This window comes from Tursiops truncatus, chromosome 6 (assembly GCF_011762595.2).
Source record: "Tursiops truncatus isolate mTurTru1 chromosome 6, mTurTru1.mat.Y, whole genome shotgun sequence".
Taxonomy (NCBI): domain Eukaryota; kingdom Metazoa; phylum Chordata; class Mammalia; order Artiodactyla; family Delphinidae; genus Tursiops; species Tursiops truncatus.
Genome location: NC_047039.1, coordinates 21,889,317 through 22,033,495, shown reverse-complemented (window position 1 = coordinate 22,033,495; position 144,179 = coordinate 21,889,317). Strand labels below are relative to the sequence as shown.

General features: G+C 41.1%; 1 long non-coding RNA gene across 1 annotated transcript; it reads right to left on the bottom strand.

Moving 5' to 3' along the window:
- Positions 1 to 38,825: 38,825 nt before the first annotated feature.
- On the bottom strand, positions 38,826 to 143,533 carry LOC109550165 (uncharacterized). Its single transcript, XR_002176567.3, has 3 exons — positions 143,286 to 143,533; positions 39,113 to 39,174; positions 38,826 to 38,992 (listed from the first exon to the last, which is right to left on the bottom strand). It is a non-coding gene; the product is annotated as an uncharacterized lncRNA (long non-coding RNA).
- Positions 143,534 to 144,179: the final 646 nt, after the last annotated feature.

Here is a 144,179-nt window from a genome sequence, read left to right as displayed (position 1 = left end):
TGTTCCTTTACTGTCAGAGGTGGAGCTGGTGCTACTTACCTCCCGGCTCCTGTGAGAACAAAGTGAGACAATGGGCAGTGACCACTGCAGCCTGTGTGCACAGCAGGCCTTCAACTGGAAATAGTGATGGCGATCATGCCGCACATGCATTCCCCAGGTGCAGGGGGTGCATATTCAGTGGACAGCCTTCTGAAAAGCCTACAACTGCACATAGGCAAGACAGCAGGGGCCACACCCAAGCCTGCTGTGTTCCATTTTTCTTCTTCCTCCTAATGACATAGGATTCCTTAGTCACCTCCTCGAGGAACTCCCCCCTGCCCCTGCCTTTATCCAGTCACACCCTTGGATGTGCTGCCCTATAGCCTGAAGTCCATTATTCTATTTTTGTTTTAAAAGGTAGACCAGTTCTAGGAGGTACATATGACAGTATAGATGGCATTTTACAAATGGAAAATCAGGCCCTGAAAACTAAAATATTGTATATGTGTCCTAAGACAGAGCAGGTTGCAGAGGTGGGTGATATGGCCCCAAGACATGGTACACATGGTCTTATTTCCTGCAAAAACCAACAGGACACTAAGAGAAGTGATACTTTCTGCCTCTGGTAGAAAGTTGAGATGCAATGTACGTGAAAGACCTCCACACTGCGGGTAGTATATGGTTGGACACCACAAAAGGGACACGAAGAAATTACTCTCAATTACAGCAGAATTATTAGACTTTGGTTCCAGGGGGAAAAAAACCCAACCCAGGACATAGGCATTCAAGAGCTTTTGAGAGCTTGCCGAGGGTTTGTTGGGAGAGGTTGTCAGGATATTCTTTCTAGAATCTCACAGACAAGAGGGCCGCTTGTTAGATAAGGCAGGGGCCAACAAGAGGAGATGGTGCAAGTGGTCTCTTGTTGCTCTAGTTCCAACCTTGTGTCTGATGCCCTCCTTCATGGCTCTCCCGTTACTTGTCAGAGAAAGCTTCATGTACACCCGCACTCACCTCGACCTATGCTAAGACGTTGGTTTTATTATGGGTTCTGCTGTTCAGATCTTCTTTCCGAAGCTTTCCTGGTGCTATGCAGCAGCAAACAGAGGTTACGGAGTGGTAGTAATAGATTCAAAAGCCTCAGCACACAAAAACCAAGGAGCTGCTTTTCTCTGTTGCTCTCTGAGCTCTGAATTTTATCTGACACTGTTTCAATCATTTGAGCAAAAAAGAGAGGGTGAAGAGCATTGCATCCTGAGGGCTATCTAGTGTGAAATTTCCTGACCTGAATCACTTGGCTGCCATGTTTTCAAGGCAAAACAGCAAAGAGCAACTAGGTAGGCAAGAACAGAATTATTTGTGTTCTGTGTCGTCTTTTCTCTGTGTACGTCACAAAGCATTTCTATGATCATTCAAAACCCTTTTTCAAAGAGAGTTTAATTCGAAGCATGTTTCTTTGTGTAAGAGACAGGAAGAATGCTGTTTGACAGTAGTTCTTGAATCCAAGGATCGTGGAGGAACTGGGGGGGCACGCATAATACAGTTCTAACTGTACACGAAAGGTCTGCCATGAAGGCCATGATGGTGATGCATACGTTAATCCATGCTCCAGGGTCTGACAAATTCTGACTCATTTTGTTCAAGTACTTTTTCCATTCATTACTGGATATAAAGTTAACAAAAAAGTAAACGTTAAACCTCACAGAAAGTGTTCTTGAAGAAATGTCACCTTTAATAAAAATGCCATCATTTGAAAGAACGGGTGAGGAGACAGAGGCCCATCAACCTCTGTAATACCCACTGGCATCTAGATTGGAGGCAGCTTTCCCAACTTCCTCAGTTGAAACGTTTCTTTAGGTAAGGGAAATGTCTGAGGCTGGGGCTTCCTTGTACTGTTTACAGAAAAGGTATGGCATGGGACTTCCCTGGTGGTCCAGTGGTTAGGACTCTGCACTTTCACTGCCACGGCCCCCGGTTCAATCCCTGGTCGGGACCTAAGATCCTGCAAGCCACATGGCACGGCCAAAAAAAGAAAGAAAGAAAAGACATGGCAGTTGTGGATATTTTAACCTAGATCATTGCTTTTCGCTTGCAGTTGTAAATGTTTTCGATCAGGGCATTCTGACTTTACTATGCACTTCAACCCTCTGGGTATCTTATCAAAATGCAGAGTATTATTCCCCAGGTCTGGGGAGCAGCCTGAGATTCTGAATTTCTAAGAAGCTCCCAGGACCTGTGGACCCTGCTTAACCCATATAATCCTCATAACAGAACTAGGGATTAAATACTATTACTCTCTTCTATTTGTCAGATAAGGAAACCGAGACACAAGGACTTTAAAGAACTTGCCCATGGTTATCTAGGAGCAGGTCCTGAGCTGGATTCAATAGCTAGTCTCCCAGAGGGAGCTGACCCTCTCCTCCCACTCAGCATAGGTGATGAGCCAGAACAAGGTGGTGAGAGGAGGGACTGGTTGGCATTCTGGCCCCTCCCCCAGTGTTAGCAGCATCCCATGGGGAACTGAGCTGTACTCTCACCTGCTCCCCATTTTCTCAGGGAAATTGTCAGCAGGGCAAGGAAGGAGCTGAATTTCCTCCCTCCCCATGCAGAGGGAGAAGGTCCAGAGGGAAGCTAGACTTACACAGCCCCAGTCCCTACACCATACTTCAACAGAGGACTCCCTGCTAACAGAAGATAAAAGGAGATCCAGAATCTCATAAGACCAAATGTCCAGGGTCAGGACAGTTTTTTTTGTTGTTGTTCAAGTTAATGGAAACAGGTGTTTATTAAGTAACTTTTAATATCAGAAAAATAAAACTCTTAGGGTAATTCTCTTTACAGTGACTATATCAGTACTTTGACCATCTTAACTTAAATCCCCTTTATCATAAGATATATGGTTTTAAATTTTACTCCAATTGAATTTATCACCCTTATGACTTCCCTACACATACATAACAAAAGACTGTAGTAAAATTAGCAAATACTAAACTACATTGTAGTTTATAATTCTCATTTTGTGCTTTTTACAAACAGTACGTGCACTTAATATATGTTGATTTCATAGCTTATTAGTTGCATGTACAATGCAACACAACACAAAATATATGCTTGGCGAACATTTGTTTCTATCTACAAGATGGAAGCTAAAGATTAGGTTTCAATATTGACATTTAACTGTCCTACAAACAATTAGCATTATATCTCATATGCCATCAGGGCAACAATTTTATACTGAAAAAATCAAAATCAAAACTGTTATTTATTAACTTTCAAATGAAATATAACTCTTGAATGAGAGAAGACAGTCAACAGACAGCAGAACTGAGATGAAGCGGATGTTGGGATCACCTGATAAGGATTTTAAAGCAGCCATCATCAAAGTGTTTCAGCAAGTAACTGTGAATTCTCTTGAAAAAAATTAAAATATTTTGTCAACAAAGAAACAGATGATATAACAAAATCGTATGGAAATTATAGAACTATATTACAAGTGTGAAAATAAACAAAAAACAAAAACCAACCAAGCAACAAACAGCAAACTTACAGGATGGGTTCAGTACAAGAAAGGAGATGACAAAGAAAATGAACTTGACAGAGTCCAGGACTTTACCCAAGCAGAGAGAAAATAGACTAGGGGAGAAAAAAAATAAGACAGAAACTATCTCAGGGACCCATGAAGCATGAAGACAAGACCTAACACTGGTATTGTCAGAGTCCCAAGAGGGGAGAGAGAGTGAGACTAAGAAAAGTGTTTGAAGAAGTAATGGCTGAAAGCTTCCCAAATTTGACAAATAGAATAAATCCAAAGATGTTCATGCCAGGATAGTTCATAATTAAACATACATGATGTCATATCCTAGAGTGTGGTGGTTTGGGCTCTGCCATGGAGCATACAGGAGGGCCATGTGACAAAGAGGGGAATGGCACCCCACATGATCACAGCCTCCCCAGGGATCCTAGTGAGGCCTTCCTGCTTTTTGGATTAGGTCCTGGGCTGCGAAAATGGATGGAGATGGTCCTTGTCCAGGAAGGTCACAGGTTAGCTGGGAAAGTGGACTCATGGACAATCTACCATGGTGAGTATATGATGATTGTTCTGTCCCCAGCTGCTCCCGTGAGACCTGCCTGGATTTTGAGAAAGCCCTCCTACCTTACATATCTATAAAATGGGTATACAAGCTCCTGTGCTCTCAGAGTGTGGGACAGAATTAATATATAAAAGATAGTTGTATAACACACTTTTTTTTTCATGAATTAGAGCCAAGCACTCCCTACTTCTGTGAAGTTCTGCCATTCTGACTGCTGACTTCTAGCTATGATCTGCTTAGTTGGATCCCCTCTCTCCTGGCATTGGGACTCCATGCTGTGAATGCAAGAAATGGTTCAAAAAATGATTCTCCATTTCTCAGCTTGTCAGGTGCAGGAAGATGAGATCCCTCACATGTGTTCTGGGTTTCTCAGCATGTCTTTGCAAGTATTCGGTGATTTTGTGAAATTACTTTCTGAAGGTGACTTTCTTTTCCATAAAAGGACTCTAAAATAATGCCTCAACAAACTCAGAACTTTATAGACTATATAAATCATTTCCACCCCTGAATACTTTCCTATACACCAGTTGGCAACTGAAATTCTTTCCAGTGAATTTGAAGCCAATAGAAACTTAGACTTTAGTGTTTTGCTCTTCCTGTGTAAGAGTCACACACTCATCTGTTTATACTCATCCATCCTCCCATTTTACTTGTGAGACAAAGGAAGCAGTGGGACCAGGACGGTAAGGCTGTGGGATCCAGCGAGCCCCAGTGAGAGGTCTCATAGTACACCTGAGAGTTGTCCCCATGATGGGGCAGGAGACCTGGCGGGGTGGGGACTGGAGTGGGGAGAGACCCAATCCCTCAGGCACCTCCAGCTTGAGGGAACAGGCAGAGTTGATCAGGTGGCAGAGACTTAGATGTGTGCTGGGGGCCACACCAGGAGCCTGGATGTGCCACATGGTAAAGGAAGGAAGGGGGGCACTGAACCTATTACAGAAACTCTGTGTGTCAGCTTGGGGAGTTATCTGATCAAGCGAGGTTTCCTGGTTTCTTATTTGATTACTTTGTACCTTTATTCCCCTCAAACCATCTTCCCATCCTCACCTCCTGCCCTCTTAGTCCATGATTTTCCCTTTCCCTCAACTCCTCATCACCAGACCCTCAGCGCTGAATTCTGCACACACCTTCTCTTTTTCCTTTTCTGGGGCAATTAACTTTCCCTCTCTCCTACCAAAGTGCAGATCCTCAGTGTGCTTCCTGTGTCATGTCTTTTTTTACCTTCTCTCTCATTTCATAACCTCTTTCTCTATGGGATCATTCTCAATTCCTTAAAAGCACTTTAGTATCTCCCACTGCTAAAAATAACAATATTCCCCAACCGATGGCTTCTCCAGCTGCTCTCCCACAGTCCAAGAGCCCCTTGCATGGGACACTTTCCTTTCCTACGGCACTCACAATTTACCCTATACCGGTGCCACCATGTGGATTTTGGAATCATAAATCAATCATGTTTAAAATCTTTCTATTGTTTCTCCTTGACATTCAGATAAAACTTCTGAGCTCCTAAGACTGACCTTCAAGGCTTGGCATGACCTATTCTGTCTGCCCCCACCCCACATCAGTGTCCCCTTCCCTGCATCTGCTACATTCCCGCCCCGACCCTCCTTGATAGCTTGAAGATCCCAGGTCCTTTCTTTCTTAGGAACTTGCATGGATTTGCTATGCAGAAATGTCCTTCCTCGTGTGGTTTATATAGATATTATAGCTATGACATTTTTATAAAAGGGAAGGCCACCCAAACCCATTTATATATATCCCTGCACACTGTTTACCTAAAACCGTGTCAACAGAAAGACACTTGGTCTTTTGCCAGAGACTGAATGGGCGATGGATGAAGTACTTGGAAGTACCATCTTTCCTTGGCTTTGGCTGGGATCCAACTGCTTCCTTGTTACTTACCACTGATGTGCTTCCCAGTTCTTTAACATTCTGGCTGCTGTTAAGATTATGTGTAAATATACTTTGCTTAAGAAAAATAAAATTAGCCAACATTGATCTGACATTGATATTGTTTGTAATGAGCTCTTCTCTGTTGGTGGCTAATTGTCGTAACAGACAACCCCAAACTGCAGGAGCTTAATGCAATACAAATGTATTTCTCACTCATAGCTCAATCCTGTGTGAGCTGGAGGGGATTCTCTGCTCCATAGGATCATGCAGGACTCCCAGATCCTCCTATATTGGTTCCTGGAGTGTTCTCCGTTCACCTGGTAGGTGGGAGAACAGCTGCGATTACATGTAGATCTTATAGACAGGTCTGGGAAGGGGTGAATGTCACTTCTGCTTACACTCTACTGTACAGAACTTAGTCATGTGGTCTCCTCCGACTCCGAGGGAAGCTGATAAATACTGTACAGGTAAGTGCCAGGAAGAAAGGAGAGCACAGGTACTGGTGAAAATTAGCCATTTTTGCCACATCAGCCTAGTCTCCCAAATCTAGAAAGCAACTATAGTTCAGATGTGTCAGTAAACAAACAAGGAAACAAAGGCAAATATAAACACAAACAAACAGTCCCAAACCAAAACCATCTGGAAGAAGAAAACATGGTTTCAAAAGTGATTTTTCAAGCTCATCTATATTAGCCAGGATGGGTCCTGACCACATAGCCCAGCTATGGACCTGCAGCTGCTTCACTCTGCCATTGGGGCGTGGTGCCCACAGCAATGCACTTAGTCACAAATTGCAGTTGCTGGCCTGCCTTGAGTAATGTCCATCTGCCCCTTGATGGACATGACCGCCACATAATCAGGCCCCCCATGGGGGGACAGGTGCCAAGCCAAAGGGAGCTGATTGGGAAGTCCCAGATTGGACATCTGCTCTTTTGAGAAGTCCTTTTGGTCGGGCCCATGGCCCCGGCAGGCCTCTCCTCCTTGCTTTTCCCAACAATAGAAGAAAGGATGCTTCCAGACACTTCTTCTTTTTTTAATTAAAAAAAAAAAATTAACATCTTTATTGGAGTATAATTGCTTTACAGTGGTTTTAGTTTCTGCTTTATAACAAAGTGAATCAGCTATACATATACATATATCCCCATATCTCCTCCCTCTTGTGTCTCCCTCCCACCCTCCCTATCCCACCCCTCTAGGTGGTCACAAAGCACGGAGCTGATCTCCCTGTGCTATGCGGCTGCTTCCCACTAGCTATTTTACGTTTGGTAGTGTATATAAGTCCATGCCACTCTCTCACTTCGTCCCAGCTTACCCTTCCCCCTTCCCGCTTCCAGACACTTCTGGCTGCCACAGCCAGGCTGTCTCTCTTTGAGAGCCACAGACACCCCTGAGGCTGAGTTGGGAGCTGAATGCATGCCCTCTGAAAGCTCTGCCGGGACTCTCTGGGTGGAAGCCATGGTTTCCAAGGGGACAAAGTGACCCGTAAAAGATGTGTCCAGATGATGCCCAGATAAGCCTGGGCCATGCTCAGGGGAGGATAGCTCGGAGAGAGTGACAGCTTTGCGTATGAGGCAGGTGGCTGTAAAAGAAAACATGAGGCTGGCTGGCTTCACTCCAGATGAATGGCAGACAGCAGTGGTTAAATGCTGAAATGGGGCTGGCTAGACTGGAATTTCCCACTCCACCTTGATAAGCTGTGTGATGCTGGAAAAGTGGCTGATCTCACTTTGCCTCAGTTTCTTCCCCCATCGAATGGGGATAATTACCCAGATTGTTAGGAGGACTAAGTGAACCATGTGAAATGCTTGGACCGACCTTACCCATGTGGGTGTTAATGGATGTTCATCAGCTGTTTTTACTTACTGGGCAAGACCTCATGCACAACCTGCCGTGCCCGCACACCTCACTGCTCCCCCTGTGTGGGCTGCTCTCACATGCTCACCTAGACCTACACTGTCCAACATTGCAGTCTCTATCCACATGTGGCCACTTTTATTAAATTTAAATTTGTTAAAGTGAAATTAGCCTGAAAATTGAGTTCCTCCATGCTCAGTAGTCACATGTGGCTAGTGGCTACTATGCTGGCCATCACCGATATAGAACATTTCCATTTTGCAGAAAGCTCTGTTGGAGAGCTCTGATCTAGACAGAAGCAAATGGACAGGGAGGTGTTGCTTACCTGCCTGCCCACCTGAGTCAGGTAGGGGCATTTCTAGAACTCATCAGGTGCCCTGTGGGTGTGTCTACCACAGGGTCACAGATGGGGAGGAGCCTCCAAACTCCAACAAATCAGAGACAGATGCTTGACTGCCAGGACGGATGCTTGATGTGCCCTTGCCAATGTTTGAGCCAATTTCAGGGAGCACAGTGGGGAACCAGCCAACATGCAATAGTACTGGCCATGGGAAGAAGGGACCAGGCCTGAGATGTGAGGTGGATCCTCAAACCCAGAGCAAGTCTGTCTCAGGGGCTGGTTTGTGTTGCTGGAACTTAGCTTACAAGTGTGGGTCAAAATGTAAAGTCACCACCAAAAAGCAAACAGTTCCCACTCCACACTTCCTAACGACAAATGAAAAGCAGGGCTTAAAGTGATCAGAAAGGCAATTTACAGTTCATTTAGTATTGCAGATTTTGCACAATGACTCAAATTCCCAATATCTGAAAATGTTAGCTCCTATTGAAATAGAGAGAAAGGGGAGCATAGCATTTTCTTGAGGAGGAATAGAGGCGTGAGGCCGGCAGGGAGAAAGGACAGCAGTAGTAACAATAATAATATAGCAAAAGCAGATCATAATCACGAAGTGTGTTAAATATTTCAGGCCCATTTCCAAATAATAGGTGTGTATTTATGCATTCTAAGCTGATGGCAACTCCCTGGGGTAGGTGCGGCTATTATCCTTGTTTTACAGATGGGGAAACTGAAATAGGCAAGTTAGGTGATTTGCTCAAGGTCACACAGTCACTGAGAAACAGAACTGGATTCAAATGTAGGTGTGGACTCCAAAGTTTGAAGACTTGTCCACCTGCTCTGTTGCCTGAATTTTAATATTCTGCCCCTCAGAATGTCTGGTAGGTGATCCCAGAGACCTGGGATCACCTACCTCTCACCTTCTCTGAGAGGTATGTTGATAGACGGGTGCTTCCCTGGTTGGTGAGCAGTATTTATAATACTAGTATGTTTTATGTGCTTTCATGTGTCTATCAGAAGTCATAAACTGGTGGCCTGTTGTCTTCTTTTTCTTTTTTTGGCCTAAAGAATTTTGGGGGGAAAAATAGTATTTTCTCACTTCCAGGTTTTCTTGAAAGATGGGAGTCTCTGGCAACCCTATGCACACTTTTTTACATGGTAGAATTGAGAATCGAGGTTGCATTTAAACAGTGTGCCCTCTTCCTCCCTACCCTCAGCCACTCACACATTTCTCCTGTTCTTTATTTACAGTTTTTTAGAGATAATTGACATACAAATAATCACACATTTTTAAGGATACAGTTTGGTGGGTTTTGATATATGCATACATCTGTAAAACTAATCAAGATAATGAACATAGCCATCATCCCCAAACTTTCCTGCACACTTTTGCATCCTTCCCTCCCACCCCGAGGCAACTACTCATCTACTTTCTGTCACTGTAGTTTATTTCACCTTTTCTAGAATTTTACGTAAATAAAACCACATAGTATATACCGTCTTATCTGGCTTCTTTCACTCAGCATCACTATTTTAGGATTTACCTATTTTGTTCCCTTCTATTCCTTTTGGTTGCTAAGCTGTATTCCATTGTATGGACATACCACAGTCTGTTTATCCATTTCTCTGTGGCTGGACATCTGGGTGGCTTCCAGTTTGGGGCTATTTCAAATCAAGCTTCTGTGAACATCTGTGCACAATTCTTTGTGTGAGCACAAGCTTCCAGTTCTCCTGGGTAAATATATAGGAGAGGAATGGCTGAATCATATGGTAGGTATATGTTAATTTTTTAAAAAACTGCCAAATTCTTTTCCAAAGTAGGTGGATTGCATGTACATGGCAGGCACCAGCTGACATTTGCATTTGCCGCCTGTGATTTATCTAATAGTTGGTGTGACAAAGCTGTGAGCACAGACAAGAAGGGTGAATGCCTGGAGAGACAAAGGGGATTTTTGTTGCTTTTACACAGAATACTATCATTAATATGATAGTACGTGGAGCAGTGTGATGTTCAAAGAACTTTCACATAGATTATTTAATGTGATCTGAAATCATGATTGGATCTAGGTAGAGTTTTGATGTCACATATAGTGAGCTCCTTCCTTACAACAAGATGGAAGCTGGACATGTAGCAACAACTTTCTGTGAACCCATCAGAGAACTGAGGTCACAGGACAAATGCCATTGTGGAGACAGACAGGTGTCTGCAGGGAGACACAGCAGCTAGACATTGCTTGTCTCAGGTAGAAACCACCAAAGAAGCCAGTAGAAACATTAAAGTAGACGTGTGGATGAATTGTTTAGACTAGCATAAAAGTGTGGGACTCCTGGGGGCTGCAAGCACCGAAGGACTCCTACCATTTGCTCAGCAGAATCTGAAATGACAAGAAATAATGGCAGGGCTGCAGCTTCCCAGGCCAAATGAGGGCTTCTAATGTGAGGTTGCTTGCAGTTCGAAGGGTCAGTTGGGTCCTAGCAAACAGCAGCTCCTGAAGCCTGTTCCTTGGAGGAGAAGGTGGCATTTTGTAGAAATTGGGTAATGGTGTCAGCTCTCACTCAGTACAGACCACAGATGTATTTGAAATACATCTGACAGATGGACACACATTCCAGGAGTTGAAGAGTGGGGCAGTCCTTACATTTAACACATACACACTGAATGTGCTCTGCTGAGGGCTCGGGTACAATGGTGATAGATACCTAAATAGGTCATTATAGACTATGGAGAAACCACTCTGGATGGGCCTGACTTTTGGATCACATAGGCTTCACAGAGGAAACGATATCTGACTTTGGCCATTTCCAAGAAGAATTAACGAGGGCCAGGTGGAGAAGGGCTCAGAGAGAAAGGGGGGAGGGAGCAGGCGAAGTCCCTGGATCAAAGGCAGAGGATCAGAAGGAGATGTGGGTATTACCAAATTCAGGATGCTGAAGCAGTGCATGCCTATAGGGAGTTCTGAGTTTGTTCCAATTCCCAATTAAATCACAGCATTCAGGAAGCATGCTGTTGTGATTGCTGGATACCATGGGTAGGCCCGGGGTAAAGGCTGTGCAAAGACATATAGGATGAGCCCCTGGGGTCAGGTGGGGTCCCTTATTTCCATGGATCTGGAAACTCAGAGCTGTTCCTCCACCCAGATTCCACCCATAAATGCCACTGTCTCTTGAAAAGATTATCGTGAAAATGTAGAGAGAATATCATCTGCACTCGTGCGCCCACCACCCAGTTTTGCATGAATTCATATTTTGCCAGTTTTGCTTTCAGATGTTTTCCTTTTGAGAAATGAAGTGTGGCCAGCAGAATTGATGCTCCCTTGGTAAACCCCCGATACATGACTCCACCTCTCCTTAATGGGTACGATGTGTCTCTTCCCATGCTTTTATGCCCCACATGTAAGAGAACTGTAGCATGTGGTTTAAACGTTACACAAATGGCACTTAAGTGTATGTATCACTCTTCAACTTGCTCTTTCCACTAAGCACAATGCTTTAGAGATTTTTCCATATTGGCATGTGATTTTTTTATTTTGACTGATGCAAATATTCTATTATACAACAATACAAACGTTATCCATCATTTCCTTTATTGAGAGATATTTACAAGGTTTCCAAATTCCCACTATTTTCAATAATGCCTGAGTGACTCTCTTTGAAGTGGGGGGATGGTAAGTAACCCCTCAGAACGCTGACTCTCACACTTGACTTCCACTTGAGTCAGCTAGAGAGCTTAACAACACCTATGCTCTGCCCTTACCCCAGAGTGCCTGCAGCATTCTGTACGGGGCTGTGGTAGAAGGTCATGCAGGACACAGTGGACCCTTGACCTGAGGTCAGGGAACGTGGAGGACTCAGGCAAGACGGCGAAGCACATCTGTGATGCTCCAACATAGCTCCCAGCCCATCTGTGCCTGGATGTGGAGGGCGTCAACATAAAATGAGCACTCGCAAGCTTTGACCAGGCTGTGTGTGTGCATCAGACTCCTGCCTGCTTTAGTTCTCCAATGTCTCTCAACGCTGGCTGCCTAAGGCTTTAGAAAGGACCAGGGAAATTTTTCTGTGTTTTCTGCAATCCCAAGGCAAAGACACATTTGTGCCACTGCAAGCAGTGGGAGTCTTGGACCCTGGTTGACTTTGGATTGAGACTGGTCCCCACGGAGGGCAGAGAGGAGGGAGGGAGAAGGAGAGGGAGTGAAGGTCATCTTTAAATCAAGAATTCCCGATTTGTTTGGCACATGTGGGTGTAAATGCCGTCTCCAACAGAACATTCTTTACTGTCTAAAGTAGGATATGAAGTGAGTATGTATACATTTGCATTAAGTTTTGGGTTCTCGAAGGGCCAGGGCTACAAAAGGTTAAGAAAGGCTGCTGTTTCATACATAGTCGTATATATATGTCAATCCCAATCTCCAGTTCATCCCACCCCCCTTCCCCCCTTGGTATCCATACGTTTATTCTCTATGTCTGTGTCTCTATTTCTGCTTTGCAAATAAGTTCATCTGTATGATTTTTCTAGATTCCACATATAAGCGATATTATGCGATATTTGGTTTTCTCTTTCTGACTTACTTCACTCTTTATGACAGTCTCTAGGTCTATTGAGAACCTACTGTATAGCACAGGGAACTCTATCAATGCTCTGTGGTGACCTAAATGGGAAGGAAATCAAAGAAAGAGGGGATATATGTATACGTATAACTGATTCACTTTGTTCTACAGCAGAAACTAACACAACATGGTAAAGCAACTATACGCAAATAAAAATTAATTAAAATAAAAAGGCTGCTGTTGAGGTGTCAAAGTATAAAAGGATGAGCTCTGAGCTCTGAGCCCCCAGGCCTCTGTGCCTAGACCAGGACTGGATGTAGGCATTGACCAGCACCTCACATATCCAGGATCTGACCTGCCTCACATCTGTTTGAATACTTTGTGGTCATATTTCATTTAAAGTTAATTGACTAAACCACAAATTTAGTTGAAGGTATTCCTTGGATAACATTCTAGATCTGTTTTGTTTTTCTAAAACAGGCAACTCGATTGGAAATTATAAGGGGAAAAATTCTTAAAGAACAAATGTTCAGTGCCAAGCAGCTGAGCTGAAATACAATTTCACTTTCATGATTAATTGTGTTTCCACCACTATCCAGCTGCTGGGAGTTTACAAAAATAGGGTGACGTAATGGCTCTGTCTCCATGGATATCTGAAGGTAAGAGAAATTTGTCATCTCACATTTTCCACTAATTTCTTGCTGAAAATATGAGCAGCCTAAAAATGGGACATTTCTCACTAGTATTTGGAATGGCTGGTTTCACAGTGAGGGGCCTATAGGGTATAAAGGGGCACCAGCTGCACCATGTCAAATCCCATGGCCATGCCCACTCCACTGGGTGACAGGTTAAGCCATGTTGCGGGGACAATGACACCAATTCATGATATACAGCAGACCTGACTGGAAGGAGTGTTGGAGAAAATCCAGATCAACTCTTCAGTTTGAAGATGAAGAGAAGGGCTGAGACACCCAGGTTAATCTGAAATCATCAATTCCACCTAGTGGGGCTCCTGGAAACCTGTGCTCCTGAGCTCTTGGGGCTGCTGGAACTCAGAGACATTAGCTTGTTGAGTTCTACCATGGTCCCTGTCCTCTTCCTATAGCTCCCCTGGCTGAGTCAGCTTCACTCCTTCCTGTCCCTGGGCTCAGACCCACAGAGCTGCAGTGATGGAGCAGCTCAGGTCCATGCACCCCTGGCTTTATCCCTGGGATGGGTATGAGCAGCTTACTTAATCTGCAGGAAGTCTCCTTTCCTCTGTGCTAACGACATGCATTCTACAATGTTAATTGCTTCTAGATGTATCTGTCTCCCCATCACAGTTGAACTGTCTCCAAAAAAGGGCTTGTGGGAGTTCTGACCCCCAGCACCTCAGAATGTGGCCTTATTTGGAGACAGTTTCTTTACAGAGGTAATTTAGTTAAAATGAGGTCATTGGGGTGGACCCTAGTCCAATATGAAGTCCTTATATAAAGAGGAAATTAGGACACAGAGACACTCACACAGAGGCAACACCATGTGAAAACAGGGAGAATATGACCATCTACAGGCCAAGGATAGAGGACTCAGGAGGAATCAGCTCTGCCCATACTTTGATCTTCCAGCCTCCAGAACTGTGAGAGAATATACCTCTGTTGTTTCACTCCCCAGACTTTGTGGTACTTTGCTACAGCAACCACAGCAAACTCATACACTCCCTTACTGCGGGGGAATCAGTTTCTGCACCATGTGGACTCTGGGTGAGGTGACTACCAGAGTGAGAAATACTGGAATCTCCTGGAGTAGTGGGCTCAGGGATGCTGTAGCTTCTATCAGGGCTCTCATTGGGCCCTGGGGCCAAGTTCTTGCCAAACAAACACAGGTGGCCCAGGACATCCTCCGTCGTCCCTTCCCTACCCATCCACTGACTGTAGAATGGTTACTGTGCTCCTTAGAAAGTTCCAGGTGTTGTCTGTGTGTGTGTCTGTCCTTAGTGTTTAAAGGGACTTTAGAAACCATCTAGTCTGACTTCTCCTTTAATAAAAGGACTGGAAAACCAATATGGGGCTTTTACCATGAGTATGCCCCAGGTAAGATGTCCTCTACAAAGGCCCCCATTCTTGTGCTCCACTTCTTTGTTTTGGAAGAAGAAAGATCTGGTAGATAACTTACTCATCTTTTATAGCCAGCCATGCATCATCTCACAACACTCCTGTTACATTGCCTTCCTGTGCATCTTGCATCCCCACCAGACGTCCAATGATGACACAGAGATCAATTTTAGTTGTAAGTACAGTGGCAGCTGTGCCAGGGTCCCCAGGCCAACCTGGACAGTAGGAGCATGTTCCCAGACACCCTCCTCCCTCCCTGGGTACTCTCTTTTTGCTGGCAGCCCTTGTCCCTGGATTGCTAGTGATCCTAGTAAACCTACCTGGGTCTCTCAAGCCCCTCCCCAGTGGGTCTGACTTGACCCCTGGTCATCCCCAGCTATAAACACAGCGACACATGTGCGCGCACGCAAACACAGACACACACACACATACACACACACTCACACACACATGTGACTTCCTTCTGGCCACAAATCAAACACAACCAGAAAACAATAAAGGGGTGTGTGTGTGTGTGTGTGTGTGTGTGTGTGTGTGTGTGTGTATGCAGGCATGTATGTGTCTTTTAATAATTGAAATAATTCATACTAAAAGGGCTTAATTATTTTAGGACATTTTGCATATAAAGAAGTGAGCTAATTAACCCAAAGGTAGATTTATTTGGCAAAAAGTTTAAAAAGTACTCATTTTAAGCTAGATTTCTGACTTTTCAAAACAAAGTTTTGTTTCGTAAAAGTATCATAAGTGAATACGGTGAAACTCCAGAGTGTATGGAAGGAAATGAAACAAAGTGTGCATGTTTCCCTCACACACTTCCCTCCACCCTCAGTTTTAAGCCCTCCACTTGGAGGGGGCCACTATTAGGCAATCTCCTATGAAAACTTCCGGAAGAATGCTATGGCCATGGCTATGTGTAGATGCCTTTAAAATCTGTACACATGGAATAATTTTATACCATTATTCACACACCCTAGGCCCTTGCTTTTTTTCACTAAATATATCATTCATCTCCATCTATTGCATTCCCACATACAGATTGACCAAAGTGTTCAATAAATATGCTGATAAATGGCTTAATTTTTATCATATAAAAATGTAGAATGTTTTCTGGAATGGATAGCATAACTGTTAACAATTTCTGATTGATGGCTATTTAGGTGTTTCTCTGCTTTGCTTTATTTTTGCTCTTACAGACAGTAATGAAAAGACTATCCTTCCACATCTATCTAGGCATAATTTTTGTGACCATACTTGTAGGAAAAATTCCTAACAGGGAAATTGCTGAGTCAGAGGAGATTTTCTTTTAAAGCTTTAATGGATATTGCCAAATCACCTTCCAAAGAATCACACTAATTTATATTCCCATATTCAGGTTATGAGTCTGTTTAATTCCCTACAGCCTCACCCACATATTGGGTGTTATTCAACTTTTTAATCAAGGCCAATCTGATAGTTAAAACAAGGTACTTTGTGGTTAAGACGTGCTTGTATTAAATCATGAATGAGGTTTACAATCTCTCATTTGTTTATTACCCAGTTTTACACCTTCTTTGCAAAATGCTTCTGCTCAATTTTCTGTATGATGGTTCATCTTTGTCATAGGGATCCATGTAAACCCCTTGGAAAAGAATTAGTCACTTGTCAAATATGACAGATATTTCTTTCCAGATCATCATTTTTTAAAACTTTGTTTCTCTACACAAAATTTAATTTTTTTACATAGTCTAAGTTTTAAAAAATCTTTTCTATATTGGCTTTTGCTTAGGGCTGCTGATTTTAATGATGGGAGAACTTGCTTTTAGGCTCATTGTTTGTCTAATTAATCCTCTTCCAATGCCAGAAAAACTATCTTTCAGTTAACACTTCAATACCCTACTCTTTAATGATTACTGACTACTGATCTAAAGTAAAAAGCTTAAAAAACAAAATATAATTGAGACAAACAATGGCTTCAAATTCTATATTAGAGAAAATGTTCTGATTTCAAAATGCACAGAATGTGTTTAAAAATAATTGTTAGAAATTAAAGAAGACCTAAACAGATGTAAAGACATTCCATGCTAATGGATAGGAAGACTCAATATTGTTAAGATGTCAGTACTATCTACAGACTCAATGCAATCCTTCTCAAAGTTCCAATGGCCCTTTTTGCAGAAGTGGAAAAGCTGATCCTAAAACTAATATGGAATGGCAAGTGGTCCCTGGATAACCAAAACAATCTTAAAAAGAAAAAAACAAATTTGGAGGACTCACATTTCATGATTTCAAAATTTAGTGCAAAGGTATACAGTAATAAAAATATTGTGGTACTGGCATGAAGAGAGACATAGAGACCAATGGAATAGAATTGTGAGTTCAGAAATAAACAGACACAACTATGGTCAATTAATCTTCAAAAAGGGTACAAAGTCCATTCAAGGGGAAAACAGTATTCTCTTCAGAAGATGGTGGGAGGCAGCCACATAGCACAGGGAGATCAGCTCGGTGCTTTGTGACCACCTAGAGGGGTGGGATAGAGAGGGTGGGAGGGAGATGCAAGAGGGAGGAGATATGGGGATATATGTATATGTATAGCCGATTCACTTTGTTATAAAGCAGAAACTAACACACCATTGTAAAGCAATTATACTTCAATAAAGATGTTAAAAAAAAAAGGATGGTGCTGAGACAACTGCATATACACATGTAAAAGAATGGAGTTGGATCCCTACCTCACACCATGTACAAAAATTAACTAACAATGGATCAGTGTCCTAAATATGAACAAAAATCATAAAATTCTTAGAAGAAAACATAGGGGTAAATCCTCATGACCTTGGATTTAGCAATAGTTTCTTAGATAGGATGCCAAAAGCATAAGCAGCAAAAGAAAAAAAAATAAACTGGACTTCATCAAAATTAAAAACTTTTGTGCATCAAAGAACATTATCAAGAAAGTAAAAAGATAACCCATAGGATAGGAAAATATTTGGAAATCATATACCTAATAAGGGATTACCATCTAGAATTTATAAAGAACTTCTAAAACTCAACAGCAAAAAGACAAACAACCCAATTAAAAAATAATAAAGGATACAAATAGGCATTTTTCCAAAGAAGATATATGAATAGCAAATAAGTACGTGAAAAAACACTCAACATCATTATACATAGAGGAAACTCAAATCAAATCACAGTGAGAAACTATTTCACACCTACTATGCATATTGCTATGAAGGTTCACTGCTGGTGGGATTGTAAAATAATGTAGCTACTATGAAAACAATTTGGCAACTCCTCAAAACGTTAAACATAGAATTACCATATCATGCATAAATGCTACTTTTAAGAGTATACAAAAAGGAATTAAAAGCAGGGACTTAAACAGATACTTGTATACCAATGACCATTGCAGCGCTATTTATAATAGCCCAAATGGAGGAGACAACCCAAGTATCTGTGGTTGGATGAGGGATAAACAAAATGTGCTCTATACATACCATGGAATATGATTCTGTCATAAAAAGAATGAAGTTCTGATATATTTGACAACATGGATGAATCTTGAAGACATAATATTAAGTGAAGTAAGCCAGACAGAAAAGAAAAAATAATATATTATTCTACTTATATGGAATATCCAGAATAAGTAAACTCATAGTGACAGAAAATAGATTATAGGTTACTAGGACTTGGGAAGAGGAGGGAATGGGGAATTATTGCTTAATGGTTACAGACTTACTGTTTGGGGTGATGAAAAAGTTTGGAAATAGATAGTGGTGATGTTTGCACAACATTATGAATGTAATTAATCCTGCTGAATTGTACACTTAAAATGGTCAAAATGGCAAATTTTATGTTCTCACAATGTGAAAAATAACAATAATTTAATGCAACCCAAACCACTGAATTTTACACTTTAAATGGATATATTGTATGGTATGTAAATTTTATTTCAATAAAGTTGTTTAAAAGATTATTGTTGATCTAGCCTAGCTACCCTCAATCATTTCAGATTTCATAATTTCTCAGAGCTACTTAGTGTAAAATGATCATTCCCCTGGAAATGGTGGAAAAAAGAGATAGCCTTACACTCATGTTCAGAGTTAAAAAGGAATGCCTGGTAACCTCTCTAGCATTTTAGAGCCGGCCTTTGCCACCACTCTTTGGGATACAGAGCTAAGTGAAAAGTGTGTCCAGTACCTCAGGTCAACTCTCAGGGCCTCAGTTTCTTCTTCAGAAAAGTTAGAGGCTGGAAAGAAGGGTCTGCAGCCCATGATTGTTTGTTGCAGGAGTTAGCAGAGAACCTGGTTGACCCTGGCAATCCATTTCCCTCTATCCATTCGTCTTTCATTCCGTCACCCCAAAGGGTGACAGGTACTTGATACCTGAGCCATCAGCAGTGAGTGGGCCCCAGCTCATCTCCCCGCCCCCAGTGTAAATCTCCCAGATTAGGTAGCTGGGGCATTTTCAGGCCATTTCATCTGTACCAGTTTCCACCAGGGCACCAAGAGGAAGCCACATGTTTCAAGGGCACACATAGGCACACACTCTCACACTTCACTGTGCAGGGAAATCAAGGCAGGGCCCCTGTTAGAGCAACACAGTTACCAATTGCTGAGAGGAGTTCAGTTACACATAGATTTGTTTTCTTTAACTTGGCCTTGGTAAGAGTCAATTTTTCTTTCCTGCAGGATAAATTGGATTTACCTTCATAGTTAGCCAGCAAGGCAAGAAAACACTGGAAAAAAGCGGGGGGTAAAGAAAGCAAATTCTGTTTACCTGTGTGAGAGAGGGAAGAGGAAGAAAGGATGTCCCACCCAGACCAGTTTATCCACAGAAGGGTAACAGCACTCAGAACTTAGTGTACTTAATGGCAAAGTTCTTTGTTTGTTTTACATCTTTATTGGAGTATAATTGCTTTACAATGGTGTGTTAGTTTCTGCTTTATAACAAAGAGAATCAGTTATACATATATATATGTTCCCATATCTCTTCCCTCTTGCATCTCCCTCCCTCCCACCCTCCCTATCCCACCCCTCTAGATGGTCACAAACCACTTAGCTGATCTGCCTGTGCTATGCGACTGCTTCCCACTAGCTATCTATTTTACGCTTGGTAGTGTATATATGTCCATGCCACTCTCTCACTTTGTCACAGCTTACCCTTCCCCCTCCCCATATCCTAAAGTCCATTCTCTAGTAGTTCTGTGTCTTTATTCCCGTCTTACCCCTGGGTTCTTCATGACGGTTTTTTTTTTCTTAGATTCCATATATATGTGTTAGCGTACGGTATTTGTCTTTCTCTTTCTGACTTATTTCACTCTGTATGACAGACTCTAGGTCTATCCACCTCATTGCAAATAGCTCAATTTCGTTTCTTTTTATGGCTGAGTAGTATTCCATTGTATATATGTGCCACATCTTCCTTATCCATTCATGTGAAGATGGGCACTTAGGTTGTTTCCATCTCTGGGCTATTGTAAATAGAGCTGCAATGAACATTTTGGTACATGACCCTTTTTGAATTATGGTTTTCTCAGGGTATATGCCCAGGAGTGGGATTGCTGGGTCATATGGTAGTTCTATTTGTAGTTTTTTAAGTAATCTCCATACAGTTCTCCATAGTGGCTGTACCAATTCACATTCCCACCAGCAGTGCAAGAGTGTCCCCTTTTCTCCACACCCTCTCCAGCATTTATTGTTTCTAGATTTTTTGATGATGGCCATTCTGACTGGTGTGAGATGATATTTCATTAGTTTTGATTTGCATTTCTCTAGTGATTAATGATGTTGAGCATTCTTTCATGTGTTTGTTGGCAGTCTGTATATCTTCTTTGGAGAAATGTCTATTTAGGTCTTCTGCCCATTTTTGGATTGGGTTGTTTGTTTTTTTGTTATTGAGCTGCATGAGCTGCTTGTAAGTTTTGGAGATGAATCCTTTGTCAGTTGCTTCATTGGCAAATATTTTCTCCCATTCTGAGGGTTGTCTTTTGGTCTTGTTTATGGTTTCCTTTGCTGTGTAAAAGCTTTTAAATTTCATTAGGTCTCATTTGTTTATTTTTGTTTTTATTTCCATTTCTCTAGCAGGTGGGTCAAAAAGGATCTTGCTGTGATTTATGTCATAGAGTGTTCTACCTATGTTTTCCACTAAGAGTTTGATAGTTTCTGGCCTTACATCTAGGTCTTTAATCCATTTTGAATTTATTTTTGTGTATGGTGTTAGGGAGTGCTCTAAACTTATGCTTTCACATGTACCTGGCCAGTTTTCCCAGCACCACTTATTGAAGAGGCTGTCCTTTCTCCACTGTACATTCCTGCCTCCATTGTCAAAGATAAGGCAACCATATGTGCGTGGGTTTATCTCTGGGCTTTCTATCCTATTCGATTGATCTATTTTTCTGTTTTTGTGCCAGTACCGTACTGTCTTGATTACTGTAGCTTTGTAGTATAGGCTGAAGTCAGGGAGCCTGATTCCTCCAGCTCCGTTTTTTGTTCTCAAGATTGCTTTGGCTATTCGGGGTCTTTTTTGTCTCCATACAAATTATGAAATGTTTTGTTCTAGTTCTGTGAAAAATGCCAGTGGTAGTTTGATAGGGATTGCATTGAATCTGTAGATTGCTTTGGGTATTAGAGTCATTTTCACAATGTTGATTCTTCCAATCCAAGAACATGGTATATCTCTCCATCTATTTGTATCATCTTTAATTTCTTTCATCAGTATCTTAAAATTTTCTGCATACAGGTCTCCTTAGGTAGGTTTATTCCTAGATATTTTATTCTTTTTGTTGTAACGGTAAATGGGAGAGTTTTCTTAATTTCACTTTCAGATTTTTCATCATTAGTGTATAGGAATGCCAGAGATTTCTTGCATTAATTTTGTATTCTGCCACTTTACCAAATTCATTGATTAGCTCTAGTACTTTTCTGGTAGCATCTTTAGGATTCTCTATGTATAGTATCATGTCACCTGCAAACAGGGACAGTTTTACTTCTTTTCCGAATTGGATTCATTTTATTTCCTTTTTTTCTCTGATTGCTGTGTCTAAAACTTCCAAAACTATGTTGAATAAGAGTGGTGAGAGTGGGCAACCTTGTCTTCTTCCTGATCTTAGTGGAAATGATTTCAGTTTTTCACCATTGAGGACAATGTTGGCTGTGAGTTTGTCATATATGGTCTTTATTAGGTTGAGAAAAGTTCCCTCTATGCCTACTTTCTGCAGGGTTTTTATCATAAATGGGTGTTGAATTTTGTTGAAAGCTTTCTCTGCATCTATTGAGATGATCATATGGTTTTTCTCCTTCAATTTATTAATATGGTGTATCACATTGTTTGATTTGCGTATATTGAAGAATCCTTGCATTCCTGGAATAAACCCCACTTGATCATGGTGTATGATCCTTTTAATGTGCTGTTGGATTCTGTTTGCTAGTATTTTGTTGAGAATTTTTGCATCTATGTTCATCAGTGATATTGGCCTGTAGTTTTCTTTCTTTGTGACATCCTGTCTGGTTTTGGTATCAGCGTGATGGTGGCCTCGTAGAAGGAATTTGGGAGTGTTCCTCCCTCTGCTATATTTTGGAAGAGTTTGAGAAGGATAGGTGTTAGCTCTTCTCTAAATGTTTGATAGAATTCGCCTGTGAAGCCATCTGGTCCTGGGCTTTTGTTTGTTGGAAGATTTTTAATCACAGTTTCAATTTCAGTGCTTGTGATTGGTCTGGTCATATTTTCTATTTCTTCCTGATTCAGTCTTGGCAGGTTGTACATTTCTCAGAATTTGTCCATTTCTTCCAGGTTTTCTACTTTATTGGCATAAAGTTGCTTGTAGTAATCTCTCATGATCTTTTGTATTTCTGCAGTGTCAGTTGTTACTTCTCCTTTTTCATTTCTAATTCTATTGATTTGAGTCTTCTCCTTTTTTTTTCTTGATGAGTCTGGCTAATGGTTTATCAATTTTGTTTATCTTCTCAAAGAACCAGCTTTTAGGGCCTCCCTGGTGGCGCAGTGGTTGAGAGTCCTCCTGCCGATGCAGGGGATGTGGGTTCGTGCCCCGGTCCGGGAAGTTCCCACATGCCGTGGAGTAGCTGGGCCCGTGAGCCATGGCCGCTGAGCCTGAGCATCCGGAACCTGTGCTCCTCAACGGGAGAGGCCACAAGAGTGAGAGGCCCACGTACGGCAAAAAAAAAAAAAAAAAAAAAAGAACCAGCTTTTAGTTTTATTGATCTTTTCTATCGTTTCCTTCATTTCTTTTTCATTTATTTCTGATCTGATCTTTATGATTTCTTTCCTTCTGCTAACTTTGGGTTTTTTTAGTTCTTCTTTCTCTAATTGCTTTAGGTGCAAGGTTAGGTTGTTTATTCGAGATGTTTCCTGTTTCTTAAGGTAGGATTGTATTGCTATAAACTTCCCTGTTAGAACTGCTTTTACTGCTTTGGGTCGTCGTGTCTCCATTGTCATTTGTTTCTAGGTATTTTTTGATTTCCTCTTTGATTTCTTCAGTGATCACTTCGTTATGAAGTAGTGTATTGTTTAGCCTCCTTGTGTTTGTATATTTTATAGATATTTTCCTGTAATTGATATCTAGTCTCATACTGTTGTGGTCGGAAAAGTTACTTGATACAATTTCAATTTTCTTATATTTACCAAGGCTTGATTTGTGACCCAAGATAGGATCTATCCTGGAGAATGTTCCATGAGCACTTGAGAAAAATGTGTATTCTGTTGTTTTTGGATGGGATGTCCTATAAATATCAATTAAGTCCTTCTTGTTTAATGTATCATTTAAAGCTTGTGTTTCCTTATTTATTTTCATTTTGGATGATCTGTCCATTGGTGAAAGTGGGGTATTAAAATCCCCTACTATTAATGTGTTACTGTCAATTTCCCTTTTTATAGCTGTTAGTATTTCCCTTCCATATTGAGGTGCTCCTATGTTGTGTGCATAAATATTTACAATTGTTATATCTTCTTCTTGGATCGATCCCTTGATCATTATGTAGTGTCCTTCTTTGTCCCTTGTAATAGTCTTTATTTTAAAGTCTATTTTGTCTGATATGAGAATTGCTACTCCAGCTTTCTTTTGGTTTCTATTTGCATGGAATATCTTTTTCCATCCACTCACTTTCAGTCTGTATGTGTCTCTAGGTCTGAAGTGGGTCTCTTGAAGACAGCATATATGTGGGTCTTGTTGTTGTATCCATTCAGCCAATCTGTGCCTTTTGGTGGGAGCATTTAATCCATTTACATTTAAGATAATTATCGATATGTATGTTCCTATTCCCATTTTCTTAATTGTTTTGGGTTTGTTATTGTAGGTCTTTTCCTTCTCTTGTGTTTCTTGCCTAGAGAAGTTCCTTTAGCATTTGTGTAAAGCTGGTTTGGTGGTCCTGAACTCTCTCAGCTTTTGCTTTTCCGTAAAGGTCTTAATTTCTCCATCAAGTCTGAATGAGATCCTTGCTGGGTAGAGTAATCTTGGTTGTAGGTTTTTCTCCTTCATCACTTTAAATATGTCCTGCCACTCCCTTCTGTCTTGCAGAGTTTCTGCTAAAAGATCAGCTGTTAACCTTATGGGGATTCCCTTTTGTGTTATTTTTCCCTTGTTGCTTTTAATATGTTCTCTTTGTATTTAATTTTTGACAGTTTGATTAATATGTGTCTTGGCTTGTTTCTCCTTGGATTTATCCTGTATGGGACTCTCTGTGCTTCCTGGACTTGATTAACTATTTATTTTCCCATATTAGAGAAGTTTTCAAGTATAATCTCTTCAAATATTTTCCCATTCCCTTTCTTTTTCTCTTCTTCTTCTGGGAGCCCAATAATTCGAATGTTGGTGCATTTAATGTTGTCCCAAAAGTCTCTGAGACTGTCCTAAGTTCTTTTCATTCTTTTTTCTTTATTCTGCTCTGCAGTAGTTATTTCCACTATTTTATCTTTCAGGTCAGTTATCCGTTCTTCTGCCTCAGTTATTCTGCTATTGATCTCTTCTAGAGTATTTTTAATTTCATTTCTTGTGCTGTTCATTGTTGCTTGTTTCCTCTTTAGTTCTTCTAGGTCCTTGTTAAATGTTTCTTGCATTCTCTTTATTCTATTTCCAAGTTTTTGGATCATATTTACTATCATTATTCTGAATTCTTTTCAGGTAGACTGCCTATTTCCTCTTCATTTGTTAGGTCTGGTGGGTTTTTATCTTGCTCCTTCATCTGCTGTGTGTTTTTCTGTCTTCTCGTTTTGCTTACCTTACTGTTTTTGGGGTATCCTTTTTGCAGTCTGCAGGTTCGTAGTTCCCGTTGTTTTTGGTGTCTGTCCCCAGTGGCTAAAGTTGGTTCAGTGGGTTGTGTAGGCTTCCTGGTGGAGGGGACTAATGCCTGTGCTCCGGCTGATAAGGCTGGATTTTGTCTTTCTGCTGGGCAAGTCCATGTCTGGTTGTGTGTTTTGGGGTGTCTGTGGCCTTATTATGATTTTAGGCAGCCTCTCTGCTAATGGGTGGGGTTGTGTTCCTGTCTTGCTAGTTGTTTGGCATAGGGTGTCCAGCACTCTAGCTTGCTGGTTATTGAGTGAAGCTGGGTGTTGGTGTTGAGATGGAGATCTCTGTGAGATCTTTGCCGTTTGGTATTATGTGGAGCTGCGTGGTCTCTTGTGGACTATTGTCCTGAAGTTGGCTCTCCCACCTCAGAGGCACAGCATTGACTCCTGGCTGCAGTACCAAGAGCCTTTCATCCACATGGCTCAGAATAAAAGGGAGAAAAAGTAGAAAGAAAGAAAAAGAAAGAAAGAAAGAAAGGAAAGAAAGAAAGAAAGAAAGAGGATAAAATAAAGTAAGGTAAAATAAAATAAAGTTATTAAAATAGAAAAGTAATTATTAAGAAAAAAAATTTTTAAGGTAAAAAACTAAAACGAACTTACAGAACCCTAGGACAAATGGTGAAAGCAAAGCTATGCAGACAAAATCTCACACAGAAGCATACACACACAGACTCACAAAAAGAGGAAAAGGGGAAAAAATAATAAATATTGCTCCCAAAGTCCACCTCTTCAATTTGGGATGATTTGTTGCCTATTCATGTATTCCACAGATGCAGGGTACATCAAGTTGATTGTGGAGCTTTAATCCGCTGCTTCTAAGGCTGCTGGGAGAGATTTCCCTTTCTCTTCTTTGTTCACAGTGCTCCCGGGGCTCAGCTTTGGATTTGGCCCTGCCTCTGCACGTAGGTCGCCTGAGGGCATCCGTTCTTCACTCAGACAGGACGGGGTTAAAGGAGCCGCTGATGTGTGGGCTCTGGCTCACTCAGGCCGGGGGGAGGGAGGGGCATGGAGTTCGGGGCGAGCCTGCGGCGGCAGAGGCCAGCGGGACGTTGCAGAAGCCTCAGGCGCGCCGTCCGTTCTCCCGGGGAAGTTGTCCGTGGATCCCGGGACCCTGGCAGTGGCGGGCTGCAGAAGGTCCCGGGAGGGGAGGTGTGGATAGTGACCTGTGCTCACACACAAGCTTCTTAGTGGCAGCAGCAGCAGCCTTAGCGTCTCATGCCCGTCTCTAGTGTCCGCGCTGTTAGTCATGCCTCACGCCAGTCTCTGGAGCTCCTTTAAGCAGGGCTCTTAATCCCCTCTCCTCGTGCACCAGGAAACAAAGAGGGAAGAAGAAGTCTCTTGCCTCTTCGGCAGGTCCAGATTTTTTCCCGGGCTCCCTCCCGGCTAGCCGTGGCGCAGTCACCCCCTGCAGGCTGTGTTCATGCCGCCAACCCCAGTCCTCTCCCGGCATCCGACCGAAGCCCGAGCCTTAGCTCTCAGCCCCCACCACCAAAGTTCTTTGTTTATAACTGTGGTTTTGAGATATAATTCACACATCATAAATTCACCTATTTAAAGTGTGCAATTCAATGACTTTTAGTATACTCACAGCTGGGCATCCATCACTGCAATTAATTTTAGGACATTTGCATTAACTCAAAATGAAACCCTGTTCCCCTCAGTCCTCACCTCTCATTTACAACCCCTGCCCGGTCATAGGCAATTATTAATCTACTTCCTGTCTCTATAAATTTGCCAATTTTGGAGATTTCACATAAGTGGAATCACACAATATGTGGTCCTTCGTGTGTGGCTTCTTTCACTTAGCATAATGTTTTCAAGATTTGTCCTTATTCATCAGTACTTCATTTCTTTTTATGCCAAATAATCTGTTGTGTGGATATAACACATTTTATTTATCTATTCATCAGCTAATGGGTATTTGAGTTATTTGCACTTTTCAGCTGTTATGAATAATGCTGCTATAAAAATTAATGTACAAGTTTTTGTGTGGACATATTTTTCATTTCTTTTGTGTATAGACAGAAGAGTGGAATTGCTGGGTCTTGTAGTAACTTTGTGTTTAATCATTTGAGAAATTACCAGACTGTTTTCTAAAGCAGCTGCATCCTTTTATAATTCCCGCCAGCAGTGTATGAGTCTACCAGTGTGGCAGACCCTTCAAATGTTAAACAGTTACTATATGACCCAGTAATTCCACTTCTAAATGTATATGCAACAGAAATGAAAACATACATTCACACAAGAGGCTGTGAATGAATATTAATAGAAAACTATTTATTATAGCCAGAAAGCCAGTCCCAAAAGTCACTTATTGTATGATTCCATTTACATGGTTGTCAAGACTAGGCAAATTTATAGAGACAGAAAGTGGATTAGTGGTTGTCAGAGGCTGAGAGGTGGGCACAAGTAGGGAATTAGAGGGAGGGACTCCTAATGGGTACAAGGTTTATTTTGGGGATGATGAAAATGTTCTAAAATTAGAGTGTGGCGATTGTTGTACAGCTTTGTAAATATACTAAAACTCTTTGAACCGTATATTTTAAATGGGTAAACTTTATGGTAGGTCAATTATGTATCATTAAAACTGTTTAAAAAAGAGAGAGGGATACAGAATTAAGCCTCGTTACTCTATGTCTCCAGTGTTCCTTCTCCCTAGACACGTATTGGGATTTAGTGTCTCTCTCTCTCTGTCTCTCATACACACAAACACACACACACACACATTATGATTGTTTCTTTTCTCTTCATCTATCAAAAGCATCAATAATTTGGAAATTCTGTTCCCAGTAAGGAGATATTATCAAACTCATTGAAATCTCAAGCAGACAGGCAGAGGAAGTTGATCATTAGGACTTTGGTTTCCAGGAGAATAGGGCATGTGGAACTCACATGGGCTTTCTTTCTTCCCATTGTAAATGTATCAAGAGGTGGGTAAAATGTAAGGCTTTAAAAAAACATGTTTAAGATCCTAGTTCTAGAAGTAGAAAGGGAACTCAGAGCTAGAGTGGAAAACTAGAGCAGATGCTCTAGGACATAGGGTTGGGTATGGGTCCATCTAAGCAAAGACTTCAAGGAGGGAGAGAGCCACATTGTCTAGTAAGGGGAGACATATCCCCCTAAACACAGGGCAATGGAGGGCTGCCATCTCAGTGATGGGAAGTGAAAACCTCTGCCCAGTGGGCCAGGGATATCACTAAAATGCTTGGTTCTGATGAGGCATCTGAGTGGGAAAATAGCACAATGCCAAAGGAAAAGGCTAGGACTAAGTAAGAGTGATAGGCTGAACTCTTAAAGAATATGTCTTCCTTCCAGCACACAGGAAAAAAGCGGAAGTCTCCACAGATACCAAAATTTGACATCATTAAGTCTACATTCTCAGATATAGAGTTTATTACAATAAAACTAGAAATGCAATGCAGTAACCAAAGAGAGAAAAATATTTAGAACTGAATAACACTGAAAATGCTACTATGTCAGAGCATATGGGGTGCAACTAAAGTTGTATTTATAAGAGATGCATAGCAAAAATAGAAAGGTGGAAAATTACCAGGCCAAGATTTAACTGAGAAAATCAGAAAAAGAACAACTGAGCAAATCTAGGAAAAGTGGGAGGAAGGAAATATGAAAGATTATTGGTGAAAACCTCACTGGGCCAAACTCTAGCAAGATGGGACTTACAAAGGGGAAAGTCACAAACAAACAATAGTAGAAAGGAAAAGCAAATATAACTACTGACGGAGGTTTTTAAAATACAATCAGTTTTCCAGTCCAAGATGATGTTGGCCTAAAACAATAGAACAGCTAGTTTATTTTATCAGCAAAATGGGTTTATTTGGGAACAGTAAAGAATTGCAATTTAGAATATGCAATCAATGACAAATCCTAGGCAAGCTTAGAGAATGAAGGAGAGGAACATTCATTTATAGAGGAGAATGGGGAGTTGTGAGTGCTGTTGTAATGAGAGAGTCCATTGGAGGAAACTGAGAGTTTGAAGTATAGTGGCTTTTCCTTGTCTGAGTTGTGACAGTGTCTCATTGGCTGGGCTGTTTCCAGGCAAGGAGAAAACCTACCTTCCTTCCTTCTGCTGGGTAGTACAGCAGTAACTTCCTTTCTGTTGGAGATATGAGGTTCATTTCTTAATATTGGGTCTGCAGTTGATATGAAGTTGTAGGGCATGAGAGCTCCTCCTTCTCACCTCCTAACTCCATTTTAAATGAGGTTTCTGATTATTAATTTTCACAATGGCAACATAGGAAACTCCTGAACTCACCTCCTCTGGTATCAAATCTACAGTTACACATGAAACAATTTCCTCTGAAAGAAATCCAGAAACTAGCTGACCAACTCTTACACAATGGGAAAATGAGGGGAAAGAAAACAAAACAAAATTCATTGAAATGGAGCACACTCTCAACTACTGGGAGCCAATGAGAAAAAGAGATTGCTACTTGGACAATCACAAAAGTTTGCCAACCAAGAGGAGGATTGGGATGAATGATAAGATTAATGTTCTACACAAGGTAACTCCATCTAGACTAACGGATGTAGCTATTTTAGCTAATGCACAGAAGCCAATACAGAGAATAAAGAAAAAAGAAGAAACAGAGAAATATGTTTCAAATTAAAAAAACAAGAAAAACTCCAGAAATAAACCTTAATGAAATAGAGATAAATGATTTACCTGATAAAAATTCCAAAATAATGGTCTTAAAGATGCTGACTGAGGTCAGAAGACCAATGCATGAACAAAATAAGAAGTTCAACAAAAAAAATAGAAAATATAAGAAAATATCAAACACAAATCACAGAACTGAATAATACAGTAACTGAACTGAAAAATTCAATTAGAGAGGTTCAATGGCAGACTAAATCATGCAGAAGAAACAATCAGCAAACTCAAAGACAAGGCGATGGAATTCATCCAATCATGAGAGCAAAAAGAAAAATAATAATTCAAGAATGAAGATAGCTTAAGGGACTTAAGGGACATCATTTTCTATACCAATGTATTCATTATAGGGATCTCAGAAGAAGAGAGAAAGAGAGAGGCAGAAAGTTTATTTAAGGAAATAGAGGCTGAAAACTTCCTTAACTTTGGGAAAGAAACAGACATCCAGATCTAGGAAGCACATAGTCAATAGTTAAAGACAAGGAGAGAATCTTAAAAGAAAAACAACTTATTACATTCAAGGGAACCCCATAAGACAATCAGAAGATTTTTCAGCAGAACTTTGCAGGCCAGAAGGGAGGGGCATGACATATTCAAAGTGCTGAAAGAGGAAAAAAAATACTGCTGACCAAGAATACTCTATCCAGAAAAGTTGTTCTTCAGAATTGGAGGAGAGATAAGAATTTTCCAGACAAACAAAAGCAGAAAAAGTTAATCACCACAGGACTGACCTTACAAGGAATGTTAAAGGGATTTAATCCAGCTATAATAAAAGCATGCTAATTAGTAACAGGAAAATGCAAGAAAGTATAACCTTACTGATAAAGGTAAATATATAGTTAAATTCAGAATGGTGGTGGGTATAGTAGGACAGTTAAAAGGTAAAATTAATAAAAATAAATATAACTACAATAATTTATTAATGGATATACAAATTAAAAAGATGTAAATAGTAACATCAAAAATGTAAAACATGTTGGGAGAGAATAAAAATTGATGCCTTTAGTATGTGTTTGAACTTAAATTGTTGTCAGCTTATAATAGACTATTATTAACTATAAGATGTTTTATATAGGCCCTGTGGTAACCACAGGAAAAAACACATAGTAGCTACACAAAAGATAAAGTTATCTAACATAACCACTACAGAAAATCATTAAATCACAAAGGAAGAGACAAACAGAAGAAAGGAACAAAGGAATTACAAAGCAGCCATAAAACAATGAACAAATGTCAATAATAAGTCCATACTTATCAATAATTACTTTACATGTAATGGACTATATTCTCTAATCAAAAGACCTAGGGTGGTTGAATGAACAAAAAAAACAAGACCCAACTATATGCTGCCTACAAGAGACTCATTTAAGATTTAAGACTACCCAGGCAGAAATTGAAGGGATGGAAAAGATATTCCATGAAAATGGAAACCTGAGGAAGGCAGGCATATCTTGCCTGCCTTATATGTATACTTATATCAGACAAAATAGACTTTAAACCAAGGACTTTAATAAGAGACAGAAAAGGTCATTGCATGATGATAAAGGGGTCAGGTCAATAAAATGATATAACATTTGTAAATATATAGGCATCTACCATAAGAGCACCTCAATATATAAAGCAAATAGTAACAGACCTGAAAGAAGAAACAGATAACAATACAATAATATTAGGAGACTTCAATACACCATTTTCAAGATTAGATAGATCATCCAGACATAAAATCAATAGACATTGGAGTTAAACTACACGTTAGACCAGATGGACTTAACTTTTACAGAACATTCCATCCAATATCAACAGAATACACATTATTAGCAAGTGCATATTCAACATTCTCCAGAATAGAGTATATGTTAGGCCACAAAACAAGTCTTTATAAATTTAAGAAAATTGAAATCATATCAGACGTCCTTTCTGACCACAATGCTATAAAACTAAAATTCAATTCAAGAAGACCATAAAATTTACAAATATGTAGAGATTAAACAAGTTATTGAATAACCAATGGATCAAAGAAGAAACCAGAAGATAAATTAAGAAAAAAACAAAACCAAAACTTCATGTGAATAAAAATAGAGATACAACATACCATAACTTAAGTGATGCAGCAAAAGCAGTTATATGAAGGAATTGCATAGGAATAAACACCTACATTAAGAAAAATGAAAGAGCTCAAATAAACCAGACATACCTCAAGGTATAGAAAAAGAACAAACTAAGCCCAATGTTAGAAGAATGTAGGAAATACCAAAGATTGGAGCAGATACTCATTGTCATGGGTTGGAAGACTTAATATTGATAAGGTGTCCATACTAAACAAAGCAATCTACAGATTGAATACAATCCCTATCAAAATTCTAGTGATATTTTTCACAGAAACATGAAAAATAATCTTAAAATTTGTAGGAAACCACAGAAGATTCAGAATTGCAAAAGCAATCTTGAGAAAGAAGAACAAAGCTGGAGACACCACATTTCCTGATTTCAAGTTATATTACAAAGCTATAGTAATCAAAACAGTATGACAGTGACATAAAAACAGACACATAGATCAATGGAACAAAATAGAGCCCAGAAAAAATATCCTTGCTTATATGGTCAATTAATTTTTGACACAGGAGCCAAAGATATATAATGGGAAAAGGACAGTCTCTTTAATAACTCTTAATGCTTAATGCTCTTAATATTAAGCATTATTAATGCTTAATAATGCTTGCAAAACTGGACAGCCACAAGCAGAAGAATAAAACTAGACCCCTTATCTTATACCTTACACAAAAACAAACTTGAAATCATAAAACTGAAACCATAAAACTCCGAGAAGAAAACATAGTGGGGTGAGCTCCTTGACATCCAATCTTGGCAATTATTTTTTTGGACTTGACATCAAAAACGACAAAAGCAAAATGAATAAGTGAGATACATCAAACTAGAAAGCATCTGACAGGAAAAAAAAATCAACAAAATGAAAAGGCAACCTTTGAAATTGGAGAAAATATTTCCAAACCATCTATTTGATAAGGGGTTAATATGCAAAATGTATAAAAAACTCATAAAACTCAATACCAAAATAAAAATAACCTAATTTAAAAGTGGTCAGAAGTACTGAATAGACGTTTTTCCAAAGAAGACTTACAAATGGCCAACTGGTAAAGGAAAAGGTGCTCAACATCACTGATCAGCAGAGAAACGTAAATCAAAACCACATTGAGATATTACCTCACATCTGTTAGAATGGCTATCATCAAAAAGACAAGAGATAACAAGTGTTGGCAAGGAGGTGGAAAAAAGGGATTCTTTTTTCACTGTTGGTTGGGAAGTAAACTGGGGTAGCCACTGTGGAAAACAGTATGCCGGGGGTGGGGTCCTCAAAAAATTAAAGATATAACTACCATAAGATCCAGCAATTCTACTTCTGGATATTTATACAAAGGAAACAAAATCACTATCTCAAAGAGATATCAGCACCTCCATGTTAACTGTAGCATTATTCACAAGAGCCAAGACATGGAAACAACCTAGGTGTCCATCCATGGAAGAATGGATAAAGAAAATGTGGTATGTGTATACAATAGAACATTATTTAGCTATGAGAAAGAAGGAAATCCTGCCATGTGTGAACCTGGAGGGCACTGTGTTTAATAAAATAAACCAGACAGAGAAAGACAAATACTGAAAAATTGTATGATCTCACTTATATGTGGAATCTAAAAAGAATGGACTCTTAGAAACAGAGAACAGATTGGTGGTTGCCAGATGCAGGGTGTGGAGGATGGGGGAAATGGGTGAAGGTAGTCAAAAGATACAAACTTCCATCATTATTTATGAAAAGATAAATAAGTTCTGGGGATGTAACATACAGTACAATGACTATAGTTAACGATATTGTATTGTATATTTGAAAATTGCTAAGACAGTAGATCTTAAAATTTCTCATCACAAGAAAGAAATTTAAGTATGTGAGATACTATATGTAAACTAAACTTATTGTGGTAATCACTTTGCAATGTATACATATATCAAATTGTTAGTTTGTACACCTTAAACTAACATAATACTTTATGTCAATTATATCTCAATATAACTGGAAAAAATTGTACTCATTATTATTATTATATTTTAAATTTCATAAATAAAAACTTTGTAGAAAAAATAAATAAAATACAATCTATCTTGAAAATGGACAAAATCAAACACATTTCTTGAAAAAAATCAAATTCTTAATATTGATTTACGAATGAACAGATGCCTGAGGACCTAAAAATCTGTGAATAAAAAAATTACTTAAAATTTCTAATTTTACCTAATTATATAAAACAATTGCTGATTCAAAGTTCAGACTCCAAATTGCTTTTATTTGCCTAACTTTTACAAATTGTTCTTTTGTCATTTTCAAAACAAATTGTTTCCACCAAATCTGTACTTCATGAGTACTGCATGGATCTAATCCTCTCATTTAATTTATTTTCTCTTTTACCACATTTCTTATGGTAGACAGTAATTATTTTATACTACTAGATTTCTTAGAAGATCTTAATAATTATCCATACAGAAGCACACCCTTTCCCTAGCATCCTTACTTGGTACATGTGGTTTGGTAGCACAAGCTACTTACTTCAGCTTATGTTACTTTAGCTTTCTCTCTCATTCTCTCTCTCTCTCTGTCTCTCTCTCTTTCATGTAGAAAATGATGCAACCACATACATTAAAATGACCATATAGGCCACTTTGCCTTGGAGTGTCCCAGTTTATACCTCTTGTCCCTGGTTAATTCAGAGCCCCACTGCCACCCCACACACTATCAAAAGTGACACCCTCTGGTAAACGAGATGGATGCCTGCCAGTTTGGGAATTTTTCTCCCTAATCACGAGGTGAGTGCTGCCTCAGGCAGACCCACAGCTGTCATCTCTGTGTTGGAGCTACGTGCAGGCAGGCAACAGCCTGTACACAGATTGCATCTAGTGGTTTAACAGGAGAATCCACCCATCCTGAAACTGCCTTTGAAACGGTAGTGTGGGATGTGCATTTGCCAACTGATGGTCAAGGAAATACACTTATAAACTCATCTGGCAGGCTGAAAAATCCCACTGTCCATTTGTTCTAGAGCCTCTGCATTTGAGGTAACATTGCTCTCTGGAGGAATGAGATTCATTCATTTGGTGGAGTGGCGTCTGTGCATCTTTCATGGGTGTTGGGTTCTAATCAGGAAGTGGGGCAAAAATAGTCTGCAGCCAAAATTCTTGCTCAGGGTGACTTTTCAGAATGGGGACTGACACCCAATGGTCTTGTGCAGGTGCTTCTCCCTACAGGGATGAGTGGTCCCTCTTCTTTACTAGAGGTCTCTTGTAATATATGGTCAAAATAGGCATTTTTTGGCCAAGGAATCTCATTCAGAGTTGTGAGATGCTCCCGTTATGAAAAATTAGTTTTGAGGAGTTCTGTTGGTGAGGGGGTTAAAGGAACATGTTTAAACTCTTACATTTTCACTCCCTCTGTGGCTGTCCCACTTACTCATGGGATCTGTGGCATCAGTGAGGACTTTGTTTGTGGGGGGATACAAACATAATACTTAAAAAAAATTGAAGTATAGTTGATTTACAACATCATGTCACATTCAGGTGTACAGCATTCATTTATACATATATATCTATATCTATTCTTTTTCAGATTTTTTTCCATTATACAATAGGTTATTACAAAATGTTGAGTATAGTTCACTGTGCTATACAGTAGGTCCTTGTTGGTTATCTATTTTATATATAGTAGTGTGTATATGTTAATCCCAAACTCCTAATTTATCTCTCCTCTCCTTCCCCACCCCCCACATTGAGGACTTTTTTAAAACAACAAGAACCCTATGTATATGATCCTATAACAGTGTCAGGAAGAGGTACCCAGCACTTCATGTAAGCCCTGTCAGATTTCCCTGAAGATTTGTCTGCTCTCCTCTTTCACAGAGAGCTTTAAGGAAGGATTTAGGTCAAATTGCTGCTTCTTTTTAAAACTCTTTCTGAAAATTTTCCTTACTACAAAAGTAATGTAAAAAAATTGTAATCAGCCCGACAATACAGACAGCTATAAAAAAAAGTGGAATATTTCCCCTACTCCTCTCCAGGAAATGAGATCAATGTCTTTATCTTTATTTGTACAAACATATCATATATAGAATGTATCTTCCTATCCCATTCAGTACTTTATAAATTTTTATTTTTAATTATAGTAAAATACATATAACATAAAATTTTTAAATGTAGAGTTCAGTAGTGTTAAGTACATTCACACTGTTTTACGACCATCACCACCATCCATCTCCAGAAACTTTTCATCTTGTAAAACTGAAACTCTGTCTCCATTAAATACTAACTCACCATTACCGCCCCACAGTCCCTAGAAACCACCATTCTACTTTCTGTCCCTAGGAATTTGACTACTCTAGGGACCTCATATTAGTGGAATCATATAGTATTTGTCTTTTTCTTACTGGCTTATTTCCTTTAGTATAATTTCCTCAAGGTTCATCTATATTGTAACATTTCTTTTTAAGGCTGAATAGTATTCCATTGCATGCATACACCACATTTTGTTCATCCACCCATCCATTGATGGACACTTGGGTTATTTCCACCTTGAACAGTATTTCTGGAAGAAAACTTCTACCCAGTCCGTTTAACTCAGGAAATGAAGAACATATTCTCTGTATATTCATGAATTTATTTATCCATATATGCACTCCTTTACTAAGTTCTTAGAGTCTGCCAGGCAATCCCATCAGGTGCTGGTTACACAGGCCGAGATAAAATGGAAATGAGATTGCTTTCATGGAGCACAGGATTGAATGGCTCAGACAGAAAACAAAGGAAATGAATAAAATTGTTAAACAGGTTATGAAAAAAACAAGCCAAGTCAATGATAGAGACCAAGGGAGGGGCCAACTATAAAGGTCAGGATGGCATGTATGAGAAATTGATGGTTAAGCTGAGACCGCTGGGATTCAGAGCCAGACCTGCAAATGAGTGAACTGGGGCAAAAGGAGGCTTATCATTAGAAAGTGACCCGTAGCAGAAAAGAGTTTGGTGTGAGATGGCACAGTGAGGAGGCAGCTAGGGCAGGTATACGGTGAGCTGGAGGGAAGGTGGCAGGAGATGAGAATGGAGAGAACTGGATGAGCCCAGGTGTGATTTTGGAATTTATGTGCAAACGGAAACCTTTGAAGGTTTTAAGTCAGGATGTGGCACGACCATAGTTACATAAAAAAAATTGTAAAGTGGTCACTTGCGAGAGAAGAATAGTTTAAAGGGGAACAGGACGGGAAGTAGGAAGGCCATGAAGGTGGTTGCTGCAGTAGTTCAAGCATGAGATAAAGGAAGCTAGACCTGGGGTGGCAGTTGTGGGATTAGGGAAACATGATGACTTTGACATATATTTTGGAGTTAAATCAATGGGGATCACAGGTGGATTAGATGTAGGAGATGAGAGAGAAAAAAATGAAGATAATGCTTTTCTTTTCAGTTTCTTTGATCCTGAAAGCTTGGTCAGTATCCCTGAGTCTAGTGTGCTTGGTAGACCCAGCCTACTCAGTGCATTTGACAATGTGTTTTTTTTTTATGGAACGGAGCCCTCCTCTTGCTGCCGCTTTCAACAGCTGCAGAATGCAGGCCTGCTTCAGCACCTTTAATTTCCCCTAACCTGCTCTCTTGTTTAAGCAGCTGTCACTGGGCTGGTGGGCTCAGTGGCAGCTCTTCTTGACCAGAAAAAATCTGCTTTGATAAGAGCATGTGGACAACAGCCAAGAAGTGTGGGGACCTTGCACTTGTATTTCTTCCCTTTTCTCTAAGCTATATCACAAACTATCTATTATCCACATGAAATATTTTTTCAAATGTTTTAAGTCATAAGATATGAAGAGAGAGAAACAAAGTAAAAACTAGAGAAGTAAAAGAAACGTTCTAGTCCTTGCTACAGCTATATTTCTTTTGGGGGCCCTAATTCCTTATCTTGAAAATAGAAGATTTTATTCAATTTTCCAAGTCCCTTTTAGCCCCACCAATCTTGGACTTCTTACAGTAATTATCTACTTTTGGGGGCAATAAAGTAACATCAGTTTTTCAAAACACGAATAACACCCCTTTACCAGCAAAAATCTGAAACTGAAATTAAATATCTTTGCATGTATGGAACTTAATAATGAGTATAGAAATATCACAGTAGTTATAAGGCATTTCTTTTCTTTTCAAAATTGAAACATAGAAGTTCAACTCCTGGATACAATGGGATAGTTTGGAGTACACCAGTGTTCTTGCTAAGAACAACTGAAAAAGCAGATAAAATGTAAGTCTGTTGAATGCATGGGAGAGTCAGGAAGGCACCTCAAGTGAACCATATTCTAGGGCTTAAATTCTGGCCAGAAGACAAATGCAGTTAAGTGAGGCAATTTTCCACTGCTTGTTACCCTGGAGCATCTTCCAACTCTTGGTATGGCATGGGAGAAACCAGCAGAGAGTGTAGAAATCTCACAGACTTGAGACATAAGCATTGGACGTCAGGACTGTGAAGGCAGTCGAGGTTTGAGGAGACAGCAGTGTGGGAAGGCACAGTGTATGGTGAAGTACAACGTTTCCTAAACTGTTAAACTGCACGGGAAGAAGACTAAGATAAATAGCAGGAAGCTGCTGAGAAGTAAAACAGAGTGCACATAGCAGGGTTCGTCGATACAACCCAACTCCATCTGATGGTCTTGAGTCAGATACCTATGTGACATCTCCCAGGCAGCATGCTTCATAAATGTAAATTGTTTACACAGGCAAGCAATTGTAATCCACGGACATCTTGCTCAAAGTGGTCCATCCACAGGGATTTTCCTCCATACAAATATTATCTTCCTCCACTTATGATGGGGTTACGTCCTGATAGACCCATTGTAAGTTGAAAATATCATAAGTGGAAGATGCATTTAATACTCCTAACCTACCGAGCAACCAAGCTTAGCCTCATCTACCTTCAATGTGCTCAGAACACATTAGCCTACTATTGGGCAAAATCATCCACCACAAAGCCTATTTAATAACAAAGTGTTGAATAGCTCATGTGATTTATTGAACACTGTACTGAAAGTGAAAAACAATGGAAGTCTGGGTACAGAATGGTTGCGAGTGGATTCATTGTTTCCACTTGTGATCGCGTGGCTGACTGGGAGCTGTGCTAGTTGTCACCGCTCAGCATCACTGGAGAGTATTTTCCTGCATATCGCTAGTCCTGGAAAAGATAAAAATTCATAATTCAAAAAAAGGTTTCTAATGAATGCATATCACTTGTAAAGCTGAAAAATTGTAGTTGGAAACATTATAAGTCAGGGACTGTCTGGAGAGTGTTTACCTGAAAGTCCAGAGTTTTGCTTTATTATCTTTCCTCTAGGAACACACTTCCACCCACAGTAACTGAAAGAAAAATGCATCACATGTCAACTGTTTTGACTCCTTTCTTGCTGGTGTTTAAGTGAAAAAACTCAAAACCGGACCGCTTGGGTTCTAAACTAGAATTTGGGCTGAATCTATCTGTACTACTTTTGAAAAAAATTGAAGTAATAATAGTATTTTTAAAATAAACTTTTAATTTTAGAATAGTTTTAGATTTACAGAACAGTTTTGAGGATAGTACAGAGGGTTCCAGTATGCCTCATACTCAAGTGTCTGCTTTTATTAACATTTCACATTATTATGGTACATTTGTCACAATACTCAAACCAATATTGATATATTATTATTTACCCAAGTCTGCACATTTTTCCAATTCTATTTGTTTATACCAAATGTTCTTTTTCTGTTCCAGGATCCCATCCAAGTTACCACCTTACATTTGGTCAGCATATTTTCTTAGGCTCCTATAGGCTGTGGTAGTTTCTCAGGTTTTCAACTTGTTTTTTTATGACTTAACAGTTTTGAAGAGTAGTGATCAGGTATTTGGGGGACTATCCCTCAATTTCGACTTGTCTGATCTTTTTTTCATAATTAGACTTGAATTATGGTTTTGGGGATAGAAAATCACAGAGGAAAAGAGATAGTCTCATCACATCACACCAAGGATACATACTATCAACATGACATGTCATCTCTTTGATGTTAACCTTTTACATTAAAAAAAATTGAAGTATAGTTGATTTACAATGTTGTGCTAGATTCTGGTGTACAGCACAGTGATTCAGTTATACATATATATATATTCTTTTTCATTATAGGTTACTACAAGACATTGAGTATAGTTCCCTGTGTTGTACAGTTGTTTGTTTTATATATAACAGTTTGTATCTGCTAATCCCAAACTCCTAAATTATCCCTCTACTAGTATATTTTACTATTAGTAAAATAATAGTATTTTAATGATTGAATTGTTAAGAGAGTTAAATGAGTTTTGCTATGCTTGGCACACAGTAAGCTTTCAACTGATATTATCATTATGATTGTCTTATCTGAATTAATAAAGATAACAAATAGAACTGGCATAAACAGGCTTGGCAAAAACACAGCTGACTCATGGTAAGGGCTAAAATGAGGGCTTATGGGGTGTTGATGTGGAAACGTGGCCAGACTGTGAACGCTCTTAGAATAGTCCTTTATAGATATAAGTTGTATGTGTTCATACATGATCTCTGGTGACATATGTGTTCTCTATTCCCCAGCCAGATGTTTGAAAGGCAGCTGGCATATCCTGGAAATATCATCCTAGGACCATCAGGGCTTTTAGTGTGACTTTGCCTTTACTGCCAACTCATCTGGTGTCATCAGCTGGCAGGAGGTTCTCTCTGTGACTATGGCTCTCCCTGGCACCCATTATACCTCTGCACTGATATTCTTCACACTAAGCAAACCATTTAGCTGCTTAAATCCATGTGTGTGTGTGAGCCCAACAATTTGGATGCATGTCAACATCCCAGATGGTTAGAACACAAATGTGTGGTCATTTTGGAGCATCAGTGTAGTTTATCTCCAAGACTGGTTGACTGAAAGGCAATCGAGAGCATGTCTATTGTAGCTGTTTCATTTTCTTTCTTTGCATTATACATGTAAAACATGAGTGTTGTAAAATAAAATCAAATAATAAAGAAGGGCATAAAGAAGAAAGTTAAAATTACCTTTAATTCTACCAGCGGATATGCTTTTTGAAAATGTGATCCATTTTGGCTTTTAAATTGTATTTGGAACTATAGTGTTTTATTTTTGTTTTTCCAAATCATGGCAGATGATCAATGAAATATTAGCCCCAAATCCAATAGAGATTTTAATAGTTAAATTTATGTATCCTATTTGCAACACACTTCATCTGAGGCCAATCAAATATTGCAAGGTGCTTTTGGTAACATTAAATGGCAGGTTATAAGAAATTTGTTCCAAGGTATGCTTGCTCATATTTTCTGAGAGGAATTCTAGCACCTGTAGCAATGTTGATACAACAGAATTTTATTTTTTGTCCCAGTCAGAGTTGAAAGGTAGATAAGCTGTGTGACTACAACTCACATTGTCTAACGGGTTTGGCACAGCAGTGGTTATAAGACAGTAGTAAGCATCTATTTTCTTTTTCTGTAGTCTCATCAGGTTATCTGTTCCTTTTCTGTATGTTCCAAATACTAACCAGAGGATAGTCTTCAAGGGAAAACTTGGAACCATGACCACTTTTAAAAAAAATAGAAGAGAAGAAGGTATAATTCTGGGCATTCCTTTAGTGTTTCATCTTTTAACATGAACCTTGCTGCTTTTTACAAGGGATATTTGCTCTTTGACCAAACTGTGGCTTTTTGCAAATCTTAAGCTGAATTACAGAAACACTGGTTAAGAGGTCAGTTGATGCTGCACTGTTTCTTTCCCCAGATACTCGGTCCCCTTACAAAGCATAAATTCTGAATAAATTGTAATGCTGGAAGCTCACAGACCTGAGATTGGGAGTAAAATCGAGAGAGGTCATTTAAGTCACTTACTTTACCTCCTGGAACGTCTAAGTTCTGGGCTTTTATAGCAGTCTAAAATAAACCAGAAAACTTTTGGATTCCATTTCCTGCCTTGCATCCACCATTTCATGGCTGGCTGTCCTTCCCTTCGCTGTGGGAGGATATTTCTCTTCCTATTCCAAACAGGTTCCAGCAGTTGAGTGCTGTATCCCATCTCTTTTTGCAGACGTTGCTGTGTCAGTACCTCCTCTGCTTCATAGAAAGAGGACCCACCATAGTGACAAACAGACACGAGGGAAGAAATCCCCCTGTGAGTACAAGCCTCTCCATGGAGAACAACTGAGCTCCCTTTTTCCCTTTATAAACCTCCTTCAAAAGAAGCCAACCTGCTTCACTTTCTTCTTTCATTTTTATCATTTATTTCTAGCTCTGATACAAGGCTTCCCTCCCCACCATTTCACTAAAACTAGAAGTTTAGATTCAAGAAGCTGTCCAAAGGCCTATTTTATTTTCTGCTTAATCTACACACACACACGGACACACACACAATCTTACACATTTGCATTACTTGACTGCCTAAGTTAATTGCTGATGCTGATGATTCTAGAATAAGAAACTCCAAACTATATTTTTATCTTGAGCCCTAGCACAATATCCACTTTATTGGTGGATCTGAGCATCTTCATTTAAATGAGTCTAAAATTTAAGTTATCTCCTCTCTTCCAAGCCCACTAGATCTGTTCCTTCTGGAACCCATGTTGGCGAGTGGTGTCACATTTCACCTGATATCTAAGGATCATCCTGGATGCTACCTGCTCCTAGTTTCCCCCTTCCATCAATCATCCAACCCTCAAGTTCTACCTCGTAAATCACTACCTTAGTTCATGCCTCCACCCATGTTTAGAAACCATTTACAATAACTGTGAAATACAACACACAAGAAAATAGCATAAAACTCAAATATACAGTATATTTTTAAAAAGCCATGTAACTGGTATTTGGGTCAAGGAAAAGAACTTTCTAGAATTCCAGAAGCCCCTGAATTGTCTCTTTGGGATAACATCCACGTCCTCCTTCCTACTTCCTTGTGGGGTAACCACTAAGCTCATGTTAGGGGAAACACTCTTTGCTTTTCTCCCCAGTTTTATCACCAATACCTACATCTCTAAGCTGTGGAGTGTGACTTGCCTGTGGGTGAGCTGTGTGTACCCTTCTATTCTGTGATTTTTATTTTATTTTACTTTTTCATTTACCAATATGAGTTTGAGGTTCATCCATGTTGTTGGTCATGTTCAGTGCTGTGCGGTGCTCCATGACATACATATGGAGCACTTTTCCCCGTTGTTCACTTGGTGGACACTTGGAGGGTCCTAGTTTTGAGCTGATCATAGTGACCTCCCTGCAGACACACTCAGTGCCCCTCCCTTGGTGTGCATGCCCAAGGGTCCCAGGGTATCTTCCTTGGGGTGGGGTGGATACTGGTCCCAATTAAGCAGCTCATCATTACCTGGAGTGGAAGTATGACATGAATTTGGAAGTGATTTTGCAAGAGCTGATCAATTTCTCTCTTTTTCCAAATGACTTCCTTCCTTTTGCCTTTCATACCAAGGAATTTTCAAGAAGCATATCTGCTGCTGCCCCTCTTCTACTTAGCATTTTTCCATGGCTCCTCTTGGTCTTAGAAGACTTCTAAATTCTCTAACGATGACATTGTGGTCAGACCTCTGCCCACCTCTCCAGACTCAAGTTCTGCCACTTGCACACCTCGACTCTATCGATCATCCACACAGAAGTGCTTGCAGCTACTGAAACACAGCAGTTCTCATCAAGATCTGGCACTTTACATGTAGCTTTTCATGTAAGTCAAATCCTTTAGGAGATCATTTCCTCATCCCCAGCCTAAGTTCAGTTCACGTCCCCAGCATTCTGAAATCACTCTGGTTGTACATTTATCATGACAGCTATCAGGCTATGTTAGAATTGTCTATTTACATTTTATTTATTCATATCCTGCCTTCTTATGCAAAGGGGTTGTATAGATAAAATACAATAGAAATAGAGCTGTAAGTAGATAAAAATCAGAATAAAGAAAAGTGTAGCTAGATTATATGATAAAGAGGGGAACCCTGGAAATTAGATATGCAGGTTATGGAATTTCATGTGGTCATTAAAATTGGGCCCCAGGTAGACACTGAGAATCAGAGACCACAAAGAAGTTGGGTTTATTCTCCAGCAAACAGTAAGGGTAGGGGCTGTATATTTCACCTCTGCATCCCCAGGGCCTGGGACCTCCTTGGTACAGGTGAATGTTGGAGTAGATACTCAAGATATTAGTCACCTTTAGGAATTGCCACCTCACTCATGCACTTTAGAATGAAAATGGTACATATGTTAGACTCACTGAATCATTTGGAGGGATCAGTGTTATCTGCAAGCTGTAGTCACTGACTCAGCTGTCTACAGGGACAATCTGTCAACAGAAATTAGTAAGACTGATCAGGGATAGGAGGTATGAGGCACTGGCAGGCCTCTGGTGACAAGGAGAGTCCATGCCTTCTGTGAATGGGAAGCACAGATTTGTCAAATTATACAGCTTTCCAAGAGAAAAAAGATGTTGGGATATTTTAAATATGAGATTCTTCTGGCTCTTAAAAGTTGGCAACTAATTTTGTAACTCATGTATTTTAAAAATACTATAGAGGGGTTCCCTGGTGGCGCAGTGGTTGAGAGTCCGCCTGCTGATGCAGGGGACATGGGTTTGTGCTCCGGTCTGGGAAGACCCCGCATGCCGCTGAGCAGCTGGGCCCGTCAGCCATGGCCGCTGAGCCTGCTCGTCCAGAGCCTGTGCTCCACAACGGGAGAGGCCACAACAGTGAGAGGCCCACGTACTGCAAAAAAAAAAAAATAAATAATAATAATAATAAATGCTATAGAGAGTCTTACTGAATGGGCTAAACCAATCTCAACAATTTGCATCCTGGAATTGACTGGAAGTGAAAACAATAATGGAGGGTCTTTCAAATGAAATAAACATAAAGAAAAATAAAAGTTGGACAAAATAACTTAAAAATTTTTTTTCTATTTTTATTTATTTATTTACTTTTTGGCCACACTGTGTGGCTTGTGGTATCTTAGTTCCTCAACTAGGGATTGAACCCGTGGCCCCTACAGTGGAAGTGCAGAGTCTTAACCACTAGACTGCCAGGGAATTCCCAAAGTAACTTTTTAAATTTAACTCTTCACATTTTCCAGTTTCTCTGAATTTTTTTAAAACATACTTAGCAGAAGAACACTCAGGGTTTAGGAAATTGTGGCATAATAAGAAATACATATTTGGTTGTTACCTCTGCTTCCTGGCACATGGTTCCTAAAACCCTTGGACTCTCCAGAGTGATGAGTGTCTTATTTGTTAATGAGGAGACTGGTGGCTGGGGGCCTCAAGATAGCTTTAAAAATGAGGGCTCTTCTCCAGAAAGATCAAGCCTTGATTAGTGGGTTGGAACTTTCAGTCCCAATCCCTGGCCTCCCTCCAGAGAAAGTAAAGAAGGTGGAGATTGAGTTAATCATCAATGGCCAATGACTTAACAAATCATGCCTATGTAATGAAACCTCCATTAAACCCCTTATATGATGGGGTTTGGGGAGCTCCTGGGTTGGTGAAAGTGTGGAAGTGCTGGGAGGGTGGTACACCCAGCGAGGGTATAGGAGCTCTGCCTCCCTTCCCCCATACCTTGTCACACACATCTCTTCACCCAGCTGTTCCTGAGTTGTACACTTTCTAATAGACTATTTTCCTGGGTTCTGTGAGCCACTCTAGCCAATCACCAAACCTGAAGGGAGAGCAGTTTTGGGAATGCCTTACATTGCAGTCAAGTTGGACAGAAGTATGCGTACATGGGGGTATCCAATACTTGTGACAGGCATCTGAAGTGAGGACAGTCCTGTAGGACTGAGTGGGCTCTTACACCTGTGGGATCTAGGCGAAGTCTGGGTAGTTAGTATCAGAATTCAATTGAATTTTACCACACCCAGTGGGGGACTGGAGACTAAAAACTGATTGTTGGTGTGAAAAAAACCTCAAACATTTGGTGTCAGATGTGGTGTGAGCAAAATCAGTCTGATGAAGTATTGGAAGCTATCTATTAATAACTCTTCTCAGTGACCCAGAAGGATCAGCAGCTAGAAGATAATTCATTTTGAGACCAACATGGGGTCATAAACTAAGTTCATTTGTGACCACTGCACGAGAGGCTGCCATCCACATAGGCTGAACATCAGTGATAAGGATTTTACATTCACTTCCTGGAAACTGAACCCCCTTCTTTCAAACCACCCACTATGTCCTGTTCACGTTATATGGACCAGCAGAACTTAGCTTCCTGTTTATTGGCCCTTTAAACTTGACTTGGGAATTTTTACCTTTAACCAGTAAGAGAATTTCTGATTTCTCTTGGGAAAACTCACTAAGATGGAGAACATCAATATTCCTTTTTATTATGCAGGCCAAGATGCTAAATTCTTCTTAATCAACACTTTCCCATTTCCTAATTTCTCCATAGTGGTCTTATGCCTGATAGTAATGTAAAGGTTTCGCAGAACGCTTATTGATTATTGAGTAAACCAGACAATTGTCATCCAGTAGGCTTATTTAAATTTTGTTTTTTGGTTCAATTGTTATAACATGATTCTTAAATGTCCAAATTCTAGGAAAATGAAGCTTGAGGAAAAGGAGGATATGTTTTACACAATAGCTCATTTAAATGTAGAGCAAAATAAGTTCAGAGGGTAAAATGGGAAGTGAAACATTTCTTTAGAATGTAAAGGGAAATGCCAGGTCAAGAGACAGCACTAACAAGGCAAGGATTATTTTTGCACACACCATCTGAAGTCTTCACACCACCACTGGCTCTTGCAGTGGGAACTTCACCTCCCCACCCCTGCCCTGCCCTTACCCCTCCCTCCTCAGTGTGATGAGTTGTAATGAGGGACCTTATGATCGAGCTCAGCTTTCAAATGGATTGATCCTCTCTTTTGCCCATCATGCTTTATCCCTGTTTGCTTTTATCACTGATAGCTGTCCAAAGATCCAATGTCTAAGGATCCTTTACCTCCCCATCCCTAATGCCCTTGCAAGAGCCAATGTGACCCTATGGTACATCCTCCTCTCCTATCACACCGTGTGCTGGACCCTGTGCCCTCAAGCTCTCCTTTGACCTTTGCTCTCATCTTTGGACATCTGCCCGTCTTCCAGGTACACCATCCTCACTACAGACATCTCAAGATGATGCTGGTTTTTTCCTCATGTACTGCCTCCCTTAAGACCAGGAAGTAGAGTTGATTCCTCTTCCTTCTTATTGCTTCTCCCAAACTTTCCTTTCCCTCCTTCCTAACCAAAACTCCTTGATTCTTAAGGATGTACTCCATCTGTCTCTGCCATCCTCTAATATTGCTTACTGCCACTATCTCCCTAGTCATTGAAGACATGAGACCCAGCCACAGCTTTGTACCTTACTGTATTCCAGTGACCATTCACAGTGGGGTCACCAACCTTATGGGTGACTAAAGTGGTCATATATCTCGGTTTCTCTGGAACAGCCTCAATTTAGATCTACTGTTCTTGAATAATTAGTATTGACACCTCTCAAGAGTTTCTTCAAAAGTGTTTTGTTTGGACAATAAATAGATCATCTTCTGGATGGCCCATACATCACCATATATCACCCTTCTGTTACTTTTTCACCTTCATCTACTTTCTCCTCTCCCTCACTTCAGCCAGTCAATCCTCCGTCATATCCTGAAAGGTATGCTAACCATTATATAAAATCTTAACTCTGAGCATCCCAAAACATGAACAATGACTCCTATTTTTTTAGTTGCAAAACAGTTGACCTCCACCAAGACCATCCATTCAATGATCTCTTCACCTCCCTCCATGAGTTCTTATTACAATCAACTTTCTTGATATCCTGTCCCTCATTACAGTTACCTGCCAAAACCCTAATCTGCTTCAACTTAAATATCATTCTTCTTCCCATCTGTGTCCAAGCAGACCTTGATGTAAAAACTGTTATTCAACTGGACTTACTGGTTTCATTTTAAATCATGGCTACAGACCCCAAATAGACATTAATCCTATGAATCAATCTTATTTAGTTTCTTTCATCAGCAGTTTACCAGTGTGCAGGCAACTGGCTTGAAAACAGATCAATAGAATTTACCCCATCTGAACAACAGAAAAAAAAATAGATTGAGAAAAAAAGAACAGAGCCTCAGTGACCTGTAGGACTACATAACAAAGATCCAACATTCATATTATTGGAGTCTAAGAAGGAGAGGAGAGCATGAAAGTGAAAGGATACTCTAAGAAATAGTGGCTTAAAACACCCAACATTTGGCAAAAGACACAAACCTATAGATTCATGAAGCTGAACAAATCCCAAATAGGATGAGCACAAAGAAGCCCATGCCAAGACACATCATAATTAAACTTCTAAAATCTAAACACACACACACACACACAGAAAAATGACACATTCCCTATAGGGTAACAGTGATTCAAATGACAGTGGGTTTCTCATCAGAAACCATGGAGGCCAGAAGGATGAGCCACAATATTTTTCAAGGGTTGAGAGAAAAGAACTGTCAACTGTGAAGTCTAAATCCAACAAAACTATCCTTTAGGAATGAAGAGAAAAATAAAGACCTTTTCCTAATCATAAAAGAGACCTGAAAGAATTTGTCTCTAGAGGACACACCCTGAAAATTTCTTCAAACAGAAAAGAGACGCTGAAAGAAAGAATCTTGGAGCATCAGGATGGTGGAAGGAAAAGTGGAAAGAGCAGAAATATGGGCACACAAACTAGACTGTACTTTTGCTCATGAGTTTTTCCCCTTATTTTCTATATAATTCAACATTCATTTATGATGAATCTTGCCAAACTAAGAGTAGAAGGGAACTTCCTTAACTTGATAAAGTGTGTCTATCAGAAATCTCTAGGAAATATACTTAAGGGTGAAATACCAACAACAGTCCCTTTAAAATCATAAATAAGACAAGAATGTCCATTATCATTGCTTTTATTTGTTATGGTCCTGGAGGTTCTATTCAGTTCATTAAGACAGGAAGAATAGATCAGAATATAGGATTGGAAAGAAAAAAATATAAAACTCTCACTTTTCATGGATGATGTGATTACAAATGAACTGAAGAGAGTCTATCTGGAGACATATTTTTATAACTTTTATAAGAGGGTTCAGCAAGGATGCTAGATACAAATGAATTCCCAGAAATCATCTACCTTTAATATTCAGCTACAAATGATTATAAAATATACTTAAAAATGTCATTTAGTGTGGCAATGAAAAATAAATCTAGCAAAAATATGCAAGAACTTTATGGAGACAACCAGAAAATTCTATTAAACAACGTTAAATAAATGGAGACAGGTCTCATGTTCATGATCTCATGAGTTTTTAAAATTGTATTTGATGAGTGAAGCAAACATTATAACACCATATGATACTCATGACAAAGATTAAAACAGGGAACGTAAAAGGATCTAAATGGGAGTGAGGCTTCCACATTTCACTTGAAGTGGTAAAATAGAAGGTCTAATGTTACCCATTCAAAAAAACTCCTTTCTCAATACCACATTCCTTTCATTGTTTCTCCAATTCTCCTTGTCATTTCACAGCCCCACTTCATAAGAGACTTTCTCTCATCAACTCACTGCAATTTTCTTTCCCCTCACACAGCTCCATCAAAATTGGTCTTTTCAAGGTCACTTGCAATTCTGGCAAGAGTTGACAACAACTGATACTTTCCCAAAGTGTCTCCTGTAATCAAAGACATTTTCCTGTCAGCTGTCTCTGATGTCAGGATTATTCAGAATATTTATTTTCTGAGTCATTCTCCCTCATTGCTTTTGGTGCCTTGACGATAGAGCTATAATAGTTTTACACATTAAAGCACAAACGCTACTAGTATCTCATAGCCCAGCTGGCATTTTTATCATCTGTAACTATTTGTTAAAACAGTTGAAATCCTTGCAATTAAAGCTGCTCACGTCTACGGAAGCCTTAGCTTTGATACATCGCTGGAATACCACAGTGATGTACAGAATGAGAACATTGCCCTTTAAATTCCAAAGGCAAAGAACAAATCTCCAAATTCTCACTGTGGAGTGAATTCTTACAAGAGTTAAGCTTTTTCCTACTTTCCCTCTTAAATATTTTGATGTTATGCAAAATAATGGCAGTCGTAGACATGGGGCAAAAATTAGTCTTTTTATTTATTCTTATGTTGACAGCACTTTGAACTGAGTTCTGAGTATTTTGCGTTCAGTTTCAATTTGTAAAGATGAACATCTGAGTGCAGAACGACCTCCAGTTGAACGAGGGCTATCTTTAGCTCAGGAATCCTGTTTGTACCAAGCACTCATTTTTTAAAAGCTGAAAAATAAAAGGAGGTAGAGGTGAAGAGATATGTGTATGAAGTGTGTGTGTGTGTGTGTGTGTGTGTGTGTGTGTGTGTGTGTGTGTGTGTGATGGTGGGGGAGAGGGAGAGATTGAGACAGGGAAAGGGAGAATGCTAAACAGGCAAATGAGAGTGAAAAGACATAATCTTTGGAATCCATTAGCTTGAGTTCCAATCTTCACTCTGTAAGCTTGGGCAAGTCATGCAACTTCCCTGAGGCTTATCTGTGAAATGGGAGGATAACACTGAGTTGTAGGATTATGGGGATGTGATAGTTACTAACGCTGACCAACAAGCCTCGCTGTCCTCAACTCCATATCCAAGAATAGAACAGCCCTTTCTTCTGGCTTCATTAGGTCTAGGTGGGCCATGAGTTAGAAGCTGAGTGAAACACATCACCTCCATGCTGAATATTTGATTTTCAATTCAAGGCCTCACAGAGCTCTTTGACCTTCCATGTGGTACTGGACAGCTTTTAAGTTGGTAGCTGCCCCAGGGGCCTGGCCTCTGAGCATCAGAGATGAGCAGAGAGCCTTGCTGCTCTGAGCTATCTATGTCAATAGGCTGAAACTAAACCTTGAATGTTCCAAGCACTGAGATTTTCAGTTGTGCATTGTCATGGCATAGCCTAATCTCTGCTGTGTCAGATGCATAAGACAGTCAAAGAGGTCAGGGGGCTTTTAGGGGAGGAGGCCACAAATGTTAATGTTGCTTTTGCTGTGAAATTGATCTCCTATCTTTTAGAGAACACTGCAAACTCTCTCCTTACACTACCATCTGCCCTCAGGTGCCCTCCTCTCTTGAAGTCTCTGGTAGGTCCAAGCTTGTGTGAGGACAGAGAACAAAATTGACTTTCCCATAGGAGCCTAGAGTCAACACAAGTAATTTGGTTATTGGATGGAGACAAGTTAAATTAAGCCCTTGTGGTAAGCCTGTGACCATGCAAATTCAGGTAAAATATGATTGTGGATGGGCCCCTCCTCTTCCCTATGTCTGTTCTCATTTCACTAACCTTGCAATAAAGTAGCCCCAGATTCTGTGCCATTAAAGTCATGGGAACCCCCACTGAAGTTATGGGACCCTCTTCAGTGGCTGGCTTAATGGGTGGGTTTGGACCACTCCTTATCACCAAATCCACGGAGAAGATGATGTATAGGCTGAGCAGATGGATGGCTGTATTGCCTGGGTGAGGTGAGCCCTTCTCATCTTGCTATACAAATCATCAATGCCAGCTCTGCCAGTCCTAGGGAGCTTACAGTCGTGATAGAGAACAACAAGCAGACGGGAACCATGCTGTCCACGGCTGGCATGCACATTCATCAGCCTGCAAGGACTGAAGAACCTGCCCACAGCTGGCTGCTAAGAGAGCAGCCGAACGCCATTGCGAACACCAGTCATGCTCCTTCTATCACCTGCCACGTTTCACACCTGCTACATTAATCTTCCGATAACATTGCTTTGATCATGTTACGTCTTGGCTCCAAAATATTCCATGGCTCTCCACCCTCTGCAGAACATAGGCAAACTCCCTCTCTGAGTTTGCTCAGGCTCTGTAACCACAGACTGTGTGGCTTAAATAACAGAGGTTTACTGTTATGGAAGCTGGAAGTCCAAGATCAAGTTGTCAGCAGCTTTGGTTTTTCTGAGGCTGTGAGGGAAAATCCTTTCCAGGCCTCTCTCCCAGCTCCTGGTGGTTTGCTGGTGAATTTTGTTGTTCTTTGGTTTTAGCAGCATCACCCTGATCTCTGCTTTCAGTATCTCATAGACTTCTCTTTCTGTGTGTGTCTGTCTCTGTGCCTAAATTTACCTTTTGTATAAGGACGTCAGTAATGTTGAATTAGGGCCCATCCTAATGGCCTCATCTTAAATTGATTACATTGGCAAAGACCCTAATTTCAAGTAAGGTCATGTTCTGACGTATTGGGGATTAGGACTTCAATGTATATTTTGGCGGGGGGGCAGGGTTCAGCTCATAACACTCTCCTAGTCGAGCAATCAAGGCACCTTTTCCATCCTTTCTTTACCATCTTGTACTCCAAACTTTGAGTTCCTTTCTGACCTTGCCTATTCTGAACAGACTGCTCAAATACTATCTTGCCTGGGAGACTCTGTCTTCCTTCTCATGTCTACCCATCCTTTAAGACGTAACTAAATTGCTTTTATGGAGGTTTTCCTGGATTCCCCCAACCCTTGGTAATATATTTGAGCTTACTGAACTTGCTTTTTGCATGTACTACAGTTCAGGGAACTATCCACAGACTTTCTTGCAATTCTTCTATCTGGCAGGGCTCTACCACACCTTACCTGGGCAAGAAAAACCTTTGCTCTGGGTCCTCCCCATGGGATGAGAGGTCCACTGAGCCAAGGGTACAAGACTGCCCAGAGGCTGCATCACCTTCTAGAGTATTCTTCGTGCCCACAACAGACCTCAGCCTGCTCCCAGGTCCCACCCTACATCATCCTCCTGAGAGTGAACCTCACCACCAGAGTCTCTAGCCCAGACCTAAAGGTGGTCAAGGGATGCTGGAGAGGGTGGACAGAGTATGGGTGTGAGTCTGTGTAGATGTGTATGGGAGGCCCTAAGGGTGGGGGAGAGAGCCAGCCAAGGGGAAAGGAGGGCCATAATCGTGCTCTAGGGCTAGAAGCTGGGTCTTCTCACGTCAATGTCTCCAAGGAAAAAGAGAAGTCTAGATTCCAGTCTGGCCTTCCAAGTCATTATGGAGGTATATTTGTCAAGGTGGAAGAATAGAGCATATTCTATTCAACAGTTTGTAAGCTTAATTGATAACTTTAAAATATTTAAACTATTATACATGGGCCTCCATTTGTACTTTTGTTCAGGGGGTCCAGCAAAATTTAGGGATGGGGGTGCTCCAGGTAACCCTTTCCACCCTGTGTCTGACTGTGAATTTCAACCTGTTCTTTTTACAATGAGGGCAAACTGAAGTTTGTCCTTCCTGACCCTTCAGCATTTTTTTTAGATGTTCCTGTTTAGTCTTGGTATAATCATGCTTCTGCTTTCCTGTTTTGTGCTGATGATAATAAAGTGTTTCCATCAGAGTAGAGAGTTATCCCAACAAAAAGACTTAGAAGGAGACAGTGGGACAAGGATCATAGATCCCAAAACACACTTTCATAGTCAAAATATCTCCTGACAAGGGAAGAGGAAGTGTGGGTTCAGGCGAAGGGCTTAGTGGGATGAGAGCTGATGGTGTCTCTCCATGGCGAGGCTTCAGTCTCCCCACATACGCCTGCTTGTGTTTGGCATGGGAATAGATGCCCATGCTTTCTCACAGATGGCTTTCACTGAAAGATCTGATGGTGATGGGGCATGGGTAGGAAGTGCCTCTCATGGCCCCAATGACAAGGAAGCTATTGTCACTCTTCTGTGAGTAGAGAGAGGATTGCCCAATGGGCAGGAATATCACTACCCTCAATCTATTTGGAAATTTTCAAAAGTAGATGAGATGCCTGAAAATTAATGCAAAAGGTGTATATTAACAAAAGTCATTTGGTCAGATATAAACACATCTTGGTTCTTCCTTTCTGCACTTGGGAGGAGATTGTGACTTTTCCTTTCTCCTGCCCTAATGGTGCCCTCTCACCTGGGAGGGCAGCCAAGTCTTCCTGGTGGTTCACACCACCTTCTGGTTTCCATAGGCATCCTGCCTGAAGGTCCTCCCACGTCCTCCCTTCCCCCTCGGGGCATAATAAATTAGTTCCTATTTCCCCTTGTACTACATCTGTGACAGCTAAATTAACTTCACTTCCAAAAATTCATTTGGGCAAAAGCATCCTCTGTCACCCTTTCTTCTCTCTTGTTTTCGCTTCAAAATCTCATCCAAGGGGCTTCCCTGGTGGCGCAGTGGTTGAGAATCCGCCTGCCGATGCAGGGGACACGGGTTCGTGCCCCAGTCCGGGAGGATCCCACGTGCCACGGAGCGGCTGGTCCTGTGAGCCATGGCCGCTGGGCCTGTGCGTCTGGAGCCTGTGCTCCGCAACAGGAGAGGCCACAACAGTGAGAGGCCCGCGTGCCGCAAAAAAAAAAAAAAACTCATCCAAATGCTTCATCAAAACCTTTCTTTTTTTTCTCTTTCTATTCTATTCTATTTGTGGATCAAAATTTTACTCCTATTATGGTTTAAGTAGAAGAGCAGCACACCCTTTTGAAGAATGTTAGGAATGAAAAATAGCTTCTTTTATGTATTTGGTACAAAATATGTCTTGATCTTGTCCTCTGTGGCTGGCTCTGTGCTAGTTAAATGCAACTTCATTTTACTGAGAAGCACATAGAGTCCTGGGGATATTTTAGAAGAGTTGTTTTTCAGTTCCACCAGTCAACTGCTAAGTAAATATGATTATTTTTTATAATACCACCGTAATGAAGGGGTTTTGAAATAACAATACAAGAAAGGTAATGAAGAACTATCAGCCTCTAAGTCAGGAGTTTTGAATCTGAGGAAAATAGACTTTCAGGTATCTAAGAAATTGTAAGCAAAAATTTGAGGGTAGGTATACATATTAATCATTAATTTTACTTTATGTGGCAGATTACAATTTACCCAGTCAATACTCACCTCTCTTTTCTTCCTTAGCCACAGAACCCTTTTTTTCCTGGGAATAACAATAAGTCCAGCTATAAAATACAAATTTCTCAGCCTCCACTGTAAGTTGGTGTGGCTGTGCCTGAATTCTAGACACTGAGATTTAAGCAGGAGATGATGGGTGGGACTTCCAGGAAAGCACCTCAAAGGAAGGAAGAGTGACTGGCATACTCCTTCTGGCCCTTTCACCTTTATCCTTCTTCCTGCTTGGAATGCAGACATGATGGCTACACTCCAGCCGTCATATTGGACCAGGAGGTAGCCTTGAAGTTGGAAGCCACTTACCAAGGATGGTGAATTGGAACTTTAGAAGGAGCCTGGGACTGCTTCTTTAAACTTGCTTTGCAGGATAAAAATAATCCCTATCTTCTTTAAGCTGCTGACATGTGACTTCTGTTTTATGGAGTTCAATCTAATACTAGCTGTTATGCTCCACTGTACTCAAGTGCAGGAAATATCACATTATTTTTCTAAATCAATGAGAAATGAATTTCAAGTGCCACTAAGCTGATTTGTAAGAAATTCAGCAGGGAAATATCACGCATATCTCTGGGCTTCCTGTTATGCCCAGGAAATGTGGTGAAAGCTTCTGATATTTGGCTCATCAGGATGGTTGCTACCATGCCCAGAGAATGGAAGGTAAAGTGGAAAAACAAAAAGGTTTAAAATGGAAGAGTTTTGATCTTGATGTGGGAGAAAGAAGGAAATCAGAACCTGCCAGATGGATGTATAGACAATGCCTTAATATATTTGACAGCAATAGCATGACGTATGAGAAAAATGGTCTCAATGAAAAGACAACTTATGCTACTGATTGTTTGCCTTTTAAGTAAGTAAAGTTTATTATAGATTTCACTATATCACAGTTATATAAAAAAAGGTAGACATAGCTCGTAAACAGATATCTGACCTCTTACAATCTGAAGTCAGGGATGAAAAGGAGTTTGATGGGAATAATACATGTATGACAGTCCTTATACAAATCAAGCACTGGCTTCTCACATGAAATTGAGTAACAAGTTTTACTCCCCACATATTTTGAACTACTGCTGAGTCTAGGCATGGGGTGTACCAGTCCCAATTTCTAATCATTCTAACACAATCAACGATCAGTGCTCAGATTACTCTCCCTCGGTTTTCCTATCTGTAAAATGGCCATGGAGACATTCACCTCCACCCCTATAGAGGCCTGATCAGCAACAGTGATTTAATGCACGTTGGGTGCGGTAGAGCAAGAGAACCACAGAGACAGGCTCTGTTGTCACCGCTGTTACAGTCATGAGGATTGTCTGGGGCCCGGGTATGTGTGACTCACAGAGGTCACATTCTGACAGGCTAGCTCCCTGGCACTTTTTGCCTGGCACTTGCACCTGCCCAGGGAACAGGTTATGGAGTTCAGGCTTGTTTGGGTTTGCAGCACATAATGATAGTTTCACGGCAGCTTGTGTTTTTGAATTGGGAGTTGGGTTTTAGGCATTCACATGTGATTAATTTGTCATTGTGACTCATTCCCCTGCCTGGAGAGCTGAGAGCTCAAGTCTGAAATACAAATACAAAGATGTCCAACGGCTTTATTTTCTCTAAGTGCTACCTACGGTCACACTGAAAGAAAGCCCAAGTGGGGTCATTCTGAGTCAACCACTTCATCCTTTTATTTCTTTTCAGGGTACTGTATTTCTTCACAAAAAAGGAAATTAGTCAACTGAATAGGCTCGCTAACACAGTACACTGGAAGATTGCAAGGGAAGTCATGGATGAGTCAGGAGATTATCTGAAACTCATGCTTTTGGATGAGGGAGAAATACATTCAAAGAGCACATACTCGATCTCTACTAACTGAGTCTGAGTTGTCAGACTTAGTCGACGGCTGGGTCCCCAGGTCCTGAGATGATGTGAGAAGAGGCAGGATGGGCTGCGAAGGGTCAGGAACTGCCAGGAATGTCCCCCCCCCCCCTCTTCCCACACAGTCTTTCCTCGTGGTGTCTGCTGTCTGCTGACTACAGGAGTGTGTTCAAAGGCAGAGTCCCTGGAGCATGCTGAGCTGTAGAGCATTATAGCATGAAAGGATAGAAAGTAGTAGAAAGAACTGGCTTTTCTGTGCTCAGGTCTACTGTCATCTATAAACCACTCGGTTGATCCAGAGCTTTATTCTTCCCATCCCACCTACACAATGTGATGTCTTCCTTTCCTGGGACCACAGGGCACACATTTCCCTCCATGAAAAGGGCTGTGCTGGAATCAGCCAGGCCGGGAGGCAGCCAGGCCAGCCGACCAGGGTGTTGCAAGGTATGAGTTAAGAGGTGAGTGGACCCGGGTGACTTATGAGTAGGCAAATCGTACATGTTTACGATGTCAGGTAGAAGGAGGAATGCAGAAAGGATAAAAAGGAGCATTGAGAGAGAGCGGAAGCTGTCGGTACCCTGCTCACAGCCCCTATCTCAGGTTTGACTTTCTCTGGATGCTGGTGAGCTGAGCCCCTGCAAGAAGAGGGCCGGAAGTGCCCTGGAATTAGGAATACCGCCCCCCCACCATATCCTGGGAACTGGCTTTAACCAATGAGTGACAGGATCCGGCGGACAATTGCTTGGGTTGGAATGACTCAGAGGCAGGTGTTCTAGAGGGTTCCCCAGAGGGTTCCCCAGGTAACCTACTCAATAATGAACAGTCCAACCAGGCATGTACTGATAAAGCCTTAATACCTGGCTCTCCAGAAAAACACAAGTATCTGCATTCGTAGCCTTTGCTGGTTCCCACGATGCAAATGCTCCCACCCTGGCTGAATTGGAGGCGGCAGCTGTGTCAGCGTCACCCTAGGGGATCGGCAGCCTCGGGAGCTGGCTGATAGGAAAACGTGCTAAAATAGGGAGCCAGGCGTGTTAGCAGTGCCTTTGTTTTGATACAGTTTATGTAATTGCATGTTGATATCACAATTTTTAATAATAGCTGACCTTAACAACTGGCTTGCAAAACCCTGAAAATTTAACAAGCCTGCTCCCTGTTTTTTTCCCATCCCCTAGTCTGTCTTCAATCCCCTGCCCCTCCAGAGGCCGCTTCCTCAATTAATGATTCACATTCACACCCTGCCCCATGGGGAAGAAAAAATCCCCCTGCAGAAAACGAGCCCACGTGGCTGCTTCGTCCACACTTAGACCAAGCTGACCTCAGAGTTGGGCCTCGACCCCCGACTCCTGCTGTCTTCCAACTGGGATTTTCAATAGTCCCTTGTGTGCCTCTTCTCATCTCCTGAGACAAAGCAGGTGGGACCCATCCCTCCTCTCTGGTTCTGGTTCTGTTTCTTAGAAATATGGGGAACCTCCATCATCCTGATGGGCTGGGTACCACTCTGTGGCCCTCCTCCCCCCACTTCTAGTCACAAGTGCTATCATGAGGACCTGCATCTGGGAGATATCAGAGGGTGAGTGTGTATGAGTGTGTAAGTATGTGAGCATGTGTGAGCATAAGAGTGTGTGCACAAGTGTATATGTGTCAGTGTGTATGTGTGTGTGTGTATCTGTGAGGGTAGGTTGTGTGTGATCATATAGGAGTCTGTATGTGTGTATACATGTATTTGTGCAACCATCTGTGTAAACGTGTGTGAGGGCATGTGTATGTATGAGGGTGTGTGTATGTAAACATGTGTGCTTGTGTGACTATCGGTGTATATGTGTGTGAGTTCATGTGTATAACTGTGTATTGTGTGCGTGTATCAGAGTGAGTGTGACTGCAGGTGTATGTGTGTGTGTGAATGTGTGTGAGTGAGTGCTTACGTGTGTGTGTGGTATCAGCACCTCTAGCAACAGCATCCTGTTGCTGTTTTTCTTGGGGGTGCCACCCTCACACCATACGCGGTTCCTGCAGAGCTGCCAGGCAAGGTGGCCTGACCCCACATGGGCAGAGAAGGGAGCTGGGGTTGGGCCCTGGGGCTGGGAAGGCTGCCCAGTGCCTCTGTCCATGGCCACAGTGGCTGACTTGGGGAAACAGGAGGCATGAACAGGGCTCCTACCCTGACTGATATGGAGTCTCAGATGGAGGGCTGTAAGACACAGAATATCCTTGTGGAATTTTCTGCTCAGGAGAGAGAAGATTGCGGCTATAGTTAGGAGCTGCTTAGCAGTGGTTTATCTGGTAAAGAGAACAGTGACACTGTGCTAGGCAGAGTGGGGGGAGCAGCAGTTCTGCAGAAAGGGGGAGGGGCATTAGGATGTGTCAGCTGCTTCCCAAGGCCTTCAGGGCTTTCCCAGCTACTTGCCCAACCTGGGCTCATACAGCTACTTGCCCTGTGAGAGATGGTTGTGGTCAGCATCTGAGAGGGCTCAGGGGGAGCGACTTGTGCCCCTGGATGGGTGCTAACCTCTCTCCCTGGGAGGGGACACAGCAGGGATGAGATGGGACCGAGGAGACACCAGATATTGAGTGCCTCCCTGATGCTCCTGTGCCATTCTGCCTTGGGGCGTTGTATGCATTCCACACTCTGTCCATGTTCAGAATTCCCAGGGACCTCAGGACCCCTGACTCCAAGGGAGCTGGAAGCTAGTTTCATGGCTGCCTGCAATGAGGGGCAGGCTCCCCCCGATACGCCTGGTCCATCGACCAGGCTTTGGAAGACCAGGTGCCATGAGCAAGGATCCTCCACCTGCCCTCTGGTAGGCTGCAGGGAGGCATGCAGCTTTGAAGGGAAGTAGTGGCAGAGGCCAGAGGGGAGCCTTCCATCCCATACCTGAGCCGCCTGTGCCACCTGTACAGTCATGGCTCAGAGCTAGCCCATGTGGTCCTCAGGCCCTTCCTGAGACGCATGCTTCCTAATGCCATTTTACAAATGCCTTTCCTGTTTGACTCAGTGAGGGTGAAAAGGGTTGTTTGCAAATACAGACTCAATTAAATAACTGTATTGAAGAGGGGCCCCTGTTGTCCCATCCTAGAACACCCCCCTGGCTGTGGCCTGCAGGCAAAGGGCAGGTTAGGTCTCGGTCACTCAGCTGTGACTGGTGGAGGAGCAAAAGCCTGGGCTGTTGCTAAGAGACAGAACCTGCAAGGACACTGATTCAACAAGATTCCTTCCCCGAGTCTGTGTATTGGACCGATCCAAGAACCAGGGTGACAATGGAGAAGGATGGATACTTAGAACAAAGAATTCCATGGAATCTGAGAAGCACATGATGCCTTATCATATTATCAAAAGCAATGTATTCTGAGCACTTTCTGTGTGCCAGACACATGACACTACATCGCTGAACTATTACAGCCCCTTAAAAATTAATAAAAAAGCCATTAGTATTCCCAGGGTCTAGATGAGACCCCTAACTTAGGTAACCTCAGGCACACAAAGGTGACAAAGTAACAAGCTAGTCAGTGGGAGAGGTAAGAATTAATTGAGTGTGGTCCCAATCCAGAGTCACCTCTGGGGTAGGGGCATGGGAATCTGCATTTTAACCACCACCCCAGAGGGTTGGTTGTGTACCTCAGCTGGAGAACCACAGCTTTATTTAGAGAGCGACATCACTATATTGTGAAACCTACCTTCATTGTTACATGTGTTGTCTGCATCTGATTTCTAAGGGATGCACACTTTGGGATCCTGCCCAGTGCCGCCTGACTCAGCAGTGGCATCCCCGAGCCCCCCACCTGCAGCGCCTTTGGGGTGCTCTCTGGCCCTCTTCAGCCTTTCCTGGGGTCTGTTTTCTGAATGTTTGTCTCACACATGCTGCTTGGTTGTGAGAAAACCTTGATGAAATCAGCATGCCCTTGAACATGTTTCCAGTTGTCCAGAATCAATTATAGAGAACCTGGGGTGAGTTGTGAGAGCCACTCTGTTTGTACCCAGCACACAGAATGCTCTGCAGAAAACTGTCAACTATTGATCACACCATTTGTTTTGTTCTCAGAGTGAAAGGAACGGAACATACAGGAGGACAGACCTGTAGGGCCAGCTATGTCATTTCAGACAAAAACAAGCTGTTTCTGACATTTTCAAATACTAGATGATTGTAAGTTCCAGGGACTATTTTGCCCTCTTTCTGTTTGTCAAAACAAAAACTTTCATTCTCTTGAATTGAAAGAGATTGAAAAGATTGAAAACATGTCTTCAAGCCTGCTTTTCCTGTGTAAGGGACTAGATGATGGGGGAGAAAACACTTTTTTTTTTTTTTTTTTGCAGTACGCAGGCCTCTCACTGTTGTGGCCTCTCCAGCTACGGAACACAGGCTCCGGACATGCAGGCTCAGCGGCCATGGCTCACGGGCCCAGCCGCTCTGCGGCATGTGGGATCTTCCCGGACCGGGGCACGAACCCGCGTCCCCTGCATCGGCAGGCAGACTCTCAACCACTGCGCCACCAGGCAAGCCTGAAAACACATTTTAAATGTGTATTTTAACCCCGCTCTACAGATGGTCAGGCGTCTGACACCAGGTCTCAATATCACTGGGCTGCATCCCCTTCTCTTTGGCTGAAGCCTCATCACTTCAGTGAACACAAGATGCCTCTGTAATCTCACGTTTTTCTTCTCTATTTGTGTTGTTTTCAATTTTTTGTTCTGTTTCATTTCCAGTTTCCTCTCCCAGCTCCCTCTGTCCACTGCTTCAGACTGGCATCTTTGGCTACCCCTGGGGTCACCACAAGGAGGGCAGGGCCAGCTGGAGTCCTGTGGGTCTGGGGTGGCCCTGGGTATTGGGTGGCCTCAGCCTTCCCCTGCTGATCTTGCCTTTCCTGTCATCGTGTGTTATCACATTTACAAGGTCTCTCTTGGGGTCTCCTCACTTTATCCTCAAAATAAGGATTTTATGTTGCCTCTATTTTAAGGAGAATCTGTGAAATCAAGTAAGTGACTTGCTTATGTTCACACAGTTAGTTAGTAGCCAAGTTCAGCCTCTACCCTAGATCATGCTGGCTCGAATCTTGCTTTTATGTTGTTACAATTCTCCTTCCCCTCAAACCCTTTGATTTACTCTGTCTCTTCCCCCTTCCCACGCAAACTGAGGTCCCTGCCAAGGGCTGGGAATGGGAGTTACACACTGATAACTAGAAGCACTTTGGATGTGACCTTGGGCTCTTCAAAGGAACACTGAGTGATTTTGCTCAGGGAGAGGGGAGGGGGTAAGCCATCTCTCCATTCTCTTTCATTGGAGCGGGCTGGAATCTGCTCCTGTTTACTTCCCTGTAGATGCAACCTCCTTGGCAGATCAACTTCAGACTTGGGGTTTCATTTCTGCTCCAGGCCTGTCCCCTTGCTGCCCATGCTTGTGGTCAGGATGAATTTGCAGTGAACTGCCCCAGCACAGAAATGGAAGGGAGGGCTGCCAGGGAGATGCAGCAGGAGGTGTACGAAGGCTGGGGCACAGGGCACCATCAGAAGAGGCTCTGGACCTGGGGACTTGGAGATGTGGGTGGAGCACATGTGAGAAGCTGGAAGAGGTGGGATATAGCTTTCTGGACATGGCTGAGCCCTGTAATGATGGGGTAGGCAATACCGCCTTCCAAAGTCAAGCAGTAGGTACTGTGCACTCCCTTGGAAACAGGCTTAGAGAATGACAAGGAACACTGGCATTCTCAGAGAGGACACAGCACTTTCTCTGCCTTTGTGCTTGTTTGGTGTTGTTCCAAACAACAGTTCTCAATTCTCCGACACCAATTGTGTGTCCAATGATTCAATTCAATTCTGATACTAATTAGAGTTAACACAGACTCTACAGTCTGAGGGCTCAGAGCCACAAGACTGTGCTCACTTCAGATGCTGGACATAAGTCCCAGGAATCACTCACACTTCTAATCTGCCAGCTATAAATTTGGAGGCTCCCAAAACACTATTCAGGTTCAATAATTCACAGGGACTACTCTCAAAATTCAGGAAAGTGCTTTTATTACTATTACTTGTTCATTGTAAAGGAAAAACTTAGGAACAGCCCCATGGAAGAGATGCATAGGGCAGGTGTGGGTGGGTGGTGGCGTGGATCCTCCATGCCCTGTCCAGGCACACCCCCCTCCCAGCACATCAATGTGCTCTCTAACCCTGAGCTTGCTGAACCCTTTAGTTTAGGGGCTTTTATGGAGGTTTTATCACATGGACAAGATTGATTAAATCATCAGGCATTGTCACATAACTCAATATCGAGCCCCTCTCTTAATTTTATTTCTTATTATACCACAGCACTATATCCAGAAGAGATCAGAAGCCTGATAAGCAGGAGACAGTTTCCTGATTTTAACCCCAGCACGAGGTAGAACCCCTTTGTTACCAGTGTGACTGAGGGGACTGCATGGCTGGTGGCTGGGCAGGCCCACCCTTATTTCCAGGGAAGACTGATGTTGCAAAGGGCAGGGAGTGCCCGAGAGGACTTTGAGGCCCTGCTGCCTGCCTGAGAGACCCTGAGGATGAGCAGCTGGCTTTCTCAGAGGGGTCCTCAGCCCCCCATCAGCCCTTGCTTAGGTCTGGTCACATCTTGGCCTCCACTAGTCCTGCCTCAGGCTCTAGGCCTGCCTGTACCTTCTCCTCTCTGGAGTGGTGGGTGAGGCACTAACATGGGAAGCCACTCAAGGTCTCACATCGGGAAGGCTACATTGGAAGATGCTTGGTGTCCAGTTCTTAATATTTGGGGGCTTGGGAGGACAAACTGGGACTCTGTGAGTGTGTGTGTGTGTGTGTGTGTGTGTGTGTGTGAGAGAGAGAGAGAGAGAGAGAGAGAGAGAGATGGGTTCCTAGTTTGTAGCATTTACCAGTTCCCTCCATCATGCCAGAGTTCCAGCTACCAGCATAATGTCACCAAACACAGAGTTGGAACAAAGTATGAAAGAGTCACCATTATAAAGTCTTTCCACCAGACAGATGCCACAGACACACATGACCTGAAGATCACAGATGATACAGCATGGTGAAATAGAGGGGATGAGCTACCAGTAATTATTGCCTTGGATTTTAATATCATTTATTTAATGATCAGTGTATACATTTAAATTTTTAATAATAACCATGCCTAACAGCTGGTCCCCAAATTCATGAACATTTGGCAATCAGCTCCAACAAATGGACACAAGCCAGCCCAAGCTGCCACAGGGTCTCCCTGGCCAGCCATGCTGTGTAGTATGGTGAGCTCCCCTCCACCCTGACACTGGCCTCTGTCCTAAGGAAAATGAGAGGCTTTTTGGATATGAAGACTATTTCACTGGGGTCCCTTTAGGTGAAATTTGCAAAAGAGTGTTGGGGGGCATACATGAGGATCCTAGTGGCTTTGGGTGTGGCTTAGTATTTACTGGAGGAATTGGTCTCTGGGGCTTATACTTGAGGTCTCACGTGCAGTTTCATTTTTTAAAACTGTGGTATTAACATCTAATACTTGTTTATTGTTTATCCCATTAATGACATTAAAAGGTGCAGTGCACTGACATGATGGTGAGAGGGGAAACCTTAATTATTTTCTAAACATGTTCAGACATCTGTATGTGTACTTGCACACAGACACATACATGTATATGAATACCTATATCTCATGTGGAAGCTGGCAACCAAATTTCATGGTGTAGAAATGTACCTGGGTAATAATACTACAAAGAAAAATAGAGAAGTGATGACCATAAAACTCAGCCTCATGAGTCCTGTAGAAGGGAAGGGGATGTGATTTGGGGGGTGGGCCCATGGATTATCTGGGAAGGGTCTATCACAAGTCATAGGTGGTGGTTATAGTGTGTTTGTCTTACTATACTTCATTAGGGAGATTGGTTCAAGATGTCAGGGTAGAAGGACATGTGCTCACTCCCTCTTGCGAGAGCAACAGAATCACAACTAACTGCTGAACAATCATCAACAGGAAGACATTGGAACTCACCAAAAAAGATACCCCACATCCAAAGACAAAGGAGAAGTCACTGTCTTTGGGTGGAAGACTCACAAACTGGAGAACACATACCACAGAAGTCCACCCACTGGAGTGAAGGTTATGAGCCCCACGTCAGGCTTCCCAACCTGGGAGTCTAGCAATGGGAAGAGGAATTCCTGGAGAATCAGACTCTGGGGGCTAGTGGGATTTGATTGCAGGACTCCGACAGGACTGCGGGAAACAGAGATTCCCATCTTGGAGGGCGCGCGTAAAGTAGTGTGTGCATCAGGACCCAGGGGAAGGAGCAGTGACCCCATAGGAGACTGAAACAGACCTACATGCTAGTGTTGGAGGGTCTCCTGCAGAGGCGGGGTGTGGCTGTGGCTCAACATGAGGACAAGGACACTGGCAGCAGAAGTTCTGAGAAGTACCCCTTGGCATGAGTCCTCCCAGAGTCTGCCATTAGTCCCACCAAAGAGCTGGGTAGGCTCCAGTGTTGGGTCACCTCAGGCCAAACAACCAACAGGGAGGGAACCCAGACCCACCCATCAGCAGACAAGCAGACTAAAGTTTTACTGAGCTCTGCCCAACAGAACAACACCCAGATCTACCCACCACCAGTCCCTCCCATCAAGAAACTTGCACAAGCCTCTTAGATAGCCTCATCCACCAGAGGGCAGAGAACAGAAGCAAGAAGAACTACAATCTTGCAGCCTGTGGAACAAAAACCACATTCACAGAAAGATAGACAAGATGAAAAGGCAGACGGTTATGTACCAGATGAAGGAACAAGATAAAACCCCAGAAAAACAAGTAAATGAAGTAGAGATAGGAAACCTTCCAGAAAAGGAATTCAGAATAATGATAGGGAAGGTGATCCAGGACCTCGGAAAAAGAATGGAGGCAAAGATCAAGAAGATGCAAGAAGTGTTTAACAAAGACCTAAAAGAATTATAGAACAAACACCTAGAAGAATTAAAGAACAAACAAACAGAGGTGAACAATACAAAAACTGAAATGAAAATTACACTAGAAGGAATCAATAGCAGAATAACTGAGGCAGAAGAACAGAAAAGTGACCTGGAAGACAGAATGGTGGAATTCACTGCCACAAAACAGAATAAAGAAAAAAGAATGAAAAGAAACAAAGACCTAAGAGACCTCTAGGACAACATTAAACACAACAACATTCTCATTATAGAGGTCCCAGAAGGAGAAGAGAGAGAGAAAGGCCCTGAGAAAATATTTGAAGAGATTATGGTTGCAAACTTTCCTAACAAGGGAAAGGAAATAGCCACCCAAGTCCAGGAAGTGCAGAGAGTCCCAGGCAGGATAAATGCAAGGAGAAACACACCGAGACACATAGTAATCAAACTGACAAAAATTAAAGACAAAGAAAAATTTTTGAAAGCAACGAGGGAAAAACAATAAATAACATACAAGGGAACTCACATAAGGTTAACAGATGATTTCTCAGCAGAAACTCTACAATCCAAAAGGGAGTGGCATGATGTATTTAAACTGATGAAAGACAAGAACCTATAACCAAGATTACACTACTGGGCAAGGATCTCATTCTGATTTGACAGAGAAATCAAAACTTTACAGACAAGCAAAAGCTAAGAGAATTCAGCACCACCAAACCAGCTCTACAAAAAATGCTAAAGGAACTTCCCTAAGTGGGAAACACAGAGAAGAAAAGGACCTACAAAAACAAACGCATACAAATTAAGAACATCGCTTGGTAATAAGAACATACATATAGATAATTACCTTAAATGTGAATGGATTAAATGCTCCAACCAAAAGACACAGGCTTGCTGAATGGATACAAAAACAAGACCCATATATACACAGTCTACAAGATACCCACTTCAGACTTAGGGACACATACAGACTGAAAGTGAGGGAATGGAAAAAGATATTCCATGCAAATGGAAATCAAAAGAAATCTGGAGTAGCAATATTCATATCAGATAAAATAGACTTTAAAATAAAGAATGTTACAAGACACAAGGAAAGACACTACATAATGATCAAGGGACCAATCCAATAAGAATATATAACAATAATAAATATATATGCACCCAACATAGAAGCACCTCAATATATAAGGCAACTGCTAACAGCTATAAAAGAGGAAATCAACAGTAACACAACAATAGTGGGGGACTTTAACACCTCATTTACACCAATGGACAAATCATCCAAAATGAAAATAAATAAGGAAACACAAGCTTTAAATGACACAATAGACCAGATAGATTTAATTTATATATATATATATGTGTGTATATATATATATATATATATATATATATATGACATTCTAACCAAAAACAGCAGATTACACTTTCTTCTCAAGTGTACACGGAGCTTTCTTCAGGATAGATCACATCTTGGGTCACAAATCAACCCTCAGTAAATTTAAGAAAATTGAAATCATATCAAGCATCTTTTCTGACCACAACGTTATGAGATTAGAAATCAATTACAGGGAAAAAAACATAAAAAACACAAACACATGGAGGCTAAACAATACGTTACTAAATAACCAAGAGATCACTGAAGAAATCAAAGAGGAAATCAAAAAATACCTAGAGACAAATTACAACAAAAACACGGTGGTCCAAAACCTATGGGATGCAGCAAAAGAAATTCTAAGAGGGAAGTTTATATCAATACAAGCCTACATCAAGAAACAAGAAAAATCTCAACCAAACATTCTAACGTTATACCTAAAGGAACTAGAGAAATAAGAACAAACAAAATCCAAAGTTAGGAGAAGGAAAGAAATCATAAAGATCAGAGGAGAAATAAATGGAATAGAAACAAAGAAAACAATAGCAAAGATCAATAAAACTAAAAGCTGGTGCTTTGAGAAGATCAAAATTGATAAACTGTTAGCCAGACTCATCAAGAAAAAGAGGGACAGGACTCAAATCAATAAAATTAGAAACGAAAAAGGAGAAATTACAACAGACACCACAGAAATACAAAGCATCCTAAGAGACTATTACAAACAACACTATGCCAATAAAATGGACAACCTGGAAGAAATGGACAAATTCTTAGAAAGATATAACGTTCCAAGACTGAACCAGGAAGAAATGGAGAATATGAACAGTCCAATCACAAGTAATGCAATTGAAACTGTGATTAAAAATCTTCCAACAGATCAGCTAGGTGGTTTGTGACCACCTAGAGGGGTGGGATAGGGAGGGTGGGAGGGAGGGAGATGCAAGAGGGAAGAGATATGAGAACATATGTATACGTATAACTGATTCACTTTATTATAAAGCAGAAACTAACACACCACTGTAAAGCAATTATACTCCAATAAAGATGTTTAGAGAATCCTAAAGATGCCACCAGAAAACTACTAGAGCTAATCAATGAATTTGGTAAAGTTGCAGGATACAAAATTAATGCACAGAAATCTCTTGCATTCGTATATGCAAGAGATTAGTATATATACTAATGATGAAAAATCTGAAAGAGAAATTAAAGAAACACTCCCATTTACCATTGCAAGAAAAGGAATAAAATACCTAGGAATAAACCTACCTAGGGAGACAAAAGACCTGTATGCAGAAAACTATAAGACATTGTTAAAAGAAATTAAAGATCATAACACAGATGGAGAGATATACTATGTTCTTGGATTAGAAGAATCAATATTGCGAAAATGACTATATTACCCAAAGCAATCTACAGATTCAATGCAATCCTTATCAAATTACCAACGGCATTTTTTACAGAAGTAGAACAATTTTTTTTTAATTTGTATGGAGACAGAAAAGACCCTGAATAGCCAAAGCAGTCTTGAGAGAGAAAAACGGAGCTGGAGGAATCAGATTCCCTGACTTCAGACTATACTACAAAGCTACAGTAATCAACACAATATGGTACTGGCGCAAAGACAGAAATATAGATCAATGGAACAGGATAGGAAGCACAGAGATAAACCCATGCACCTATGATCAACTAATCCATGACAAAGCAGGCAAGGATATACAATGGAGAAAAGAGAGTCTCTTCAATAAGTGGTGTTGGGAAGACTGGACAGCAACATGTAAAAGAATGAAATTAGAACACTCCCTAACACCATACACAAAAATAAACTCAAAATGCATTAGAGACCTAAATGTAAGACCGGACACTATAAAACTCTTAGAGGAAAACATAGGAAGAACAATCTTTGACATAAGTCACAACAAGATCTTTTTTGATCCACCTCCTAGAGTAATAGAAATAAAAACAATAATAAACAAATGGGACTTAATGAAACTTAAAAGCTTTTGCACAACAAAGGAAACTACAAACAAGACAAAAAGACAACCCTCAGAATGAGAGAAAATATTTACAAATGAATCAACAGACAAAGGATTAATCTGCAAAATATATAAACAGCTCATGCAGCTCAATATTAAAAAAACAAAGAATCCAATCCAAAAATGGGCAGAAGACCTAAATAGACATTTCTCCAAAGAAGACATACAGAAGGCCAAGAAGCACATGAAAAGCTGCTCAACATCACTAATTATTAGAGAAATACAATTCAAAACTGCAATGAGGTATCACCTCACACCAGTTAGAATGGGCTTCATCAGAAAATCTACAAACAACAAATGCTGGAGAAGATGTGGAGAAAAGGGAACCCTCTTGCACTGTTGGTGGGAATGCAAATTGATACAGCCACTATGGAGAACAGTATGGAGGTTCCTTAAAATACTAAAAATAGAATTACCATATGACCCAGCAATCCCACTACTGGGCATATACCCAGAGAAAACCATAATTCAAAAAGAGTCATGTACCAAAATGTTCATTGCATCGCTATTTACAATAGCCAGGACCTGGAAGCAACCTAAATGCCCATCGACCGACGAATGGATAAAGAAGATGTGGTACATATATATACAATGGAATATTACTCAGCCATAAAAAGGAATGAAATTGGGCCTTTTGTAGAGACGCGGATGGATCTAGAGACTGCCATGCAGAGTGAAGTAAGTCAGAAAGAGAAAAACAAATATTGTGTATTAACACATATTTGTGAAACCTAGAAAAATGATACAGATGAATCGGTTTGCAGGGGAGAAATTGAGACACAGATGTAGAGAACAAATGTACGGACACCAAGGGGGAAAAGTGGCTGGGTGGGGGGGATGAATTGGGAGATTGGGATTGGTATATATACACTAATATGTATAAAATAGATAAGTAATAAGAACCTGCTGTATAAAACAAAATAAAATTCTAAAATTCAAAACAAAAAAACCCAGGTGATTAAAAAAATAAAAATACTTTATTAGCCTTCATGTTTGCTTTATACAGCTTTCTGTACTTGTGGTATAGATAACAATAGTTAAATTGCTAATTGTACATACATTCATACATATAAATATATGGTTATATTTATGTGTCTATTATGTATACTTATATATGTGTATACAGGTATGTATGTATATATGTATGTATGTATGTATGTATATACACAGACATACACGCACACTCATTATATAAGTACACTGTCTCTATTTAATCTGAGTTGGCAGAAGGTTTTGTTGCAGGGACCTGCTGTGGTAACCAGTTTGTCCAGGGGCTTTGGAGCCTTGCCAGGCTGTGCCTAGGTAGCTTCTTTGAATGAGGGGCCCTGGGATGCCTGATGGGGTGCTACCTAATAGAACTGGTCCCAGTGCTCCCCTTTCAAAAGGCACCCTGCCGCTGCTGGGGAAGAGCCAGAGCGGGCATCTCAGAAGCAGAATCAGCTTAGAGTTGACCTGTGCCTCCCTCCCTGCAGAATTACCAAGCATGGGTCTGGCTGGGTTTCTGACCTAGCAAATCTGAGAATAGACTGCCCTGACTGAAAGCAGGCCTTCTTCTAGAATGTGCATGGGAGCAGGCTGGGGGTGGGAGCAGCAGCTCCCCGTGGGCTGCCTGTGTTTCTGGTCCTACCCAGGGGAAGGGCCCAAGGAAGAGTGCACCGGAGACACACTGGCGTCTGTAGCTGCTTTCCAGTAAAGGGCTCTGGGCTCAAGGAAACCTCTGGCTCCTTCCTGTAAGGCAAGCAGTAGTTCTCAGGAGCAAGCTTTCACTTTCTAGGCCTGGCTGGGACAGCTGTGTTTGGGGGCTGGGAAAACATTCCTGCTGTCCTGCCCAGAAACCAAAAATGATTGAGAAGGGGCTATGAGCCACTGGAAAATCAAATAAGAATCAGATCAAGGAATCCTGTTAGATCTCCAAGGGAAGAACATTGGCAACACCAACTTGGGTGGGCAGTGTGCCCTCAGGAGGTCCTGCCTGGTGCATGGCCCATCGGTGACATCCCAGTACTGGTCACTCAGCAGAAAGGTGGTGGCAGAGGTGTGCTGGCCGACTGGACAGCGTCAGGGATTATGGATCTATTTTAAGCCACGTGTAAACTTAAATAAGGCAGTTTCCCTTTTCCTGACTGTTCCTGTAAAAGGGATTGTATCTGTATTGCCAGCTTTTCAGGGTTCCTGTAAAGAGTATGATAGTATTGTTGCGACATTTTTTGAAGGTGAGGTGAATAACATGTTGGTGTTCTAGTAGGCCACAATATTTACAAGTAACTTTCTTTGAATTATTTTTTTGGCTGGTTTATTTCATCTGCAATTCTGCAGGTGAGTAATTTTCTATTTCACCATCGATTTGGCCAGATCTTTTGTTTAGCTTGGTTTGGTTTTTAAAAGCAAGAGAAGGGAACTGTTTTTTATGGAGTTCTTCCTATAGATACATGGTGACCTAGAGGTTATGCCTACATTAATTTTCTTTAATCACTCAACATGAGAACTTCTGTAAAAATAATGAAGGGTAAATGGTGGTTCTTAATTTATCTCTTTGCAGAAAAAAGTAATTTCTTACTTGATTTGTGGTTAAAGGATGTATTAGAAGAATTAAACTGTGTTAGAATTTATAGGTCATCTCTAAGCATTTTATCTGGCTTTTGGAACTTTAAGTATTTGAAACGGAAGAAAAATCCAGATGGCAAATTCTTACGTGTGGATTCAAAGGATTGTCACAGAGTATGAACTGCATTCGCCTCAACTTTATGTCCTCATAATTACTATTTTTTGTCTTTCAACCCCAGTGGGTTGAAATTCACTTTCCCACATTACACCTTTAGTCAATATTTGAAGGCTTATTTATGTAAATATCAGGGACTGTTAGGACTCCCTGCAACCAAAAACCTGACCCCCAAATGCATCATGATAAACAGTCACTGGCCAAAATAACAAACCAGCTTCTTGGAACATGCTTGCTCAGAACCGGCAAGAAAAACGCCAGAAATATTAGCTTGACCTCTGCCTCCTCATACGCACAGCCTGACCTTCGAAGATCAAACATTGCAACAAATACACCCTTCATCTCATAATACTCCTGCTTGTCACAGTTCCCTGTTATCACCAGAGGCCCTGGGCCAACCACGGGTTATGTCAGAAGAGGGTTGGGTGCAATCCCCAGGTTATTCTACCCCTGCGATGCTGGAGCAGAACACCTTTTCCCCTGGACATTCTGACAGTGTGATCTTCTGAGTTTTGCTTGAGTTTGACTTTACCAAAGTAACTCAAATAGAGGCTTAAAAACATGACAAAATATTTCATTTTCCTATATGGAGCTAAAGATACACAGGGAAGAAGGAACAATTTAATTATTATAAAAAGTCAGAACCCTTTTAGTGTTAATATTAATGAAATAATAGTAACAATAATGATGATAGGCCCGTGTAAGAACGACGAGGCTGCCCTGTCACTTGCTCCAGGTGACATGTTTCTGACAATGTAGAAGCCAAAGGAATGGGCCCTGTCTGGAGGGTCCCAGGCAGCAGAGTGAAGCCCTGCCATGTGGATATCAGGGTGTCATTAGGTGTTTTGCATTAGCTGTGAACCTGGGGGGCTGCAGTCAGGATCGTTTTCTGCAGGGTCGTGCCTAGTGGTTGCTTCTGACCCCAGGGTCACTTTGCAGGGTTTTCTGTGTCTGCATTCAAGTAACAGATGAGAAACTGATAATACACGCTTGTATCCTTCACAGAGATTCATGGTCTGTCTTTGCAAAACTGCCCTGTGTTTGTTTGGAACATGCACAGAAGTGGTTCCAAGATTCTGTTATAAAAGAAATTCTTTAGTAAAACTTTTTATTAGGAAATTAATCTAACCAAAATTCCAACAATGGTGGAAAGGATAAAAATAATTACTCTGTATCCCAAGACAAGCTGAACATCTGGGTTATTACCATTGGTTTGGGTCCAATACCAACCTCCTCGCCTCCCCTATCCTGCCCCCCAGAGCCCCTCGCTTTACATGCTTCTCTCTGGGAGGGACTACAAAGGCCAAGTGCCTAAATACTTAGCTATTTCATTCCAGGGCACATTCCTTTCCTTGTGATCACTGATGCCAAAGGAAAGTGGGAAGGGTGGACTCTCAGCCTCTGATGGGGATGTGGTCCAGAGATTGAATTAGTTACCATTCTGCACTTACAATGAACAACGTTACCATAGAAACCCAGCAGAAAGACAACCAAGAGTCTGGCTGACCCAGGCAAATGAATGTTTTTCCTTACTGCTTGCAGTGACCCTGTTAAATTCTTCCCGTTTCTCTCTGTTGGGGTGGCAGGAGCTGTAACAAAATTCATTTATCACCCTATCTTCACATGTCAGACTGACAAGACCCCCTGTGTTTGTTGATACAAGCCGGCTACATAACAGCATCTCACAGCTGCCATCCCATAACACCTGCTTACTTTCAACAGGTGCTCTGTTTTAAGACCCAAACCCCAGAACCTGGATTTACAGGGGGGCCAGCTGCTTAATTTTTGTTTGGCTGTTTTTCATCTGTGGAACGGTGGCCCTCTGGGGAGATTGGTACATTTGAAATCTTATCCTCACCTAAAGAACACTACCAGAATTTTCCTTTTGCTGTGGGCCTCAAGTGCCACAGAGAAGGATAAGAAAAGGATTTGGGCCACTTGCCTCAGCTTTGAGACCAAAATGCTAAGCCAACCAGGCCAGCGTGTGAGCTGCTGGCATTTCAGGAATGTACACACTAAGAATACAAGTGTTGAATGCATTTGACTAGTGAATGTATGTTTACCCCAGTTGGCAGAGTTTGGGTAACAATGAAAGTGGCATGTATAACTGATTCACTTTGTTATAAAGCAGAAACTAACACACCATTGTAAAGCAATTATACTCCAATAAAGATGTAAAAAAAAAAGTGGCAAATAGAATCTTGCTTTTTCTACTCAACTTTGCATAACAGAGTGTGTTAGCTTAAAAATGTCAATGGCGAACATTGCCATACACATCTATTCCCAAGAAAAATATTGTGGGCAGTTTCTATTCTGGGAGAAACTTCTGTTGAAGAAAAATTTCATTTGGGTGCTACTCATCCTGCTATTTAAGTCAAGAAGGAGGTTTTAATAGCAAAAAAGCAGCATTTTGTAATATTTCTACCTACTCAAAGCTCAGATTCTCCCACAAAGCCTCGTATGTTGTTTGTGACCCAGGCTTTCTTGTTCCTGGGGCTTTTGACAAGGGGCTATTTATGCCAGTTGGATGATGCAGAAATATATGTTTTCTTTCTTCAAATGTAAAAATGCCACAAATTCATGGGAAAACAGGAAAGTAACTAAGAATATGCATAATTGATATATGTATTATCCCAACCTAAAATGATGATTCTACAGATTTTGGTGTGTTAACTCCTCTCAGGGGAGAGACTTAGGGATCATGACAAACCTCCTGGCTGAGTTGTGGTGACAGCCAGGGTCAGAAGAAGAGAGATAATCAACAAGAACCTACTGTACAGCACAGGGAACTCTATTCAGTACTCTGTAATAACCTATATGGGAAAAGAATCTGAAAAAGAACAGATAAATACATGTATATGCATAACTGAATCACTTTGCTGTACATGTGAAACTAATACAACATTGTAAATCAACTATATTCCAGTATAAAATAAAAATTTTAAAAATGTATAATGGAGTGGATATCATAACAAAAAACAAAATGAGAAAAGAGAAGACGGCTTGGCTGGGTGTTTCACAAGCAGCAGGGGTGAGGCCCTTGGTGAGGTCTCTTGGTGAAACCAAGTGCTTGAAGAATCTGTTTTTATCAGAGTAAACTAGAAAAAAATCAAATCTTCATGCTTGCCTGGGAAGAGTATCTGTTTCTCAGGGAACTGAGGAGAAAACCCATGTCTCTGGACTGGGGTCACAGAAGGGTCCCTTCCCCCTGGAGACCACCCTTCCCCTTGGAGCTCAAAAGCTTCCAGGATTCCACAAGAAACAAGTGGTTGCCCTCAGCATCCTCCCATATTTTGTGAGATGGAGACGGGAAAGGCAGCAGGATCCATGAGATGGACAGTGACAACTCTATCCACCCCATGGGCAGCTGGAAGGCTTGGCTGGAGCACCCTGTGGATGCAATGCCACTGATGACCAGTGGCCTGGTGGGGGTCATAGACTGGGAGGGGCCTTGGGGCCCGGTTTTCAGAGAGCAAGCTCCGCTGAACTTCTTGTTGGCCCTCCTTACAGGGGGTGGGTGTGGAACCTGAACTCCCATGGTGAGTTCACCAGCTTCATGGCTTAGACTCCTGCTCTACAGTTGCAGCCTGGCTCCACTTCAGGCCTGCAGATGACTCTGGTCATCTCCTTTTGGTGCCTATCTACATGGCCGAGGCTGAACACTGGGTCTCGTTGCCAGACCAACACGCACCTCCTCTGTCTTCTGCCATCTGCTTCTTGTTGATGGCAGCTGCATCCTTCTGGAGGCTTTCCCTCTCACCACCCCCATCCCCAGCCAATAAACGATAACTCCTTTCATCTCTACCTCCAGAATAAAACAAGGGGCCTGCCTTTCCTAGATTCCTGCCTCCTGTCTTTACTCAAATATTGCCTCTCAATGGGACCTACTCTACCTTATTTAAAACGACCTCTCCATCTTGATTCCTCTGACTATGCTTTCTTTTCACTTTTCTCCATAGCACCACCAACTTATCCCATAGGTGTCATCTGTCCTATCCAGAGGCATCCCGTTTCTCTACCTCTTGAATCTGGTTTAGGTCTGTGAGTTCTTTGACCAATAAAGTATGGGAGAAGTGATGCTATGCAACATTCAGGCTAAGCCTTGAAGAGAACTGGCAGCTTTGGCTTCCTTCCTCATGGAAAACTTGCTGAGAGATGATCCCCACTGGAACTCAGCCTCCTTTCCCTGGGAAGCTCCAATCTCATGCAAAGGCCCCCTATATGCCTCTACTCGACAGCCCCAGCTGAGCTCCTGACTTCCAGCTTACATCCACCTGCAGCCATGAGAGTGGGCCACCTTGGACATCCGGTTCCAGGAGTTCCCAGACACTCATGGTACCAGTGTTGGTGTGTGGAGCAGAAGAAGTGCCCAACTGAGCCTAGCTGACCCAATAAATCATGAGTGGTTGCTTTTTTAAGCCACCCAGTTTGAGGGTGTTTTTTGCATAGCAATAGATAACTAATATGGATACTATGTAATTTATGTACATATTATGCTTATTATTTATCATCTGTTCCTCTTGACTCTCCTTATAGTTGGAATGCAATCTCCACAGGGCTGAGATCTTTGTTTTTCTCACTGATGTATCATAAGCACCCACAACAATACCTGGAGCTTAATATGTTTATGGAACAAATGGATAAACTGTGGGTTTGAGCTAATTTTTGTTGTTATTGTTATTTTAAGGGAGGATTCCTAGAGTCATAATTTACTCATTTTTTTAAAAATGTAGGATTGAGTATTAAATTTTTTCAGAATTTATCATATCAATATATCATTTTACTTATTGATGTGGGGCATTATATTAATACATTTCTTAATCTTGTGTTTCTGTTATATATATATATATATATATATATATATATCTCTGACTTAATCTCCAGGGATTACTCTTATAATGAGCTACATAATTTGATCTTCTTTTTCTTTTGGTAGGAATCTTATATGTATGCTTTTTATTTAAAGGGGTCTGTCTATATTTATCCTCCCAGTTTAAAAAGATAGTTTGTTTTTTGGGTTTTATATGCTTCATAAAATGAAGTGATATGATTTCCCTTAGAGCATTGGTATAATAATAATAATATAAACAATACAAAAAGGAACAGCAAACCTGAGCAGCTTACCCAGAGTCATGCTGCCAGCGTTTGGCAGAGCTGCAACTTTGATATTTCTTTGAATGAGTTGTTCTGGAAATAAGCCTTTCCTTATAGATGATTTTTAAGAAATGTTAAAAATATGCCAGCTGCTATAAAATCAATAAAGCCATTTTATTCAAAGAACTGTGCAGATACAACACAAATCAGAATAGAGGAGAAAAATTTTCTTTGACAGTGGTTCACCTTGCCTTTTTGGCTTCAGACTGAAGAGCAGTGGAGCTTCCTCTGAGATCCTGGAGTGTTTCTGCATCTGGAAACTCTCTCCTGCAATGAGGCTGAGATGGATGTTTGATCGTTACACCTACTGTCAGTACTTTAGAGCCAGACTGCCTGGGAATTAATTTTGTAGTTGACCAGTTGCATTACCTTGGGGAAATTCATCTCCAAGGATTTGCTTTCTCATCTATAAAATGTCAGTGGTTATAATGCCTGCCTCTAGGACTAATGAGATCGTTCACTGGGCAGGCTTAGCCTAGACACTGGCCCTTTGTAAGTATTTAGTAGCTATTGCTAATTTCAAATCTGATATCATCTGATCATGGTTCCATTTTCCTACAGCTTTGCAGAAAGGTGAACAATGGTGTTAAATGTTAGCAGGTTTTGTGTCCTGGGGTTTTTGATAATCAGATGATCATTTAAATTCTGTAACTAGAAAATAAAAGTGAATGTAAACACAAACTTCCAAATCATTTCAGAAGATTCAAAGTCTACACTAAGATCATATAGCTGAGTAAATTCCTGGTTTCTTTACCAGTGGAGTGGTTCTCGGGTTTTAGAATGATGGGTCTGGGCACTGGAGTTCCATTTCCCACGGAACCTGAGTTTGTAGTAGGTGTCCTGGTGCTTCTGAAGTTTTAAATACTGCCTTCATTCCTCCTCTACCCCCACATCCTGCCCTTGTTTTGCTTCAGCTGTGTTTATGTTGTTTATTTGTATCTTATTCACACTGGAAATGCTGTGTTTGTAAGCCATCTGCAGTCCCTCATTGGGGGCAGGGAAGGCCCATACAGGCTGCTCACATGTCCTGAGCACCCACTGGCGGCCAGGGGTTTGCAGTTGTTCTGACTAGTGTGAGGCTTTGATGTTTGACGGGGGGCTTTGGTGGATCCAGTAGCTGTTTCTCTACCTCCTGCTGCTAATGACATCACCCTGGAGCTAACAGAGCAGCCTCCCCTTTGTCTCTCCTGTTCCATGGGGATTTATGCTCTGACTCTTCGGAGACCGGGCCCTGCTGACCCTCCCACACTGGTTTCTGGGTTTCTGGTCCTACCATTTTTCCCTGGACAAGCACTCCCAGGCCAGGTAACATGATTCCTGTGGTCGGCAATCACCACCTCGGTCAGGATGGAGAACTCCCCGGATCACGATGCTTTCCGGCTGTGGAGAACCCCTAGGAGCCAATCTTCCCTCCATAAAGATCCTTTCCTTTCAGATTCCAGAAGCATCCTTTGGATACTTACAGTGAGGACCCATTTTCCTGCACCCTAAAACAACATTTTGCTCTACAGTGTCTGCTTTATCCTCTCACTGTTCCACTATCCATTCATCAATCTGTCTTATTTGTTGTTAAATTTCAGAGTAAGTTGCAGGCATAAGTTAGTTTGTTTTCAATCATGGTATTTGATTAACTTGAAAAGTTTCAAAAATAATTTTTGAAAGACCAGAGGGGAAACGAGGGGAGGGATAAATTGGGAGATTGGGATTGACTTATACACACTACTATATATAAAATAGATAACTAATAAGGACTTACTGTATAGCACAGGGAATTCTACTCAACACTCTGTAATGGCCTATATGGGAGAAAAATCTAAAAAAGAGTGAATATATGTATATGTATAACTGATTCACTTTGTTGTACAGCTGAAACTAACACAACATTGTAAATCAACTATACTCCAATAAAAGTTTAAAAAATAAAGACGTGAAATTTTATAATTATTAAAGGGGGGACAAATTAAACTGAAGAATACAAACTAAAAAACATGCTTTCTGCTCTGAAGGCTGAGGTGGGCAGTCCTTCCAGAAGGAAGATGATTAAAGAAACACCTTTGGTGACCACTATTAATAACCTACATCTACAGGCTCCCAGGAGGATGGAGAGTTGTGAGCTGCAGGCTGAGAGTCTGGGGTGGAGTCGGCAGAGTGGGATAGGGGGATAAAGATCAGGTGGATGAAGGGCAATCCAGGAAGTGGCTCCAAGGACAAAAATGCATATTGGAAGCCAGGCCGGTGGTCTCGTTGAGGCTTCACTCTAGAGGGGGTGGGAAAAATGCAAGCCTGGAATGAGGAAACATGAGGGAGAAAGCCTGATAAAACACAGCAAGAGGGCCCAAAGCTAAAGGAAGGATTGGACAAATCCCAGATCCTCTGGAGTAGCCATCAGGCCATCTGGGCTCCCAGCACTGTCACAGACAAGCTCCTACTGAGATATAAAGGCCCAGCATGTGGCGACTTTCAATCTTCAGCCTTTTCCCTCCTGTGAGGTGGCTGGTGGCTACAGGGGCACAGAGGTAGGGGCCAGTAAGCTGAAATGTCAGATCCTAAGACAATTCTGGAGAAAGTGCCCCATTCACTGAAAGTTTTCAAGTCTGCTCTTCTGGCTAATGTGCCTCTGATTGTGTTCCATATCCAGGATTTGGCTGCTTGGCTGGTGGTATTTCATTGGCTGGTGCAGGAAAACAAGAAGGTCATCTGCCATGAGCTGTCTTCATCATAAGCTCCCTCTGTTTGGCTGCACCCACTTCTCTCCTAGGCCCCATTCATAAGTCTTCACCTTCATAAAGTGGCTCTGAGTTGTTTTTACTCACACTTCTGACACCACAATGAGTAGGTTTTTTTCCTCACTCACACCAAGCAAATCCAATTCTCTATGGACACAACTAGGTGTCCAACAATTCAATTCAATTATGACACTAACTACCTGGAATTAGTGCAGTTCCCACAGGTTAACCGCTCAGCCCAATAAGGCTGCTCCCCATCAGATGCCAATTGCAAGTCCCAAGCTATCACCTGTACTGACCAACGGCTATAAATTGAGGGTTCTTATGACCCCCTTCTCCAGTTTAATAATTTGCTAGAACAGCTCCCAGAACTCAGGAAAGTGTTTTACTTACTATTATTAATTTATTATAAAGAATACAATTCAGGAACGGCCAGATGGAAGAGATTGTAAGGCAGGGCATGGGGAAGGAGCACAGGGCACCCATGCCTTCTCAGCACCTCAATGTGTTAACTAACTTGGAAGCTCCCTGAATCCAATTGTTTGGGGGGTTTTATGGAAATTTCATTATTTAGGCAGCACTGATTAAATCTTCAACCTTTGGTGACTGATCTCAATCTACCCTCCCTGGAGCAGAGTCAGGGGTTGGAGTTAAAAGTTCTAACCCTCTGATTATGCCTTGGTCTTTCTGGAAAATAGCCCCCATCCTGAAGCTATCCAGGGGCCCAGTTATGTCACCACTCTTATCACCCTGGAGATTCCAAGTGTTTTAGGAGCTGTGTTCCAGGAACCAGGATAACAACCATCTGTATATATATTTTTTATTGTATCACAGTGGCCTTCTATGAAAATGCTGAGTTTCTTAAGGTCTGACATACAAATTCCCATTGTTAAGTTGGCAGGACAGTAGGGATGAGCCCCTATTTCTGCTACTATGACTTTCTAGGTGACCTTTGTAGCTACATCAAAGTCTTTCAGGGTCTACTGATGTGGTGGCCATTGGTTTGCAGTAGGCTAAAGGATAACTGAGCCTTGCTGATTTATAGATACCCATGAGCTTACTAAGCAACTGACCTGGACATTTTAGGGTAATTGCATTTCATTGTTGTCTCTGTCTGGAATGTCCTTTCCCTTCTTCACTCCTTGGGATATATTGGATTATTGCACACAGATATCCAGACCTCCTTCCACCTTTGGTGTGGAGTTCACATTCCTATCTCAGGGACTTTAGGATTTGCCATGCATGTGCTGGGACCGGTGAAATGTGGGCAGCAGTGACACTCTGCCAGCTCTGATGCCTGAAGAGGCACTGCAGGTTTCTGTATGCTCTTTTGGGTACTGTACTCTTTTTTCATAGTGAGAAGTGCTTCACTGAGCATGAGAAACAGAACAGACCTGACTGAAGCCATAGCCTTGAACCAAAGCCAGCAAACCATTGTCTACTTACCTGTGAGTGAGAAAAATAAATGCCTATTGTCATAGGTCACTGAGTTTGGGATGATTATCTGCAATGAAATTTTGGAAATAGCTGAATGAAGTCTCCTCTTCCTTAACAAACCTTTAAATTCTGAGGGGAAGGTCTCTCTCTCTGCTGTGGGCCACCTATTAAAGAACCTGTCACATTGAATTGATTTACAGTTAATGTTTACATCTGTCTAAAGGTGTGAGTCCAGAGAGGAGAGACCCTACCATTTATGTTTTCATTCATTCATTCACTCACCACAGAGAATTTGTCACAGGATAGACCTTTTTTTTTCTTTTTTTTTTAACATCTTTATTGGGGTGTAATTGCTTTACAATGGTGTGTTAGTTTCTGCTTTATAGCAAAGTGAATCAGTTATACATATACATATGTTTCCATATCTCTTCCCTCTTGCGTCTCCCTCCCTCCCACCCTCCCTATCCCACCCCTCCAGGTGGTCACAAAGCACCGAGTAAATATCCCTGTGCCATGCGGCTGCTTCCCACTAGCTATCTACCTTACGTTTGTTAGTGTATATATGTCCATGCCTCTCTCTCGTCCTGTCACAGCTCACCCTTCCCCCTCCCCATATCCTCAAGTCCATTCTCCAGTAGGTCTGTGTCTTTATTCCTGTCTTACCCCTAGGTTCTTCATGACATTTTTTTCTTAAATTCCATATATATGTGTTAGCGTATGGTATTTGTCTTTTTCTTTCTGACTTACTTCACTCTGTATGACAGACTCTAGGTCTATCCACCTCATTACAAATAGCTCAATTTCGTTTCTTTTTATGGCTGAGTAATATTCCATCGCATATATGTGCCACATCTACTTTACAGGATAGATCTTTGATAAATGACTGTGTACGTCATGATTGCATTATTAATTAATGACCTTCCATACTTTTACTTTTCTTTTTACTTTGTTTTGGGGTTTTAAGATTGAATATCTTGTTGGAATCTTTACCAGAGGTGAACAGGAAAAACAAGAGGAAGTGAGCTTGAGTGATTAAGTCAGAAGACAACGATGGGGAGAAGATTGAATATAGTCATGAGATTTTTGTGTCTTCTAATTTCATGTTACTACAGAACATTCCAAATTGGCCTACATAATTCCTTGCACCTAATTTTATCTAAATCAACCTTTGTTTCCTAAATGAATGGTGCTTCCACAATACAAAAAAATGCTTTAAGTATGGCCATTATGAAAATACTGTGAAAATTTATTCTTGTTGTCTTGGGTGTGTAAAGCCAATATAGCTTCTTTTTTTAATAGCAGATCTAATGGTCCTCATAGGCTCACATCTCAATAGATAAAGGGGAGATAGGTTTCAATCATCTTAGCCTAGGTTCCCAAAAGGAAAACTCAGAAAAAGAATGTGAGTGCAAGTAGTTTATATGAGAGGGGGAATCCCAGGAAGCTGAGAAGGGCAGGCAGCTGGTGAGATGTGTATTATAAGAATTTTGACCATCATGGGGACTGGAGCTTAGCCCCACTGGGGAGATTAGCGTGCCTGTATAAGATGTGTGCTAAGAACTACCCCAATCTGAAGGAGGAGCTGGAGTATTAACATGCTGATTCCTGACAGTCCCTGATGAGGGCTGCTCCTGTAGGTTTTCTGGCACTTCCCACTTGATCCTATGTGTTCATGGTGGGCTCCTGCTGGAGAGGATGTCCGTAGGGTGTGGATACAGCCTGAGGGGATATGAGCAGGGTGCTGCCCAAGTCTCTCTCAGACAGTACAATGCAAGTTTAAAACATCACTGCCACTTGAGATTTAAATTGCATCATTTTGATGATAGTAGAGTCTCTTTTAAAAACTGTTTCACCTTCCAGATTTCCTCTTTTTTGTTCCTCTCTCCAGTCTGACAGTGGGGAATAGGTTTTTGAGGCCTCCTAGTGATAGGAGAGACAGAGCATTAGATCTGATGTCCTTGAAAACCATCTGGTTTCTCTTTTATGTGACTTGTCAGTGAACTCTGGTTTCAGCTGTCTTCCTGGGGTGTTGTGTCCACATCTCCCATTGGAGTCCTTGGCTCCAGCCTTTTTTGTTGGTCCCCAGGACTTGGCATCATTGAACATGTCTGGCTGATCTCTAGGGTCTATGGCTCATAACCTCCTGAGGCCAGCTGTATCTCTTCTCCAGAGCACATGGGAATATCTGGGTCCCTTAGGGGACACATATGTGGAGGCGGGGATACTACTTTGGGCTCATTCATCTCACTACATTTAGGTTATTTCATTTCTGCACCAGTGCACAGATGAGTGAGCAGGGCCTGGTCTTCCAACTGGGGAATGTGTCTTTGATTTGACTTTCCCTTTCATCCACCTACCGTGCCCCCCTCAGATCCCTGAGCACCTCGGGAGAAATGATGGGACGCATCTGTCTCTCTGCCCACTTCCCTTTTCTCTCTCTCTCTCTTTCTGTCTCATTTCTCTCCATGAAGACCTGAAAAAATAGATTTTACTTTATATCAATTCCTTCTTTCTCCAGCCCTGGCTAATGCTAAACTTGAATGTCACATTGCCCAGGTCTGGCTCTTAATGGAAACTTAAAAAAAAAAAAAAAAAGAAAATCCTTGGCTTTCAGAATGAATGTCTTGCTGTGGATTTGAAAATTCTTTTCTGGATGTTAGAGTCCAATATTGAATCATTCTCCCTTTTCATATTAATTCCCTGAAGCAAATAAATGTCTATGGCAGAGTAAAGTGAGATCAATACAAAGAGACGCAAAAAAGAAAAGAACATTAATATATTTCAACAATATTGTTCCCTATTTCATTATAGTCTTTTTTTTTTTCAAAGTGCAAGACCATAGTCAAAAAAAAAATTCAATCAATCCTGCCTATTCTCTCTTCCATTTCCTCCATCTATCACTTGAACTTTCTGTAAATTCAATTTTGAAACCGGGTATAGCAGTCACAATGCTAGCCTCTTTAAGGAGAAAACCAATTCAAACTGATTTAAACAAGAGGGTTTCCAGCTCCAGCAATGTTGCTGGGGCAGCTCAACAGAATTGCAGGGCTCAGGTTTTCTCTGTCTCTGACATCCTTATCTTTGCCCTCAGCAGCTTTCTTCATGGGAACGATGCAGGTCATGTCATTCTAGGCACAATACCCAGACACAGCAATTTCCAGAGGAAGATAGGGACCATTTCTTGCTGTACCATCCTCTAAAGAGTGAGGAATCTGGAGTGGACACTGGGGTATGCCATCCAAACACTTCCTTTTGGGATGAAGACTTTACTCTCCAGTCTCCAGGAGTACTGGCTGATGGTGTCTCACTGCTGAGTCCCTCCCCAGGAATTGCACTTGTCTGAAGGAGGCTTCCTTGCACAAGGGCATATCCCTTTCCTGGGATATGAACCCTAAAACATCTCATAACCAGTGCCTAGTCCTCCTATCCTCCCAGCCACCAGACAAATAATGAAGGGTCAAGTCACAATGTCATGTGGCTTGGGAAGTACTGGGCTGCAAAGGACGAGAGAGATCGTGAGCTGCAGGACCTGGGGGAATCTCACCAACATGTAACGTCAGGACACAAAGAGTATATAGTGGGTAGATACTGAGGGTGTTGGCTCAGGAAGGGGGAACACAATGTTGGGTAAGAAGAGTTTATTGTTATATAAATAATCTTCCTGATCCAGGATCTAACTCCCTGTCAGAGGGCTCTGGGATATGATGCTAAACTTCTGTCAGAGTTCTCTTGGAAGATTGAAAAAGTGCCCACACTAAGAGATGTGAAAATGCCAGCCCTGCCTTGGCAGGAAGTGGAAGAAGAGACCAAGAGGCTGAGAGAAGTCATATACTGGAGTGGATATAAGTAAGGCTGGGAATGCCACCTGCCGAATGTGATCCATGGAAGAGTCTGGAAAGAACTTCCTTTTCAAAAGCAGTAAGAAATGCCCTGTGAAAAGGACATCATTGAAGAGCTCAGAGATGACATTTTAAAGACTGCTGTTTTTTTGGGGTTTTTGTCAGCTGGGGCTCAGGAGAGCAGATGCTGTTACAGAACTGAGCTCTCTGATAATAACGGAAATGACAGGATTCAGAAATAACAGAAGCCAGGTGGAGGTGCTGAATTGCCAAAGTCAAGGTGGGTGCAATTATCATAATGAACAATGAGGTTGGAATGGCAGCCAGGGGGCTGGGCCAGCAGAGAGCTATGGGGTTGGGAAAATATTGCTTGTGGACCAAATCCAGCTCACTGACTGTTTTTGTAAATAACAGTAGAACACAGCCACTCCCCATCATTTACATATTGCCTATGTCTGTTTTGTGCTATGACAGCAGAGGTGAATAGTTGCAACAGAGATCACATGTCCTGAAAAGCCAAAAATATGTACACTCTAGACATTTACAGAAAAAGTTTGCTGACCCCTGTGCTAGTCCTTCCCCAAAGTGATTTGTGATAATTTATTCAGTTAACTCTACTCTGGGGAAAAGAGAAGACCTTGCCATTTTAAAGACTTTTGGACCCAGTACCTGAGTTGAATAACCAAAATCTGAAGCATCTTCATGACCTTCCTATCAGAGTAGGAATATCTGATAAATAAATGAACTCCTGCCCCAAGTCAGTCTCACAGTGGGTCCACTGGGTTGGCAAATCCATTTGGTAGGCATTTCACAAACCCCTGAATGTATAATTTTGAAATGGATGGTTGGCAGAATTATCATATTAGGTCCTTGGCCTGTGGTATAAGACCTATCATGTTGGGGAAGGCCAAGTAGAATCACCCCTTATTTTGATAAAGATAGTAAATTTAAATAATATTGCATCCTGGGGAGAATGACAGATGCCACCCTGAAGGATCTAGAGGGTGCAAAAGTGGTGATCACCATCACATCCTCATTAATTCACCAATCTGTGCCCTGCAAACATCGGATGACTCCTAGAGGATGCCAGGGGAACATCCCCAGCTCTACCAAATAATAGCCTTAGTTGAAACTCCTGTGCCAAATTTAGTATCTTTTCTAGAGCAGATTAAAATGGACTCAGGTACAGAGTACGCAGCCATTGTTCTGATGAATGCATTCTTTTCCGTTCCTATTACGAAGTAAGATCAGAAGTGATTTTCATTCAAGTGGGGTGAACAATAGGACACATAAACAATGTTGCCCCGTGGCTGCGTTAGCTTTCCCTCCCTCAGTCATAATACAGTCTAGAGCAGCAGTCCCCAACCTTTTTGGCACCAGGGACCAGTTTTGTGGAAGACAATTTTCCCACAGATGAGGTGGGGGTATGGTTCAGGTGGTAATGTGAGCAATGGGGAGCAGCAGATGAAATTTTTCTTGCTCATCCATCGCTCACCTCCTGCTGTGCGGCCCGGGGTTGGGGGGGTTGGGGACCCCTGGGCTAGAGGGACTAAGATCAACAAAACATTCTGTGACCTTGCACTGATCTACTATATTAGTACCATCCTGTTAACTAGCCTGAATGAGCAAGAAGTGACAAATATGCTGGAAACCTTGGCGAGACACATGTGCTGCAGAAGAGGAAATAAACCTGGTGAGGATTCAGAGGCTCACCACAGAGTGAGATATTTAGGATTCTGAAAGACTGGGATATGCCAAGAGATCTCTTTAAAGTAGGCAAATCATTGATTCTTGAACTTTACAGCACTAAGAAGGAAGCACAATGTCTGGTAGTCCTCAAGGGATTCTGGTGGAAGCGTATGCCATATATGGGAATGATTTCTAACCCAAACACTGAGTGGCACAAAAGGCTGCCAGTTTTGAGTGAGTTCCAAAGCAGGAAAGAGCTCTGCAGCAGGTCCAAGATGAGGCACAAATGGCCTGGAGCTTGTGCCACACAACTCTCCATGTAGGTGTATTTGTGGTGGGAAAAGACATCTTGTGGCGAGAAAGGAATAAACCTCCTAGGGTCCTGGAGCAAGATCATGCCATTTACTGCAGAGAATGATATGCCATTGAAAAACCAGCTCCTAAGATGCTGCATGGCTCTGGTAGATGTCGAGTGTCTTATCATGTGGTCAGCACTGCCTACCAAGTACTTGGTTCTGTCCGATTCACCACATCAGTGGTTGGGTGGGCCAAACAGCATTCCACCATGAGATGAAGGTGGAGTTTCCGGAAATGGACACAGCCTTGAATGGAGAGCTAAGTAAGCAGCATGAAGATGCATTGCAGGTCCCCATGATACTCCCAACTGCTGTACTCACACCTCTCCCTCAGCTCCTGCCTACCACAAGTGGGAGATTCAGCTGATGGAGGAGGAAGATTTGATTCATGAATAGAAACCAATAGATTGGTTTGTGGATTCAAGCCCAGAATGGACTGCTACTACTCTACAACCTCATCAGAGGTAGCCCAGGGATATAGTAGTGATTGGCAATTCTCCCAGGGGTCAGAATTTTGAGTAGTTTCCTTGGAAGTTTACCTTGTGAAGAGAAAGAAGTAGCTTATAAGAATATATATGGAATCATGAGCCATTTTGTATGACTTGGCTTTTGATGAGGAGCATCAAAAGAATGCTTCAAAGACTGGGCACGAGGAGGTCTGGAGGGTAGACAAGTGTACAGATCTGTGGGTGTGGTCATAAAGTGTGGAAAAACTCAGTCGTGCGCTGACACCCAGCAAAGAGCACTTGTCACATAAAGGGCATAAATGACAAGTTAGACAGAGGATTGGCCAGTTGGCATCAGCCAGTCTCTGATATGGACCACCCTGGTATTGGCATACTGGGTGCATAGGGAGAGTAGCAGTGGTGGTGGGAATGAGCTCCTGCATGAGCCTCATGGAATTGTCTTCCACTAACCAAGGCTGACCTAGCTTCTGTCACTGCCAAAACACCAACCTGATACTTGAAAACACTGCAGCCCTCAATAGGCTAAACAGGAATTTAGTGGTGAGTTGATTACATTGGATCCCTTCCACCCAAAAAGGGAAGGAATTTTTCTTAACTAAAATTGATTTAAATTCTAGTTAAGGGTTTGACCTTTCTGTTTGTAAAGGCTCAGCCTCTGATGACTTACAGATAATATTGCCCTACATCTTTTAAGACAAAGGGATCCGCTTTGCAGTAAAAGGGGTATGGTGGCAGTGGGCATATGGACATGGGATCCTCTGATCTTAATGCTTACCATATCAACCAGAAGCCTATGGCCTGATGGGATCATTAAAAAAAATTTGAGAAGGCCCAGCAGTAGTGCTAACTTGGAAACATACTCTGCAGGGATAGGTACCATCTTCTAGGATGCATGATCATTTTATGGTATTGGGTCCCCAATATGGTGCTTGGGAATACAAGTCTGGGAACCAGTGGGTGGAAATAGGTATGTACCTGCTTACCATCACTCCCACTTGGGGAATAGTTTGTGTTTCTCTGCTCAGCACTTTTAGGTTCTGTGAATCTAGGGATCTTATTCCCAGAGGGGATGCTTTCACTAGAGATCATAGCAAGGATCCTAGTAAACTTAAGCTTTGCTCATTGTCCAGTCACTTTGACTTCTTCGTGCCAAGAGACTAGGAGGCAAGATGAAGAGTTGGCATCCTGGCAGGGTCATTGACCCTGATTGTCTGAGAGGCAGGGATGCTTCACATGGTGAGAACAAGATGTGTACACCCAGGTGGTCCAGTTGGTAATTGCCTGACTTCGATGGTAAATAGACAGACACTGTTGCAACCATAGTCTGAGAAGGGATTGGTTATCAGAAGCTTGGACCCTCAAGGAGGAGGGTCTGGGTCAGCACATGAGGTGTGACCCCTGGACCAGCAGAGGTGATGGCCCAGAGTAAGCAGAAGCTAGGATGGATAGTGGGGAACGGAGATGATACATACTGATTATGGCCTGGAGACAAGCTGCAGTGGCTGGGGCTGTGGTCCCTTCCACCAATTTTCTTTGGTGTTTCCCTATGAATAAGACAAAGCAAAATACTGGAGGAGCTGCTCCTCATGGAGTGAACTCACGACACGAAGCTGGCGACTCTGAGCTGTGCAGGGATACACTGTAATAGACGGCAGTGTGGTGCCCAGACAACCCCTTCAGGACTCAGGTGCTCCTTCCCCTGGCTGCTGGCGGTCCCGTTGCTGATGGCTAAAAGCTGCATTCTTCTAGGAAAGGTGTCTCATAGCAGGTGGTGACCGTGTGGGACCAGATGCAGGAGGAGAATGCCTCAGTCCTTGACTTCCTTTTGGGATGATTTCTGAGGGGTCATCTCAGTCCCACAATGACCACTGAGTTGGCAGAGGTCTTCATGCAGACCATTCCCTGAGTGAACTTTTCTTTCATCCCAGTCCTGCATCCTTCACTTTCTTATAGTTGTTGCTCCCAAGAATATTCCTCAATAAATCACATGCATGCAAAACTCCATCTCTGGGTTCTTTTCCAGGGAACTCCACAGAAGCCATAAATCCTACCCACAAATATCCCTAAGGGAACATCTCTCCAATCCGACCAGATAGAATTGGGTCATACGTCCATTCCTCAACCAGTAACCAACAAGAAGACTGGGTATCCATGATTAAACCAGTCATTTGGGGCTGGAATGGGTGTAGAGGGTCAACAAAATGACAACTCTCCATGGGATATTGGGGAGTCAGTGACTAGTACAGGAACCTCCCCAGAATTGCCTCCAGAGCTGTGTCATCAGAGAGCTGGGGTAGATGGCTGCCCTTCTGGATTGTTTGTGGCTCTGTGCAGGGGAATGTGCTGCATGCCATCCTGGCACCTGCCTCCCAGAGGGTCAGACCAGCTGCTGGAATGGTTAGTGTCTAATACAAGGTTTGCTCTGGACAGGACCTGTTTCATCCACATCAAAATATATGTGGGGGAATATGCACATTTCTAAGTGCTACTGTCACCCTCTAACAAAGTAAACCTCAAGTGTTAAGTTCTTTCCTTTTTAAAGGAGTTAAATTACATTTTTTTTTTAACGGTATGTGGGCCTCTCACTGTTGTGGCCTCTCTCATTGCGGAGCACAGGCTCCAGACGTGCAGGCTCAGCGGCCATGGCTTACGGGCCCAGCCGCTCCGCGGCATGTGGGATCTTCCCAGAGCGGGGCACGAACCCGTGTCCCCTGCATCGGCAGGCGAACTCTCAACCACCACACCACCAGGGAAGCCCAAATTACATTTTTAAAGAATCACAGATGAACTCAGAACTCAGGGTTCCTTCTCAGTGAGAACTTGACTCTTGTATTAGGATTCCAAGGGTACAAAGCTAGAATTCCCACGTATGTACTCTGGGACTGTAGTTTAGAAGACGTCATAGGAGTTTTAGAAAATAAAAGGAGAGAATCTGTGGCCAAATACATTTGCTAATGCTGGGTAATGAAGATAATTTGGTTTCATTTCCAAGGGGTTTCTTATGGCGCTTTCCCCAAGTCTCGCAATCAGTCCTGGGAGACACTGCTGCTGCTGACCTTAGGGCACCTCTCACAGTGACAGCTGTGTTCTTTCTTATTTTGCAAGTGCTGCTGCATCAGCAACTTTGCACCCCGCCTGGTGTGGGCTGTTCAGGTTATTCTCACTGCAGTGCACAGCATGGCTGTTTTTCACGTCCCATGTGACTCAGAGAATCCCAATGTTACATAAACATGCCCGAGTGCATCCTGCCTCACAAGTTGGCAGCTCTAGCAATTTGTTTCTCTTTCCTTGCCAAAATCAGAATTAAAAGATTTTTTGTTAAATTATATGCCTACTGGAGCTCTCTGCACAGGAAAGGAGAAATGTGACTGCGTCACACCAGGCGGCAGGACCGGCTGTCTCTTTGGTGTTAGTCACCTCTGAGAAGTGAGCTCTCCCCTCTCACCAGTACACGCTGCCCCAGACCTTTGCCAGAGCCTCTATTTTAGGCATGTTTCTTGTTTGTTCCTTGGCAACATATTCAGTCAGGTTATTCACAGTTATCTGGTGAGTGCTTAAGAAAATCAACAGCAGGCTTCTCTTAAAAATTCTCAAAGAATTGCAATAATGTGTCTATTCAAGGCATAGACCTAAATCAGCAGAAATTAACTGTGGACATTAGTCAACTAAATGTAATAAAAACTGAGCTGTATGATGTACAATTGTCTGGAGGTGTTGATTCTTTTCATTACCTCCTGATATTTTCTGTTTCATTTTGCATTTTTGTGAATTTTTGCAGGTTTCAGCAGCTTAGGTGGGCATCAGATGTGCTACCCAGCAGTGGGATTTTAGGACGACCATGGGGAAGGACAACAAAGCAGGCTGTCATGGTGGGCGTGTGGGATCAAAACAAGGCCCAGAGTAATCTGGAGACAAAAATACTTTGGAAGAAGAAAAAAGTTGCTCCTTGAGGGCCTAATCAGGTTGTGGAAATAGCCTCTAAGAACATACAAAGCTACCTGATCGGAATAAACATCTCATGACCTGAGAACACACTGTGTGGTAGAATATACTGTGAGTCCTTCCTGGATCTCCTCCAAGGACATTATTTCCAGAAACGTCTAAGTGGTCCTGTTACTCTTCTGTCAAGGATTCTGGCTTGAAGGTGAAGCACTTGGTATCACGTGCTCCCAGCTGTGCTTCCTGCTGGCACTAGAGCCAATCTAAACCTGCCTGCAGGGCCCACGTCAGGAGGGAAATTGAGTGAGTTGCTCCCTTCCTCATGCTTAGGGAACTCACAGTGGCTGACATGCAGGGAGTTCCACATTTGAGGTCTCTGTGTGCTAAGGCTAAGGAGAGCTATACTTACAAAACAAACAATCACAACAAAACACAAAATACAGAATGTTTCTGGGCATTCACTCCCAGAAAAACACAATCTTGCTGGAAATAAACAAGAAGCAAGAGTGAAATGTTTTCAAGAAGACAGACATAAGAACCTGAAGATACATTTATAGAAAGAGCCAGTGCAGATCTCATTCAGCTCTGTCTTGTCTGGGAGATTTCTAGTTACACTGAATGAGTCGGGGACATGAGGCTTGGATGACAAGGTACTGAGTGTCACAAGGGCTCAGTGCTGGGATGTGTGGGCAGACAGTCCTCCAGATGCCCCCTCTCCCAAGGGCACCTACAGGTAGAACGAGACCTGAGTGTCATATCCACAAACATGCTCTGTGATCTGGATCTCCAAAGGGGCCCCATGAGTTCCTCTAAAGATTTTTCCCCACATATTTTTCCCTAATATTTTTTAAAAGTTTAAAAGATGGTTCTGGAATCAAAATCCAGTTGATAGCCTTCACAGAATCCCATTGTATCCAAGATTTTACTGAACAAGACAGATTTTCTTTAACAATGCATGCTTAGTTGGTCTTCAGTCCCAGGGATAAGCCATGAATGACACATCACCATATAGACAAAGATGCCCATCATCAGAAAACCTTGGATTAGTGCTCCTGGACTGTGCCTACATGTGTGGAATGAATGTTTGTGTGTCCCCACTGATATGATGAAGCCAACTCCCATTGCAACTGAATCTGGAGATGGAATCCTTATAGAAGTAATTAAGATTAAATGAGGTAATTGTGAGTGGGGGGGGCGGCTCCTGATCCAACAGGATTTATGTCCATATAAGAAGAGCTCCTGGAGAGCTCACTCCATGCACACAAAAATGTGGCCATGGGAACTCACAGTGAAGTGACAGTTGCCTACAAGCCAAAGGAAGAGGCCTCAGAATGGAACCTACCTTCCAGCCTCCAGAAAAAACAAATAAATTTCTGTTGTTTTAGCCACCCAGTCTATGGTATTTTGTTATGGGAGTCCAATACATAAACAAGCATACTTCTCCATGTGGTGCCTGGATTACTAATGATAATTACAATAACTCTAATAATAGTTTCCCCATTTAGTGATCACTTGCTGTGTGCCTGGCATTGTTGATCACCTTTGATTCATGTTTATTCATTTTTCCTCTTGTTGTGGGTACCAGTCCTTTCATGTTCTTGGTGAGGTCTGGGCCAAAATCGGTAGGGGATCTTTCATGTCATCATGAGGACAGTACACTGTGTTCAGACAAGCTGATATGGTATCGCCTGTTGAGGCCCATGACAGAGACCTAGGCTGCTGCCTTTCCCTTTGGATTCATATAACTTTGACAGATTATATTTCTATTTCAATCTAGTACTGGGGGCTTGTGAAAATCCTTTGGGTAAAAGCTGACCACATGAATCTCCTGGGTTCACATGTCTGACCTCTCCATGTTTGGAACAAGGCTGTTCCAGTGATAAGTTGTGTAATATGGCCACTTACTTAATCCATGGGAGTTAAGGGAACAGAGGGAAATAAATTCCCATCTGGAGATCTCTCTCCCAGTGATATTGCTTTTTTCCTTAACCACTTTACTCATTTGAGCCTAGAAGATTCTAGAAGATTCTGCCTTGAGTGGGTGATGCCTTGCCTCACTCACTACCTTCTTCTATCCTGATGGGGAGTTGAGTGAATGGTAGCTGGGCATGGTGCTGCCATATGGGCCACAGGACCAGGGACCAGACAGAAATAGGGTGGCAGGAGCTGGGCTCAGAGTGAGGAAAAGAGAGGTGGGGCATCAGGACACTGCCCCTTCGCCTCTTAAAGCAAGATTAAGATTTGGAAAATACCCTTCATTGTGCTTTTCAAACAGCCCTCATACAGCCCTCCATTCCTCCTCCCTGCTTCAAATCCACATTTCCCCCTTCTCATGGCCCTCCTGTTGCAGTTCATTTCAACAATTACACCCTCTGGCTAAATAAGAGGAGGAAGATGAAGCCTCTATTTTGGCCCCAAAAGGATTTTATTGATCAAAGTTGCCAAGTCAACCTTCTTGACTGCCAAGATGAAGTGTCAAATAAGAAAAGTCGGCTCACACATTCTCACTCTGGCACCTTAAATTCGAGACCTGGGTTTTAGCAGAAACAAGAGAGCAGAGTCCACTGCTGTGGGAACCATATTTCCCACTTCATGGTCACAGGTAACATATTTTGCAATGTCATGCAGCTGACCCATTAGGACTACTCATTCCGGGGCAGCATTGCTACACAAAAGATAAACCCACAGCACATTAGGCGGTTGTTCTCCTGGACGAACACCAGCACTGCCAAAATTTTTCACAGATGTGGCCTGATCTTCAAAGTAGCGTTAATTTGCTTAATCTTTGAGCACAAGCCACTAATTTTCCCTTTCTTTTCTGAACATATTCTCAGTGAGGGTGTGATTATCTGGAAGACACCTGTGCAGGTCAGCATCACTTCATTTAAGAAACCAAGTTCAATAGTCAAAACTACCAACCATAAGTTGTTCTAAGATAATACTAAAGATATCTGTGTTCCATTCTAGAATTTGGGACTAATTTGTTAAATTGGACCAGCAACTGAACTGGTAGATTTTCCTTGTAGATTTCCTTGTCTTGATTTGTACCTAGATGAGAATTGGAGAATTAGACAGGTTTCAAACATTGTGTTTAGAACATGTGCAAAAAGAATGGCTCCAAAACCTATTATTAACAATGGAAATTTGTCAACTATAGCTTCAGGTACCAAATTCATCTTTTATCCATCCATATGCTATCTGCCATTTCTCCTTTTATCCCTATACCTCCTCCCTATTCCTCTTTTCCTCTCTTCCTCCCTCCCCCTTCCTTCCTTCCCTCCTTCTTTTATTCAGTCAATATGTCTTATGTGCCAGTATTATGCTATGCTCAAACAAAGATGAAAGCTCATACTTCTGTCCCCATGGAGCTCAAGGTCTTATCAGGGATCCTCCATTTAATATGTGAATGATGATAAAGGCTGAGATGGAAATTTGCACTGGGAGCACCGGGAGAAGGACTTGTGAGTGTCCCTTAGGCTTCCTCTGGAGGGACAGCTGGGTTAAGTCTCCAAGCCAAGAGGAGTCTGATGGGTGAAGGGCCAGGAGGGGTCAGGATGTCCCAAGCCCATGGAAGGGCTTGTACAAACACATGGACCAGGACATGGTGTGTTTGGGAAGCACTGTTGTTTCTCACAATGGAGCTGGTGGTCCAGTTGGCTGCAGAGGAAAGGAGAGCTGCAGACACAAGCAGAAGTCAAGCCTTGAAGGCCTGGTTTCTTCCACTAAGAAGTCTGGACTCTGAGACATTGGAGCCATGGAAGGACTTTAAGAGGAGAAGGGCATGGCCAGTGCTGTGTTTAGAGACATGTTTAAAGAAACTGAAAGTGTGCAGGGAACCTGTGGTGAGGCTAGTAGCTGCTGTGGCAGCAGATGCGGGTGTCAGTACCCAGAAAGCTCTGGTGGGGGCATTTCAGACATAGACTCTGCTGTCCTTTCTGACCAAAAAGGCCAAGAGTAGAGAAGGAGTCTGTAATCCTTTGGGTGTCTATTGAGATTTCTTTCTAAGGAGTTGACAGCTCATATAGAATGGTCTTAAAAGCCTTGACACAGCCCTCTTTCCATCAGATATCCTTGTCATTAGACTCCCGAGGTGCCTGGAGTTCCAACATTAGTATCTTATATCTGTGTGCGCTTAAAAACATCTCTTAGGGCGATCAAAGAGTGTCGGCTCACACTGATGAGGGGATCTGAACCCTCTGGGAGGGGGTGATGGGGCTGCTATCCTTGGGTGGGCACCGACTATGGGGGGCCACCTTGCATGTGGCCTGGGTCTCACACCCCAGCATGCCACAGGATGGGTATCTGTGCCCAGGCGGAAAGCAAAGATGGGAGAGACCTAGAGACACAATCTGATCTAGACCTGCGGGTGAACCCAAGCCCAGAAGACAGTCCGAAGTCTGAAAAGAAGGTGGGTGCTAACATCAGTCAGAAAAACAGAATCTAGGTGGCAGTGGTTGACACCTGATATATTGTCCAAAATGCTGGCCTTGCCCTTTTGATTAACTGAAAGATGAGCAGAGTTGCCTGGGATGGAAGGGTCTGCCTGGGCTGCCCAGGACTGTTACGGCAGCATCCACACTTCAAGCTGTGAGTGAGCGGGAAGCAGAATAGAAGCCTGACGCGAATCCTGCCACAGTAACAACGGGTCTGCGGGCTGAGAGGCAGTTGGGCAGCACATTCATTCATAGTCATCATGCAGTGTTATGTTGACGAAAACAAACCAGAACAAAACAAATGAGCAAAAAACTACAAGGACTGTAATTTGTTTACTAAGGGCATTTTTAATCATCTCCTAGTTTTCTTGGTACAGACATAGCTCCCTTTTTTTTCTTTATGTTTTTGGGACTCTTTAACCTCAGAAGATGATGGTGTGAAAGTGCCAAGCATAAAGCCAGGTGCAAAGTAGATACTGAATTAAATAATTCAGTAAAAATTAGCTGAATCAGAAAAATGATTTGAGTGTATCTCATTTGTCAGGCACTTTCCTTATTTCCAAATCTCAAGTTCATCCTATATTATCTTGAGTTAATAGGTGAGGAAACAGAGGCCCAGAAAGTGTAAATAACTTGTCCAAACTGCCCAGCTGCTCAGCAGGGTTTGAACCCAGGGCTGATTCAGAAATGTATGCTTTTTAAAGGGAAAGGTGGGTGGGAAAACTATGGTCTACAGTCTGTTAACGTTTCTTTTACAGAGAACCTGCATCTTTCCCTCAAGGAACTATCTAGATCAACCTAGAATATTCTGCTTTTCTTCCCTGTAAGCTTCCAGTGGTCTAGGAAAGTGAGGGGAGGGGAGGGGTGGGGCAGGTGAGAGTCAATTTCACTCTTCTAGTTATAAATGTCCAGAGGTAGATTCCACTGCTTTCCTTGGCCATCCTGTTTTTGCAAATTCTCCCTCACTGGGTCCTTGAAACACATCCCATGAATTTCATAATCACTTAACTTTGTGATAGCACCCGGTCATAATTTTCTCCTCACTAAATGATACCCCATGATTCAGTGTCTGCTAAGAGGACAAATCAGTTCTATGTGAATTTGGCAGACTTGAAAAGGAAACATCCGACCCTGCAAGGGGACTACTCTCAGGCACGCATCCTGATTTGGGGTTTCCCTGGTCCCATATTTATGAACAGAAGTCAGAAGAAGGCATTTGGGGATCCAAAATGTAAGAGCAGTTTGTAAATGAAACAAGTGATTTTGAGATACCACATCTTCCATATCCTGCAATTCACAACTGTGTTTTACTTCTGCCTGTATGCCAAAGGCTCCTAGAGTCAATACTAGGGGGCCTGAATGCTCGAGGTCTTTATCAAGTACTGTGAGCTCAGAAATGTGACTCCAGTGCAAGTGGAAGAAAGACTTGAGTGCTAGTGAGTTTTTAAAGTTTTCTTATTAGAATTAAACAAATGCAGTGGAACAAAGATATATATATATATATATATATATATATATATATATATATATATATATATATATATATATATTTATTTATAAAATATAAAAATATATATATAATATTTATATATATAGATATATCTATCTATCTTTCTATAATATCTTTAAAGAAAGAGTTTTGGGAAGCAGCTAGTGAGGAAACCCAGCACATGCCTCTCACAGGGTACCTGATGCTGCTGGTGCCCACCCTGGGCCCACAAGTGCCCCTGAAGACCTTTGCTCAGCCACCAGGGCTGGGCTGGCCCCAGTGGTAGCCTCTCCCCTGGGGACCATGAGCTCACAGAATGGTAACTGCTGGAAAGCCGTGCACGAGGGGCAGGGAGAACAGGGTGTGTGAATTTTCAAATGATAAACACCCAAGGAATTCATCCTCAGCTCTTTTGCTGGGGGCTTCTGTGCCTTTGAGGCCAATTACATGGAACTGAGCCTGTATTTGGCCTTGTGAGCACACAACAATCTCACCACTAAAGGCCCCTCATGGTTTTGTACACACAGAGGTTTTGAACTAAGTGCAGAGATCATGGGAACTCTTGGTGGGTTAGCTGAGCCGTTGTTGTGTCTAGACACATCTCCCTGACGGACAAACCAGGCTTTAAACACTGCCACCCAGATTGGCTCTGGGCTGCAGCCATGGCCTGAGGGAGTGGGCTCCTGGTCTGATTATTCTCTAAGCTGGGGGTCTTCTCAGTTTATTAGATGAATTGCTACACTTGCTGGTAATTGTTTTAATTCTCCATTATTTTTTCTGTGTTTAATTTTTAAAAATTATTTACTTCAAAATTGTGGTAGTAAATTATATATAAAATTTACCATTTTAACCATTTTTTAAGTGTACAGTTCAATGGCCTTAAGTACATTCACATTGTTGTGCAACCATCACCACCATCCATCTACAGAATTTTTTCATCTTGCAAAGCTGAAACTCTGGACCCAGTAAACACTAACTCCTCATCCCCCCTCCCCCAGCCCCTGGCAACCACCCTTCTGCTTTCTGTCTCTATGAATCTGACTACATTAGGGACCTCATATAAATGGACTTATAAGGTATTTGTCCTCTTGTGACTGACTTATTTCACTTAGCATAATGTCCTCAAGGTTATTCTATGTTGTAGCATGTGCCAGAATTTCCCCTTTTTCTAATACTGAATAATATTCTATTAGGTGGATGGACCACATTGTGTTTATCTATCCAGCTATAGACGGACACTCGAGGTACTTCTACCTTTGGTTATTATGAATAAGGTTGCTGTGAACACAGGTGCAAAAGTAGCTCTTTGTGTTCCTGTTTAATTCTACATTACCTATGCTCTGTGCTGAAACAAGAAAACTTTTAATTTAGCTACGCCCTTTTTCCCTCTCCATAAAATAAAGTGACTTCTTCCGACCCTGTGTAATAGCATTTTAGTAATACTTCTGAGAACGAAGTATATAATTTTCTTTTTTCAATAACTGAATAATAAGACAAATTTATTGGGAGGATTAAAATGCCAAAGGCATATTTTGGTGAAGTACCAAGGATGGTTGAAACCATCGAAAAATTCATTTAACCTACTAAATTCTCAAATCTAACCAAGTCAAAGGACTTTTTAAACATAAGGCCCATAAATTGTAATTGGACCACACAGTTCAAGTGCATGGTTCCAACCTTCTGAGCCCTGCAAAGGGTGGCACATATGTTAGCTTGTGTGTAACCAACGGTAGGGCAAGATACCCACACAAGGGTGCAGTCCCCTGGCCACATTGACCTGGGGAAGACTCATCAGCCATTGTTGACCAGCACAGTAGAGAGAAAATAAGGAAGAGCAGGTACTACTAGGCTAACAAACCAAGCACATTGCTTCTCATCCAGGCTTTGCACTGACTCCGAAGGGATAATTAAGATGGATCTTGGCATGGGCCAGTCACTGAGTTGCTCAGGAAGCCTGTGACTAGGCAGATCAGGGGGCCCCTGAAGACCAGGATTGGGGTCATTGAGAGTTCATGGCCAGCAAGTCACAGTGGCAAAAGGTGAAACTGAATAGCAGGTGAGGTCTATGAGTGCAGGAGACCAATGTTATCTTGCGTTTTGTGCCATTCCATGCAGTGTGCTGGGCAGGGTCACGGGGTCCCTGAGCCCCTGGTAGCATGCTAGGAGACATGCAAGAGATGCAAGGGCCCAAGAGAGGTCAGAGCTCTCCACTAGCCTTGTCAACTTCTTACACGTTAGCTTCCAGTATCATCCAAGGTAGTGATGACTACAGGTCAGCCAGAAGACTCTTCGTTCCCCTAAAATGCCCATCTGCTTTGTGATACTTGAAATTGTCTAACTTTCCAGTTTAAGATGTGGCTTTGTGAGAGATAAACCTGATTTCAGTTGAGACTGAGTAAATGATTAATATTAGGCACTGTTTATTCGGCAAAGGGGGGAGAAAGCCCAGCTGTTCTGGGTGACAGGAGGTTAAAATGTAAGAAGTTTCTTAGATGAGAAAAAAGAGCCAAGAAATGGCAGATATGGGTTTCACTGGGGACAAACACTGTGTTTTTCTAACTTATATCAAGGGTAAAACCTATAGTCAGATGTGCTGAGGGAGTGCTAACTGCTGACAGCTCATGCATAGACCAGGCTGTCCACTAGCCCTGTAGCCACAGTGGGTGCACTGTGGAAACTCAAACACTGAGTACCCTTATTGCAACTACATCTCATTCAAGGTCTGGCTAGCCATTCCCATTAGTAGTATCAATTTATCCCAAATCTACGTACCATACTGTGGGGCTGAGCTCCAAAGTCAACTGGTGGATCGGTTGATTATGTACATTTCATGGTCCTATTTTAAATGTGTTCCTTATAGGAATGACAAGTGGTGAAATTAGATTCATGAGTTTAACAGTCATAATAATTGTAGTGACACCAAAATCATAGAAAGGAGAATGTGATCACAGAATTCTTAAAAATTGATCTAGCACAAAACTTTTCTATAAATACCCTAAGAAAATGATGGAGATTAAGATAAACAGGGATATTACATGGGTGTCATGTACCCCCTGATATGATGAGGTGAGGAGGACACCTCACCCCTGTGATATTCTTTCCTCAAACCCATAAACATAGTCTAGTCATGAGAAAAACATCAGACAAACCCCACCTGAAGGCCATTCTACAAAATATATGACCAGTACCTTCTCAAAGTTGTCAAGGTTGTGAGAGATAAAGAATGGGTAAGAAACAAACACAGATGTAAGGAGATATGATGACTAAATGTGATGTGGTGCTCTGTCTTGGAACTTGGAACAGAAAAGGACATTAATAGGAATACTGAGCAGAGACTGAACACAGTCTGGGCAGTAGTTAATGGTAATGTATAAATCTTAGTTTTGACAAACAAAATAGGGTGTTTCTCTTTGAAACTTTTCTGTGAATCTAAAATTATTCATCCAAAAAATTACTTTGAAAGCAGAGACATGGAAATTCTTAGAAGGAATCAATAATAAATGCAGAGCTCAAAAACACTGTAACAGAAATGAAGAATATCTTTGATGGATCTATTAAGAGACTGGACACAGCTGAGGAAAAAAATGTCTGCACTTGAAAATAAGTCAATAGAAACTTCCAAAACCAAAAAAGTAAAGAGAAAAAAATGACTGAAAATTACTGAACAAGAACTTCGGGATAACTACAAAAGTTGGAACATACATGTAATGGGAACACTCGAAGTAGAAGAAAGGGAAAAGAATAGAAGAATTATTTGAAGCAATGACTGAGAATTTCCCAATATTAATGTCAGTCACTAAACCACAGATACAGGAAGCTCAGAAAACACCAATCAGGATAAATGCCAAAAAAAACCCCCACTATACCTTGGTGTATTATTTTCAGACTACAGGAAAAATATCCTGAAAGAAGCCAGAGGGGGGAAAGTGCTACACTTATTGAGGAGCAAATATAAGAATAACATCTTACTTCTCAGAAAACATGCATGGAAGAAAAGAGTGGCATAAAATATCTAAAGTGTTGGGAGAAAAAAATCATCTAGAATTCTGTACCCGGTGAAATTATTCTTCAAAAGTTAAGGAGAAATAAAGACTTTCTCAAACAAACAAAAATTGAGGGAATTTGTTACCAGTAGACCTGCCTTGCAAGAAATGTTTAAAGAAGTTCTTTAGAGAAAAGGAAAATATTTAGATCAGAAACTCAGACCTACATAAAGAAAGGAAGAACATCAAAGAAGGACTATGTAAAGGTTAAATAAAAACTTTTATTTTTCTTATTCTTCATGGATAAAAGTTTGTTAACAAACAGATGACAGTTTGTTCAAGATGATTATAGCAATAATTTATTTGATTATGTATATTATAAATATATATATGCTTATGTATGCTTATATATAAGTGAAATGGCTGACAGCAATGATACTAAGTACAAGAAGAAGAAATTAAGATTATTTTGTGGTTATAAGATACTCACATTACCCATGAAGTGAAGTGAAACTGGACTTGGATTAGTTGTAAAAATATACTGCAAACTCTAGAGCAACCACTAAAAGAAGTTAAAAAAAAGTGTAACTGATATGCTAAGAAAGGAGAGAAAATGGAATATATAAGATACTCAATTAAAACCATAAAAGGAAGAAAAAGAGTGGAAGACAAAAATAGGAGCAAAGAACAGGGGCAACAAATAGATAATAGTAATAAATATGGTAAATATTAATCCAACTATATCCATAATAACACTGAATTTCAATAATCAAAATGCTCCATTAAAAGAGAGATTGTCAGAGTGGATAAAAATACATGGTCTAACTATACCTTGTCTATAAGAAGTTCACTTTAAAGATAAAGACACATACGGATTAAAAGTAAAGGAATTGAGGAAGAGATATCACACTAACACTGATCAAAAGAAAGTGTGAGTGACTGTATTAATTTCAGACAGAGCAGACTGCAGAGCAAGGAAAGTTGTCAGAGATAAAGAGGGGCATTACATAATGGGATTAATACAGCAAGCAGATATCAGTTACATCATCCCATAGCAGCAGAATACACATTTGTCTCAAGCTTACATGGAACATTCACCAAGAAAGACCACAGTCTGGGCCATAAAACATGCCTTAACAAATTTAAATGAATAGAAATCATACAATTTATGTTCTCAGACCACAATGGCATTAAACTAGAAATTAATAACAGAAAAATAGCTGGAAAATCTAATAATATGTTGAGACTAAACAGCATACTTCTAAATAACACATGGATCAAACAAACTCAAGAGGAATTTAAAAATATTTTGACAAAATGAAAATAAAAATACAACTTATCAAAACTTATGGGAAGTAGCAAAAGCAGTGCCTATGGGGAAATTTATAGCATTGAAGGCATATATTAGAAAAGAAGTTCTAAAATTAACAACCTAAGCTTCCACTTTAGGAAACAAGAAAAAGAGCAAATTAAATTCAAAGTAAGCAGAATAAAAGAAATAACAAAAATGGGAGGAGAAATCAATGAAATTGAAAATAGGAAATCAGTAGAGAAAATCAACAAAATCAAAGGATGGCTCTTTGAAAATATCCATGAAATTAATAAGGCTAACTAAGAAAAAAGACAGAGGATATACATTACAATTATCAAAAATCATTAAGATGCCATGGGTTTTGAAAGGATAATAAAAGAATACTATGAGTAACTCTATGCCCACAAATTGGATAGCCTTGATAAAATGGACAAATTCCTTGAAGGATACAATTTCACAAAACTTACATATGAAGAAATAGACAATTTAAAGAGTCCTATATCTATTAAAGAAATTGAATCTACAGTTAATAACCTTCCTAAACAGAAAGAACCAGGTCCAGATGAATTTACGTGTGAGTTCTACTAAATATTTAAGGAATAAATTATACCAATTCTCTATCATCTCTTTCAGAAGATAGAAGGAGAAGTAATATGTCCTAATTCATTCTTTGGGACTAGCATTACTCCAATACCAAAACCAGATATTACAACAAAACCACAGACCATTATCTCTCATGAACATAGATGCAAAAATTTTCTACAAATGTTAGCAAATTGTATCCAATATAAGGAGATGTATAAGGTATATACACCATGACCAACTGAAATTTATCCCATGTGTGCAAATCTGTTTCAACAGCTGAAAATCAATTAATGTAATCCATTGCATCAACAGGCTAAAGAAGAAAAATCACATAATCATATCAGTAGATGAAGAAAAAGCAGATGACAAAATCCAGCACCCATCCATACTAAAAACTCTCAGCAAAATAGCAATAAAGGGGAAACTTCCTTGTCATCTACAGAAAACCTACACCTAACATCATGTTTAATGGTGAGAACCTTCAATCCTTCCTGCTAAGATCAGGAAAAAGGCAAGGATGAACCCTCTCACCACTCATTGTCAATATTGTACTGGAAGTCCTAGGTAATACAAGACAAGGAAAGAAAAACCTAGAGGCTTAAAACAACTGCTCAATATTCCGTAATAACCTAAATGGGAAAAGAACTTGAAAAAAGAATAGATATATGTATATGTATAACCAAATCACTTTGCTATACACCTGAAACTAACACAACATTGTTAATCAACTATACTCCAATATAAAATAATTTTTTAAAAAAACATATTTATCTCAGTTTCCATAGGTCAGGAATGCAGGTTGGATCATCTGTTCAGGGTCTCCCAAGGCTGCTCTCAAGTTGTCACCTGGTCTGTGTTCCTTCTGGAGCTCAGGATCCCCTTTCATGCTCATGTGGCTGTTGGAAGAATCCAGATCCTTGTGGTTGTAGGACGGAGGTCTCTGTTCTCTTGCTGGCTGTCAGCTGGGGGTGTTTTCAGCTCCTACAGGATGTCCTCAGACCCTTTCCATGTGGTCCCTTCTATAGGTTCTCTTATACTCAGAATCTCTCTTCTTTCAGGATGGGCCCAGCCTTTTTCAGGCTCACCTGTTTAAGTCAGGTCCACCTGAATAATTTCCCTTTTGACTAATTGAAAGTCAACTGACCGGAAATCTAATCATGAGAATGTTGCCCCATGATATTAAGAGGCTCTGCCCTCACTTACAAGGAGGGAATTATTCAGGAAGTGCATATGAATGAGTGGGAATCTTGAGGGTCATTTTAGAATTCTGCCTGCCACAGTGTATGTTTCCCATAACAATACAAGACAGGAGATTTACCACAGCTAAATGAAGGAGGCTAGTAATAGTCTGGTAATCTAAAGATCCTCCCCTGGAATCAGCCAGCTTTAGCAAGTTTTACTGAACTACCAGAGCAAGTTACTCATCTTCCTTGGTTTCCATTTCTGTATGATGAAAATATTGAGGACGTGGACTTCATGGGGTTGTAGAGAAGACTTACTGAGCTCATTCACACAAAGCATTTGGTTCAGTGCTTAGCACATACGTGTTAAGTCAACATGACTAAGCTTCTCTCACGACTGTTATTTCCAAAGTTACTGCAGGGCCATGGTAGCATGGGTAAGAAGGTTGTCGTATGCATGCAATCCCACTACACTGTCGTCAAAACTGAGTATTGGAAAGGAGGCAAGGACCTTATGGAGCTATGGATAGAAATTCTGCAAGACTTGAGGGGAGGAGGAACCCCTTGGATATGGCCAAATCCTCAACTAAACTTACGTGTCCAGGGCTGGGTGGAGCATTAGTCATGGGACAAGGAAGCTGATGTGGCAGAGCCAATACATCCATGTGAGGCTGCTAGTGTCCCCACTGCCTGCTTAGCACTTTTAAAAAGGACACCTAAGTGCCCCTCCTGAGATCTTAAGTACCGAAAACTTGGCCAAAGATATCCTGTGCTCTAGTCCTGCTTCTAATACCAATCCCACTTGTGGCCAGATATGAGTTCCTTAAGCTGCTTTCTTTCTGGGAAACAAGTTACATAAACCCAACTCCCTGTATGGCCCCATGCCAGTTGAGTTACTTAAAAACTTTGCTTTAAGTCAATCAAAACAGGGTCTGCCTGAGAGGGCATTCATTAGTGAATGCTGGCACAGCACCTTCTGATGTTAATTATTGTTATTGGGAGGCATTCGTTAAGGATGTTGAGAATCGTCTTGAAAGGGGCAGTGTTTATTAAAACGCAAATTGTCCTAGGCACCCTCTCCCCCTCAAGCTTTGGAAATCAAAGAGAATTATGGAGTGTGTACTTATTCTAAGATGACTTTTCCCATCCACCTAGTCCTGTGGCTTGCAGTGGAAGTCTTGGAGTGCTATATGCCTTTTGGCAGTGGAAACTGTTTCATTTTGATCTATCTTTTGAGAAAGAAGTATTAGCAAGTATGGCACTCAGAGCAATTATGGCCCAAATAGGGAATCTCTGACTCACGTTGGAGAGTCCAGAACTGGCCCACAAATCTGCCACCAGTAGCATGTGGTTACTAAGCACTTGAAATATGGTCGGTGCCAATAGAGATGTGCTGTATGAGTAAAATACATACCAAGTTTTGAAGACTTAGTATAGCAAAAATAATGAAAAGTAATTAATTAATGGGTTTCTTTTGGTCCTGATTACATGTTGAAATGATACTATTCTGGCTATATTGGCTAAAACGACTTTTATCATAAAAATTAATTCCACATGTTTCTTTTTACATTTTAAATGTGGCTTCTAGAAAATGTACAATTACAGTTGTGTCTCTTGTACCCTGTCTGGCGATCAGGGCAGTTCTAGACAGAATGAGGGCCCTGGTCCAAACCTTTCCTTCCTGTTCAGAATAACCTCCTTTCTGGGCACTCTGCCTCCCCTGTAGCTGCCTGCGCCCCTTCCAGCCCTGGACCAGAGGGTTCTGGTTGGCATGGTGTTGGCATTGCCTGCTCAAAGCCCTTGCATAAACTCCATCGTCAGGACCCACATCTGCTTGCCTTTTGCACCTTCCCACCTCCCAGCCACCTTTATGCCTTAGTTCTGAAACACGCCAGGCCCATGGTTTCCTGAGCAACCCTGTGTGCTCCCAGCATTACTGCTCCTGGGACCCCTTTTGTCTTCCCAAGACCATGTCCCCTCTCACATCCCCTGTGCAGTTCTCCTGACACCCTTGCCCTCCCTGCATTCCTGTTGTCCTTGTGTTTATTACAGCACATTGACATTGTGTTGAAATTTTTCAATGTCTTTCTTCTCATTATACTGCACACTCCTCAGTGGAAGGACACCACATCTTTTTATCTCTGTCTCCACGGCATGTAGTAAATATTTGTTAAATGCCCACAGAATGAAAGAACCACAGGGTAAATTGTTCTAGGTTACTAACACTGCATGTCTATACGAACAGCTGAGGTGCTGCAGGCTTTGTTTTTATTTTTATGTTTAATCATTATTTTCTTTTAATAACAATGAAAACCTCTGGAGGGAGTAAACCCAGTGGCACTCCTCTGAAGTGAGGAGTCCAAGTGCATTCTCTCCCCTTTCAGGGCATCTGGCTTCCCCTTGGGTCACCACCTGCCTCAGCCAGGGGTGAGATTCTTGGTGTTATGGTGGGTTGAACGCTGAGAATTTCCACCAAGTGCCAACTAGCCTTGCTGGGATGGTGATCTTGCAAATAGAAAGCTCAGAGGGTGACTGGCTGTTTGCCTGTTTTCACAGGAGATAGGAATCTCCTTTCTGCCATGCCGGTCAATGTGTGTGTTGTTTAGTTGCAAGTCTGTTTGGGGTTGCTGAGGCCATGTTGCTTCATACAACTGGCCTTGCCCTCCCCAGGCCTCCCCCTCCTCAGGCTTCCCCCATGTGAGGATGTGTCTGGCTCCTGGAAGCAGCTTTGGTCCATTTGCCCTCCCTCTACTGGACAACTGAGCAGGGCTCCTAGAGCAGGTCACTGCTGATTCAGAGTGTTATGTTTTGGGGATGTCCTGTTTCAAGAAAACTCAATAGACAGAAAGCTAACTGAGTAACCTAAATGATTAGGACTGATTCTCTCCCTGAGAATGGAGCTTCCTGGAGACTTACTCCAAGTCCCTGTAAGGAGTCAGCCAGTATTATTAAAAATAATCTTTCCTTTTAATGTGATTGACTGTAAGCTTTTCAGGAATACACCTTTTCATAGATGAAGACCTAGCTTTTCTTTGGTCAGAAGAGCAAAGAAAGTCTTGCCTGTCCAAAACATAAAAATCCAAACCTAACTCATACAAAGAAATCCACTATCTCATTTACCCACAAAACTACAAGGGGGAGCCATTGAAACCTGCAGAGTAAGAAAGAGATTACATCAGCCAAGGGAAATCATCGTGAGTGAACAATGGGGCCTTGCACTGTGGGTTGTGTTCTGGCTTTGGCCAGCCCAGCTGCTTTCCCATGATGCTGGCCTGCTGGGCCTCACTGTAACATCACTGCTGGGTTGCCCAAAATCATTATACAATTCTCCATCATGTAAGCTCTCCCCTAGGACCAATGGAAGGTTGCTTTTTGCTCAGTTAGACCAGATTTGAAACTAATCAAGATAGGTGTTATTTTCCTCTGAGGGATACAGGTTGTTGTCAGTCTAGGCAATGGGCCATTTGGCAGCGGGTTCTAAGTTGCCCGTCCATCCAGCCCTCCATGGCACTAAGTAGAGCTTCCAACATTCTCCCTGCAGCTCCCCTGGCAAACGGCATGAGAACTCCAGCTGGCCCAGCAGTCAGCGGCCCAGATCTCCACCTGGACTTCTTCAGGTGAGGCACTGATGCTGGGAGGATACAGCCTCTGAATGTATGAATGGGGACAACGGTCCTTAGTTCTGTGGCCTGCTCCAGGAAGGCGTGGCGTTAGAGCAAATGTTACACGGTAAGCCCTGGGCCTTCTACCACACCTGCCACTTCCTTTCTGAGTCTATATGACTCAGGTCTTCCAGGGTTTTGTTGTGTTGTTTACTTTTGTCTTATTAAAATTCAGATACTGACTTTGTATTGACTGAACTTGACTATGCACTCAGAGACTCAGAGCATAGCAGGGCTGGGCTAAGAGTGGTGAACGGATCCTGGATCCTTTTTGGCCCTCAGGTTTCTAAGTCACATGATCCTGCAGCCTCAGTTTAATCATGTGTAAAATGAGCACATGGTCCCACATAATTTGTAAGGCCCAGCCTCTTGGACAGTGTATAAAGCTCATGAACTAATAAAACTGCTGAGACGAATCAATTTTCAACACATAGAAATACCATTCATACTCCTGGGTTAAAAGAGTAGATGAAGGTGAAAGAGAAAACCCTCCCTTCTTCATATTTCCTTAGTCAACAGCTACTATCTTATATCTTTTGCTGGATCTTCATAAAAGGAAATATTATATCCTTGGAAAAGCACACATATCTGCTTTGTTGTCCTTCCTCATGGTCGTCCTAAAATCCCACTGCTGGGTGGTACCTCTGATGCCCACCTAAGCTTTTGAAACCTGCAAAAATTCACAAAAGTTCAAAAAGGAACAGAAAACATCAGGAGGTAATCAAAAGAATCAAAACCTCCAGGCAACTGTACATCATACAACTCAGTTTTTATTGCATTCAGTTGTAATAATATCCACAGTTAATTTCTCCTGATTTAGGTCTATGCATTGAACAAACACATTTCGCAGATCTCTAAGAATTTTTAAAAGGAAGACATTTTTCAGACCTGTGCCTTTGTGACATCAAAATACCCCACTAGAAAGTGTATAGTTCAGACAGGCGACCTGCTGCTTTATCTTGGTAAATCCAAACAGCATGACTGATTTTTTTTTCCTCCCGTAAACTCACTAAACTGATTGTTGTCAACATGTCAAGTGCTCCAAGTGAAGGTGGTTACTCAGAGCTAAATGCAGGCTTTGTTTTGTTTTAATTTCAGGACTAGCAAGGTGGGACATTAACATGTCCGTATTTACCACCAAGACTGGATGTTTTTAGTGGGAGTTAAATATATCATGTTTAAAATGTAATTATTAATATTACATCACAACTAATAATATTCACAACACATAATATTTTCCCATGCCTTATCTCACTGGATCTCCCTGAAAACTCAATGGGGGGGCAATGTTTTTGTTTTTTGAAGAGGTCCTGATTCTCAGAGAAATGAAGTGGTTTTCTCAAGGTCACAGGTGGCATGGTCACTCAGCTTTCAGGCTCACAACTCAGGTGTTCAGACTTTTAAGTCCCTGCTCACTCTGGCATGCTGTATGCCTTTGAAATGCTCATCTGTAACAGTTTTAAGGAGCAAATCAAACAAGTAGGTTGAAATAAAGAAAGCAGTTGTCTAAATATTTGAAACTAAAATTTTTATAATATTAGCTATTAAAACATTTTGATTTAAAACTATCATGTGAATAAAGATGGTTACTGTTGTTCTGTAATCTGTATTAGCCCTCATTTTCATTTTGTGGATTACTGAAGGTCAGCTATGGCCATTTATTCATTTGAGCAAATTTTGTGTTTTAAACAAATTCCTTCTATGAGAAGTATTTGACATGCCCTTAATTAATCATAAGGAATAAGGTTTATTGGGCTCATCTTCAAGAACTGTACATAACAAAGAGTAGGTTTCATGTCTTTTCAGAAGAATCCTTATCAGTTGCTTTAAAATTCAACTAACCATGCCCCCGACCAATTTTAATCGAGGTTGACTTTAATTAAAAAGTTTAACTTTGCTTCTTCAATACAAAATGGCACCTGTTAGTAAGGTTAGTAAGTTAATCCCATATATCTGGTTGATATAGAGCAACACTCAGTTTCCAAGTACAATTGCATTTCTCTCATTAGAGTGCTATAAGCCTATAAGGAAAGTATTGTCCCTATGCCTTTGAATCTGATTATCATTGGAGAACTCTCACCCATGTTGTCCAGGTCAGTGTTTCCAGTTGGGCTTTAGTGAAGATTTGAAGGTCAGGGTGAGAAGCTCTTATCAGCCAAGGCCCTTTTTTCCAATAGCTGGAACTCAAAAATGAAGCAGGCAAGGCATGGGGTTATAGCAGACTCAGTGGACTGGCAACATTTGTGGACAATCACTTGTGAAGCTTCCAATAATTCTGTCCCAGGATGCTTACTTGTGCTACCTGCAGGAGAGACAGTCGAGGGAGTGGGGAGCTTCCCACTGAAGGTCTATAGTCCTAGCATTTTGCAGAACTAGGTCAACTTCATCAATAATGAAGGGTATTTTTGCATAAGGCACAAAAAACTGCATTAAAAGAGATCTAGATTTTTATAATTTTTTTGAGTCCTATCTTCTTTTCTTGGTAATAATGGCTAAAGTTTATCTATTTTGTTTATTTTTTCAAAAAAGCAGCTCTTATTTTCATTGATCCTTTCTATTGTCTTTTTAGTTTCTATTTCATTTATTTCCACTCTCATCTTTGTTATTTCCTTCCTTCTATGAACTTTGGGCTTAATTTCTTTTTTCTTTTTCTAGTTCCTTGAGATGTAAAGGGAACCTTGGTGCACTACTGGTAGGAATGTAAACTGTTGCAGCCACTATGGAAGACAGTATGGAGATTCACCAAAAGATTAAATTAGAATTATCACATAATCCAGCAATCCCCACTTCTAGGTTTTTACCCAAAGGAAACAAAAACACTAACTCAAAATGATATATGCTTTTCTCAGGGTATATGCCCAGTAGTGGGATTGCTGGATCATATGGTAATTCTATTTTTAGTTTTTTAAGGAACCTCCATACTGTTTTCCATAGTGGTTGTATCAGTTTACATTCCCATCAACAGTGCAGGAGGGTTCCCTTTTCACCACACCCTTTCCAGCATTTATTGTTTTTTAAAAAAAATGATTTATGCACCACCATGTTCAGTGTAACATTATTCACAATAGTCAAGACATGGAAACAACCTAAGTGTCCCTTAACAAATGAATGAAGAAAATGTTACACATATACACACATGCACAGGCACACACACACACACAAACATATATAATGTAATATTATTCAGCTACCAGAAAGAAAGAAATCCTGTTATTTGCAACAACATGGATGGAACTTGATGGAATTATACTAAGTGAAATAAGCCAGACAAAGAAAGATAAATATTGTATGATTTTATATGTGGAATCTAAAAAAATGTCACGTTTATAGAAACAGAGTGAAAAGTGTTTGCCAGGGGCTGGGTGCTGGAGGGAATAGGGAGAAGTTAGGGAATAGGGAGAATAGTTAGGGAATAGGGAGAACCATACATTTGTTAAAAGTAAAAGTGTAAAAGGTACACTTTCAGTTATAAAATGAATAAGGTCTGAGGATCCAATGTATAACATGGTGACTCTAGTTGAGAACACTGCTGTAAAATTGAAATTTGCTGAGAGAGTAGAACTTAAATGTTCTCACCAAAAGAAAAAAAATTTTATATAAATATGTAAGGTGATGGGTGTGTTAATTAACTAGATAGGATGAATCCTTTAGTAACATAGATAGATATCAAATCATCAGGATGTACACTTTAAATATCTTACAACCTTATTTGTCAATTATACCTCAATGAAGCTGAAAAAATGAAGTATTCATGTACATTTTAGGTATAAGAAATAAATAAAATTACCAAAAAAAAAATCTGAAGAAAACTCTAACTCAAAAAGGTACATGCACCCCAATGTTTATTGCAGCACTATTTACAATAGCCAAGACACGGAAGCAACCTAAATGTTGCTTCAGATGAATGTTGTTGAACAGATGAATGGATAAAGCTGTGATATGTGATATATATATATCACACACATATATATATATAATGGAATATTACTCAGTTGTAAAAAAGAATGAAATAATGCCATTTGCAGCAAGATGAATGGATCTAGAGATTATCATATTAAGAGAAGTAAGTCAGACAAAGCCTAATATCATATGATATCACCTTTATGTGGAATCTAAAATATGATACAAATGAACTTATTTACAAAACAGAAATAGACTCACAGACATAGAAAACAAGCTTATGGTTACCAAAGGGAAAAGGGATGGGGGAGGGATAAATTAGGAGTTTGGGATTAATTTATATATACACTACTATATATAAGATAGCTAAAAAGCAAGGACCCACTGTATAGAACAGGGAAGTACACTCAATATCTTGTAATAACCTATAATGGAAAAGAATCTGAAAAAGAATATATATATAAACTGAATCACTTTGCTGTACACCTGAAACTAACACAACATTGTATTACCTATAATTCAATAAAACATTTTTAATAAAGAACAGGAAGAAAGCTGAAGATATATCTTTAAAAAACAAAATGAAGAGAGAGAGATCTATTAGAGTCAACAGATTAGCAGGTCTCAGAGGATGACTTGGAAGCCAGTGCTTGACTTGGACAGGTAAGGAAAGTCGACCAGAAATGATTGCTACTAGAGAAAATACACACATATATGCACACACACAGGCACTCAGACACACATTCACACACACATACACTCATGCACAGAGATATACAAATTCCCACACAGGAACACATACATACATGCACAAACATACACATGTGTGCATACACACATACATATGTATGCACAGACAGACTCACATGCAACACACAGAGATGCATATACACACCTAATTAGCTTATCTTATTCAAGTCTTGGAACCAATAAAATAATTTTTGCACCTTGTTTTTAAGCTCTTAAGTAGAAGTTTATCTAAAATGCTCAAGTAAGACTGGTGTTTTGGTCTCCTAAATTGTGTGGAATTTTCAGATGCAGATAAGTTAGTCTCTAAGTACAGGGTTGAGGACTGGTGCAGCATTGTATAATTTTTCTTTTGAAGAGCTACAAACACTTCTGTTGATCATATCTCATGTTGCTTTACCCAGGAGAAAACAGACATTATTATTCCTGCTTTTCTAGAGGGAAACTAGGACATACTGTGTAAGTCAATCAGCCCCGAGCTGCAATGCTGGGGCTGGGGAGCTGGTCCTGTTCTAACTGACGGCAAACTGGACATTGGTGGTTTTGTTTACTACTACGGGTAAAGATTATAGTTGTGTGAGCTGATATACATTCTGGGTGTAAGCAGATAAGTTTCTGAATATGGAAATAATATAGAAGCAGGTCTTTTATCAGACCATTTTGTAAATAGTGACAGTGGATCCACGGGTTCTGCCTCTACAACTTCTCTTGCCCGCCCACAGGGAAATGGGTGAACACATCCCTGAGGGACTTGCCTGGAACCTGAGCTCTGGTCTATTATAAGCAACATGAGAGCAGTGTGGTCCTCAGGCCCGCTTAAAGAAGCAGGCTCTGTTTGCACTGCTGATCCATCCTCAGGGCATTAAAACTTCAGAGCCACTTTGCCTGCACTGAAGCAACAGGAAGTTGAGAGCTACCCACTCCGTTCTGTCACCTTTGCAAGAGACGAGTTCTGTATTGATATGTTTGCCACTGTGATCCAGAAATCCTTTACTCCCCGAGGATGATGACTGATTCCAATGTACGGAATAGAGAGGAGTCTCAATTCACGTGTTCCTTGTCTGCTGCCAGCATCAAATGGCACAGACCGCTCATGTATTCCTCAGGCCACTAAGCAGATGTTTCATCCTCTCCCTGAAGAAGCCTGGCCCCAGCTGGGTCCCCCAGTCTTTCCCTTCACCCGAGTTTTCTATATGTAAGGGATGACCCTGTGAGGTTCTTGGCTCTGGCTCTTTCTTTCTGTCTCTTCTCAGAACTCCCACCTGCATTAAGGTAGATGGAATTTTCACAGCCAATTTGCTGTTTCGTTAAAGTCCTTTGTGCACATATGAGAATAATGGTGGAGTTGACATCTGAGATGCAAGAAAGCATCACTGATGTGCTAAAACATCAGGGTACTCAAAAGATTTTGCTAATGTCAGAGCATTTGTCAGAGCATTTGTCCCACACTAAGCTGATGGGGTTCAATTCCAGAGGTGAGATGACTGAGAATCAGTCTGAGCAGAGCCAGGAGCACATGTGGAGGGATGTGAGAGCTGATCAAAGAGTACACAGTGCCGGTGAGGTGGTTCCAGGTCTCCTGCCCCAGAGATAGCAACCCATGGACTTTAATTGTGGGCTTTATGAATGGGAACAATGGCTAGGTCTTCCTCTATATTCTCCCCTCTCCCTCCCTTGGTTTCAGGAGACAGCAGAAGCAGGACATTGCCATGCAGAGAGAAGTCAGGCTGGCCATGGGGCCATGTGCTCTCCCTGTGACACCCTGATGGTCACATAGGATCTCTGTGCTCCACATCTGTAAAGGTTAGGAAGGGAGCGTGATGCCTCTCTCAGCTAAAGAGAGAGCAAACCACTCACAAATTCTATCTCTCCTTTAGCTTTTTTTTAGTTATGGCTGATATATGCAAATGAAAACTGAGGATGTTCCCCTCTATGGAATGCTTCTACCCCTGTATGTATATATATATATAATCTGACCCTGTGGGTATTAATAATAGGAATATACAAAGTGTGACTAAATTTCATAAGATCAGTTTTGTGGAGCCAGTAAAATTGAAGGCTTGAGATCATACTGGGGATTGGTAGAACAGGAGATTTTATGCCAGCTTCTGGATGAAGAGAGGTGAAGTTGGCTTCTTTAAGTAGCAGAATAAAAATCAGTGATAGATAGATAGATAGAGCTACATACAAACACACAAACACACATACATGTATGTACACACACACTTTCTATTTTTACTTTCATATGAAGCTAAAGATAGCTGTCAGTGAGATTTTTGGAAAGACTACTTAAAAGTTTATGAGGGCTGTTGGGTGCCTGCTGAGCTCACTTCTCAGTGGGTGTGCACTATAGTAGAGACAGTCTGACAGGTGTGTGAGATTCCAGGTGCTAGCACAGCACAGCCTTCAGCAGATAATTGGTAGAATCAGAGGCCATGTGCAGCTCACATGTTTCCCCTCAATGACATTTATTATTTCTCAATTAAAACACCTGCCTTAACTCACCCTTCTTGCAGGCCCAGTGCTTGAAAGGAGCCTGATACATTCAGTTTGGGGAACCCACCTATGCACCAAACCAAGGGACTGGTTTTTAGAAACACCTCCGGAAATGAGGCTTAGTACTGAACATCTTCCAGTGATTCTGCCTGCAGTAAAGTCAATCCAAAACACAGGGCCAATATTGCCCTATCTATCTGTCTCTTCCAGAGCAGGCAGGGGCTTCATCTTCCATGTCCTCAAAACTAGCATTTTCCAAGATTGCCAGATTGATTCTTGAAATAGAAAATTATTCTGAAGGAACTATAGTATAATTTAAAAATTAAACAATGATCTTCTGGAATGTGGTGTGCAATTCCCACAAGCCCTGGATATTTGTAACAGTCTCCTAGCCACTATCCTGCCTGCCCTCCCTGCATTGCCCAGTCACTCTGAAACCCACCCTTGGCCCACCACGTTCAAGAGAAGAGACATCTGGGACATTGTTAAAGAAAATACTATTCCTGGAAGTGTGGTCAAGATAGCAGAATAGGAAGACCCTGAGCCCACCTCCTCCCACAGGCACATCAAAATTACAAGTATTTACAGAGCAACTATTAATGAGAACAGCCTGAACACTAGCAGAAAAGAGTTTCCATAGCTAAAGATATAAAGAAGAAATCACAATGAGATGGGTAGGAGAGTGGAGATGTAGTATGATCAAAATCCACATACTCAGGTAGGTGACAGGAGAATAATCACAACTGCAGAGGTTCTCTCCAAGGAGTGAAGGGTCTGAGCCTCACATCAGACACCCAAGCCCAGAGGTCCTGCATCAAGAAGAAGAGCCCCCAGAACATCTGCCTTTGAAGGCAAGCAGGGCTTGCATATGGGAGAATTGGAGGGCTGTAGGTAACAGACTCTGCTTTGAAAAATGCATGCAATATCTCACACACTTTGAGACCCAGCATATGGGCAGTAATTTGAGATGACCCTGAGTCAAACCCACCTGCTCATCTCGGGGAACATCTTAAAGAGGCAGGAGGCAACTGGGACTCACCCTGGGACCATAGACTCTGGTGGCATCCATTTTTGGGAGCTCATTCTACCATGCAGATATTGGTTCTAGTGAGCACCACTTTGGAGTCCTCTCTCTAGCTTATTAGTGCTAAGGGCTTACCTATCCACCAGCAGGCCAGTAGCAGACCCTGGCCCTCTGGACCCCACAGCCTGCCGAACTGGGACCCAGACCCTCCCACCAGTAGGTTAGCACCAGCCTTGGCTCCCCTAGGCCCCACAGCCAGCCTTCCTGACCCAACCCTGCCCACCAGCAAACTGACACCAGTCCTGGGAACCCACCAGGCCATGAAACCAGCTGCTCTAGGACCCGGCCCCTCTCATCAATGGGCCAGCAGCTATCACATGAGGCAGGACCTGGTAGCCAAGCAGGTCAGGACAGCCCTGCCTACCAGGGACCCACAGTAGTCAGCCCCACCACAACAGAAAGGCCCACAAAGGGAGCAACCCTAGAGCATATAGCTATGGTGAACAGAGGGGAGTGTGCTGCTGGGCCCCATAGGATGTCTCCTACAGGAGACCACTTTTCTGAGATCAGGAAATGTAACTGACACACTTAATACATAAAAATAAACACAAGGATTTGGCCAAAAGAAGGAACAATACAAAATCTCAGAAAAAGAACTAAAATGGAGATAATCCATCTACCTGATAAAGAGTTCAAGATAATTGTCATAAAGATGCTTAATGAACTCAGTGGAAGAAAAATTGAACATGGCAAGAATTTTAACAGAGTTAGAAAATGTAAAGAAGAACCAAACAGAGCTGAATACAATAAGTGAAATAAAAATACACTAGAAGGAACAACAGCAAATTCAATGATACCGAGAAATGGATCTATGAACTAGAAGACAGAGTAGTGGAAATAGCTAAGCTGAACAGAAAAAAAAAGAATTAAAAAAAAGAAGATAGTTTAAGAAACCTCTAAGACAACAACAAGCGTACTAACATTGACATTATAGTGGTTCCAAGAGGAGAAGAGAGAAAGGGGTAGGAAATATATTTGAAAAAATAATAACTGAAAACTTCCCTAATCTGGGAAAGGAAATGGACATTCAGGTCCAGGAAACACAGAGAATCCTACACAAGATAAAGTCAAAGAGATCCACCAAGACACATTGTAATTAAAATTGCAAAAATTAAATAAAGAGAAAAATTTAAAAAACAGTGAGAGAAAAGCAAATAGTTATATACAAAGGAACTCCCATAAGACTACCAGCTGACTCTTCAGCAGAAAATTTGCAGGCCATAGGGAGAGGTAAGATGTATTCCAAATGATGAAAGTTAAAAACTTATGACTAAAAATAGTTTGCCCAGCAAGACCAACATTTATATTTGAAGGAGAGATAGTTTTACAGACAAGCAAAAGCAAAGAGTTCAGCAACTGTAAACCAATGTTACAAGAAATATTAAAGGAACTTCTCTGAGCAGAAAAGAAAACAACTAGAAATATAAAAACTATTAAAGGAAAATCTCATTGGTAAAGACAAACATACAGCAAATGTAGTAGTCAGACACTTACAAAGCTAGTAAGAAGTTTTTAAAGACAAAAGTAGTAAAATCTTCTACCCCCACAACAAGTAGTTAAGAGATACACAAAACAAAAAGATCAAAATATGATGTCAAAAACATTAAATGTAGGAGGAGAAGTAAAAAAATGCAAGGTTGTTAGAATGTATTCAAACTTAAAAGATCATTAACTTAATGTAATCATTAGATAGATAGATAGATAAATAGATAGATAGATATAAATAGTTACATATGAACCTTATGGTCACCACAATCCAAAAACCTATAATAGATACACACAAAATGAATCCAAACATAACACTAAAGATAGTCATCAAATCATAAGGGAAGAGAGCAAAAGAGGAAGAAAGGAACAAAAAAGAACTATAAAAACAACTAGAAAACAAAATAGCAGTAAGTACTTACCTATCAATAACTACTTGTGATGTAAATGGACTAAATGCTTCAATCAAAAGACAGAATGGCTGAATGTATATTAGAAAACAAGACCCATATATAGGCTGCCTATAACAGATTCACTTTATTTATTTATTTATACCATTTTGAAATTGAAGTATAGTTGATTTATAATATTGTGTTAATTTCTGCTGTACAGAAAAGTGATTCAGTTATACATATACATTCATTCTTTTTTATGTATTTTCTTTTCCATTACGGTTTATCATAGGATAGAGAATATAGTTCTCTGTACTATACAGTAGGACCTTGTTGTTTATCCTTTCCATATATAATAACTTACATCTGCTAACTCCAACCTCCCACTCCATTCTTCCCCGACCCCTCCCCATTGGCAACCACAAGTCTGTTCTCTATGTCTGTGCAGACCCACTTTGGTTACAAAGACACACACGGACTGAAAGTGAAGGGATGTAAAAAAGGTATTCAATGTGAATGCAAATGAAAAGAAAGCTGGGTAGCAATACTTATACGAGGCAAAGTAAGCTTTAAAACAAAGATAGTAACAAGAGACAAGGAAGGACATTACATAACGATCAAGGAGTCAATCCAACAAGAAGGTATAACAATTGTAATATCTTATTATAATTTACAACTGTAACATGTAAATATATATACACACTCAATATAGGAGCACTTGAATACTTAAAGCAAATATTAACAAATATAAAGTGGGAAATTGACAATAACACAAAAATAGTAGGGGACATTAACACCCCAATACTTCAATGGATTGATCATCCAGACAGAAAATTAATAAGGAAAAATTGACCTTAAACAAGACATTAGACTAAATGGAATATATAGAGAGGGTTGGCCAAAAAGTGCCTTCAGTTTTTAAGTAAAAATAAAAAACACATTTTTTCATTTTCACCAAGAACTTTATTGAACAACATATTCACCCTTTTGTTCCACTACCTCCTGCCATTTTTCAGGCAACTTCGTAATTCCATCTTCTCAAAACTTTTTATCTTTTTCAGCAAAGAATTGTTCCAGGTGTCTTTTACAGTCTTGCAAGAAATTGAAATTTTTTCCATTAAGAGAATTTTTTAAAGACCTAAATAAATGGAAATCCGAAGTTGCAATGTCTGGTGAATACGGCAGATGAATCAGAACTTCCCAGCCAAGCTGTAATAGTTTTTACCTGGTGATCAAAGAAACATGTTGGTCTTGCATTATCCTGATGGAAGATTTTGCATTTTCTGATGACTAATTCTGGATGTTTTTCGTCAAGTGCTGCTTTCAGTTGGTCTAATTGGGAGCAGTACTTGTTGGATTTAATCGTTTGGTTTTCCAAAAGGAGTTCATAATAGAGGACTCTCTTCCAATCCCACCATATACACAACGTCACCTTCTTTGGATGAAGACTGGCCTTTGGTGTGGTTGACAGTGGTTCATTTTGCTTGCCCCACAAGCTCTTCTGTTCCACATTATTGTACAGTATTCACTTTTTATCACCCATCACAATTTGTTTTAAAAACAATATTTTCATTACGTTTCAGTAGAGAATCACATGCAGAAATATGGTCAATAACTTGTTTTCACTTATGTGAACCCAAACATCAAAGCGATGAACATAACCAAGCTGATGCAAATGATTTTCAAAACTTGATTTGGATATTTTGAGTATGTTGGCTATCTCTATCTCCCGTGTGGTATAACATTGATTGTTCTCAATTTATGTCTTGGTTTGATCTCTATCAACTTCAACTGGTCTACCCAAACGTGGAGTGAGAAGTCTCCAGCACGAAACTTTGCAAACCACTTTTGACACATTCGATCAGTCACAGCACCTTCGCCATACACTGCACAAATCTTTTTTTGCATTTCAGTTGTGTTTTTACCCTTCTTGAAATAATAAAGCATAATATGCCAAAAATGTTGCTTTTCTTCTTCCATCTTCAATATTAAAATGGCTACACAAAAATTCACCAATGTTGATGTCATTTATTTTAAATGCATGCTGATATGACAGCTGTCACATACAATCTAACAAAATTGTTTTGAATGAAATTAAAGACAACTAAGTGCTATTACAGCCATCTTATGATGAACGAACCTTTTGGCCAACCCAATATATATATATATATATATATATAGGGGGAGAGAGAGAGAGAGAGAGAGAGAGAGAGAGAGAGAACTTTCCATCCAAAAGCAGCAGAATGCATACTCCTTTCCAGTGCACATGGAACATTCTCCAGGATTGATCACATGCTAGCCCATGCTAGACCATGAAACAAGTCTCAATAAATGTAAGAAATTGAAATTATATCAAGCATCTTTTCCAACCACAATGGTATAAGACTAGAAATCAGCTACAAGGAAAAAAAACTGCAAAAAACCACAAACATGTGGAGACTAAACAATATGCTACTAAACAACCAATGTGTCACTAAAGAAATCAAAGAGAAAATAAAAAAATATTGGGAGACAAATGAAAATGGAATACAAGGATTCAAAAATCTATGGGATGCAGAAAAGCAGTTCTAAGAGGGAAGTTTATAGTGATACATGCTTATCTCGGGAAACAAGAAAAAACTGAAATAAAAACCTAATTTTACATCTAAGGGAAACAGAAAAAGAAGAATAAATAAAACCCAAATTGGTAGAAGGAAAGAAATAATGGAGATTAGAGTGAAAAATAAATGAAATAGAGACTAAAGAAACAACAGAAACAATCAATGAAACTAAGAGCTAATTCTTTGAAAAGATAAAACTGATAAACCTTTAGCCAAGCTCATCGAGAAAAAAGGAGAGGAGGCCCAAATCAATAAAATCAGAAATTAAAAGAGGGAAATTAGCAACCAACACCAGAGAAATACAAAGATTCATAAGAGATTAATACAATTATATACCAATAAAATAGAAAACCTAGAAAAAAATGGATAAATTCCTAGAAATCTACAATATTCCAAGGCAGAATCAGAAGAAATAGAAAATATGAACAGATGGATTGCCAGTAATGAAACTGAATCAGTACTAGAAAAAAACCTCAACAAACAAAAGTCTAGGACCAGATTGGTCTCAGGTGAATTCTACCAAACATTTAAAGAGTTTATACCTATTCTTCTCAAACTATTCCAAAAAATTGAAGAGAAGGGAGAGCTTATGAACTCATCCCACTAAACTATATTCACCATGATACCAAAACCAGATGAAAGCATCACAAAAAAGAAGAAAATTATAGGCCAATATCCCTAATAAACATAGATGCAAAAATTCTTAACAAAATGTCAGCCAACAAAATTCAACAATACATTAAAAGATCATATGCCATGATCAAGTAGAATTTATCCTAGGGATATAAGGATGGTTCAATATCTACAAATCAGTCATATAAGGATGATTCAATATCTGCAAAACTTGATACACCATGCTAACAAATTGAAAAATAATAATCATATGATCATTCCAATAGAGGCAGAAAAAGCATTTGTCAAAATTCAACATTCATTTATGACAAAAATTCTCAACCAAGTGAATATAGAGGGAACATACCCTAACATAATAAAGACCATATGTGACAAACCTATGTCATACAAACAGTCAATGTCATACTTGTTGATGAAAAGTTGAAAGCAATTCCTCTAAGATCAGGAACAAGACAAGGATGGCCTACTCTTGTCACTTTTATTCTACATAGTATTGGAATTCCTAGCCACAGTAATCAGACAAGAAAAAGACATAAAAGGAATCTAAATTGGAAAAGAAGTAAGACTATCATTATTTGCAGATGACATGATACTACATATAGAAAGTTCTAAAGATGCCACCAAAAAAACTATGAGAACTGATAAATGAATTCAGAAAAGTTTCAGGATACATAATTAATATATAGAAATCTGTTGTGTTTCTATACACTAACAATAAACTATCAGAAAGAGAAATTAAGAAAACAATATTGTTTACAATGGCACCAAAAAGAAAAAAAAATACCTAGGAATAAACCTAACCAACGAGGTAAAAGGCTTGAACTCAGAAAATTATAAGACATTGTTGAAAGAGATTGAAGATGACACATGGAAAAAGAAAAATTTACCATACTCATGGAGTGGAAGAATTAATATTGTTAAAATGAGCATACTACCAAACACAAACTACAGATTCAATGCAATTCCTATCAAAATACCCATGGCATTTTTTTCACAGAAGTATAAAAAATAATTCTAAAATTTGTACAGAAATAAAAGACTTCAAATAGCCAAAACAATCTTGAGAAAGAAGAACAAAGCTGGAAGTGTCACACACCTGGATTTCAAACTATACTCAAAGCTGCAATAATCAAAACAGTGTGGTACTGGCATAAAAAACAGGCACATAGATCAATGGAACAGAATAGAGAGTCCAGAAATAAACCCACACTTACATGGCCAATTAATCTACAGCAATGGGGGCAAGAATATGTAATGGAGAAAAGGACAGCTACATGCAAAAGAATCAAACAAGGCTACTTTCTCACACTATATACAAAAATAAACTAAAAATCAATTAAAGACTTAAATGTAATTCCTGACATAAATCTCCTAGAAGAAAATATAAGGAGTATACTATTTGATATTGATCTTAGCAATATATTTCTTTGAATTTGTCTCACCAGGCATGAGAAATTAAAGCAAAAATAAATAGGACTACTTCAAAGTAAAACACTTTTGCCCAGTAGAGGAAACTATCAACAGAATGTAAATGCAGCCTACTGAATGGGAGAAGCTATTTGTAAATGACATATTCAATAAGAGTTTAAAATCCAAAATATATAAATAACTCATACAACTCAAAATAAAAAAAAAATAATAATAATAATTTGATCTAAAAATGGGCAGAGGAGCTAAACAGACATTTTTCCAGAGAAGACGTATAGACGACCAACAGACACATGAAAAGATGCTCAACATTGCTAATCATCAGGGAAATGCAAATGAAAACCACAATGAGAAACCACCTCACACCTGTCAGAAAGGCTATCATCAACAAATAACAAGTGTTGTCAAGGATGAGGAGAAGAGGGAATGCTTTTGTACTCTTGATGGGAAAGTAAATTCATGCAGAAACTATGGAAAACAGTGTGGAGTTTCCTCAAAAAATTAAGAGTAGAACTACCATATGATCCAGCAATTTCACTTCTGGGTTTTTACCTGAAGAAAATGAAAGCACTAATTTGAAAAGGTATATGCATGTCAATGTTCAGAGCAGAATTATTTACAATAGCCAAGATATGGAAGCAACCTAGGTGTCCATCAACAGATGAATGGATAAAGAATATGTGAGATGTGTATACACACACACACACAGACGTAATGGACTATTACTCAGCCATAAAAAAAGAATCTTGCCTTTGCAACAAAATTGATGGATCGAATTGGTATTATGCTAAGTGAAGTATGTCAGCCAGAGAAAGACAAATACTGCATGATCTCACTTATATGTGGAATCTAATACAAAATAAACAAAACAACAGAAAGAGACTCATAGATACAGAGAACAGATGGTCACCATGAGGGAGAGGTTTGGGGGTTTGGTCACAGTAGGTATCAATCTCTAGTTATATGATAAATAAGTCATGGGGATACAATACACAGTGTAAGGAATATGTTCAACAATATGTAATAACTTTGTATGGGGACAGATGGTTACTAGATTTATCGTGGTGAACACCTCATAACCTATGCAAATGTCAAATCATGTTGTAGTACACCTGAGATTCACATAGTACTGTATGTCAACTATATTTCATTAAAAACATAAAATCTGGGCTTCCCTGGTGGCGCAGTGGTTGAGAGTCCGCCTGCCGATGCAGGGGACATGGGATCGTGCCCCTGTCTGGGAAGATCCCACATGCCGCGGAGCGGCTGGGCCCGTGAGCCATGGCCACTGAGCCTGCGCGTCTGGAGCCTGTGCTCCGCAACGGGAGAGGTCACAACAGTGAGAGGCCCGCATACCACACACACACACACACAAAAAGCATAAAATCTTATTCCTGACACTTGTTAAAGAACTGTAAGATCCATTTTATTCAAGGCAGGGGCAATGGGGTTTCCTAGTGTGGGAGAGACATCAGATTCCACTCTGAATACAGTATGGGCAAGGGGGGATTTATGGTCAGAGAGGAGGATGGGGGTCAGTGGATAAAAAGATCACTATGAAAATCATTGGGGATGAGGGTGGATTCTGGCTAAACCATCCTAAACAGGATTCCTGCTTAAAGCAGGCCAAGGTGATTGGACATCACCAAGGGGTTGTGGGGGAGGTGGTGGAGGATGAGGAACGTGATCAGGTATTGAGTGTGATCAGATATGGAGGATGGGGAGGAGGGATGGCTAAACAGACTCCTCAGAATGCTTGCCAAAATTCGACAATGCAGAGTCCCCAAGTGGAGGCTTCACTTAAAAGAAAATTTTTTTAAAAAAAATATTTTTTTTAATTTTTAAAATTAAATTTTTAAAATTAAATTTTAAAAATTTTTTTAAAATAATATTTTTACTCAGAAAATCCTGAGTAAAATTTGGCCAAAGAGAGAGTCTGTCACCTCCCTACTGTGCACCCAGCCCCACACTCTGCCTCGACTCTTGGAATCTTCATTTTATATCCATAAGGGAAAGTGTAGCCCTGTGCAGCAGACTGTCATGAAGACACCTCCGATTTCAGGCTGCCCTGAGAACAGAGGGCTCATACCTTCTAAAAGAGGGCAAGCTTTCCAAGGAAACCTGCCAAGGAGGCATCAGAACCTGTCTGTGTCCTGGGATGGAGCCGGAAGGGAAGGCCAGTGTGGTGAGGAGGGTGAGGGAAAGTCTCTTTGAAGAAGTGGCAGAGTGCTTTGCCTTTGCAGGGGCTGTTTTCCTCAGCACCTGCCAAATCAGCATGATTTGAGAGAATCCCTGGAAAACTGGGTGTGTGCACTCCCGAGCTGATGTCTAACCCTGGCTTGGTGAAATCTGAGAGTCAGGAACTGGCTAAGAATGTTCTGAGGGCAGAAGAGTAGAGGCTGAGTAGCGTGGCTCCTGAGAGCAGACGGAAATCAAGGCAGTGAGCCCACGAGACATATCTTGGGAGACGGTGCCCAACAGGTAGGGACGGCCCCATGTTGTCCTTGACTCTACTAGTGTCCTAGGGACATAGGGCCATCTTCTGAGAACCCACAGGAACTCCCAAAAATAAAGATTCAGATCAAACAAACAGAAATAGAGGGGAGAAAGGAGGGTGCCAGGGCTGGGGTAGGTGGAATGGATAGTTGTTTAATGGATACATAGTTTCAGTTTGGGAAGATGAAAAAGTTCTGCAGATGAGTGGTGGTGATGCTTGCACAGCCATGTGACTATACTTTATGTCATCTAAGTGGCACCAATGTCCAGCTAAAACACCACCAGTGAGATAAGAATAAGGTAAGGCATTGCCCCTCCAACCTGTCCACCCCGGGAGACCGAAGCCACACAGGGAATGTGCCAGAAGGAAAGAGTCAGGCCTTGCTCCCTCCCTAGGGTGGGTTCTGAGGGTCAGTCCTGGAACCATGGTGGTTAGGAAACCCTGCCTCAAGAAAGACGGGACATCCATTCTAATGTAACATGTATAATGATCATATCGCAGCACAAAACCAGAAGTTAACCTAAAGCAAAATGTTTGGATAAAATGGCAACATACATTACATGGAATGTTATTTGGCTATTAAACATTTTGAATTAGATCCACATCTATTGAATTGTAGGGATGTCTATGCTGTGAAGTAAGGAAAGAAGATGCACAGATTATCTATCTATCTATCATCTACCTTACGATTCCTTTATGATAAAACTCATCAAAGACAGACATTTGCCATTGACGTACATGTGTTTACACATTTGTATATGAGGTACAGGGCATGCTGAAAAGTGTGTAACACCTGTTCCATGATGGTGTTAAAAGGATGAGGGAGAGAGAGACAAGAAATAAAGAGACTGAAACAAAATGGAGAAACATAAGCATGAGCAATGTTAACTAAAACTGCTGATTATAGTAAATCTATTTAGTATCTTTCTTTACAGATATAAAAATGAATATGCACAGGAAAAGGGAAAAGAGATTCAGGGAAAGGATAGGATTTTGAACTTCTGGAACTTCAATTTTTTAATAAAGTTTATTTTGAAAAAAAAATTTAGATTTAACAGAAAAGTTACAAAAATATTAGAATTTTCATATACCCTTCACTGACTTCCCCTCATCATTAATATCTTTCATTATCAATGGTACAGTTGTCAAAACGAAGAAACTGACATTGGTACATTACTATTAACTAGACTGTGGATTTTATTTGGATTTCACCAGTTTTTCTATTAATATCCTCTTTCAGTTCCAGGATCCAACTCAGGGTACCACACTGCATTTGTTGTCATGTTATGATGGCTTTTTAAAACTTAACTGGGTTGTGATGTCATAGCTGCTTCTCTATTATCTTTAGGGCTTCAACATTTACTTCAATATAGGTTTGCTATAAAGTAAAAAGTATTTTAATGATTTGATCATGCTTGGTCAGGTTTCTTTCCAAGGTCATTCCTCATGTGCCTCATCTTCCCTTTCTAACTGGGTCAGTCTTTCTACATACCTTCTTGGTGCTTCAGCCACTTGGAACAAGTTGTACTGTGCCAATGCCACATTCTTGTTTTCTGCCTTATATTGCTTCTAAATCTGTCTGTCAAGGTCCTGGATCAAGTCTTTCCAGATCTGCCCTGAGTCAGGCTGTATATCTTCTGTAGGACTCAGCCCCACCCCGTAGGCCCACCAGCCCCACAGTACATGTGGGGTTCTCCTTCTGGCCTGGGAGTACATGACACAGGGTGCTGTCATGTTTATTTCTGCACCATGGTGCCCAGCTCAGTGCCTTGGACTATAGGTGGTTGGTAGACAGAAAGAAGGAAGAAAGGGAGGGAGAGAAAAGTTGAATTAAGTCCATCTTCCACATGGCCTCTGCCTTGTTGCTATTATTGCTCAGTCAGCAATGAGGGTTGAAGGGGGACTTTGTGTCCTGGGAATGGTAGATGGAGCAGACATATTTTATTTCTGGTCAAGATGTCTGTGAAAATAACCCATATTCATAATAGCATCATTTACATTAGCCAAAAGATGGAAATAACCTAAATGTCCATTAATGGATGAATATATAAAATATGGTATATACAAATAACACATGCTGCAACATGGATGAACCTTGAGGATAATATGCTAAGTGAGCTAAGCCAGCCACAAAAGGACTGTATGATTCCATTTATATGAGGGACCCAGAATAGTCAAATTCATGAAGTAGAATGGTGGGTGCCAGGGGCTGGGGGAAGGAGTTAGTGTTTAATGGGGAGAGAGTTTCAGTTTTGGAAGATGAAAAAGTTCTGGAGATGGATGGTGGTTGATGGTTCCACAATGATGTGAATGCAGTTAATGTCACTAAACTGAAGACTTGAAAATGGTTAAAATGGTAAATTTTATGTCATGCATATTTTACCACAAATTTTTAAAAAATGACTGTAAAAATAATCTTTGGACCTTGGTTTACAAGGTGACTAAGCACTCTCTTGTCCTCCTTTATGACTGAAAACAGAAAATTAATCATTTAAAGTCTGTTAAGTACGGATCCCAGGTGACAGGAGACACAAAAAGATCCCCGGTGACTGGTGAGCTTCCATTTGTGCTGTGACAACAAGGAGGAAGTGACAGAAATGACAACCAATAATGGGATAAAAAACTCATGAAAAGGATAAATTGGAACACCTAAGTCTGGGGAAGACGATAAAAGAAAAACCATGACTTGTCCCCAGAGACAACGGCCTCCCTCTGCCATGTGCCTGAAGGCAGAGGACACTTTCAATCATCCCCCAAAGCTTTGGAGAAAGGCAATGGGGTGATTCACCCAGAAACTCTACAGTGTCCTGTGGGTACAAGCAGGTAAACACGTCGGCACTGGAACAACACACCTAGTTCTAATTCACTGATGGTTGGCAGTATTGTAAGAGGTGCCACTCAGTATTTCTTTTTCAAAGCCTAGACCCATTAAAAAAAATTATAAAGTAGAAAAGTAGATTAAGGAAGCATTGGGTTGCCTCATGGGCTGTAAATGAAAGGTAAACAGTAAGCGTTTTGTAACCAAGGTGCAATGTCAGACACTCACTCATGATTGGTATGTAGGCATTAGAATTGCATGTCAATTTCTCATGAGTTATTTATTAATGCTAATGAGAGTATTTCAATGGGAATGAAGGATTAACTCGAGGAAGATTTTAGGATGGTTTAAAACCTAACACAGGACACGGCCCTGAGCCAAGCTGTCGGCGCTGCAGTTTTGCACCAGGAAACCTGGTCTGAGGTGTTGGTGGTTTGCGAGGCACTTGCACGCGGTGCCCTGGAGGCTGGTGGACTAGACTCAGCACAGAGGAAACAAGGTGAGGGCTCAGCAGGAAGATGAGGATGAGAGCTCATCGGACAGTGGATATGCTGGACTTGATTCTGGACGTCCAGCCCCGAGAACTGTGAGAAGGGACTCTCTGCACTTCTTGGACTTTGGTAACTGTTTCCTTTCCCATGTTAGCCATGTGGATGAAAGGCTCTTGGTGCTGCAGCCAGGAGCCAGTGCTGTGCCTCTGAGGTGGCAGAGTCAACTTCAGGACAATGGTCCACAACAGACCTCCCAGCTCCACATAATATCAAATGGCGAAAATCTCCCAGAGATCTCCATCTCAACACCAGCACCCAGCTTCACTTAACGACCAGCAAGCTACAGTGCTGGACATCCTATGCCAAACAACTAGAAAGACAGGAACACAACCCCACCCATTAGCAGAGAGGCTGCCTAAAATCATAATAAGTCAACAGACATCCAAAACACACCACCAGACGTAGACCGGCCCACCAGAAAGACAAGATCCAGCCTCATTCATCAGAACACAGGCACTAGTCCCCGCCACCAGGAAACCTACATAACCCACTGAAAAAACATTAGCCACTGGGGACAGACATCAAAAACAGTGGGAACTACGAACCTGCAGACTGCAAAAAGGAGACCCCAAACACAGTACGACAAGCAAAATGAGAAGACAGAAAAACACACAGCAGATGAAGGAGCAAGATAAAAACCCACCAGACCTAACAAATGAAGAAGAAATAGGCAGTCTAACTGAAAAATAATTCAGAAAAATGATAGTAAAGATGATCCAAAATCTTGGAAATAGAATAGATAAAATGCAAGAAACATTTAACAAGGACCTAGAAGAACTAAAGGTGAAACAAACAACAATGAACAACACAATAAATGAAATTAAAAATACTCTAGATGGGATCAATAGCAGAATAACTGAGGCAGAAGAACGGATAGGTGACCTGGAAGATAAAATAGTGGAAATAACTACTGCAGAGCAGAATAAAGAAAAAAGAATGAAAAGACTTAGGACAGTCTCAGAGACCTCTGGGACAACATTAAATGCACCAACATTCGAATTATAGGGGTTCCAGAAGAAAAAGACAAAAAGAAAGGGACTGAGAAAATATTTGAAGGATTATAGCTGAAAATTTCCCTAATACAGGAAAGGAAATAGTTAATCAAGTCCAGGAAGCACAGAGAGTCCCATACAGGATAAATACAAGGAGAAATATGCCAAGACAAATATTAATCAAACTGTCAAAAATTAAATACAAAGAAAACATATTAAAAGCAGCAAGGGAAAAACAACAAATAACACACAAGGGAATCCCCATAAGGTTAACAGCTGACCTTTCAGCAGAAACTCTGCAAGACAGAAGGGACTGGCAGGACATATTTAAATTGATGAAGGAGAAAAACCTGCAACCAAGATTACTATACCCAGCAAAGATCTCATTCAGATTTGATGGAGGAATTAAAACCTTTACAGACAAGCAAAAGCTGAGAGAGTTCAGCACCATCAAACCAGTTTTACAACGATGGCAAAAGGAACTTCTCTAGGCAAGAAATGCAAGAGAAGGAAAAGACCTACAATAACAAAACCAAAACAATTAAGAAAATGGGAATAGGAACATATATATTGATAATTACCTTAAATGTAAATGGACTAAATGCTCACACCAAAAGACACAGATTGGATTAATTGATACAAAAACAAGACCCATATATTTGCTGTCTACAAGAGATCCACTACAGACCTAGAGACACATACAGACTGAAAGTAAGGGGATGGAAAAAGATATTTCATGCAAATGGTAAACAAAAGAAAGCTGGAGTAGCAATTCTCATATCAGACAAAATAGACTTTAAAATAAAGACTATTAGAAGAGACAAAGAAGGACACTACATAATGATCAAGGGATAGATCCAAGAAGAAGGTATAACAATTGTAAATATTTATGAACCCAACATAGAAGCACCTCAATATATAAGGCAAATACTAACAGACATAAAAGGGGAAATCGACAGTAACACATTCATAGTAGGGAACTTTAACACACCACTTTCAGCAATGGACAGATCATCCAAAATGAAAATAAATAAGGAAACACAAGCTTTAAATGATACATTAAACAAGATGGACTTAATTGATATTTATAGGACATTCCATCCAAAAAAACCCAGAATACACATTTTTCTCAAGTGCTCATGGAACATTCTCCAGGATAGATCATATCTTGGGTCACAAATCAAGCCTTGGTAAATTTAAGAAAATTGAAATTGTATCAAGTATCTTTTCCGACCACAACACTATGAGACTAGATATCAATTACAGGAAAAGATCTGAAAAAATACACACATGGAGGATAAACAATATACTACTTAATAATGAAGTGATCACTGAAGAAATCAAAGAGGAAATCAAAAAATACCTAGAAACAAATGACAATGGAGACACAACGACCCAAAATCTATGGGATGCAGCAAAAGCAGTTCTAAGAGGGAGGTTTAGAGCAATACAATCCTACCCTAAGAAACAGGAAACATCTCGAATAAACAACCTAACCTTGCACCTAAAGCAATTAAAGAAAGAAGAACAAAAAAACCCCAAAGTTAGCAGAAGGAAAGAAATCATAAAAATCAGATCAGAAATAAATGAAAAAGAAATGAAGGAAACGATAGCAAAGATCAATAAAACTAAAAGCTGGTTCTTTGAGAAGATAAACAAAATTGATAAACCATTAGCCAGACTCATCAAAAAAAAAAAAAAAGGGAGAAGACTCAAATCAATAGAATTAGAACTGAAAAAGGACAAGTAACAGCTGACACTGCAGAAATACAAAACATCATGAGAGATTACTGCAAGCAACTCTATGCCAATAAAATGGAAAACCTGGAAGAAATGGACAAATTCTTAGAAATGCACAACCTGCCAAGACTGAATCAGGAAGAAATAGAAAATATGACTAGACCAATCACAAGCACTGAAATTGAAACTGTGATTAAAAATCTTCCAACAAAGAAAAGCCCAGGACCAGATGGCTTCACAGGCGAATTCTATCAAACATTTAGAGAAGAGCTAACACCTATCCTTCTCAAACTCTTCCAAAATATAGCAGAGGGAGGAACACTCCTAAACTCATTTTACAAGGCCACCGTCACACTGATACCAAAACCAGACAAGGATGTCACAAAGAAAGAAAACTACAGGCCAATATCACTGATGAACATAGATGCAAAAATCCTCAACAAAATACTAGCAAACAGAATATGACAGCACATTAAATGGATCATACACCATGATCAAGTGGGGTTTATTCCAGGAATGCAAGGATTTTTAAATATATGCAAGTCAATCAACGTGATACACCATATTAACAAATTGAAGGAGAAAAACCATATGATCATCTCAATAGATGCAGAGAAAGCTTTCAACAAAATTCAAAACCCATTTATGACAAAAACCCTCCAGAAAGTAGGCATAGAGGGAACTTTCCTCAATATAATAAAGGCCATATATGACAAACCCACAGCCAACATCATCCTCAATGGTGAAAAACTGAAAGCATTTCCACTAAGATCAGGAACAAGACAAGGTTGCCTGCTCTCACCACTCTTATTCAACATAGTTTTGGAAGTTTTAGCCATAGCCATCAGAGAAGAAAAGTAAATAAAATGAATCCAAATCGGAAAAGAAGAAGTAAAGCTGTCACTGTTTGCAGATGACATGATACTATACATAGAGAATCCTAAAGATGCTACCAGAAAACTACTAGAGCTAATCAATGAATTTGGTAAAGTAGCAGGATACAAAATTAATGCACAGAAATCTCTGACATTCCTATACACTAATGATGAAAAATCTGAAAGTGAAATTAAGAAAACACTCTCATTTACCATTGCAACCAAAAGAATAAAATATCTAGGAATAAACTTACCATAGGAGACAAAAGTCCTGTATGTAGAAAATTATAAGACATTGATGAAAGAAATTAAAGATGATACAAATAGATGGAGAAATATACCATGTTCTTGGATTGGAAGAATCAACATTGTGAAAATGACTCTACTACCCAAAGCAATCTACAGATTCAATGCAATCTGTATCAAACTACTACTGGCAGTTTTCACAGAACTAGAACAAAAAATTTCGCAATTTGTATGGAAACAAAAAAGACCCCGAAGAGCCAAAGCAATCTTGAGAATGAGAAACGAGGCTGGAGGAATCAGGCTCCCTGACTTCAGACTATACTACAAAGCTACAGTAATCAAGACAGTATGGTACTGGTACAGAAACAGAATGATAGATCAATGGAACAGGATAGAAAGCCCAGAGATAAATTCATGCACATATGGTCACCTTATCTTTGATAATGGAGGCAGGAATGTACAGTGGAGAAAGGACAGCCTCTTCAGTAAGTGATGCTGGGAAAACTGGACAGGTACTTGTAAAAGTATGAGATTAGATCACTCCCTAACACCATACACAAAAATAAGCTCAAAATGGATTAAAGACCTAAATGTAAGGCCATAAACTCTCAAACTCATAGAGGAAAACATAGGCAGAACACTCTATGAAATAAATCACAGCAAGATCCTTTTTGACCCACCTCCTAGAGAAATGGAAATAAAAACAAAAATAAACAAATGAGACCTAATGAAACTTCAAAGCTTTTTTTTTTTCTTTTTTTTTTTTTTTTTTTTTTTTAACATCTTTATTGGGGTATAATTACTTTACAATGGTGTGTTAGTTTCTGCTTTATAACAAAGTGAATCAGTTATACATATACATATGTTCCCATATCTCTTCCCTCTTGCGTCTCCCTCCCTCCCACCCTCCCTATCCCACCCCTCCAGGCTGTCACAGAGCACCAAGCCAATATCCTTGTGCCATGCGGCTGCTTCCCACTAGCTATCTACCTTACTACGTTTGTTAGTGTGTATATGTCCATGACTCTCTCTCGCCCCGTCACAGCTCACCCTTCCCCCTCCCCATAACCTCAAGTCCGTTCTCTAGGAGGTCTGCGTCTCTATTCCTGCCTTACCCCTAGGTTCTTCATGACATTTTTTTTTTTTCTTAAATTCCATATATATGTGTTAGCATACTGTATTTGTCTTTTTCTTTCTGACTTACTTCACTGTGTATGACAGACTCTAGGTCTATCCACCTCATTACAAATAGCTCAATTTCGTTTCTTTTTATGGCTGAGTAATATTCCATTGTATATATGTGCCACATCTTCTTTATCCATTCATCCGATGATGGGCACTTAGGTTGTTTCCATCTCCGGGCTATTGTAAATAGAGCTGCGATGAACATTTTGGTACATGACTCTTTTTGAATTTCGGTTTTCTCAGGGTATATGCCCAGTAGTGGGATTGCTGGGTCATATGGTAGTTCTATTTGTAGTTTTTTAAGGAACCTCCATACTGTTCTCCATAGTGGCTGAACCAATTCACATTCCCACCAGCAGTGCAAGAGGGTTCCCTTTTCTCCACACCCTCTCCAGCATTTATTGTTTCTAGATTTATTGATGATGGCCATTCTGACTGGTGTGAGATGATATCTCATTGTAGTTTTGATTTGCATTTCTCTAATGATTAATGATGTTGAGCATTCTTTCATGTGTTTGTTGGCAGTCTGTATATCTTCTTTGGAGAAATGTCTATTTAGGTCTTCTGCCCATTTTTGGATTGGGTTGTTTGTTTTTTTGTTGTTGAGCTGCATGAGCTGCTTGTAAATTTTGGAGATTAATCCTTTGTCAGTTGCTTCATTTGCAAAAATTTTCTCCCATTCTGAGGGTTGTCTTTTGGTCTTGTTTATGGTTTCCTTTGCTGTGCAAAAGCTTTGAAGTTTCATTAGGTCCCATTTGTTTATTTTTGTTTTTATTTCCATTACTCTAGGGGGTGGGTCAGAAAGAATCTTGCTGTGATTTATGTCATAGAGTGTTCTGCCTATGTTTTCCTCTAATAGTTTGATAGTTTCTGGCCTTATATTTAGGTCTTTAATCCATTTTGAGCTTATTTTTGTGTATGGTGTTAGGGAGTGTTCTAATTTCATTCTTTTACATGTACCTGTCCAGTTTTCCCAGCACCATTTATTGAAGAGGCTGTCCTTTTTCCACTGTACATTCCTGCCACCTTTATCAAAGATAAGGTGTCCATATGTGCATGGGTTTATCTCTGGGCTTTCTATCCTGTTCCATTGATCTATCTTTCTGTTTTTGTGCCAGTACCATACCGTCTTGATAACTGTAGCTTTGTAGTATAGTCTGAAGTCAGGGAGCCTGATTCCTCCAGTTCCTTTTTTTGTTCTCAAGATTGCTTTGGCTATTCGGGGTCTTTTGTGTTTCCATACAAATTGCGAAATTTTTTGTTCTAGTTCTGTGAAAAATGCCAATGGTAGTTTGATAGGGATTGCATTGAATCTATAGATTGCTTTGGGTAGTAGAGTCATTTTCACAATGTTGATTCTTCCAATCCAAGAACATGGTATATGTCTCCATCTATTTGTATCATCTTTAATTTCTTTCATCAGTGTCTTATAGTTTTCTGCATACAGGTCTTTTGTCTCCTTAGGTAGGTTTATTCCTAGATATTTTATTCTTTTTGTTGCAATGGTAAATGGGAGTGTTTTCTTGATTTCACTTTCAGATTTTTCATCATTAGTATATAGGAATGCCAGAGATTTCTGTGCATTAATTTTGTATCCTGCTACTTTACCAAATTCATTGATTAGCTCTAGTAGTTTTCTGGTAGCATCTTTAGGATTCTCTATGTATAGGATCATGTCATCTGCAAACAGTGACAGCTTTACTTCTTCTTTTCCGATTTGGATTCCTTTTATTTCCTTCTCTTCTCTGATTGCTGTGGCTAAAACTTCCAAAACTATGTTGAATAAGAGTGGTGAGAGTGGGCACCCTTGTCTTGTTCCTGATCTTAGTGGAAATGCTTTCAGTTTTTCACCATTGAGGATGATGTTTGCTGTGGGCTTGTCGTATATGGCCTTTATTATGTTGAGGAAAGTTCCCTCTATGCCTACTTTCTGCAGGGTTTTTATCATAAATGGGTGTTGAATTTTGTCAAAAGCTTTCTCTGCATCTATTGAGATGATCATATGGTTTTTCTCCTTCAGTTTGTTAATATGGTTTATCACATTGATAGATTTGCGTATATTGAAGAATCCTTGCATTCCTGGAACAAACCCCACTTGATCATGGTGTATGATCCTTTTAATGTGCTGTTGGATTCTGTTTGCTAGTATTTTGTTGAGGATTTTTGCATCTATGTTCATCAGTGATATTGGTCTGTAGTTTTCTTTCTTTGTGACATCCTTGCCTGGTTTTGGTATCAAGGTGATGGTGGCCTCATAGAATGAGTTTGGGAGTGTTCCTCCCTCTGCTATATTTTGGAAGAGTTTGAGAAGGATAGGTGTTAGCTCTTCTCTAAATGTTTGATAGAATTCGCCTGTGAAGCCATCTGGTCCTGGGCTTTTCTTTGTTGGAAGATTTTTAATCACAGTTTCAATTTCAGTGCTTGTGATTGGTCTGTTCATATTTTCTATTTCTTCCTGATTCAGTCTTGGCAGGTTGTGCATTTCTAAGAATTTGTCCATTTCTTCCAGATTGTCCATTTTATTGGCATAGAGTTGCTTGTAGTAATCTCTCATGATCTCTTTTATTTCTGCAGTGTCAGTTGTTACCTCTCCTTTTTCATTTCTAATTCTATTGATTTGAGTCTTCTCCCTTTTTTTCTTGATAAGTCTGGCTAGTGGTTTATCTATTTTGTTTATCTTCTCAAAGAACCAGCTTTTAGTTTCATTGATCTTTGCTATTGTTTCCTTCATTTCTTTTTCATTTATTTCTGATCTGATTTTTATGATTTCTTTCCTTCTGCTAGCTTTGGGGTTTTTTTGTTCTTCTTTCTCTAATTGCTTGAGGTGCAAGGTTAGGTTGTTTATTCTAGATGTTTCCTGCTTCTTAAGGTGGGCTTGTATTGCTATAAACTTCCCCCTTAGAACTGCTTTTGCTGCATCCCACAGGTTTTGGGTCGTTGTGTCTCCATTGTCATTTGTTTCTAGGTATTTTTTGATTTCCTCTTTGATTTCTTCAGTGATCACTTCATTATTAAGTAGTGTATTGTTTAGCCTCCATGTGTTTGTATTTTTTACAGATCTTTTCCTGTAATTGATATCTAGTCTCATGGCGTTGTGGTCAGAAAAGATACTTGATACAATTTCAATTTTCTTAAATTTGCCAAGGCTTGATTTGTGACCCAAGATATGATCTATCCTGGAGAATGTTCCGTGAGCACTTGAGAAAAATGTGTATTCTGTTGTTTTTGGATGGAGTGTCCTATAAATATCAATTAAGTCCATCTTGTTTAATGTATCATTTAAAGCTTGTGTTTCCTTATTTATTTTCATTTTGGATGATCTGTCCATGGGTGATAGTGGGGTGTTTAAGTCCCCTACTATGAATGTGTTACTGTCAATTTCCCCTTTTATGGCTGTTAGTATTTGCCTTATGTATTGAGGTGCTCCTATGTTGGGTGCATAAATATTTACAATTGTTATATCTTCTTCTTGGATCGATCCCTTGATCATTATGTAGTGTCCTTCTTTGTCTCTTTTAATAGTCCTTATTTTAAAGTCTATTTTGTCTGATATGAGAATTGCTACTCCAGCTTTCTTTTGGTTTCCATTTGCATGGAATATCTTTTTCCATCCCCTTACTTTTAGTCTGTATGTGTCTCTAGGTCTGAAGTGGGTCTCTTGTAGACAGCATATGTAAGGGTCTTGTTTTTGTATCCATTCAGCTAGTCTGTGTCTTTTGGTGGGAGCATTTAGTCCATTTACATTTAAGGTAATTATCGATATGTATGTTCCTATTCCCATTTTCTATATTGTTTTGGGTTCGTTATTATAGGTCTTTTCCTTCTCTTGTGTTTCTTGCCTAGAGAAGATCCTTTAGCATTTGTTGTAAAGCTGGTTTGGTGGTGCTGAACTCTCTCAGCTTTTGCTTGTCTGTAAAGGTTTTAATTTCTCCATCAAATCTGAATGAGATCCTTGCTGGGTAGAGTAGTCTTGGTTGCAGGTTTTTCTCCTTCATCACTTTCAGTATGTCCTGCCACTCCCTTCTGGCTTGTAGGGTTTCTGCTGAAAGATCAGCTGTTAACCTTATGGGGATTCCCTTATGTGTTATTTGTTGTTTTTCCCTTGCTGCTTTTAATATGCTTTCTTTGTATTTAATTTTTGACAGTTTGATTAATATGTGTCTTGGCGTATTTCTCCTTGTATTTATCCTGTATGGGACTCTCTGTGCTTCCTGGACTTGGTTAACTATTTCCTTTCCCATATTAGGGAAGTTTTCAACTATAATCTCTTCAAATATTTTCTCAGTCCCTTTCTTTTTCTCTTCTTCTTCTGGAACCCCTATAATTCGAATGTTGGTGCGTTTAATGTTGTCCCAGAGGTCTCTGAGACTGTCCTCAGTTCTTTCATTCTTTTTTCTTTATTCTGCTCTGCAGTAGTTATTTCCACTATTTTATCTTCCAGGTCACTTATCCGTTCTTCTGCCTCAGTTATTCTGCTATTGATCCCATCTAGAGTATTTTTAATTTCATTTATTGTGTTGTTCATCGTTGCTTGTTTCATCTTTAGTTCTTCTAGGTCCTTGTTAACTGATTCTTGCATTTTGTCCATTCTATTGTCCATTCTATCTCCAAGATTTCGGATCAACCTTACTATCTTTATTCTGAATTCTTTTTCAGGTAGACTGCCTATTTCCTCTTCATTTGTTAGGTCTGGTGCATTTTTATCTTGCTCCTTTATCTGCTGTGTGTTTTTCTGTTTTCTCATTTTGCTTATCTTACTGTGTTTGGGGTCTCCTTTTTGCAGGCTGCAGGTTCGTAGTTCCTCCTGTTTTTGATGTCTGTCTCCAGTGGCTAAGGTTGGTTCAGTGGGTTGTGTAGGCTTCCTGGTGGAGGGGACTAGTGCCTGTGTTGTGGTGGAAGAGGCTGGATCTTGTCTCTCTAGTGGGCAGGTTCACGTCTGGTGGTGTGTTTTGGGGTGTCTGTGGCCTTATTATGATTTTAGGCAGCCTCTCTGCTAATGGGTGGGGTTGTGTTCCTGTTTTGCTAGTTGTTTGGCACAGGTTGTCCAGCACTGTGGCTTGCTGGTCGTTGAGTGAAGCTGGGTGCTGGTGTTAAGATGGGGGTCTCTGGGAGATTTTCGCCGTTTGATATTATCTGGAGCTGGGAGGTCTCTTGTGAACCAGTGTCTTGAAGTTGGCTCTCCTACCTCAGAGGCAGAGCCCTGCCTCCTGGCTGGAGCACCAAGAGCCTTTCATCCACACGGCTCAGAATAAAAGGGAGAAAAAGTAGAGGGAATTAGTAGACGTATGAGGAAAGAAAGAAGGAAAGGAGGGAAGGAAGGAGGGAAGGAAGGAAGGAAGAAAGAAAGAAGCAAAGAAGGAAAAAAGGCAAGAAGGAACGAAAGGAGGGAGGGAGGGAGGGAGGAAGGAAGGAGGGAAAGAAGGAAAAACAAAAAGAAAAAAGATACAGTAAAAATAAAATAAAGTATAATAAAGTTATTGAATTAAAAAATTCTTAATTAGAAAAAAAAAAAGGACGGATAGAACCTTAGGACAAATGTTGGAAGCAAAGCTGTACAGACAAAGTCTTACACAGAAGCGTACACATACACCCTCACAAAAAGAGGTAAAGGGGGAAAAATCATAAATCTTGCTGTCAGAGACCACCTCCTCAATTTGGGATGATTCGTTGTCTAAAGGAGGGAAGGAAGGAGGGAAGGAAGGAAGGAAGGAAGGAAGAAAGAAAGAAGCAAGGAAGGAAAGAAGGCAAGAAGGAACGAAAGGAGGGAGGGAGGAAGGAAGGAAGGAGGGAAAGAAGGGAAAACAGAAAGAAGATACAGTAAAAATAAAATAGAGTATAATAAAGTTATTGAATTAAAAAAATTCTTAATTAGAAAAAAAAAAAAAAAAAAAAGGGACGGATAGAACCTTAGGACAAATGTTGGAAGCAAAGCTGTACAGACAAAGTCTCACACAGAAGCGTACACATACACCCTCACAAAAAGAGGTAAAGGGGGAAAAATCATAAATCTTGCTGTCAGAGACCACCTCCTCAATTTGGGATGATTCGTTGTCTAAAGGAGGGAAGGAAGGAGGGAAGGAAGGAAGGAAGGAAGGAAGAAAGAAAGAAGCAAGGAAGGAAAGAAGGCAAGAAGGAACGAAAGGAGGGAGGGAGGAAGGAAGGAAGGAGGGAAAGAAGGGAAAACAGAAAGAAGATACAGTAAAAATAAAATAGAGTATAATAAAGTTATTGAATTAAAAAAATTCTTAATTAGAAAAAAAAAAAAAGGGACGGATAGAACCTTAGGACAAATGTTGGAAGCAAAGCTATACAGACAAAGTCTTACACAGAAGCGTACACATACACCCTCACAAAAAGAGGTAAAGGGGGAAAAATCATAAATCTTGCTGTCAGAGACCACCTCCTCAATTTGGGATGATTCGTTGTCTAAAGGAGGGAAGGAAGGAGGGAAAGAAAGAAAGAAAGAAAGGACGAAGGTAAAGTATAATAACGTTCTTAAAATTAAAATTGATTATTAAGAAAAAAAATTTTAAGAAAAAACCATGGACGGATAGAACCTAGGACAAATGGTGGAAGCAAGACTATACAGACAAGATCTCACACAGAAGCATACACATACACATTCACAAAAAGAGGAATAGGGAGAAAAATCATAGATCTTGCTCCCAAAGTCCACCTCCTTAATTTGGGATGATTGGCTGTCTATTCATGTATTCCACAGATGCAGGGTACATCAAGTTGATTGTGGAGCTTTAATCCGCTGCTTCTGAGGCTGCTGGGAGAGATTTCCCTTTCTCTTCTTTGTTCTCACAGCTCACAGGGGCTCAGCTTTGGATTTGGCCCTTCCTCTGCGTGTAGGTCGCTGGAGGGCGTCTGTTTTTTGCTCAGACAGGACGGGGTTAAAGGAGCCGCTGATTCGGGGGTTCTGGCGTACGGAGGCCGGCGGCGGGGAGGGAGGGGCACGGAATGCGGGGCGGGCCTGCGGCGGCAAAGTCCGGCCACCAGCCCGAGGCCCGCCGTGCGCTCTCCCGGGGAAGTCGTCCCCGGATCCCGGGAACCCGGCAGTGGCGGGCTGCACAGGCTCCGCGGAAGAGGGGAGTGGAGAGCGACCTGCGCTCGCACACAGGCCCCTTGGTGGCGGCAGCAGCAGCCCCAACGTCTCCCGCCCGCCTTGGGGTCCGCGCCTCCAGCCGCGGCTTGCGCCCGTCTCTGGAGTCAGCGCCCTCAGCCGCGGCTCGCGCCCGTCTCTGGGGTCCGCGCCCTCAGCCGCGGCTCGCGCCCGTCTCTGGGGTCCGCGCTTTCAGCCGCGGCTCGCGCCCGTCTCTGGGGTCCGCGCTTTCAGCCGCGGCTCGCGCCCGTCTCTGGGGTCCGCGCTTTCAGCCGCGGCTCTCGCCCGTCTCTGGGGTTCGCGCTTTTAGCCGCGGCTCGCGCCCGTCTCTGGAGTTCCTTTAAGCAGCGTTCTTAAACCCCTCTCCTCACGCACCAGGAAACAAAGAGGGAAGAAAAAGTCTCTTGCCTCTTCGGCAGGTGCAGGCTTTTCCCCGGACTCCCTCCCGGCTAGCTGTGGTGCACTAACCCCTTCAGGCTATGTTCAAGCCGCCAACCCCAGTCCTCTCCCTGCGCTCCGTCCGAAACCGAAACCCTAGCCTCAGAGCCTCAGCTCGCAGCCCCGCCCGTCCCGGCGGGTGAGCAGACAAGCCTCTCGGGCTGGTGAGTGCCGGTCGGCACCGATCCTCTGTGCGGGAATCTCCCCGCTTTGCCCTCCGCACCCGTTGCTGTGCACTCCTCCGCGGCTTCGAAGCTCCCCCCTCCGCCTCCCGCCGTCTCCGCCCGCGAAGGGGCTTCCTAGTGTGTGGAAACTTTTCCTCCTTCACAGCTCCCTCCCACTGGTGCAGGTGCCGTCCCTATTCTTTTGTCTCTGTTTATTCTTTTTTCCTTTTGCCCTACCCAGGTACGTGGGGAGTTTCTTGCCTTTTGGGAGGTCTGAGGTCTTCTGCCAGCCTTCAGTAGGTGTTCTGCAGGAGTTGTTCCACGTGTAGATGTATTTCTGGTGTATCTGTGGAGAGGAAGGTGATCTCCGCGTCTTACTCTTCCGCCATCTTCCCTTACTCTACATGTCTAATATTAATCTAATCCTTGCCTTCTCTGAGATCCCAATAATTTTCATTTCTAAACTACTCCTAGGGTCAGAAATACCTAGAGGTGCTTATGTTCCAAAGAGTTTGCTTTTGAGCAGTAGCCGGGGAAGCAGGAGCTCTCCTTCTTACTGGTGTCAGAAGATCTGTTCCTTGTTCTGTGGAAGCTGCTCACGTAAGGCTTTCCTGCGGCTTAGACCTAGAAAGCTTCTCTATCTTCCTGCTCTGTGAGGGAAGCCAAACAAGAGGCACCAACAGTGTAGTCAGACGCCAGCATCATCTCCCTGACCTTCACCCCCCCTCCTCTCTTCTTTCCTCCCTCCCTCCATCAGCCCATCCCCCTTCTCTTTCTCTCTCTGTCTCTCTCTTTCTCTTTCTCTCTCTCTCACCAACTTCAAAGCTTTTGCACAGCAAAGGAAACCATAAACAAGACCAAAAGCCAGCCCTCAGAATGGGAGAAAATATTTGCAAATGAAGCAACTGACAAAGGATTAATCTCCAAAATTTATAAGCAGCTCATGCAGCTCAATAACAAAAAAAACAAACAACCCAATCCAAAAATGGGCAGAAGACCTAAATAGACATTTCTCCAAAGAAGATATAGACTGCCAACAAACACATGAAAGAATGCTCAACATCATTAATCATTAGATAAATGCAAATCAAAACTACAATGTGACATCATCTCACACCAGTCAGAATGGCCATCATCAAAAAATCTAAAAACAATAAATGCTGGAGAGGGTGTGGAGAAAAGGGAACCCTCTTGCACTGTTGGTGGGAATGTAAATTGATACAGCCACTGTGGAGAACAGTATGGAGGTTCCTTAAAAATCTACAAATAGGACCACCATATGACCCAGCAATCCCACTACTGGGCATATACCCTGAGAAAACCATAATTCAAAAAGAGTCATGTACCAAAATGTTCATTGCAGCTCTATTTACAATAGCCCAGAGATAGAAACAACCTAAGTGTCCATCATTGGAGGAATGGATAAAGAAGATGTGCCACATATATACAATGGAATATTACTCAGCCATAAAAAGAAACGAAATTGAGCTATTCATAATGAGGTGGATAGACCTAGAGTCTGTCATACAGAGTGAAGTAAGTCAGAAAGAGAAAGACAAATACCATATGCTAACACATATATATGGAATTTAAGGAAAAAATGTCATGAAGAACCTAGGGGTAAGACAGGAATAAAGACACAGGCCTACTAGAGCATGGACTGGAGGATATGGGGAGGGGAAGGGTAAGCTGTGACAAAGCGAGAGAGAGGCATGGACATATATACACTACCAAATGTAAGGTAGATAGCTAGTGGGAAGCAGCTGCATAGCACAGGGAGATCAGCTCAGTGCTTTGTGACCGCCTGGAGGGGTGAGATGGGGAGGGTAGAAGGGAGGGAGATGCAAGAGGGAAGAGATATGGGAACATATGTATATGTATAACGGATTCACTTTGTTATAAAGCAGAAACTAACACAACATTGTAAAGCAATTATACACCAATAAAGATGTAAAAAAAAAAACCTAACACAGTGGTTTTAGTTGTCTGTTGCTGCCTAACAAACCTCAGTGGCTTTAAAATGGCATATCTTTATTATCTTACAATTTCTGGTGGTCAGGAATCCAGGTGTGTCTTCCGTGAGTGGTTCTGGTTCAGGGTCGCAGAAGCTGCAATCTGGGTGTTGGAGAATCTGCAGTTCTCTCAAAACTGGTGTGAAACGGGAGTCTCTTCTTCCAAGCTCACTCCCATAGTTCTGGGCAGGATTCTGGTCTTTGCACATGTTGGATTGAAGGCCTCTGTTCTTTGCTGGCTGGAGCTATCAGTTCTTGGCTAAGGGGCCTCTCGTGAGGCAGATCACATCAGGGCAGCTGGCTTCCTGCAGAGTGAGTTAGCAAAATGCAAGAGAGGGTGAATGCAGGGACAGGAGGCAAGATCTTTTGTTCCCTAAACATGGAAGTGACATCCCATCGCTTTGTAGAAGCAAGTCACTAAGTCCAGCCCTCACTCAAGGAGGGGGTTGACACAGGGCTTTGGATGCCAGCAGGCCCTGGGTTCCCTTTTAGAAACTGCCTATCAACATCAAGATGAAGAATGACGTTAGCCGACATCCTTGGAAACAAATGTTCACAGTGAGTTTTAACAGCTGGCACATGCCTTAGAACTTGGCTTCCCTCTTTTCTGACAAGGAACTGCCCCATGAATATGTCATTTAATGGGTGGAGGGGAGGTAGTGGGTAGAAGCAGATCTAGGTTCCCATCAGCATGCTCCTCCTGAGGGAGCACTGACCTGACCAGGACAAAGTCCTCTCTTCTGAGAGCAGGGAAAAATGCAGGACTTTGTCTCCATCAGAAGCTGTTATCTCTGGTTTCCAAGGGTGGCCCAGGATTGCTTCAGGGGAAAAGATTCAAGGAGTGGGCATGGAGGGGGGTGAGTTGAGAAGAGACCCTTCTCCAGGGTCAGTTCCTGGACAGAGGCAGCCACTTTCTTGTGGTCAG